Source organism: Oculina patagonica, chromosome 2 (genome assembly GCF_052425735.1).
Source record: "Oculina patagonica isolate OP01 chromosome 2, crgOcupat, whole genome shotgun sequence".
Taxonomy (NCBI): domain Eukaryota; kingdom Metazoa; phylum Cnidaria; class Anthozoa; order Scleractinia; family Oculinidae; genus Oculina; species Oculina patagonica.
In genome coordinates this window covers 8,225,597-8,369,775 of record NC_135759.1, presented here as the reverse complement: position 1 = coordinate 8,369,775, position 144,179 = coordinate 8,225,597, and the positions used below count along the sequence as shown (strand labels likewise).

General features: G+C 38.7%; 5 protein-coding genes across 7 annotated transcripts; 2 read left to right on the top strand and 3 right to left on the bottom strand.

Moving 5' to 3' along the window:
- Positions 1-3,189: 3,189 nt before the first annotated feature.
- Positions 3,190-4,978, bottom strand: LOC144641760 (melanocortin receptor 5-like). Its single transcript, XM_078500787.1, has 2 exons — positions 4,226-4,978; positions 3,190-3,591 (listed from the first exon to the last, which is right to left on the bottom strand). Exons 1-2 carry the CDS (start codon positions 4,944-4,946, stop codon positions 3,518-3,520), a joined length of 795 nt encoding a protein of 264 aa, XP_078356913.1. The 5' UTR covers positions 4,947-4,978; the 3' UTR covers positions 3,190-3,517.
- Positions 4,979-10,029: 5,051 nt separating this feature from the next.
- LOC144642892 (uncharacterized) lies at positions 10,030-24,748 on the top strand. The gene is made up of 19 exons (XM_078501994.1): positions 10,030-10,178; positions 10,979-11,307; positions 12,051-12,195; positions 12,698-12,843; positions 13,418-13,589; positions 13,966-14,081; positions 14,748-14,892; positions 14,964-15,083; positions 15,811-15,963; positions 17,560-17,784; positions 18,654-18,955; positions 19,425-19,775; positions 20,298-20,544; positions 21,100-21,434; positions 22,226-22,315; positions 22,819-23,038; positions 23,648-23,862; positions 24,252-24,601; positions 24,633-24,748. The coding sequence occupies exons 1-18, from the start codon at positions 10,136-10,138 to the stop codon at positions 24,414-24,416; spliced, it is 3,519 nt and encodes a 1,172-aa protein (XP_078358120.1). The 5' UTR covers positions 10,030-10,135; the 3' UTR covers positions 24,417-24,601; positions 24,633-24,748.
- Positions 24,749-29,836: 5,088 nt separating this feature from the next.
- Positions 29,837-99,613, bottom strand: LOC144642881 (uncharacterized). Of its 2 annotated transcripts, none has more exons than XM_078501980.1 (39): positions 99,336-99,612; positions 97,441-98,960; positions 96,153-96,556; positions 94,804-95,015; positions 93,239-93,483; positions 92,458-92,668; positions 90,743-91,389; positions 88,762-89,122; positions 87,067-87,280; positions 86,242-86,294; positions 84,888-84,938; positions 80,664-80,741; positions 77,653-77,784; positions 76,818-76,927; positions 75,787-75,864; positions 74,969-75,104; positions 73,461-73,568; positions 73,286-73,366; positions 72,596-72,709; positions 70,454-70,678; positions 69,248-69,327; positions 68,042-68,201; positions 67,426-67,498; positions 47,425-47,513; positions 46,600-46,702; positions 45,499-45,608; positions 44,653-44,750; positions 44,149-44,241; positions 43,105-43,213; positions 42,316-42,441; positions 41,170-41,271; positions 40,369-40,494; positions 39,521-39,574; positions 38,632-38,697; positions 37,871-38,065; positions 36,686-36,774; positions 36,076-36,162; positions 35,360-35,431; positions 29,837-32,355 (listed from the first exon to the last, which is right to left on the bottom strand). In XM_078501980.1, exons 2-39 carry the CDS (start codon positions 98,787-98,789, stop codon positions 31,998-32,000), a joined length of 6,999 nt encoding a protein of 2,332 aa, XP_078358106.1. In that variant the 5' UTR covers positions 98,790-98,960; positions 99,336-99,612; the 3' UTR covers positions 29,837-31,997. The 2 variants fall into 2 exon arrangements, with proteins under 2 accessions (XP_078358106.1, XP_078358107.1); XM_078501981.1 differs by lacking the exon at positions 29,837-32,355 and adding an exon at positions 34,288-34,353 and having other exon boundaries at positions 99,336-99,613.
- Positions 99,614-105,239: 5,626 nt separating this feature from the next.
- LOC144642871 (neural cell adhesion molecule 2-like) lies at positions 105,240-114,372 on the top strand. The gene is made up of 6 exons (XM_078501964.1): positions 105,240-105,782; positions 108,395-108,673; positions 109,655-109,969; positions 110,745-111,044; positions 111,846-112,142; positions 113,247-114,372. Exons 1-6 carry the CDS (start codon positions 105,365-105,367, stop codon positions 113,357-113,359), a joined length of 1,722 nt encoding a protein of 573 aa, XP_078358090.1. The 5' UTR covers positions 105,240-105,364; the 3' UTR covers positions 113,360-114,372.
- Positions 114,373-118,742: 4,370 nt separating this feature from the next.
- Positions 118,743-138,048, bottom strand: LOC144642883 (uncharacterized). 2 transcript variants are annotated; one of them, XM_078501982.1, is made up of 16 exons: positions 137,955-138,048; positions 137,412-137,454; positions 136,802-136,978; positions 136,071-136,244; positions 135,350-135,523; positions 133,843-134,075; positions 132,144-132,380; positions 130,787-130,899; positions 129,590-129,820; positions 128,922-129,034; positions 127,262-127,878; positions 125,781-126,482; positions 125,004-125,361; positions 123,944-124,084; positions 122,051-122,348; positions 118,743-119,595 (listed from the first exon to the last, which is right to left on the bottom strand). In XM_078501982.1, the coding sequence occupies exons 2-16, from the start codon at positions 137,452-137,454 to the stop codon at positions 119,037-119,039; spliced, it is 4,170 nt and encodes a 1,389-aa protein (XP_078358108.1). In that variant the 5' UTR covers positions 137,955-138,048; the 3' UTR covers positions 118,743-119,036. The 2 variants fall into 2 exon arrangements, with proteins under 2 accessions (XP_078358108.1, XP_078358109.1); XM_078501983.1 differs by lacking the exon at positions 136,802-136,978.
- Between the last annotated feature and the right edge of the window lie 6,131 nt (positions 138,049-144,179).

The following is a 144,179-nucleotide window of genomic DNA, read 5'->3' as shown; positions in this document are numbered from 1 at the left end:
TTCGATTATTATTTTCAACATTTTAACGACAAATTGTTTCAACAATGGGGGTTTTCTTTAACAAAGACAGGCACGCAAAGTTCATCTTGAACCGACTGAAGTGATTTAAAATGGAACATTTTCTGTCAAAGCAATTGTTAAAAGAGGTAGCGCCTACTGTAAAGGTCATTGAAAAGTGAGTATAACGCGTGATTTCAGTTGCACATTGACAACCTCGTTCCCAGGGTTTCTCTCTCTCCCCGTCCCCCAGAACTTTGAGGGCGAGGATAGAGAGACCCTGGGAACGAGGTTGGCATATTAAATCATTTAGCGTCTTAAAGACGGCTTTATTACTTTTCAAGGCCACAATTCCCGATTTAATTATATAGCTGTCGGTAAATCCTATATTGTCAGCGTAGCTATTTTTCCTTAATTTCTGAGAACTGTCCAATTTGGGATTAAATTTGGATAGTTTCGATTAGGAATTTCAGGTAAAATGCACAAACTGTCCAATTTAAGAAAAAATGGACAGTTTTGTTACAGCCAATCAAATCGAAGAAAAAACGACATGTGACGGATATCAGCCAATTAGCATTAAGCATAGCGTCAGCCCGGTAAACTTGCGCATTGTTAGTCGAAAATGGCGGAAATGTTTAAGGCAAGTTTGCTAAGTTTTTCCATTCTTTATTAGCTTTTCAGCAATAGTAACAACAAAGAAATTTTCTACGTTGTCAGAAGAGGAGCTAGCTACACTAAAAGGCAAAAACTAAGAGTAAAACACCTCGATCTAATAGTACAAAACTTGGGTGAACGTAAGTGCAACGAAGCGAAGCAAGCCTAAATCTGTCAGATATTCATCGCCACGAGCTAGATGCAATTCTTTGTCGTTTATTGCTGAAATTCGAAAAGAAAAGACGGCCATGAGGTATGAACGAAATAGTGGAAAGGAGTATGTGAGATTCAAGAAGTTGTAAAGCTCTTCGGACACTTTGTTTACGACTTTAATTGATTGATGCAGTGTTTTCACTCACTTTGTAGCAAGCTTCGCAAACTCAGGTGAATAAAATTGCACTGTTTTGTTTAATTTTTATTTGTGAAGACAATGCTTTGAGTGAGTTGCATGTGCTGTGTTATGCTTATTATTGTTGAATGTTTTTCCCGTTCTGGACATATAAAAAAGTTTATTGTTTACGCTGGATTGACTGACTACAAGCTATATAATTAATATGTAACCGGACTACATGCTTGTCCAATTTGGAAATAATTAGATTCAAAAAATTCTTCTGACAGCCAAATTGCCAACTCAGCCAATTTTGGCTGCCCTCAGAATTTTTTTCATCAAATTATTTCCAAATTGGACAGCATGTAGTCAAATTACGTATACAAAGTAATTTTCAATTTTCATAATTCATAAATCTCCAAGTGTCATAAGTAAATATGGATGAGGAAATTGAAATGAGATTTAAACAAAGCTTTCTTGTCCTTTTATTGTCAAATTCTTTACTGGCTCTCAACTTACAAGCAATGGCTTGCACATAAAATAATAACTAGATTAAAATTATTAGATAAAATTTGACTTCTTAAAAGCCTAAAGTTCAACAGTGTTCAACAGTGTTTCCTGCATTCGTTAGAGCCTGGAAACTGGCTTTCTCGAAATTAAGTGCATGACCACTATAAACATACATTTCAATTTACAATTTATTTACATTTTACAGACTTAATAAGACGATAAGCTTACAACCTGTTTACCTGCCTCACTATGTGAAAGCTAAGTATGAACAGGCACGGCGGAGCCGGGGGGCTGGGGGGCTTTGCCCCCCCCCCCAGAATACGAAAAAATAAGACTTACTAAGAGAAAAGTCTTTTGTCCCCCCACTTCAAGTCACTAGTCAGATCCCCCCTCCCCCCCCCCCCCACTTGGAAAATTGCTCCGCCGTCCCCTGATGAAACTGTCTGAAAATGCGAGTATAATTGTAACAAGGGCACGCAACAGACCGTTTCGGTGAATATCTATTCGGAAAGCACATAATCCCCTACGATTTTTTGGGGATTAAAGTGTGATGAAAATCTGGAGATTTCTTAAGCTTAAACTTTTGTGACATGGGAAAAGTAATACCTGTTGTTTTCGAAGAGAGAAAGATGTCGTTTTGGGTACGAAAAAAGGCCAGCTACAATCGTCGAGTAGGTTACAGCGGCTTGTAAATTCGGGTAATAATATTTCGTCCCTTTAATTTTCTAAAGATTGAAAGCTTAGAGTATCCGAAAAGATACATCCTTCTTACCATTTAAAAATAAGGCTTTAAATCGCACAAAAAGGTCACGGTCATTTAAGAGTCATTTATTACCTACAAACGGTGTTCTGACACCTATAGTAATTTTTTTTCCTTGGTTGTCCCTGTTGTAAGGGAACAGACCACGATCAAATAGTCGCCCCTGTAAATATCTAATTGCCGTAACCGTTCATCAGTAGCAGACATATAGACATATAATGTGAAATTCTACAATCGGTTTCTACTCAATAAAAGTCCTTTACCAATGATACGCATTGGATACCTGGATGGGTTTCAACCATGATCTGCCGATCTATAACTGCCTTAGTGAAGCGTCATATGACGATTTAAAAAGCGACGTAGATTTAAAAGTCTTGCCGTTGAAAACTTGAAGAGGGACTTCTTATATAATACAAATAAATCAATTGGCTCTGCCTTCAAATTATTAGCGAGAAAAACTGTACATAACGTCTCTTTGTCACGCTCGACGCACTTTGTAAAACTTAAACTGACATTTCGCAATTTTCAGCTTTTAGTGCTAATAGTTAAACGCCCCGCAACGCTTAAAGCAATTATCTAAGCTGTCAAATACAACACTGCACCTGGCTCTACTATATCCATTGAAAACCAAATCTCCTAGGTTGTTGCCATTAGTTCTTAATCACGAAACCTTTTCTTGACTGATTTCTGACACTACTACCTCTTGCAAGCTTTTTGATGACAGTATTTTTTATATTTTTTTTATATTTTTGACGCTGTGATGAGGTTTTTTTCTGTTACATTACAACAAAAAAGTGGCCAGTTGGCGCTTTTCCTTTCCATGTCATGCATATGTTTGGAGTTTGTTAGTAGCGCGAGTCAAGTTCGAGCGCGGCCAGCTCAAAGAATTTTTTTCACTTTTTTTTCAACAATATCGTTTGACTATAATAAAGATCAGCACTAAGGTTTGATATACGACGCAGTTTTCTTTTTGATTACTGTCTTATCTTGACTCCTTGACTCCTTGACTCCTTGACCCGTGTCACGGATTGGTATCGGCGGCCGCTTGTGTTCGCCCTTGCAGGTGACGTTCAAGTTTCCTTGATAAGCGTTTTTAAATATGATTTTTGTGTCGTCGAGATGGAACCTCTACCTCAGTTGTGTGTAATTAATACAGGCATATATGTGTAAGGAAAATAAATGGATGTCAAGGAATATTTTTTTCTTTGAAAAACCGCAGCTGCGAACCAATGCAGGAATAAACTCTCACAATCGGCAGTAATAAGGAGTCAAATCAAATCTTGCTGTTCTTCAGACTTGTACCACTGATACATCGTTTTCACCAGCAATTGAAACCAAAAGACTAAAAAAAAAAAGAAGAGAAAATAAACTTGACTCGAACATGACTCGTGACTCGAACTTGACTCGGACTCGAACTTGACTGGTGCAAGGAACAAACTCCATATGTTTGCTGTTGTTATGGACAACCCATGCATCTTTGAAAAATGTCAGCTGAATTTAAGTGTGAATTGATTTGGTCTCCTGAATCTGAAACTTGATCCTTGCGTTTGAATATCGTGTCAGTCCGTATTGAAATCCGTCATCATCTTCGCATTTGCTTAATAGCCAAAAACTGTTTCGCAAAAGCAAACTAACCTTCTTAGCTTTCGCGTATGATTCAATATGTCATTAACTTTTTGGGTCTAATTGCCTTAAACTGAACTCAGTGACAGTGATGACTCCTTCTGATCTTGCTTCAGTTTCCTCGAAGCATTTGCAACCAAGTGACGCAAGTGACCGTTTCACTGCCACGCGAATTTCACCCAGACGCCAGCAGTATACTATTGGATTCAGGGAAGAGTTTAGAAAAATAAGGGTTTGAGCAAATTCTGTTGCCAGAATCGTGAAAGTGTTTTTCTTATACATGTCTCGAAGAATAAGGAAAATAAAATAAGGAAGATAGCACAACAAGTGAATAAAACAGACGTAAAACATACTGATTGCAGATTTTACAGAACGTCGTGTGTTTCCAAACTGTTGTGTTGTTTCACGTCGCTGACTTGCTTGAATTCTTCTTCGGTGATGCCTGACAACTGTAAAAATCTTCACGTATACACCAAACGTGACAAAAAGGCACACAGCTATAACAGACGCAACAGCAAAGAATGTTATGTGACTGTTCCAAATGAGAGTTGATGCGACGAAAGCTGAAATGATCCACAAAACGACAAGAACGGCAACGGTTCCACGCATTGTGACAAATTCGCGGTAGCGTAAATGAAGGTGGATAGCGAGATAGCGGTCGATGGTAATCGCTGTTGTAGTAAGAAAGGAAACACCACAAATCAAATTGGAGACGATATTGAATACTTCCATAGTTGCCCGCCATGTTTGGAGACGATTTGTGAGATAAAACGATTGATAGATGATGTAAAAAGGTTGCACGGTTATTCCAACACAGAGGTCGCAGATTGCAAGGCCAAATAGTAGCATATTAGAAGGCGAATGTAGAAAAGGATTGTTCCATATTGAGTAAATAACCACCGTGTTACCTAATATTGCTGTGACAGAAAGCGGCGTGTTTAATGCACAATTGACAATTATTGGCACGTGTCTTTCTCTGAAACGGTCTTCAGTGTTGTTGGATTCCGAGTACGCCGAACCACTGTTAACATTGGTAGTGAAGTTTTCATTCAACAGCGATCCATCTAAAGCCATATTTTCTTCCTTGGTTCAAAACCGCATTTCATCAAAACCCGCATTCGTAAATTGGTTCAATCTACCGTTCAGGGTTGATGAGTTTTATAAGCTGCATTTACATAATTAATATTTTCATCAGTGTTTTGAGTGGTTTGTATTCATTGTTCTCAACAAGCGACTAGTTGCACCTGCCAAAACATTATAAACATCCTGAAAGAACAAAGCTAAAATTTATCCGACATCGTTATTTTCATAAGAGCTACCTTAAATTGGAAACCTTAATTAAAAAACATGCAATTATTTTAAGACAGAATAATAACTATCCATTAACAATTGCAGTTTAACCAGCATTTTTTCTTCGTCTTTATTAACAAACGTATAATATTATTCACACTTAAACATGATTGTATGGTTTTTGCTAGATACTTTTCTAGTGTTGTTTGTCATATGAAACTTAATGCAAAATGTTTTGAAAAAGACATTTTTAATCATTTCCCTGCAAAGATGAAACCTTCAGTCTGTGTTAAAAAACTGCTTTCTGTGCCACTTTTGAAATGGAAGATATCTGGCACTACTTCTCTGTGTGCAGTTTAAAACAAATATACCATAAGCATGCTGTGCCCGTTGGTTTTAAATTTAAAATCTAGTTTACGACTCTTTGATGTGCCAACGGACGTTAAGCTGCGGATGCTAAAATCGGCCCAGTTGGCGACCATTCAAATGTTAGGATGATTAGGCAGAGCGCGATTAACACAGTGTTGAAGGGATGTATAGTAAACTGACCATATTTGATCTGTCCTTTTAAAACTCAAAAAGACTTTTTTTAAATCCAAATTAAAAAAACAAATTGGAATTCCTTATTAAAGGAAACATTTAATTTTTTTTATAAAATATTGCTTTGACTCAATGACTGTGGACTTAATCTGCGGTGATTTTGATTTTCCTAAGAAAAATGGCAATTTATGTTAAAAATTTGTACCCCTAGGATGATTGTCTGCGAACACAGCAGATATTTTATACACTGAGTTCATTAAAAGTTTTAATTTTAGTAAATTAATGTTCAGTATTTTGTCCATTATCAAACTGGAGCACTAAAGTCGCTGTTGGGGTTATTGTAGAAAGTTCCATCCTAATTTACTCATTTTTTTGGATGAAAATGTCACATTTAGAAGCGTTTCCTCTGTCATTGACATGGCGGCTTCAAGGTTATGGACATCAGATTTAGTTTGCTAATATTCCTTGCCGCCCTGAGGTCAGCAAGCAATTCTGCTTCCTTAGCTTGTCCTTGACCTTTTCTAATGTGTATAGATTAATTACACTCTTTGCGTTCTATTGTGACAACATAATTACTTTTGTCTCTGTGTCGGGAAGAGACAATTTCTTTGTGATTTAGCTGAGCTAACCGCCTCGCGTGCCCGTTTGCTCAGCAGATTTCTCTCTTGTGCGGACATTTTTCGTGAGAATTTTGCCTCGCGAGGCCTTGAGGAAAATATCTATCGTGTTTGATATTTTTTGCCTCGAGAGCCAAAATCCTCGACGTGTGCGGGCGACGTGAGCAACTTGATTAGCCAAAAATATCAACTGACCAATAAACACACGCAGAATGCTCACGTGATTCAACATGGCGGCTTCCAAATCAAACTTGCTAAGCACTTTCCTCACTGTCTGCGGTGAAATCTGCAGTAAGTAAATGGCTAAGCAAACAGGCACGTGAGGCGAATAGCTCAGCTAGTTGCTCTGGTGTGCGGCAGGTTTCCAAAAAGAACGAAACAGCTCTCCCAACTGCTAGGCTACCTGAGTCTGGAGATGAGCAAAGTGTACATCCCTCAGTGAGTGAAGTGCGTCCAGATATTTCACTAATAAACATATTTTTTTTATTAAAAACTGAGATATGTAGTTTGTATTTGAGCGCTACGTACAAATTATTTTTATTTTACAAATTATTTCCATTGTTTTTTTTTTGTTTGGATTTAAACTGTTCTTGTCAATTGTCAGATATCATTCAAAAATTCCCTTCAAAATTGATATCGCACAGGAATAAGTAAGAGATAAATACCGAGAACGGAGGATTAATACCGACGTACGAGGTATTTATCTGACTTATTTTATGATTATGTTGTGATCTTGCCGCTCGGGAAAAACTTACTTCATGAACTCGGGCGCTTCATTCAACTACCGTTTTCAAAAAAAAATGTTTATTTACATCAATTACAAATAAAATCGGTCCACAAAAATACTTAAAACTAAGCATGGAACCGAATTCTTTGACTCTTTCAACCCTTGGAATCTGTTCGGCTGTTCGAGGTTGCAGCAGTATTTGCCGCTAAAATTAAAGGAACCGTTTTCAAGACGCCAATGATTAAATCTGCAACTGAAATCACGTGTTCTCCAAATTACTCTCCTATTCACTTTGCAATGGCCGTTTCAGTGAGCGTCACCTCTTTTAACAAGTGCAACCACAGATAATGTTCCATTTAAGATCGCCATTGTCAGCAAGAAGATGAGCAGTCCTTGCTATTCTTTGTTAAAGAAAGCCACCATCCTTCAAACAAATTTAAACAAAAATGTTGGAATTATTTCTTATATAATTAACTTAAACGTTGTTGAAATAAGTTGTTAAAACACGAAAAATTGGATACAATGTATCAACCATTTTTTTATTTAAATTTCCCGCGTGCTACCATTTTGGAACAATGACGTCACATGGTTGTCCCTATTATCAGTCCACAATGGCTTTACTTTATTATGTTGCAAAAATGGCGACCATGTGCCGTTGTCAAATCCAAAATGGCAGCAAGTGGGAAATTCAAAATCCAAAAGACATTTACTCGATGTGGTCTGATGTGGGCATCGTGAATAGAGGGGAATGGTTATGAAGTGCGGCAAACTTCATAGGAGCAAATAAAGATGCAAAGATATATGTTGGATGTCCACGATTGCGCACGATCTTTTGTTTTGTACTCATACGCGGTGCATGTATTACGTAACCGAAACGTTTCTTTTGGTTAGTTGCTCAGACAGAAGTGAACAACTATTTTTTTTTGTGCACGGTCAAGGCCAAAAAAAGCGAACAAAAGCATAGGACAAAGATTTATTCATCATCATTTAAAGAGATGTTTTATCCAAAAAATATTGAGAAAAAAGGCTCGATCGTATGAAAGGATTTCACACTTAATAAGATTGAAGGCCCACAATGTATCTGACTATATTTCACTGAGAAAATGAGCCTTATTGCACTAAGGACCACTTTTTTATTTATGCCATGTTAAATTCGGCATCCATCAACAAGTCTTGTATCTATCAACAAGTTCGGTGTCACGCATATTCTTGTGTAACTACGACCGCTTTTCTTACAAACGAATTCTTTCTTTATTTTATGAATCTAAATTGTTATTTATGCCAATTACCAGCTATTTTCACGTCCGGCTATCCGCTGGTTCTGGTAGAAGCTCGCTCAGGCAGTCATCGATCGTTTCGTGCAAACACTTTCAGAATTTTCCACCCTTACTCGAAAAGAAGGCCCATTTCCGTGCGCAGGCAAGCAAAGTACTAAAACACATTAGTAAAGAAAATTAGTAGCTTTTTTATCATCATCAGCGATGCCAAACTCTGGCTTTTTGATATTTAGAGAAGTATTTTGAAGTTATGAGAACACTGTGTTAAAATTCCTGGGCTATTCAAAGTTATTTGCATAGTACTTTATTATGCATGCAGGTCATAAGTTCCGTGGAAATGGCTAATTATCCCCATGGCTCTCTCTCATTGGTGTAGCGGTGCAATATTAACCGTTTCCTTCAGCGTGCACCTCAGTTCTAGGTCTTTCGACGGCAAAACACCACGACTACAGTTTAAATGTCGCGCCCCGCCTTCCCTCCCTTAGCGATCTGTGTTCAGTGCATCAACTTCCAGCGGAGCGTATATTTTGTTCTTCGGGCGTATGTACCTTGTTTTTGTTTCTTCCGCGTTTGCTGTTGACCGCTTTGTATTCCAGGACGCCCGAAGAAAAAAATCCCCCGCTCCGCCGGTGACACTCTGTGTCGCTTATGGCTTCCCCGAAGTGTCGCTCTCCATATCTTAGCCATATAACAATGACAGCAGAAATAATATAGTACTAATCAAAAACAATGAAAATATTTAGCACACAGGTGCAGTGCCCTTGAGATCTAAAATTACCACCTAGTTAAGGTTCGATCAGGCAAATTGTGTAGATCTTGCTGATGGTTACGTAACTGATTACACAATCATCTGATGTAACATTTGTCAGGAAATGCTAATCAAGCAGAACTTTGGAAATATAAATGTTGGTAAGACTCAGAAAGGGGCATTTTTCTGTATGAACACTGTTTCGACAAGTGTGCAACGGGATTAAGACAGCCGATGGATCCTTTCTATCTTCTATCAGCGCTTATTTTTCTTACGACCGTGGACTTGGCATTGGGACAAGGTACGTTTTCTAGATATTCTCATCAGTTATTTTCTCTAACGCGTATTTATCTGTTGCTTTGGATTTCATTTGTCAACTGAGATGAACCTTAGTGAAATATTCTTAACGAGCTGAGAAGAAATGGTTTTAAGTTGCCTTAAAACATTTTAGCATCTTCCTTTTTGCTCTTGCTAGCATTCAAATGCAGTGATACTATAAAACGGGCTTAGTAGACATTTACTGCTGAATTTTATCCCAGTTTCTTGATGTATGACAACAAAAACACCGAACGATTTTGTCAAAGAAGTGTTTGTGTCGTCAAATAAATACTGTTAACTAGATTTCAACGCACTGAATTTAACATTATCGCATCAACGCTTAAAACTTCAGCACTGTGACTTTTCCGTTTATTCTCTAAGTACTCAAACGCCAACTTTTGTTCATCAAAACTAATGAAAACTATCCCACACCCGACATGCGAGAAAAAACGCAACAAAATTGGATATTTTTTCGCTGCGTGTTGATTTTCTAGTTGGTGGCATAAATCTAAGTAACGTTTACCAGTAAGGTATTACATTATTAATAAACTACTTTTATATTGAATGAGAATTCCCTCAAACCTTAACTTGTTTGTATCTAGTTATTTCCAAGATGTCTGGGTAAGATTTTTCATTCATTCATTCCTTTGATTTTGCTGTTTGTTTTATTTTTTATTGTAGACGATGGATGCGTGTCTTTGACTAGAGGAGATCAGTCGTTTAATGGCGACATCGAATACACTCCTATGACATGGTTCCAGACTCCTTCAGTTGTGCACTTTGGAAAAGGTAAAATTTATAAGTTTTCGTGTGATAAATAACTGAAATGATGCACTGAGAACTGTGACTTATAATAGGGAATAAAAAGTTAAAAGAAATATTTTAAACTAATGTCTAACGAAATTGAATGTTTAAATTAAAAGGGACTATTTTACGGATTCTAACAGATTTTTGAACAGCACAAATTTGTATTTGTGTAGTAGTAAACCTAAAAATAATGGTCCATTTTTATTAACAATTGCTATTTTAGAGCATTAATACTGTCCAAAAGCGCGTTTAGCTGGGGATGGCTCGGATGGAAACGGATTGCAATTGAAAAACGTTAGCCAACGTTTTCAAGTTGTTTCCGCGCTTAAAAAAAAATCGATATTTTATAGGTTACATCTTTTGCTAAATGTTCAAAGATAATGTTTTTCATTGGTAAAGTTGCCTACTACTTACTTCAGAACAGTTGAGACATAAAATCTGCGAAATCCCCGTGACATAGTATCTTTAAACCCTGTGTCGTACAAGAAGTGCGTGGGGCTACCCACTGCCTCCTTGAGGGATATTTCATCACTTTGAAAAAATCATGATTTTGTTTTGCGTGCTTAGATTTTTAGAAGCTGTTTATTTACCCGTAGTCCGAGTAGCTGAGTATTTTTATGTTGCAACATCATGCATACACTTAACGTTGTCATGACAACTGGTAATATTCAGGTTTATTGCAAGACGGGGTCTATGAAAAGCCGATTCCTATTGGTGAATAAATTTCGGCTTTGGCGTAGCAGAAACATTCCCATTGACTGATTATATTTTGTCACGATCAGAATGCACTGGGGAAGAGGCATTTGGCTTGGAAAGCGGCCTGGTCACAGATCAACAAATAAGCGCTTCTTCATTATGGAGTAAAACGCACGGCCCAGAAAATGCCAGGCTCAACCTCGTGGCTGCCAGAGGAAAAACTGGTGCCTGGTCAGCTAAAACTAACGACCAAAATCAGTTTCTTGAGGTGGATTTTTGGCGAGATGTCAAAATTACAAAGTTTCAAACCCAGGGCCGGCAAGACTGGGATCAGTGGGTAAAGAAATACAAGCTATCTTACAGTGTGGATGGTTCTTCTGCTTTTCAGACATATCAAGAAAATGGAATCGATAAGGTACAAAACGATGTGGTAATACATATATTATTCCACTATTACGCCATTTTACGATATTAGGGCAAAAGAACGCGTAAAATATACCTCGTTATTACACTGTAAAATAGGGCAAAAATACAGACGGACAAACTTAAGCAATACGGACCCAAACTAAATGGAAAAATTAGTCGAATAATAAATTCCTTATTCGATGGTTTAACATATAATACGAGCGGACATTTTGCTCATTGTTCGTATTTTTCCGAGCCCCGTGGGAGCGTGGAAAAATATTACGCTAATCGCAAATGTTAAACATGTTAAACCATCGAATAAGGTGTATTTTTATCTTAATTTAATGCCAAACTAAACACCGTCAACAATTGTCTGGATTGAAAAAAAGGGTGAACGGGAAGGGGAAAAGGTATGTTTTCGCCTTTAAAACATGGTGGAAAGACAATTAACAAATCTTTTCACACGAAATTTTTTAAACAGTTTTTAAACCAGCATAAGACATTATTCAAGATTGTATTCGATATCTTGTAGTGCGAAAATAAACCATTGGTAATAAGGTTAACAAGGCAAGCTTTTTTAAAATCTTTAAGTAGAAATATGTTTTGAAAAAGAAAATGAAATTAATTGTATTCAGTAAAAATCGAAGAAAAAGCACTTAAGTTCGCGACCTTCTACATAGCATTTATTGGGAAACAATTGGCCTCTTCCGGACAGAAAAGAGACTGTACTTTTCTTTGTCTTTCTCCTTGCAGGTTTTCTCTGGGAACACTGATAGGAACAGTGTTGTTACCCATGTACTGTTGCAACCAATCACAGCTCGATATGTCCAAATAAAGCCGACAGAATGGCACAGCCACATATCTATGAGGGCGGAATTTTACGGCTGTGTTCTTTCAGGTGAGGATGGGCGAAACTTTTTGTGGGAATTACCAGTTTTGGGTATTTTATAGCTTACTGCTTCCTTAATTATCTATAAAAGCGTGTTTTCAGTAAGGACAACTTGAAAGTTAAAGCAAAAACATCCTATTTAATCTCATTAGTAGTAGTAAAATCAAATGTTCATTTAGTACTTTTGATATAAGCTTCTTGTTCTGCATTCCTCTGCTCACTCATTCGATCAGCGCAGCACATTTTTTTTAAGCAAGAAAGGGTTTGCTTTCACATCCACCCCCAACGCCCGCTCTTTGAATGTCACTACTTGTGGTTTTTATCTATGTTACAAAAAATAAGCCTCAGAAAACTATTAGATCATGAAGCAGGCACGTTCACGATTGAGTTCGAACTGCGAAGAATGCAGTCGTCGTGTGTTCCTCCTTTCGTACAAATATGGTGGACATGAAATTGTCCCCGCAAACCTGTATGACTTTTTTATACTTATTTTATTTCCTTTTCTACTCAGACCGTTATCAAGTTATTGGTCGAAACGTCCATATGGATTTTGTACAAGAGCATCTACGAACAAAGAAGAATGTTGATTTTGGAGACTCCCAAGAACGCTCCAATAACATTGAGCTCGAAATTCTGGCGGACACTGTTTATGTTAAGGTATGGTACATTACTTATACCCATTGTGGTATTGCAATGTTGTGTCGTGGCTTTCTTTATATGAAAGAGTGGCATCTTATTAAAAGAAATTAATTGAAAAACTATAAACTAAAAATTAGAAACATATTTGTTATTCATCTTGAAATCCTTGTGGACACTTCTCGCCACGCATATACATCCGTTGGGGAAGAAAATTCTAGTATTTTCACTCTTCTTATTATATAAATGACATGATATAATATACCGGGAGGAGTGAGGTGAGGTGCGGAGAGACTATCTATCACTTGAGCATTGTGGAGTTAACTTGAATATTTTGGAAGGTCCAAGAGGCAATGAGCACTGGCTTCTATGGTATTTTCGCAGCTCCTATTTTATTTTCTTAAAAATAAAAAAAAGTTAGACTTGTTAATAAATTAATGTATTTTCTGTAAATAATGTGTAATATTGTTTAATTGTTAAATAGTGTGAAATAATAAAAATCTGAAATCTTATTATATTACGAAACAATAAGCATTGCTGCGTGTTTATGCTCAGTACCAACATTAAAACAATATGTAATTATATCATTTGTTAGGGCGACATCAAAATGCGTGGAATTAAAACATTGACAATGTTCAGCCGTAAAGTGTCCTTTCTGAGTGGAAGCCGATTAGATCTCAGAGCTCCAGATTTGCATCAAAGATTCAACGCCCAATCTGCAGGCGATGATGGCGACGATGGAAAACATGGTGTACCTGGACCAACAGGTAGCGTTAGTTGTCATGACGACGTGACGGTAAACGTGTTAGCGAGGCTTAAAATTTAACTGTTGCATATATCTAAATACCTAACGGCTAATAAAGGCTAAAAAATCAAATATTTTCGCCAATAAAATTGCACTTTAACCAAATATTGTTTATAAATCGTGTCACATAAAATGAATGGGGGGCAAACTTTCAAATACTATTTTCAATTGTCAGAAATAAAAATTTCGGAGATGAGGCTTCTCTTGTTTTCTTAAAGTGGCTTCCATTTCTTAACTTTTTTACTTTCACTCGCAAAGGGGACTCAGTAGTTGCTGCTGCTATTGTTGTTTGTTATTTAATGCATTTCGTTTTGTTGTTGTTTTTTCTCACTTTCAAGTGGAAATATTTGCTGATACGGTAGAAGGATTCATGGATATATTATCGAATGGTGGAAATGGAAAAGCGGGGCAAAATGGCGCCGATGGAAAAAAAGGGGCTGACAGCTTAAACAAGGTATGGAAGTAAACTATTTGTCGTCATACAAATAAACACATCGGATCCACGTTAAACGATGATCACTAAACGGTTAAGACAGGTCAACGGTATCAAACACGCCGAAAACGATAATTGCGCCATTACCGTGATCGCTCCCACTATCATCATACCGTTTAGAATGGATGGGTTTTATTCATGATGATGTCCACAAAACAAATTAAAGTGAAACATATCTCTGCAAAATCAAGCACAAGTGGATCCCGAAAAAATTACAATTGATATATTTTGTCTTACAATTTTTTCCTCCAAGGCCCTTTCAGTAGTTCAAGGTTTTGTTAAGATATGAGATAATTTTTAAAATACAAAGGAGCATCTTAACGTCACGAACAAAGTCTAGGCACTATAAAGGTAACGCATTTTTTTTCGAAAAGTTTACGTTTACATGCGTGTTTACGTGTGGTTTACGTATAGATGTATGTAGAGTAATTAACGGGAATTCGATGCTTTATGGCTATCAATTTCTACAGCAACCTGCGCTTTTCACAAGACAATAAAACAACGTCCAACAACACAACTCGAGGTTTATTACGGGTAAATTAATAGAGAAAGGCGATAGTCATTTTACACTAAAAAGTAGAAGTGAAATACCACAATGTAGAGCTTTGTCTGCTTTTCTTCAAATAGAGACCGGACAAGACCGAAGCAGACTGTAGAGCGCAAGCCAAAAGGAATTACTGGGGGACCATCAATGGATGTACTTCACCAATTCATGGCACCACAGGTGTACAAGGAGGGGCTGGCGGAGACGGCGGGTATGGTGGCAAATCAGGTAAGTGTGAACATGTCATTTGTTAACTACTGCAGGGTTCACACTACAAAACTTACTATGCTCGAAAACAGGAAATGGTGGTAATGCAGGACGCCAAACAGTCAACGTCAGAATGGTACAAGGAAAGATGGAGCTAAACACATGCCGTGGAACAGGAGGCCAGGCAGCTAGAAATGGAGTTGGAGGAGCCGGTAAGTCGAGAGTATGTAAAGGTTGATGTAAAGTCAAGGGAAGATCGAGAAATGTGCGCATCATACAAAAATAAATTCGAAAATTTAAGGTGGCTCTGAAACCGCTTCAGAGATTTTTTTTAACTTTGCAAAAACTTAATCTTAACATTCTGATCATCGTTCAACAATAAAAAATGGGGTAACCGGACTCCTTTGAGTTATAAGCACTTAAAGCTAAAGTTAAGGGTGTTTTCAACTGGTTATACCGTTGCTATGGTTACAAGTGACGTCAAGAAAATAATCACAATTTGTTTGCCAATAGTTGGGTATTTGTTTGTACCATTTTTGTAGTGGTTACTGAAAAATGTTTATGGCATTGACCCATTATTTTTTTTTTGGCCTTCTTCCTTTCGTGGTTTTCGAAAGGTCCTAAAAAGGAAAGAAAGGCCCCAAAGTATATAAGAGCTGGAAAGTACTGAAAACTGTTTTGAGCCTCCTTAACGTTCCTTCAGTTTTCACTTCACAAAAAGTGATATCCACGATTAGTAAATATCATTTAAATTGTTCCTCATAGAAAAAAAGAGTCTTAATGAAAGACAGCCTTTTTAATCGTGCGCAGCGATACAACATGAGGTAGCTAACACTGAGTTGAAAGAACGTGTCGGTATTCATTTTAAGATCAAAATCCAAATTCTGCCATACGCTATTGATTGTGTATACGAACGTTATTTACCTGATTTATTTTCAGGTGGCCAGGGAGGTCGCGGAGGCCGTGGAATCAAATGTAAATTTTATGAAAGTTGCGGCTTTATTGGTTCATGTTCGTCAGGCTGTCGTTCAAATGGTCAGACAGGTGAAGCAGCTCGTGGACCAACTGGAGCAAAAGGAAGTGACGGGCAGAGTTGAGTATTGCTCTTTTGCTACTTTCTTTCGTTACCAAAAAGAGGAATCAAATAAAAAGCAATAGAATATTTTAAAACTGAATATATCAAAACGAAACAAAGCGGAACAAAATAAAGCAAACAAACAAACATTCAGTTGCAATAGGTCCAAATTACATCATCAAACTTCGAAGGTATTTAAGGAGGTCCCCTGCAATTTTCTTTTTGATACTCGTTTCTATAACTAATAGTTGTATCTCAATAGGTCCAAATTACATCATCAAACTCCGAAGGTATTTAAGGTGGCTCCATAGGGTTTTGAGATATTACGGCGCGCGCACAAGTGATACCCATCAAGAGATCATTTTCGCGTTATTTTTTGGACTAGTTAAATAAAAGCTGCCGAAATATTAAAAACAAGGAATAAAATATGTTGTGCATTATTCTTTTTTAAAATAACGGCCTTTGTTTTTGAGCTACATCTACTCAAAAAGTGCTATTTTTTGGTGTTTTTATGGCTTTGATCTTAAATTTCTTTAATTTTCTTCGGTGAAAATTTTTGAAATTCTCCCAACAGATTGAATCTGATGAGAAATAACTTTTAAAAACAAAAAAAGTAGGGGTTGTCCAGGTCGTTTTTGCGTTTTTGGTTATTTTATGTTTTTTTGACTAAGCAAAAAAACTGGCTTACAGATTTTTTTAAAAAAACGGCAAAAAGGGCAGTTAAAAAGGTACCACATCTATGCCAAATTTTAAGGAATTTCACCGAAGGAAACTCTAGTAAATACAAGGGGAAATTTTCTATTTTCGCCCGAATAACAATTACGTCATCAGAATAGAAATTGTCCAAGATCGCTATTTGAGCATGCGCGAACTTTCGAACCATACGAGTTGATGTGTAAAGACGAGCGTTCCCCGTTGTTGTCGGTTTTTGTGCGAATATCTGTTAACCCCAAGGTTAGTTAGAGACATACCTTAATCCTTTATGTAGCAGAATCTCTGAAATTCTGCTCGAAGTATCTCACAATCGCGGAGACTATTCTTTATTTTATCTTTTGCTTTCGATCGTACGAACTTCACAAAAGCGGCCAGAAGCACCGCGGACGTTGTAAACACCTTTTTAGGGTGTTGTAAACTCTTTTATCTGCTCAACACAGGAAAGCACGGGTGTTGTTTCATTGGCAGGAAGCAAGTCTCGCGTTTTCTCGCCAAAAATTTCACGCTCGCGTGAAGCCGCCATGTTTGTTTTGATTTGCCGGCATTTCAAGCTCGCCCTTTCGTACCCATTCTTCGCGCGGTCAAGAAACCCTATGGAGCCACCTTAAGGAGGTCCCCTGCAATTTTCTTTTTGATACTCGTTTCTATAACTAATAGTTGTATCTTATACAATACAACAGGTTTAACTCAGAGTAAAACATTGTGCAATATTCCTTTGTTTTGGAGATATTGTTTCCTCCTTTTCATTTTTTGAGAGGTTTTTTTGTTCTCTTGGTCGTTCTTTGTGTTATGTGTGAGTTTTGCAGGTTTTTACACCGAGGATGAATCCAGTATAACCGATTGCTTTTGACAGATGGATGACAAATCACATTGTGACACTTATTTTAATTGTATTTCAGCTTTGATCGGCGCTGGCTCACAGGGTCGAGTGGAAAACTCCTATCTCCAGAAGCTGGACCTTAGTCGCAGCGCGAAAGATAAATATCCTTTGGCTTTACTGAAGTTGATGACAAGGCACGCTGAAGATCTCATTTGGGCTAACAACATCGCCAAAGCCGAGGCAGTATTAAAGTTCTTGATAACCTTAACTGAAGGAAGAACAGATGCTTCGGAATTAAGGAAAGGTAAGGTAATTTACTACACTTCGCGTTTGACAGTTTTTACTAGGAAAAAGTGACTATTCCAGTCACTATCCTTACGACAGTAGAAATGGCGAAATACAAACGTATGTTCACAATCCCGGCCACCATGCCTTTATTGCTTATAACATTAGCTCGTTTACACATTATCCTCCAAAGACTTGCGTCTTAAAATTCTCCTCAGGGGAAGCAGGGATGGTGCAGTGGTGAAAGTGCTCGCTTTCCACCAATGTGGCCCGGGTTCGATTCCCGGACCCGGCGTTATCTGTTGGATGAGTTTGTTGTTGGTTCTCGTCCTTGCATCTATGGTTTTTCTTTGGGTTCCCCAGTTTTCCGGGGCGCGGTGGTCTAATGGTTAGCGCGCCGGACTCCGGAGCGAGCGTTCCGGGTTCGAGCCCTGGCCGGGGTCACTGTGTTGTGTTCTTGGGCAAGACACTTTACTCTCATAGTGCCTCTCTCCACCCAGGTGTATAAATGGGTACAGGCGAAATAATGCTGGGGGGTTCCCTGCGATGGACTAGCATCCCATCCAGGGGGGAGTAGAAATACTCCTAGCTGCTTAATGCTAAGGAAACCGGGATAAGCTCCGGCAGTATGCGCCACTTTGGCTCGAAGCTGACCTTTTTTTTTCCCGGTTTTCCTCCCTCCACAAAAACCAACACTTCTAAATTCCGATTCGATCGGGAATCCGAGGGTCGCCGGTTTGTTATTCGCAAGTCAAATAAGTGCTACCCTCGTAAAATAAAGACGATTAAAAGTAGGCCAAGACATAAAACAAAAGAGCAAGTGCAAGTGACATCTGTCAGTTTCAAAGAGGTATTATTAATGCGTGTGTTGTTTGTTTTTCACCTCAGTTGCAAAACGAAGGCTTGCCTTCTTAAACAAAGAAGGATTTGACAGATTTGGAAATAACGAACTGTTTGCCCCCTTGATAAAATGGGAAGCGTATAAGGAAAAAGTGGAAGAGATAAGAGATCACGCCAAAGCTTACGAGGACGCTTACAACGGTGTACAGGCGTCAATCGAGCGGCAAGATAATTTGAATGAAGTGTTACAAGCTCTTCCAGAGGCAGCCCTGATTCAGGTCAACAGTGAGTTAGAAAGACTCGTCGAGGCCCGAAGAATTGCAATAAGTGAGAAGGGTGCTTATGTCGCAGTAAGTTTAATTATAAGTTAGTTTTTAAACAGTAAAAGATAATGATCATGGCAATAAATATTCTACAGTCAAATTCGTATAATATATATCTTTTTGGAGACGATGGCTATGCATTTACTTCATATCAGCAGTAGGGCTGCAATAAATGGGTGGCTGTTTAGGAACAGGCCGCCATCCTTATCAAACAGAAATTAAGTATAAGAAGCGTCATTGGGTACTTCACTGAATGGATTGCCTGTACCAGCACATCGGACACCGATTCTGACATCAGTTATCTGTTATCTTCATCTTGCAAGCTGTACCCTACAACGGACAAAATGTTGACGTTAATTGTAAATATTACTTACTCAGGACACTATTGCTACATTCTGCTTGAGCGGCATATATAGTTTAAGTAAACTAATAAGGGTTTTCAATTTTCTACTCTTTTAATGGTACTGTCTTTATTTTTTTTTTTTATTATTTTAAGAGTATCAAACAATTAGAAGCAAGCATGACGAGCTCTCTGGAAGAAATCATTGCTCAGCTACCTGATGTATACGAAGCATCGCAGTTCAACAGAGGAGATCTCTTCGCTATACTGCAGGGGATTACAGGGTTCCTTAGTGGCATTGTGGGACAGGATCCGTTTGCGTCTATCGGCGCCGCTGTAGAAGTAGCTGGAAATTTTGCAACGAAGTGTAATACTGGTACCCTCCAAGAGAACCTGGACAAAATCGAGAAATGGATGACATTTGGCGAGGCGTACGCAGCTTTGGAAGATTCAAGTGACCTGGATTTTGACCAAATGGATGTAGGAGCTGTACCCGAAGTGATGATGGTAATGTGACAACTGCATCAATGCGTCATAGTAATATTTTACATACACCTATTTGCATTAACGTTGTCATAGAAAAAAAGCAACATAAAAAAAGACAAATAGAAATTAATTAGGCATTACAAAGATATGTTTGAAATTCGAAGAGACAGCTTTAAACGCCTCAAAATACACGTAAAACGATTTTACCTTCAAACACAAATAAAATGTGTACAGTAATAAACTCGTTCGTTTCCTGTTAATGCTTCCAGCTATGATGATAAGGTTAATGAATTCTTATTTGGCTTTTTTCATTTGGCTTTTTACTATGACAACGTTATAACGTTCAGAAAACCATTCTCTTAGATTTCAATGTTTAAAATTTTCTGTAAATGTTTTTAAACACAAAGTAAGGCTTCTGTGGCCCATGTAGAAAACAGTTCAGTTCATTACATGATTCGAAGAAAAAATATTTACTAATGGTATAAATGAATGTTAAACCACCGTTGGATATATAAACGTTTTTCTTTTTCATTTGCTCCAAAGGCTAACTTGGAAATGAACAAAGAAGGGCTTGCAGCGGACCTGGTCTGCATGCTTGAAGAGAGGTCATTACCTCGAGACGTGGCCAAGTTTGAAGCACAGATAGCAGGATTCTTTATTGCTGGCTCAGCAAGGATTGATCTCATAGCAAAGGTCATCGACTTAGACAATGACATTGGTGGATATAACTTTGACATCATCAACTTAGAAGAGACATCAAATAACTTGCAAAGTCTTGCCGAAATTGGAGGTAAGAATAACTTTTTGAACTAGAAAAAGAATTCAGACACTCGATTATTTACAGACACAGTTCCCAAAAAATACACCTGGGAACAGAAATTAATGTGGGGCTACACTTATCAGGGCAGGAAAAGTTTAATTTTTTCGAAAATATGCAATTTTGCAAAAAGATCGACAAAACGAAGGCATTAAAAGTAGGAAATAACAAATTAAAATAAGAGTTCTCGAAGCGGTAACATGCTTTACTAGGGCTTCTGTTGATAACAGTTTTAATTGTTAAAGCTAATGGAGTTACCCTAATGAAATAAGGGCTTATACTTACTTAGTCTAACTTACGTTACCTCTATAAATTGACGGCCGTGAACGATTACTTTTTCTTCATTTTTACATGTAAATAAAATGGTTAGAAACTGCCCTTCAAAGCTGAAAATATAAATGATCAAAAATATTTTATAAAAAAAATATAAAAAAGTTCGACAATATATATCGATACGACTGTCTTAACCTAATGGGTAACCACCAGTGGACTAATATTATATCTTACTGCATATTTTGTATTTTTTAGACTCGCCCATTGCTGAGAGCATACAACAAATGTTTCTTGATGATCTTCTCACCTCTTATGGGGAAATGGAAGCCAGTTTTACCGAGCATCTCTACCAGTTCTACAAAGGATTTGAGTTCCGTTCGCTGTGGAATGTTGATGAAACATTGGTTCAATTTGAGCAAACAGCAACTGAAGCCGCGCCGGGTACTGAGTCACTGCAGGGAGTTCTTCAGTTAACCAAAGCATTACAAGAAATCGATAATCTTGAAAACAAAGGACGGCAGTGTTTTACCACGTTTCGGTATACCACAAATACACACAAGTGGTCGTTTGACAGCGTTACCCACTCGGAGGTATGTATATGTCTGCATGCATGCATGTCTGGTCTGCCAGGCCTTTCTAAATGCAATACTCTTTCGATTTTATGCTTGATACAATTTGACAGATCAAACGCTTCAAGCTTAAAGACAAGACCGAATGGTGGTCTGGGTGTTCACTGGAACTTTGCATATTGGCCTGAAGGAAATGTATAAGTTTGTATTTTTGCACGAAAAGAATTCTTGAATCTGTTTTTGCTCTCAGGAGGCCTTTCTCTACAGCTTGATTTTCATTGTCGAGTGGCAGTTTTGAGTTTTGAAAAGTCACAAATTCAGTGAGACTGAAGGTACCTTGTTTCTACATGTCTACATGTACAGAGAAAGAATAAGTACAAATTCGCGTTTTTCATGTCATTATCTATTAGTAGTCATAACGTGCTGCGCCTCTCTTGTTCTTCTTGTTCTACCCATACTACCTTTCGGTCTTGTCTTTTAGCTTTGGTAGGACAACGTTTATTGAAATAGCTGTATTACAATGTATATAAAACAAAGAAAATACCAACTTTTACCAAGAGTAAAATTGAACTACAACATTTTCGTTAGCTCGTGCAAGACAAAGAATGTACGTCTGTGGGCGAACAACAGCGTATATGCAAAAGTATGTGCATAATTATTAAAGTACTCTACCAGACTTGAAAGATACGTTTACAAGAGTTCAGGGGTACATGCATAATCGACGTAACATAATCTTTGAAATGTTCACATCTCTTCCAGTTTGATTAGTTTTTTATTCATTAATTTTTTATATTAATTCTTTGTCTTAACAGATGTTTGACCAGCTACACAAAGAAAGCACGAGGTTAACTTTAAAAGTTTCTGATAGCTGCGATACTTGTTACAATGTTCGCCTTTTAAAGGTAAGTAACTGTTTGGTGTGTCAACTTTGTGCAATGCCAGAAATGTCGCTCCTGGCGCATGATATAATCACTTAAGGTACATGTATGACCTTATTTCATTTATTTTCCTTTCCACAAATCGAAACTTGTCGAAAATGTTGTCTCTCAGTTAGATGTCACGAGCTTCACTACAAAAATTCACTAAGAGCCCAAAAACGTACGGAAACCCTCAAATAGTGGTGTAGCGTTGTTAAAAATTACCATGCTGGTGTACTGAAGCTATAAACAAGTGATATTATTGCGATGCCATCGGGAACTTCATATCTCGACTTGAAAAAAAAAATCAGGCTTATTTTTTTCCAGATCTATCCTTGTGACCTGGAAAAAACAACGGAAACTCACAACGGCTCCCCTCTTCCTTTGACAATTATTTACTTTATATGTTCATCTTGATGTTCTAGGCGAGTTTCATGTACGAGCTTTAGTGCCTCGCCAATTTTTAAGTGCGTATTTTTCCTTTACAGATGTATGTTGAGCTCTATGGAGACACAACACAAGACAACCACAACTTTCCAGCCGAGGTTCATTTAAAACTGCGCCATATGAGTGCTTCGTACTTTAGAAATGGAACTGGAGGCATCAAGGAATTCCGTCAGCCATTGGCATCATTGAGAAATTTTGAATTCAACCGTTTCGCCATAACTGATACCGCAAAATGTAACGAAGCAAAAATGAATGGCAACAGTAAGTAGCTATGCAGTGTTTTATTTATTAAGCATCGGGGGCGCGACCTTCAAAGTTTAGAATTTCCTTAAATGATCTATGGTAAAACCAGATTATTCAAGAGCAGGGCGGACTTGTTTTGGCCGAAACCTGACTGACTGACTGGCTGAGACAGACTCACTAACTAACTTTTTCAGAGTAGCATTATACTCCATGACGGCGCTTTTTCCACTCTAAAGAAATACGGTATTGCCAGTTGACACCAGTTTACTTTCCCCAGCTTAAATTTAATTACGGCAGAAAATTCCAAGATTAAAAATATATATATATTGCGTTAAATAAAAAAAGGAAAAGTAAAACTCGACGGAAATTTAGACGTTATACCACTGAGATAGAGAAATATTTCAACGGGTCTTTATAATAAATTACTCGTACAGTTTTATTCGATTGCCCAGTACAGGAAAATGTCATATGCCTGAGAATTTATGAAGATAATTCCAAAGAAGAACCTAAGTTTCCTAATTATTTTATATCAAATTTCTTGTACCTATTAAGCTGATCAAATTGGCTCCACAAAACAAATTGAGTGACCAACATCAGTACTGAATAAACGCAAAATTGTAATTTCAGGTGATTCACTTTTCTGTATGGAGGAAGATGACTATCGCCTTCAGCCGATGTGCTGTCATTACCTGAGTGACTCGCCGTGCAATGACATACTTCTTGGCGCCGAGGAATGTACAAGTCCATTTGGCACATACGAGATCTCCATGCCGATTGACGAAAACGCTCCTTGCCAAGCCAGTAGTTCACAAATAACAGATAAAAATTGCAAAGACTTTGATGTAAGTTTGTTTGTTTTATCCGTTTCTCTCGTGTTCTAGTATTACAGAGTTAAACTGTCTAACTCTCTAAAACGCAATCTTCATATAAGGTTGTGGCGGTGGTGGTTGTTAAAATGCAGTATCTGCCCCCCCCCCCCCCCTCCCCTCCCCCCTCCCTCCTCACTTTTATTGAATGACAGGTTAGATACCACTTTACCAAGACTCAAATTAACTGTGAGATACAACCTATAGACTGTCAAAATAAATTACATGGTGAGGAGAAATTTATATATTTTTATTAGCCCAATGGCAACATACAATTTGACTTTCAGTCTATCCATAAATTGACACTGCAACAGAAACAGTTATTCAATCGCTTTATATTATTTTTTTCTCTTTTCGTTCTGCAGCGTACCATCTATACCAAGATGAACGTATGGATTCACTATTTACACTGGACCGGAAGTTACCCCACGGGACCGGACGATACCAGATGCACAAACTACCAAAAAAGGAATGACGAGTCTCGGATTTCCTTGTCTGAGTTAATTCTAAATCTATACCCGGAAATGTAAAGCAACATCGAAATGGAACAATAATAAGAAGAATCGCCCACTTGATGATTTAAACGAAAAAGTAGTAAAAAACTCAAGGGTTTAAAATTAATGCCGATACGTTGCCACGCTTCTCAGCCTTAAAAAATATTAACATGCAGTTTGAATAATTGGTGTAACAGTCGTTTGCCACAGTGATCTAAAAAGTAACAGTTAATAATAAATAATAGTTAATAGTTAATAGTTAATAGTTTACTTATTGTAAAAGAATAGTGACAGTGAAATAAATCAAATCAATAAATCAGTTTGATTCACTTTCAATTCTTTGCTTTTAACCCCTTCGCCATTTCAACTTCTCTAATCTCATCCACCCCTTCTTAGATTAATCCCTTCCAAGTTTTAGCGTGATCATGCAGCGTTAAAGATGATTTCCAGTCCGTACTGCGCAGACTCAGGGTTTGTTTTCATTTTTGTTTTGAATTCGTTGAAACGTTACACTTCGGTAATGGCGTACATGAAGTTTTTTAGTTCGCCATTACGGATCGTTTCGTTCAAGAATTCACGATGAGCTAAAACGTCTGTTTGAAATACCGTCGAGCTTCTTTTACTCGTTATTATTGTTTTGCAAGGATATCTGGCGTTAATAATGAAGAAAAAGGTAAGTTTTATCCCGGAATTTTTATTTTTGCTAGTAAACATTCTTCTGTTTGCGAGACTCACAAACATTGCAGGCGCAGATTACGCAGTACGGACTGGAAATCGTCTTTAAAGGGGCAGTATCACGAGATGTCTCCTAAGTTCTTGTGTTAACTATGATAGAATTACGAGGATGTGAACTCAGTGATCAACAACATAACATTTGAAAAACATAAGAAAGGAATAAATTCACTCTCAAAGATGTGAACGTTATCACGGGTTTTAAGTGATTTTCTTCCAAGTGACACGGTCGAACTTGAAAACTTCAACCCGACATTTTCAAGTATTAGGCCACTACTGTCTATCGGCCCGTACCAAAACCACCTTTTAACAATTTTCATGACTAGTACAGCACGTTTCAGCAAGGCCAGGCCACTTTTCGTACTAGTGGATTTCCAACACCAATACCAACACCTTCATTGCATTTTCAAGTACGCTAAATTTTGGTGCCACTGTCCCTTTAAAGGAGAAGTTCACTCCAGAACGGCCATTTATTTTCTATACGCCAATAAAAAGTTTATACAAAGATATGTTATTCACCAAAATTTCAGCCTCCAACGTGCGCTATAACGCTACGAAACTCGACAACTGAACGCCGCCATCTTGGACCTGGTAATGTATGCGTGACGTCAAAGAGCTCAGCCTGAAGTTTGGCAAGAGAATTTAAATACTCAAAATTCCTTGTTTCTTCGTAGTGGCTTTTGTTTGTCAAAATGCCTGTTTGCGCATCTCCATTTTGCTCAAACAGAGCTCCAAGAAATACAGAAAACAAGGATTTTCGACTATTAAAATTTTCCGCCAAACTTCAGGCTGAGCTCTTTGACGTCACCCATACATTACCAGCTCCAAGATGGCGGCGTTCAGTTGTCGAATTTTGGGAAAGATTTCGTAGCGTTATAGCGCACGTTGGAGGCTGAAATTTTGGTGAATAACATATCTTTGTGTAAACTTTTTATTGGCGTAAAAAAAATAAATGGCCATTCTTGAGTGAACTTCTCCTTTAAATTAAAGGGAACCGACAACTGTGATGAAATGTTGAGCCACGCAGCCCCGTGGAAGTTTGAAAATTAAGACTGGAAAAACACATTAAGTTTTTTCTGAGCGTAAGCCCTTTTTAGAAAATTAGAGAAAACACGAGAGAAGGAGAAAGTGTTAAAATTATTACCAGCAGTGGGATTAAAACCCGCGCTCTCCGAATTCTATCACCTTTGCTCTGCCGACTGGCCTACGAGACCAAACAACAGTTAAACCCCGCCAGATAAAAAAAAAAAAAAAACTCTTCCTTGTCTCCTGTGGGCCAATTTTCGTTTTAGGCCTAACGCTTTGAAGAAAATTTATTTATTGCTACCAGCAATTAAAATAAACATAATTCTCTAATTTTAAGCGCTAAGATTTTATACCACATTTCAACCTTCGACGGTTAAACAAAGGGCTGAACCAAGAGAATTGCTCCAGGAAAATCGAGTTATGAGAAAAAGAACCTAAAGAAAATAAATTTTATTTAGACTTTGTATCCCGAGCCCACGTCCAAAACGCACAGCAGGCAAGTTCGCTTTTTTAAACTTCCCTCCGTGCGTTCAATTCACCGTTTTTATGCTGTTATTCTTCTTAGTTTATGTTAATTGCCCTTCAAGGCCTAGTTTTTGCAGTTCAATTTCACTTGTATTTAATACATGTTGACGAAGCTTCGAGAACACACAAGATTAGCATGAACACAAAAGAATAACAATTGGCTGTAAAACGTAATGCCAATTGTCGCACCTATGAAATGTTCCATTTTCAAGTTCAAGTCACCTGAAAGTCAGTAAAACAAAACAAAAATGCCAACTCGAAGATTAAGCCTTAATTTCAATCCAGATCCACCAAAAACTGCCAGTTTGAAACTGCCACAACATGGATTCAGCCAATTGTTCACTTCAGGTCTAAGGGAATCGAATGAATTCGACAACATAGGGAGCTCAAAATGAAGATTTTTGGGCTTTATGATGAAATGCCACCATGTAAATTAACCCTCTTTTTAACTCCAGATCCACCAACAACTGCCATGCAGTTTGACACGAAATTTAAAATCTGCATTTTGGGAAAATACTACCACGTGGATTCACCCAAATGTTCAATATAGGTCAAAAGAACTAGAAGAGTTCCCCCACATGAAGAACGCAAAGTGAAGATTTTTGGTCCTTGTGATGAAATACCATCCCGTGTCATAAAGGAATCTGCTCCTGTAATCATTCCATCGATAACCTCTATTATAAACAGTTCATTCAATTGTGGTGTTTTCCCTAGTGTCTGGAAAACGGCTGAGGTATGTCCAATTCCAAAAGACGGCGATCGCGAAGTAGCGAGTAATAATAGACCGATTTCACTTTTGCCTATTCTATCTAAGGTGTGTGAAAAAATTGCACTTGATCAGCTCACACCATATTTGACTGAAAAACAAAGTCTTGCATCTAATCAAAGCGGAAACAAGAAGTGGCATTCAACCGAAACATCATTAATATCCTCTACAGACGCAATTTTACGAGCGATTGACCAAACTAAAGTTACTGCAGTAGTGTACCTAGACATGAGCAAGGCCTTCGACAGTATCAAGCATGAAATTCTAATAAAGAAACTCAAGAACATTGGCCTCTCCTCATCTGCGTTAACATGGTTTTCTAGCTATCTGTCCCAAAGATCTCAGGTAGTTCGCATAAACTCAGCGCTATCAGACGCTTTACCCGTTACTTGTGGCGTCCCTCAAGGCAGCGTACTCGGGGCTCTGCTGTTTAGTATCTATGTAAATGACCTTCCAGCAACCAGCGAAAGTTGTTCAACCGAATGCTACGTGGATGACACCAAACTTCTTTTGTCTTTCAAAGTTGGTGATGCTGACGAAGCAAAGGACACTATCCAAAAAGATTTACATCTAATCCGTAACTGGTGTTTTGATAATTGTCTTCTACTTAACCCTGAAAAGACAAAGCTCATGATCTTTGGCAGCCGCCCGATGATCCGTAGACTATCTGATTTCAAGCTTTCGCTGCTCGGAAAGGAACTCTTGCCGTCAGAGTCCATCAAAGATCTTGGTGTAACATTCGACCCCACTCTGTCATTTGAAAACCACATTTTAGCGACAGTTTCATCCTGTATGAGTAAATTAGCTCAGATTAATCGGGCAAAGCACGCATTTAACTCCGACCTATTAGTGACTATCATCAACGCGCTCGTTTTCAGTAAGTTGTACTATTGTTCTACTGTATGGTCCAGCACCACTGCCTGTAATGTGCAAAAACTTCAACTCGTTCAGAATTTCGCTGCTCGGATAATTAGTGGTACATTCAAATTTGAGCATATAACTCCATCACTCAAGAATTTGAGGTGGCTTCCCGTAAAAAAGCAGCTTTACCTCCGAGACGCTGTTTTCGCATTTAAGTGCATGACGGGCTGTGCCCCGACCTATCTGACTTCGCAATTTGTCAAAAGGCAACAAATATCAAGCAGAACCACAAGAAATTCACAACAACTGAATATTCCCCTGTGCAAAACCACTGCTGGCCAGAAGTCATTTTATTACAGAATAGTAAAGCTATGGAACTCTTTAGACAAAGACTTAAAACTATGCAAGAGTCATACAATTTTTAAGAAAGCTCTGAAGACAAAGCTTCTCAGCGAGTTTTTAAATTAATTTTTTTTTCTTATTTCTTTCATTTTTCTTTCTATTTCTTTTTATTTTGTTTTTATAATATATAACTAGTGTACACATTTTAAATTTTACATTTTATTCAACTTCATGTATTGTTCACTGAAAAAACCTCTTTAGGAGTGTTCAATAAAATTTTATCTATCTTATCTTATCTTACCACCCTTTGATTAAGCTGATTTTCACTCGAGATGCACCACAAACTGCCAGTTTGAAACTTAAATTGTACATTTTGGGCCTTTTTGAGAAACCGCCACCACGTGAATTCAGCATAAAGTTCACTCTAAGCCAACAAGAATGGAATAAGATTGCATGTGCCACTTTGTGATTTGAAATCAAGATTTTTGGGCCCTTGTGATGAAGTACCACCATGTTGATTAAGTTGATTTTCACTCAAGATCTACCACGGACTGCCAGTTTAAAACTTAAAGTGTGCATCTCGGGACTTTCAGCCCAATGTTTACTCCAAGTCCAAAACAGTTCGAATTAGTTTCTCCGCATGGGCCGGAAAATCAAAGTGAAGATTCTTGGCCCATTTGGTGAAATGTATACTACCACGTAGATTTATCCTCATTTTCACCCTAGATCCACAAACAAACTACCAGTTTGAAACTTAAAATGTATATTTTGGGCTTTTTGGCAAAATGTCAGTACGTGGATCAGAGAAATGTTCACTTCTGGTCCAAAATACCAAATAACGTCCCTCATGTGGGAAAATCATGGCCAGTGGCCAATGTGATGAAATGCACTGGTTCGCGCCTGCGTTTGAAGAATTACTTTATTCAAGGACTAGCAAACCAGGGATTAACGTAGTTCTATGAGAATTAATTTGTGTTCTTGTTCTTGTGGAGTTTTCCCAGCATGCAAGGCCCATCGGATTTCGATAACAAACACTGTAAATTATAACAGCGTTGCCTACCTGTCAACGATAGGGTCGAAAGCCGTGACATGGTATATTCAGAGCCACAAGAGGGAATGGGAATAAACTCGAACCAGTCGAAAAGTCATTACTGTATCATGTAAACACCCCCTCCCCCTTAAAACAATAAAAGCTAGATAATACTTTGACAGTAAGCAGTAACACTTTATTTATTTTTAACACCAAGAGTTACACCGTCTGCATTTTTTTTTAAACAATGCGTGCACAAAAAATAAAATTAAAAAGCTTGTTTGCAAGCTAAGTAATCAATCTGTGCAAACAACTTGTATCATACACTTATTTAGTGCAATAAATAACTTAATTTGCAATGATTGCACTGCTGCAAATGCCAACTCCATATTATCAACCTCGGCACTTTGTTCCATTATATAACATGATTATTTTACTCTGCTCCTTTTTAACAATAAATGACAACAGTATATAGATAACGCGAAATAGCACTCTAATTTATAACTTCGGAATTTTCAATAAACATATGGATTCTAAACGGTTTTGGAACTTTTGCGGCATTTCACAGTGGTATTTACAATAATAATTTAACTTAAACTCTTACAAAAGCACTAATATCCTTTAAATATTTCTCACAAGTACGCTAAAATTAAATTGGGCGGGACTGTACCTTGTGGTTGTATTTGAGCAATAAAATATAAAATAAGAAATAAAACTAAACCCTTTGTTTTGTGGACAAGATCAAGCGAAAAAGGACACAAAAAGAGACCAAGAGAATGTGACTACTTGACTGGATTTACATCGAATTTTGATGAGAATAGATAAAACCCCTTTGATTAAAGGTTCACGCTATTTTCATAGTTTAACTATGACATGAATCATGCTATAACCAACCAGGGATAGCAAATTGTTACGACCTGCTTCATATTGATTTTTCTTTTAGAAAAAAGGTAAAAGATATGATAACAATGATTGATATAATGTTGATGTGTATAGAGAATTTAAATATATACAACACGAGCCGATTGTACGTGCATAAATAGAATTGGGGGCTCATAGTCAGGTGAATGAATAAAATATTAACGATTATTCTTTATTTTTCATCGAAAGTTTAGGGTTAACCTTTTTTCTCAAACTTTAAACAAATGCTATTACCGTATTTATTCGATTTAGCGCCCTGGGCCCTCTTGAGAGTGGGCGCTTATGCAATTTTTACAATTTTCAGCAAGAAGTAAGTTTATCTCGCAACAAAACAACAAATAATAACACAATGTGAAGATGCAACTTAGCAAAATTTTTACTGTTCGTTGAAAGATACTGTAAAATCCTAAGAAAACTCGGACTTCTTGAGGCGGCACGGGTAAGGGGGAGGGGGAATGCGGGGTGGGGTTGTGGTTGCTTATTAATCGAGGTTGGACGCTTTATCGAATAAATGCGGTACCTCAAATATCAGCCACTAAATAAACAGAAAAGCAAGTCCTTCCAATGTGTTTGGCAGGCCTTACAATTCATCGAAAAGCAGCTGGTATTCACTGTATCTACCTCTAACGTAGATATGGTGCATGAATCTTAGCAAGGCAATGGCATGCATAAATCCAGACTATAATCGAAAGGTGCTAAGGGGCACCTCTCTTAAGCGGAATTCACTTTTGATTTTAAAATTTTCTTCAAGAAAAATTTGCTTATTAAACCTTCCTTACAACATTTCTCGCTAAGTAATGTTTCCTGCGAATTGTTTCACATTTTTCAGCGCCGTGGCAAGACAAATTGCACAAAACATCGTTTAGTATAACACTGCTTTGGCAAACGGCATAAATAAACGGATCAATTCATAACTTTGATCGCGAAAATCCCGCACTCATCAGCCCCGCGGACGAGATGGGCGTGGTAATCATATGTGACTTAACAGTGTCAACGAGGTATGACGGATTCTAATGCGAATGAAATTACGTATTTTGGATTGTGATTTTAAGAGATATTTTTGTGGATGTACGTTTAAGATGAACATAATTTGAGATCTTCGACATGGGGCAATTACCTGGATTTTAAAAAAAGTTTGTTTTGGAAGGGGAGGGGGGAATATTTTTATGCGGGTATTTTGGGGGATTAAATAAAAGTTATATTCGCACCTCGCGGTAAATTGTCCTTAAGTTACTATCGGCCCCAACCCCTCCCTCCAAAAACACCAGCTGCACCCAACTCTCGGGGCTAAGGACAGGTTTCTGTTGTATCTGCTTAGAAAAAAGGTTTGGCTTAAGATGTATTTTATCCAATCAGACACTTGATTACACCTCCCGGCCAATTATTCTTAATTTATGATTAACATTACAATTTCTCAAGTAACTGGCTCATCATCGTCCTCCCTCGGCCTTCTCCTTCTCTTTTTCTTGCCCGATTTCTTTCGGGTCTTCTCCGGCGAGTCGCCGAACATTTCGTCCACCAACTCTTCACTGTTTTCTTCGGTAAGAGGTTGATAAGATCCCCCATTTTGACTAACGCTCGGAACATCTCGTTCATCATCGGCGACTCTCGGTAAACTTCGTGAGGACTGCTCCTCGTCCGTTAGTGAGCGATAGCCACGCAAAGATTCGTTAAGGTTAAATCCTTTTTTACTACCTTTAAAGTTTATGGGTGGAAGGTCGTTGTTTTCTTGCTCGTTTTTCTTAGCTTTTTTCTTCTTTTTGCTTTGTTTTCTGCAATGAATAATAGGAAGATGTTGACGAAATTCCTCTTTTTACTATTTCTCTGCTTTTGCAGTAAAAGTGGTGGACATAAAATAAAAAAAGCAAGAATGCAAGGAAAGTAGGAGAAAAGGACGTCGAACACTGGGCATTAACAACAAACAAGAGATACACCAGGAACGACCGACAATAGATGAAGCGATAAATTAATTTTACGATGATTTATGTTTAAAACTCGCTACAAAAGTTGCTGCTACAACATTCTATGGGCGATCCAAACATAATGCAGCAAAAAGACTTCACAGGAACTAACCCAAAATAAAATTTTAAGGATAGTGGCCCCTTTTGTTGGTTCGTACACATTCTGCACATAACGAGAAACCCGGGTATTTAGAACTTTCTATTCAGGCCATGTATAGATTTACAAGATTTGCATTACTAAAAAACTTGGGATAGAAGACCATGAGAGAAAGCGTAATGGTACATTACTGAAATTCAGGCTAGAGCACACCTTGTTTGCCTGGAAAAGGAGACACAATTGTTAAACCCTCTAAAGAACCAAAAACATGAATCTGGCTCCCAGAAAAGCATTTCCTTTTTTATTGTGCAGTTTACAGTGCAACGACCTTCAACCGTTGCACCTAAAGATCTTCGACCAATCACAACATGAGTTGGGAACAAAAGAATCTGAGTTCTTTCGTGATCTGACCAATCATGTTGGAGAAGCACAACATTAGTTGTGGAACAGTAAAAAAACCTCTTCTTCTGATTCCTCAATTAGTTGGACGCGGTTCTGGTCGACCTCGTTACACTGTAATAATGTTATGATTGTAATATAGAATTTTACTACTGAAATTTTCTGGTATACAGTAAACACCCGCATGTAAGAACCTACAATTTTCTAAGTTTGGCAAAGTAGGTTCTTGTATTTGGGGGAAGTTATTGGTAATGTAGGCTAAGTAGGTTCGTAATAAGGTTCTTAATTTCTAAGGAGGAGCCATAGTTTTTGATTGTACGAGAAGAAAAAAAATGGGTTTGGTCCTTCATTATGCAGCATTTATTCATAACTGTATTGCTTCAAGCCTCATGCAAGGTCCAAAGAAGACAATTACAGTCTATGTGAATCTGTCTTTTTTTTATTTGTAAATACAGTTTGGGATGTTCTCTTCAAAATGTTCATAAAAATTTTCTATAACCCACATATAAGAACCTGCTGAAATTTGCTTGGCTAAACAGGTTCTTATATTTTGGGGTATTAAAATGGCAAATTTCTGCCAGCAGGTTCTTAAACCGCTAGGTTCTTACACACGTGTGTTTACTGTAGTTCAAGGGCCAGCAAAGGGTGTAAAACATACTGAAAGATAACCTTTTCGGACCAACAAAGGGAGAGAAGGGTAATGTTACTTTAAGTAAAAGAAAGAAAATAAAATGATAGTGGATCACAACGAATGGTGGTATGTATGTTGACAAGACAAAGGAAATACTAACAGCAAAGGAATAAATGAGAATACGCAGTGAATTAAAAACATTCTTTGTATTAGAAAAGTTACTGATAAGCTTTAGGTGCATAATTATATTATTACATAAGGAGCAGGATTAGCGCGTCTGTTATACCGTAAGTGTCTTTTTGGTCAAAAACGTTTTGTTAGTAAAATGATGGTTATGATTCAAATAAAAGTACGCGTGACAACGTTGCGTGATTCGTTGCGTGATTCATTGCGTAGGTCACACACTAGTAAGTGCTCAATCGTGCAAGTGCAAATTATATTTCTTACTTCAAACACATGTTAAAAAAAGTTTTCGCGACAACGTTACGTGACTTATGTACATTGGTAACGTCACACACTAACAACGAACGAAACAAAATAAAAAAAAAAAGTCAAAATCATTGCGTGACAACGTTGCATGATTTGTGCACAATGTGGAGGTCACACACTAACTGACCTGTACATGTCACGTCCGTGCGTTATGCTGTCTTCTTATTGGTTGTGATTCGGCTCAGGAACCTCACTGAAAGCAGTGAGATTACATTTGATTTAAACACGGAACTCAATCAATCAAGTAACTATGGCAACAGTTGTCAGTCGTTTCTTTTCGGTCATCAATCTGTTATTTATCATCACTATTATTCATTTACAATGTATTCTCGCTTCTGTTGGAGAGAAGACTCTGAATAAAAATATCCCGAACACGAATCCAAAGGCAAGAACTATGGCTACAGGTATCAAGCCGGATTGTGTTTCCTGAGACAAACACGTTTCGTAAATTGTTTAAAATAACCATTTAATTCAGTTTTTGATATCAAGGATTTTGAAGAGCGTGACTTGATCTTGATCTAATTCTTGATATTATACCAAGCTTCATTCAATAATTGCTTATTGTCCTCGCGTTTACATGTATTTAACGTCTGTAGTTCAGATTACTGGCTGTGAGCATCAACAGTCAGGTAAAACAGCATTTTAATTTATAGTTTGCAGCGAAGAAAATCACTTTAAGCAAAGTAAACAATAAGTAAGTAGTTAAAAAGGCTTCTAGTGAGAGCTGAGGTGAGGTGTGGAATGACCAACCGCAAAAAAAAAAAGAAAGAAAGAAAGAGAAGAGAAGAGAAGAGCCGAGCCGAGCCGAGCCGAGCCGAGCCGAGCCGAGCCGAGCCGAGCCGAGCAGAGCAGAGCAGAGCAGAGCAGAGCAGAGCAGAGCAGAGCAGAGCAGAGCAGAGCAGAGCAGAGCAGAGAAGAGAAGAGAAGAGAAAGAGAAGAGAAGAGAAGAGAAGAGAAGAGAAGAGAAGAGAAGAAGAAAGAGAAAGAGAAGAGAAGAGAAGAAGAAGAGAAGAGAAGAGAAGAGAAGAGAAGAGAAGAGAAGAAGAAGAGAAGAGAAGAGAAGAAGAAGAGAAGAGAAGAGAAGAGAAGAGAAAGAGAAGAGAAGAAGAAGAAGAAGAGAAGAGAAGAGAAGAGAAGAGAAGAGAAGAGAAGGACAAAAAGAATCTAAAAGAACTTTTAAATTCGCTGACTACAAATACCTTATTGGAGGCGGCGTTGTATCATGAGCAAAACTTGCCCTTCGGATCCGGTCTTCTAATGTACTCGGTCTTCTGCATAACAAAAAAAATAGCACAAGGCATCTAAACCCTTCTACTTCAAAAATGAAATAGAAAAAATTGCTTTATTTTCTTGTGCAAGTATTTGTACAATTCTGATTCTACATAAAATAATCATTCAAACGAATTGAAGTAACTCTTTCAAAAAAATGTCACATTCCGTCGAAATTTCCCCACTTTTAGAGTTGAAACTTCCCTTTGCTTTCGCGTCGCTGCGTTCATTTGTTTACTCCGTATTGAACAAGGAGAGAAGAATTTGAAAACATCAGGTAATTGCGTTTCTCTTAAGTACAACATTCTCTTTGTCTCCAATAAAGGACCCTAGTATGCCTTCACCATTTTCGATGGCATAAAAATTATGAAAATTGTATGATGAAGCGAAATATTGCATTGCTGTAAGTCACTGGAAGTCTGTTTAATTACCTTGAAAAGTTTCACAGTGATCTCTTTCGTTTAGACAAGCTCCGGGTAAAATATAATACAGAAATTATTGTATGTAAACAAAAACAAAGGTGTGACTGACTAGGGTCCTTTAAGTTTAGTGAGGACGCACGCAATTTCGTTTTTAACTTACAACGTGAGAACAAACTGTCACTTTCACTATATACAGTACTTCTTTCTATTCTTTGGAATTTTACCTCGGATCGTGAAAAGTCTGTCTGCTGTCCTTGGTATGGCCTGGACCGTATATCCTAGAAAGAAGTTCGTCGATTTCGTTGGATGACCTAGAAAGGAAGAAATGGGTGTTTGAACGTATCTATTGTTTTAAACTCAATAGCACTTCAAACAAAGGTAATGATTGTAACAATTGTCTGGACAACAATTTTCTCGATTTACTCGTTTATTAGCTAGATTCTTACTTTCATGTAGTTTGAAATCCATACCGAACACTAATTGAGAATAAAGTCTTGTCCGGATTGAGTTAGCCTTGTTTTAGGGGTGGGTGGGAGAGGACGAGTTTGGAAAACGTGGAAAATTTCTACAGAAGGACACACACTGATAAACATCACTTATTAGTTATATAACGTTCATAAACATGTGTCTAGTATTATTGCATGGCTCGCGCCATACGTTAATTTATTTCGCGCTATAACACACCAGGAGGCCTGTTCACGGGCTATATTGTTGCTGGCTTTTGAACCCAGTTAATAATAATAAACTACATGTCATTTTACACAAAAGATTTTAACCCTTGGTGCCTCACAGAAGGTCGCACAGTACAATAAGTGTGTGTTGTTACAAACTTACTTTGTAGGGAAAAGGAACTTAAGAACGGACTCTAGTTCCTCTTCTTGTAGTTTGCCTTGCTGGACTAAAATCGAAATCAACTTTATGTTCTGAAACAAAACAAAAAACACAGTTAGATAACTCATATTTCTAAAGTCGCTTGACAAACTGCTTCAAAACGTAACAAGTTGACAATTATTAAGAAAATAAAAAACCCTGTTGCATCTTTACTGCAATGAAAAGGTTGATACAACGTTTTTTTCCATTTCTTGCTTCTCTATATAAAAAACTGACACAACGTACAGTCCTCCGATTTGTTTTGACTCCCGGAGCCCCAGCAGTTTAACGCTTCACTTCCAAGAGCCACAAAGCTCAAAATCGGTAATTTTATTCTCCAAAATTTTGACACACAAACAGCCCCACACATAAAAGTACTGTTAAGTAGCTTTTATCTGAGTCGACACAATAGATGTTTACTGAAAAGCCTAAACACCGTGTATTGCATAGGTAATAAAAAGTACCACTGTGGTATCGAGACTAACGGTAGCCAACTAGCCAAAGGCTACTAAAATTTAGGTTTTGGCTACCAGGTTTAGCATTCCTACTAGCCATTTGGCTAGTAAAAAACTCAGAAAAGTCAACTTTTCTTGATAGAAATCAATATACCTGACTAGTGAAAAATTACTTTTGGCCAATAAACCAGTGAGTTAAAAAGTTAGTCTCAAGCCCTGACGTCCACAACAAAGTACTGCTCAGTAGCTTTCATTTGAACGGTCACACACTAAGGTTGTACCCACAGACTCGAAAGTTAAAACCATCTTGTACAGCATTATATATAAACCGCACAATAGCTTTTATTTGAATGGTCACTCACTAGGAGTTCAGCCACACAACCTTGTACAGCACAATGAACATTATGACAGAGAACTACTATCAATAACTGTCATTTGATAGTCACTGACTGGGGTTCAGAACACAAACTTCGTTGATATTCAAATAAAGCAATTTTGCAGAGAGTTTTATAGGTTTGAAAGCTATTAAGAAATACTTCCTTGTGGTACTGTTAATGTGCTTTTCAAGATGCATGCTTCTAGCTCGCGCATTAAAAAAGAAATTCGAAGATTTGCATCTATTTGCCACCCTGTCTATAACAAACTCAAAGCAAACATTGACTAGACTAGCATTACAGGACTACATTTGAGTTACCTGTTCCTCTACTGCCTGCATTCTCTTGATGTCTGACGCCATCTTCAGCTCGTTAATTGATTGGTCGATCTCCTTCTGCATCCGGGTTCTAAGATCATTGAGGTCTTTCTGGTGTCTTGCCTTTAGAGCTGCCTTCCTCAGCTTCATGGCCATGTTATTCACATTAAGGCTGTTCATGTATTGAGATAACTCATCCTTGCATGGAAAAAAAAAAGACAACATATGATATAATAAAATTAACGATAACATCGCGTTGGCCTGGCTTCAATTTTATAGCCAACGGTCATTGAAGGAATAACCTAATTCTGCCTTTTAATTCGCGGTATGAACACCAAATCTCCCTTAGAATTATCTCGCACTCTATTAAATCTATAGAAGCAGGGATGGTGCACTGGTGAGAACCCTCGCCTCCCGCCAATGTGGGCCGGGTTTAACCCCCGGACCCCGTGTCATATGTCGGTATTGTTTGTTGTGGTTTGTCGTCTTTTCTAAGAGGGTTTCCCCCCCTGGTTCTCCGGTTTTCATCCCTCCAATGTAACCAACATTTGTAAGTTTTAATTATCGGGAATCCGAGGATCACAGGTTTGTCAGTCGTAAGACTAATATGTGCTAACCTCACTAAACAAAGAAGATTACTTTTTATTAATCTTTTATTTATTTTATGGGAAGGTGTGCTTAGAAACAAAATTATAATCAACAGTAACTGTGTTCAAATTACCTCTAATTATAATTTATATTTTACAATGATAAAACTTTGTTACCTTTTGCTGCAGTACAAGAGTTTCCTCACGTTGTTTCATCCGTTGTTGAAGGCGCTCTCTTAACGCCTAAGTTAAAACAGTTCACAAGTTAGTGAACGAAACACGATGGCAACCCATTAAAAAAAGATGTTGAAAAACTTCACGCGGCACAAATGATCTATCGCAATAATTCTAAACATGTTGCATACATAGTCCAGTCCCTGAACTCTCTCTTCCGCGCGTCCTTTATAGGGATTGAACCCAGGCGCGCGAAGAGAGAGTCCAGGATAACTTGCATGCGCATGCGCCAGTTTTCCCCCCAAAATTGGGGGAAAAACCATATTTGGCAGCCCTTTTGAAAACGCGCGCGCACAGATGACGAGTTCAACTACGCGACCGTGTACTAAAGCAGAATCACCGGAATAACTTTTAAAAGCCTAGCTTTGCAGTCAGTGTCTGCTAAATGCTAACGAGCAAAACAAAAATCGCTATCTGTCAACTATTCCTAGTATTTTGTAGCTGTTTATTGAATTGGTTTTGGATGCAATTGAGCACAGCTTTTTTTCTTGCATTTTAACTACGCTCGGTCGCGTAGTTAAATTCGTCATTTGAGCGAGCCAGTTTTGACCTAGCGCGCGTCCCAAGCCCGGTCCCAAGCAAGTGACGCCACTCTCCTGGCTTCTGATTGGTTCGTTCTGAGCATGCGCATGCAAGTTATCCTGGACGCTCTCTTTGCACGCCTGGGTTCAACCCCTATAAAGGGCGCGCGGAAGAAAGAGTTCAGGGACTGGACTAGTTGCATACATTGCTGCTTTCACTGTCGTGCTGATCTCAACATCCTTACATTTGTTATGGTATTGTCGCTATAGTAACGGGAATGATAACCATAGTAATAAAAAGGGTAACTTACCTTCTCCTGTTTTTCTTTCTGTAATTTTAGATTATCTTCCAAGTTTTTCGTGTCCTGAACAAAAATAATAGTAATAAACATAACGGACTAAACAGTAAAGTGCAATTTAAGTCTGTTGCTGTTATATATTTAGTTGTTCACTTCCACAATTTATTAATATTTGTTAGTGTCCATTTGTATGCAGCAAAGACCTTATACTACAATAAGAAACTTAATTTAAAAAATGGGGAAATTTGCAATATGGAACCAACTTCTTCTTCTTCTGCTTACACACTGCGAGCATCAATTCATGCATTTCATCATTTATCCGCAGTTCACATATATGACTTTCAAATATTCCCTTTGTCATCTACTCCACATGCGGGACATAACGACCCACAATTGATCATGACCTGCTCCCAACGTATCAAGGCTTCGTAGCTCAGTTGGTAGAGCAACGCACTGGTATCGCGGAGGTCATAGGTTCGAATCCCGTTATAGCCTTGAATTCTTTTCAGGCTAAAAATGCAATTGCTTAAATTGCTTACACACTGCGAGGACCATTTCATACATTCCATCTGATCATTTATCCGCAGTTTGTATATATGTTTTCGTATATTCGCTTTGTCTTTTCCAAACTATCATAAGCAAAAATGTTAACATCACCCTTCAATACCAAAGAGTGACCAAACGATAACTTCTCCTGATACCAACAACGTATTTTCAAGCACATAGGTAATGAGAATAGACAAAAACATCAACAAAGACTTTGCCTTGATATACATCTAATTTTTCAGAACAAACATTAAAAAAAAGGATGGAGTTAAGTTGGGAGAATTAACATTTCAAGCCTGATGATGACGTCGTACCTTTTGGTATTTTTCCATGATTTTCTGTGTCTCGGGATCCTGGAATGTTCCTTTGGATTCTAATTCATCAACAAGCCCAGCTTGAAGCTGTCCTAACGCCTGCTGCTGCATAGCAATTTTCGAAATCTGTATAGAAAAAAGATGGAAAATTATTTTTATACTCGTTTCAATAACGTTTTGACCAAGCAACATAAGGCCCTGAGCAAACAAAGTCGCAAGCAGACGCCATTCTCTTACTTCTGTCTATATGGAATTTCGTTTGGCCAGGCAGGACTAAGCCACATTTGTGTTGATCAGCTGGTTTCATACTCCTTTCAGCTTTTGAAATTCCCTTACTCTCAATGACCTTTTCCATAACTTTTCAAAGTTTTCCATGAACTAAATTTGATCATTTTTTTGGAAATGTTCAAAAATCATCTTGATTTCTGGCAAGCCCAGAAACCAATTTATTTTGTACAGCCATCATTATTTTTCATGACTTTCCATGGCCCACCCTTTAATTCCATGGCTTTCCAGGCCTGAAAAATAAAACTCTAAAATTCCACGACTTTCCAGGTTACCCAAGACTCACGCGAACCCTCTAATGACTTGCAATAAATTACGTTTAAATTTCAACGCAGGTCGACGAGAGTTTTTTCAGCGTCTGGCCAATGTTCTCAGGCTTGCATTAAAATGTTTCCGGTTTTAATGTTTTTGGGAGATCAAGAATGAACAGGACAAAAACATGAACAAAGTTTCACTGAAACGATACAGAAACTGAAATCAAAATTCAATCTGATGAAAAGATCCTGGAATAAATACCTGTTTTGCTTTTTCGATCTGTAGCTTTGCTATTATTGCTCCAAGTTTCTCGTGGTGTTCCTCGAGTTTTTTGGATCTCTCTGCAAGCATTTCCTCGCGAACCTGTAACCAACAAAAAAACAGTTCATTGATAGAACATTATTTGGGCAATTTACAAGTAAGAAATTTAGTTAAACAAGACCAGTACCCCCGGGGGGGGGGGGGGGGGAGAGACTCCCACATGAAACGGACGGGGATGCTCGTCGGAAATTTTCAAAAGAACCCCTAAAAGAGACCAATCTGGGTGTGGCTCAAGCTTTCTTGACCCCTAAAAGATACCAAAAAACTGAGAATGGAGTTTATATTTTTATATTTCTTCGTGTGTAACCCTAAACGAGACCATTATGGCTAAAATTATTGGCGTTTTGGGCGTTTTGCCCCGAACACCCTAAGCGAGACCAAAAATCCGACATTTACACCCCTAAGCGAGACGACGAGCATCCCCGTCACTTTCATATGCGAGTCCCCCCCCCCCCCCCCCCCGGACCAGTACTCTGAGGCACGGCATTCGTGGAAAGCAGCTTTACCGCATTTATTCGATTAAGCGGCCTGGGCACTTATTAAATTTTTGGAACCTTAGCGTGGGCGCTTATTCGAGGCTGGGCGCTTATTAAATTTTCACCATTTCAGCATGTAGTAATTTTATTTTGTGACGAAACATTGAATAATAACAAAACGTGAAGATGTGCTAAAGCAAAATTTTAGCTGTTAATTAAAAGTTTTTGCAAAATATTAAGAAACCTCGCTCTCCGGAAAAGTCTTAGAAGTTCTTAGTCAACAACATCCAACCCAATTGTCACTAAGGTCAATACTCTTCTTGTACACTTCAGGTTGTTTTCGGAGGAGTGGGGTGGGGTGGGCGCTTATTCGAGGCTGGGCGCTTATTAACTTTTACTACTGATAGGGTGGGCGCTTATTCGAGGTTAGTCGTGCAGAAGTTATTTAATAGCTAGAGAGTCGTCCGTGTTGAAATAAAGATTATCGTAACGTATCGTATCGTACGAAGGCAGCTTGCAGATTAAGTCTCTCAGTCAAGCAATTATATTTCAAAGAATTAGCCATCTAAAAGATCAAACGACAAGCTAGATAGGAAAGATCACTCCATACCGCCTCCATTTCATCCTCAAGTTGAAGCTCGTCTTCCTTCATGGCCGCCATTTTTTCTTGCTCGTGTTTCTTTATCATCTCAATATCTTCACCTTCCACCAGAATCTTGTCGCTGTAATCGCGATCCTACCGAAAAAAAACTCGAAAGAAACTTCCTTTTTCATGGTTCTTTTTAAAGGTTTTATACAACACACAGAAGTTATTCGTAAACTGAAAAAAAATTACATTTTCTTTTAAACGAAAACAATTCGATCTCTATAAACCCTCCATTTTCGGCTTGTTTCCACATTATTTCTACATATCATTATACACAATGTTTATATTTAATCGCGATTAATATTAGTGGCGTTGATTGGCTGGAAGGACAACTTACTGCCTGCACTGCACACTAAATTTCCTATGATAGCCATTTCTAATTCTTTTGAAAGCAAATTCCAGTTCTTCTAGTGCCAAGCAACAGTCCATCCATCTAAATGGGTTTTCGAATGACTTTGCTTACGCTCGCCAGTAATCATATGCCGGGAAAAAAGACTTTAGTCTTGAATTCCCGACTTTGCGTTCAAAAAGCGAATCACAACATTGGAAGATTGTGTTATGTCCGTAAAAGAAGGCCTTTTACGCAGAAAGGAACACACAAAATGGCGGCATTTTCGAGGCAAATTGAGGAATATCCTCAAAATGTATGGGGGGGAGGGTATCGCATCACGTGATATGCTTCCACCAATCGCGTACGGATTATAAAATGCCACAAGCAAACTAAGAGAACAAGCTATGTGTATTAGTTAATACCTTAGTCTCGTTCATTTGCTTTTGTTCTAATTGATCCATTCTTCTTTTTCTTCGTTGAGCCAGTTTTTCCTCCAACATCTGACGCTGCCGTAGCTTGTTCAACGTGAGACTAGTTGTAACAAGAAAAACAGGTTTATGGCTTAATCACGTTAGACAAGTTTAGTGAGGGATTTTCAGATGGACAATTAATAATAAAAAATTAGCGAAAGTAGTTTTGAATGACGTTTCGTTGACTCACTCATCATTCTTGTGAGTCCAGATTCTTGTTCAGATTCTTGTGAGTCCACTTTATAGTAAGATGCATTGCTTTGATTGAGTCCGGCAGATTAGAATTTTCAGATAGAGAATTCAGATTCCAAGAGATTCTACCAATAGTTTTGCTTTGATTGAGTCAAATTAGAAGTTTCAAATAGAGAAATTAAATTCCAAGAGATTCTAGCAAGGGATCCACGATAAATTAAGTCATTGTCTGATTTACAAAATACTTTCAATGTGAAAAAGGTCGCAACTTCCATGTCCAACGTGAGACAAGTTCGAAAACAAAAACAGGATTGGGGCTTTTTCACCCAACAAAAATTAAGCACGTGATTTTCAGAATGAGAATCTAACGAATTAAGAATAAAGGAGAATTACGGACGAATTAACAAGTTAAGTCTAAATGAAGAGAAGATCCTCGCAGTTATGAACACAACTTAAGCAGTTGTGAAAATAAACCTGAAAAAATCAGGCTTGTCGGGACTCGAACCCTGACCTCTGCGATACCGGTGCAGCGCTCTAACCAATTGAGCTGACAAGCCAACTGAGAGCTGGTCATTAAATTGGTTCGTAATATACCCGGGAAAGATGAAGATGAAATAATGAATATATGAAAACATATATTTGAACTGCGGACGATGAATAAATGAAGAGAAGATCCTCGCAGTTATGAACACAACTTAAGCAGTTGTGAAAATAAACCTGAAAAGTCTAATTTTTCAAGAGGTGTATTCACGTTCACTTGAAAGAACGTTGTAGTGAATACATGTGATGGCAAAGTAACAGTACCTGCTTTCTAGTTCAGCAAGGTTTTTCTCGTGTTCCTGAATGATTCTGTCTCTTTCCTCTTCTGACATGGCCACTTGATTGACTATCAAATCTCTGTAAAATTGAAAGAAGGTCAAAGATTTATAGGGAACGGCTAATTTTGGTCTATTTTATCAAGTATTGCTAAATACTCGCTATGAAACTTAATGATAAAAAACATATAGCTTCACTACAAACAAATATGTCTCCCGGGCGTTATAAGTAAAAGTTACAAACAAACGAGATTGCCTTTGAAAACTGTTCAGCCTAACAGTTTAAAAAAAACCATATCGCAATCCGTTTTAATCGTTTTCAGCTTTTGTCCATCCGTACCTTCTTTTGTATTTGCTGTGTTACTGAGCTGTTCCTTCACTGATGTAGTTATTTTTATATTTCACTCAACTTGATGGCGATTTTCGTATGTCTATATTTGTTTAACTTTACGAAGTTGTTCCAGTTTAGGAGACTTAGTTTAGGGAGACTTACCCCACTATCTTGTCTTCTTGTTTCCTGATTTCCGCTTGCTCGTTTTGCTCTTCTTTCATTTTCTTTTCTAAAGCAGCGCGTTGTTTTTCCAATCGTTTCTGCAAAGAAAGAAAATTCAGCGTGTTAACAAGAAAAAAACATTAGAGATGATGAACAGAGAGCTTTCAATTGGTTTGTGCTGTTAAGAGCGGTTTTCAATTGGGTTACTCTGTCAATCAAAAAGAGCACGGACAAACTAGTGAACCAATCAAAACTCGGAGGAAACGCATGTAGCCGGGACGAAGCGCGGGAAAACGTGTGCGAGCAGCTCACGAATGGCTTTTTTGTTACTTTTGATTGGTTGAAAAAGTGGCGCAGGTTTATCATGTTTATTAAACCAATCAGTAAGCGAAGTAATGCAAAACTTAAGCAAATGCGAGTTCCTTTCGACACTCAAGTGAAAACTGCTCTAAATGACTAAAAGTACAGGAGTTTCACTAAGTTCAAATCAGTCTGTGACACAAGGAAAACACCCGCCATCCAAACTATGTATTTTATGATGCTTAAAGCTGTGACAAGATGTTAGTCAAAAATAAAACAAGTTAAAATAAGAACACACTCGAAACGAAATTCGAAACTCTCAGAAACCGTATTATTGTGTAAAATATGCCTTTCTATTAATGCCAAGTCTATTACGAATCGTGAAATTTCCTTCGCTCGGAATTCAGACAAAATTCACCACATCGGCCAAACGTAGAATTTTTGAAACACCGCTCTAGGACGTCCACGGCACAGCGAGAACTAACGATAAAAAGCTGATAGTTAAAAAAAAGACTTGCTGACTGCCTGTATAATTGTTTAACTTACCTCCAGCATTTCTCTCTGCCGCCTTCGTTCCTCTTCTCTAGCTTCTTGTTGCATTGCAACATCCGCCATATGTCGCTCCAAAATAGCTTCCTTCTCAGATTCGGATAAACCTACAACAACGGAATAAAACATGTTTCTTAAACTATATACCAACATGTCTATGTTTAAAATTGGCTTAAAGGGACCGTGTCACGGATTTTAGCCAAACTTAGTCATAGGAAATGACCATCAAATTTGTTTAAATGTATAAAATAACCTCTTAAAACAGGAATATTTAAATAACACACCAAATGCAAAAGAAGATACGGATGGCCAAAAGTGTCGAAGATTGAAACGGATTGCGATGTGGGCTTTTGAAATATGGTCCGGCGGAAAAGTTTTCAAAGTTAATCTTGTCTGCTTGTAACTTTAATTTATGACGCCCGGGAGACACATTTAGCTGCAAGGAAGCTATGGTTTTGTCATTTAGTATCAAAGAATTAATTTCTTTGCAAACATTTAGTTTCATAGCGAATATTTGGCAAAATTTAATAACATAAGGTTAACTTAGCCGTGACATAGTCCCTTTAAGCAATAAACTTATTATACTTAGGGAGTACTACAAATTAAGGCAAGTGGAAGTGGTCTTAGATAATTGTGAAGCAAGTTGAGTAGCTGAAAAATAAACCATAGAAAATCTGAGGTTGTTAACGGGAATTCCAAAAAAAATATAGAACAAAACTTTAAAATATTACAATGTTTCGATATAAAATACTGAATTTTTGCCACCTTCGCTTCCAAATGATTTCATAGTTTCCCAAAACAATACCAAAAGTGTGTTAAAAAAGCTGGAAGAAAATCTAAAAAGGAAGCCGAAATAAAATGTAACAACACAAACTTGAAATTATTCGTGGGAAGCGCGCGCATTAGAATCCGCGGAAAATCGTCATCATCTATTATGACGCAGGATAAATCTCCCAATCGACTAGAAAAAACCGAGATTTTGGCTAGTGCGCTGTTTACCCTACTGCCCCGAAAAGCGGTGACGACTTACGGAAAATAGGTAAGTACCCAAGTAACAATCAATAAGTCAATGATAAGCTTTTTATATCATCTTTTTACCTTTATTAACTAGCTCTTGGTACATTTTTTGAGCATTGTTTTTTATCGTCTGATTTCCCTCGCGTATCTGTTGATCTCTGAGAGCCTCAATTTCTTCGGCAGCCTGTGGAAAAATTAATGAACACTCTTCTTAAAGATTTTCCACCGATAATATACATGTAACCACCCGTGTTATTTTCGCACTTAGCAGCATTTTCCTATCGCAACTCTCAAACTTCGCTTCTTTCACATGTGAGCCGCTCCATCTTAGTAAAATAATATTGTTTTCAATACAGTAAAACCCGCGTGTAAGAACCTAGTGGTTTAAGAACCTGCTGGCAGAAATTTGCCATTTTAATACCCTAAAATATAAGAACCTGTTTAGCCAAGCAAATTTCAGCAGGTTCTTATATGTGGGTTATAGAAAATTTTTATGAACATTTTTAACAGAACATCCCAAACTGTATTTACAAATAAAGAAAAGACAGATTCACATAGACTGTAATTGTCTTCTTTGGACCTTGCATGAGGCTTGAAGCAATACAGTTATGAATAAATGCTGCATAATGAAGGACCAAACCCATTTTTTTTCTTCTCGTACAATCAAAAACTATGGCTCCTCCTTAGAAATTAAGAACCTTATTACGAACCTACTTAGCCTAAATTACCAATAACTACCCCTAACCTATTTTGCCAAACTTAGAAAATTGTAGGTTCTTATACGCGGGTGTTTACTGTATATAGACGACGAAACGAATTCACATATCCTAGCTCCAATAAATCGTGTTGTTTGGTAACATCACCTGCACAGAAATAAAGCGCCAACCTTTTTTTATCAAAGCCTACCTCTCTGTCTGAATTCCTCTCTATTTCCTCGATTTCTTTTCGCTGTTTTTGCAACATTTTCTGCTTTTCACTTATCGCAGCAACAGTATCTAAAGAAAAAAAAAGAGAGATCACAATGGAAACATTACATTTATAGACGCATACGTTCTGCAAGTTTCCTTCAGTTGGATCTCAATTGTTATTTGAGATAGCAGTTTATGGGGTTGTAATTGTTTGTAGTAAATCTTTTTTTTTTTTTCAAATTTAGTGATAAATTCAGTTTAATTGGTGAAGATTGCATTATACTGATCGTTTACGGAAGTTGACATCAAATGAACATGATTAATTGTTTCTATAGGCTGGAGTGTTATTATTGGGACAAGACCGTTATTTTCAGAAGTTTTTTATTCTGGCAAATCGCTACGTTTTTTCGACTATTTTGCTCGTTTACAAGCAGAAGTAGGAGATTAGGAGTGATGTGGGCAAAATTTGGAACATTCTTGTCTACTCTCAAGGGACTTTTTTAATTTCTCAAGGGACTGTTTTAATTTCTCAAGGGAGTTCTTTCCGCTTAGTGGGCGATGAAAGGGTCTCTTATTATTATTGCGTCAACACTTCCGATCTCGTGTTAAAGACGTGACTTGTCACATATTCCGCTGTAGGTGATGAAAGGGTCTCTCATTAGTACTGCGTCAACAATTGCGATCTCGTGTTAAAAACGTGACTTGTCACATGTATAAACGTTATATAACAGTTATTTTTATTTATGCGTGAGTATCTCAAATGAGATATGACACAACTAATCGAGAATGTGAGTGGTTCAGTGTTTCACAGTCTAAAGCGTTGTACTAGTACAAGCGTCTCACTCACTGAAGCCGGGCGCTAATATTTAACCTAAAATGATTAAGAACGAAAATTATCTTTTCTTTCACAAACTATTCGTCAAATACACTCCCTTTGTTCGTCTTTAAATGTTTTGTGAACAAAATTCTTGAGAGATTTTCTAAAACCTAGAAGAACTCGCTTTCTACTTCATTCCGCTCAACCTGCGCTCAACACCCGCCATGGTAACAATTGTTTTTGTCTACGTGCGATATTTTTGGACCGGAAATTAGACTTGAACTCCATTAGCCGCTGTGGGTGATGAAAGGGTATCTCATTAGTATTGCGTCAACACTTGCTATCTCGTGTTAAAAACGTGACTTGTCACATGTATAAACGTTATATAACAATTATTTTTATGCGTGAGTATCTCAAATCCGATATGACACAACTAAGGATTTGTTTTCGCGACAATCGATTGCGTTAGTCACGCTTAACACGAGTGAATAATCATTTATTCGCGTTCTCAATTCAAGGGATTTCTTTTCGGTGTGGTTGAACAATGCGTCAGTCAACACTTGAAGGCAACGTATAAGTCGCGCTAATATTTAACCTAAAGGATTTGTTTTCGCGACAATCGATTGCGTTAGTCACGCTAAACACGAGTAAATAATCATTCGCGTTCTCAATGCAAGGGATTTCTTTTCGGTGTGGGTGAACAAAGCGTCAGCCAACACTTGAAGGCAATGTATAAGTCTTTCACAGACTAAAGCGACGCTAATATGTAACCAAGAACGTAAGAACGCAAGTTTGGACTGGTACAAGCGTCTAACACACTAAAGGAGCGCTAATATTTAACCTAAAACGATTAAGAATGCAAATTTGTACTTTTACAAGTCTTTCACATTCGCGACAATCGATTGCGTTAGTCTCGCTAAACACGAGTAAATAATCATTTATTCGCGTTCTTCTTACACCGAGGATGAGGCAACATGCTTGTCCCAACTTTCAAGAAACCCTTTTCAGCGATAATATTTATTTATTTTAAAATTCCGCCGTAGCACGGAAAAATGAATGTTTCGCACATTTTATCGGGCAAAAGACGAGAAAATACGCATAAGACTCACATTACGAGCTGATCGGATGGTTTTCAAAATTTGAATTCTGCAAAGGCTGATTTTGTGCAAGGCTCAGGTCAGTCATTTAAAGGTCGTAGTTTTCGTCACTGGCACGATCGTCTGGCGTCTTTGGTGGTGTGATGTAGTACTCTTCGACACCACTGGTGATAGATCACGCTCTTACCGAATCCCATCGGAAGCACCGCCAAATCATCTTTTCTTTCACAAACTATTCGTCGAATACACTCCCTTTGTTCGTCTTTAAATGTTTTGTGAACAAAACTCTTGAGAGATTTTCTAAAACCTAGAAGAACTCGCTTTCTTCTTCATTCCGCTCAACCTGCGCTCAACACCCGCCATGATAACAATTGTTTTTGTCTACGTGCGATATTTTTGGACCGGAAATTAGACTTGAACTCCATTAGCCGCTGTGGGTGATGAAAGGGTATCTCATTAGTATTGCGTCAACACTTGCTATCTCGTGTTAAAAACGTGACTTGTCACATGTATAAACGTTATATAACAATTATTTTTATGCGTGAGTATCTCAAATCAGATATTTTCGCGACACACACTTGCAATATGAGGGTTTTGGCGCAAATCCAAAAAAATGCGTTCGGGGCTTCGCCTGGCTCGCCTGCCGGCTTCGCCATTCTCGCCCCTCACTGTTTTTTTGGATTTGCGTCCAAAACCCTCATATTGCAAGTGTGTCGGGGTTAGATGACAGCCTTTCAACCCATGCACATGTATCTAGGCAAAAAGGCACCCTTTTAACACTTGTTGAGGACTGTCCTAAAACAAGTGGCCCCCGCCAAGCCCCAAAGAACAGGCGCGCCAGAATTATTTTTCAATTGAACAAATATTTTTTACTTTGTATATGCACCAAATGGCTGCCGCAAGATATTCGTCAGAAGTTTTGCAAGCTATGATGGAGGAAAACCTCCGTGAATTTCAAAGAAACCCGCAAAGAAATTTGTCTTTTTTACTGGCCAACACCGATTTTAACGATTGGCTCCGAGTATGGAAAATGGACATACCCGAAACCGAAAAAAACAACAAAGATCTTTTAATTTTTGCAAAAAAACACAAAAAAAAGTTTTATGATCTTTTGGAAAGTGAAATTGAAGAATTGAATGACATAAAAGCAAGCTTCGGGCTTAAAGTAAAATTTTCGATGAAAAGAAACGGAGTTACGCAACACATGGAGCACTATTTCAGAGAAAGAGAACCGCGTCTTTTTACAAAAAACACCAAAGACCGAATAAAAAAAGAGTTTGACGAATTTATTGACAAAGCAAAGGGAGAAATCGAGGCTTGGTCGGAGAGGGGCTCGGGGTGGGTTGTTGAAAGAATAACAAGGGCGTACACCTATGTTGCGCGTTATCGGCCATTGCGCGGAGGAACTTACTTGCCTTTGCCTCCCAAACTGGCAAACAAAAAAGCAATTATTAACGTGCAAAACAGTGACAACCAGTGTTTAAAATGGGCTTTGAGAGCTGCTTTATTCCCGCCTGCGAACGGAAAAGATCCTCAAAGAACAAGTAAATATCCCGTTGATGACGGCATAAACTACAACGGAATCGATTTTCCGACACCCCTAAAGCAGATTGACAGGCTTGAGGCGCAAAACAGAAACCTTGCAATAAATGTTTTTGGGTGGCACTTGAAAGACGGGTGTGTGATACCTCTCAGACAAAGCGAAAAAGAAAACAAAATACCCCGTATAAACCTTATGTTGATTGAGTCAGGATTGAAACAGCACTACTGTTTTATAAAAAGAATTAGCGCTTTGTTACACGACCAAACCAAACACAGTAACAAAAAACACTTTTGCATGATGTGTTTGACAAATTTTACAAGAGAAGACTTGCTTGAAAAGCACAAAAAGTATTGCAATGGGGTCAAAGGCAAGCCAACAAGAATCGAAATGCCAGATGAGGAGAAAAACACCCTTTCTTTTAAAAACTACCAAAAACAAATGAAAGCGCCTTATACGATTTACGCCGACGGCGAGGCATTGTTAAAAAAAGAGCGCCGAGAAACGCCCGAGAACCGCCAGAAAAGTTACACGTACAAAACAGAAAAGCACGAGGCATGCGGATTCGCTTACACGCGTGTAAGAAGTGATGGTGAACACGAAAAACCATTCGTTTACAGAGGAGAAAACGCCGTTGAAGTATTTTTGAACTGTCTTTTAATTGAAGAAAAGAAAATAAGATATGAATTGTCAAAGCCAAAACCTCTCCTTATGACGCAAAAAGACTGGGCAAACTTTAAAAAAGCCGAAAACTGCCACATCTGCGAAAAATCGTTGGTGAAACAAAACTTTTTAGACTCTTTGCCGGTTTGGCTTAAATCTAATAAAAAGGAGTTTGATTACTTAGGACAGTTACACAAAAAATGCTATTACGAAAGAATAGAATTGGCGAATACTCTTAATAGCGGGAACCATTATAAGCTAAAAAAGCTTGAAAAAAAATCACACAAATTAGCCGCTGAAAACCAAAAAAACTGCCTAGCGTGCAAAGAGCCGCTTATCCAGCCGAACTACAAGGATGCGGTGAGGGATCATTGTCACATAACAGGCAATTTTCGAGGAGCCGCGCACAACGTGTGTAACTTAATGATGAAAATAAATCCAAAAAATATTCAAATACCAGTTGCATTTCATAACCTGAGTGGCTACGATGCTCACCATTTGATGCAGTCAATTTCGAAGATTTCAAAAGAGGCACAGAAAGAGGTAAAGTGTGTTGCAAACAACATGGAAAAATACATTACATTTTCACTGGGGGGTTTAAGGTTTATTGACACTTTGAACTTTTTACTTGGAAAGCTTGAAAAACTTGTAGAAGATACGCCGAAGGATGCATTAAATATGACGAAAAAGGTTTTCTTTGAAAAAAGTGAACTGTTGTTAGACAACGGAAAATATCCAAGCGAATACGTTGAAGTGTGGGAGGAATTTAATTATAACAACTTGAGTGAAAGTTTTTTTAAAGGTGGGGACGAAACTAAAGAAAAATGGCAAATTGTCAATAACATCCACATAACAGATGAAGGATACAAAGAAGCAAAAACCATTTTTATAGAAAAATTTGGCTTGTTAACACAAAAGGGGATTTATCCCTATGAATACATGGACTCATGGGAAAGATTTAAAGAAACAACTTTGCCGAAAAAAGAAAAGTTCTACAGTAAACTTACAGGCGAGCACATAACAGACAAAGAGTATGCACACGCGCAAAAAGTGTGGGAAACCTTTGGCTGCCAAAATCTTGGAGACTACCACGATTTGTATGTCAAAACGGACGTTACCCTGTTAGCGGACGTTTTTGAAAACTTTCGAAAATTATGCCTTGAGAAGTACAATCTGGATCCCGCAAATTATTACACGTCGCCAGGTCTTTCTTGGGATGCGCTTTTGAAAAAGACAGGTGTGGAGCTTGAGTTACTCACAGACTACGAAATGCACCTCTTCGTCGAAAGGGGAATAAGAGGCGGGATTTCGTCGGTAAGCAAGAGATATGCAAAGGCGAACAACCCATATGTTAAGGGATTTGATCCGAGTCAACCAAAAAAATACATAATGTATCTCGATGCGAATAACCTTTACGGGTGGGCAATGAGCAAGCCGCTTCCGAAAAGTGGTTTTAGATGGAAAAAGGTTATGCCAACAGAAAAAGAAATAATGACAAAAAAAGAGCATGCAAAAACTGGATGGATTATGGAGGTGGAGTTAGAATATCCGAAAGAGCTGCATGACGCTCACGACAGTTACCCATTAGCGCCAGAGAAAAAGAAAATAGACAAAGAAATGTATTCGCCTTACCAAAAGAAATTAATGAATGATCTTGAATTAAACCCCCCAAACACTGAAAAGCTTGTTTTAACGCTTGAAGACAAAACCAATTACGTCGTGCATTACCGAAACTTGCAGTTTTATTTAAAACAGGGAATGAAACTCAAAAAAGTGCACAGGGTTTTAGAGTTTGAACAGGAATGCTGGATGGAGCCCTACATCCGGATGAACACAGAATTCCGAAAAAAAGCAAAAAACAACTTTGAAAAGACCTTTTACAAGCTAATGAACAACTCGGTTTTTGGAAAAACAATGGAAAACCTGAGAAACCGTGTAGACATAAGAATAGTGAGAAGCGACGAGACAAATAAAATAAGAAAATTGGTCGCAAGTCCATTGTATTCAAGGCACGTGATGTTTTCAAACGATCTTGTCGGAATAGACATGCGAAAAAGTAAGCTGTTTCTCAATAAACCGGTCTACACAGGCATGACTATCCTTGACGTAAGCAAGCTATGCATGTATGACTTCTTTTACAACCATCTGAAAAAGGAGTACGGGGAGCGTTGCGAGCTTTTGTATACAGACACAGACAGCCTTTTGCTTGTGATAGAAACAGAAGACGTTTACGCGGACATGGCAAAAAACATCGGCGAGTACGACACAAGCGACTACCCCGAAGAGCATTCACTTTATTCGAAAGAAAACAAAAAGGTGTTGGGGAAAATGAAAGACGAATGCGCAGGAAAACTGATTTCAGAGTGTGTTTGTTTGAGGCCGAAAATGTATTCAATAATGACAGAAGGTGAAAGCGAAAATGAAATCGAAAAAATAAAGAAAAACTTTCCTGAGGCAAAAATAAAAGAGTGCACTTGCGAAGGGGAAAAAATGCAGGTAATAATGGCAAACGACGAAGAATTGGTCAAAAAAATAAAAGAGAAACATCCGAAAGCAAGTGGGTCAAAATGTTGTAACACGCTGAAAGTGGACGAAAAAAATATAAAAAAGGCAAAGGGGGTGAAAGAGTGCGTGACGAAAAATGAGATAAATCATAAAGACTTCAAAGATGCACTTTTTCAAAACAAGGAAAGCTTTCACGAAATGCACATGCTAAGAAGCTATGCCCACGAGATGCATTCAATAGTGGTAAACAAAAAATCGCTGTCGCCATTTGACACAAAGAGATGGATAAATGAAGATGGGATAAACACTTTGGCATATGGGCACTATCGGATGGGTGCGGAGCACGAGAGCGAAGCTCTTGCAGAGAAGGGGCAAAAAAAAGAGCCCACCGCCCCATAAAAGGGGGTGAAAAAACTAACTAGCCGCCAAGCAAAGGTCTCTCTAGAGTGCTTTAATAAATAAAAAGCCACTCAGGAGTGCCCAAGGGGCACCGGCACGCACCCGTGTGAGAAAAGAAACCAGTGACAGCGACGACGCAAAACACGAGGAGACAGAACATTTTTTTTGCTGTACCGAGAAGGGGCAAGTGTTTAAATGACTCGCTGAACAATAAAAGAAGTAGCAACGCCGGCTGCAACGCCAGAAATTCCCATAAAAAAGGTTCGTATTTTTGTTGCAGGGGGCTGGGGCCCCGACAGAACGTTTATAGCTTTTCTGAGCCCAAGGGGCTCAAGCACTAAGTGCTTGGTGGTAACTGTGTATTTGGAGGAATAACAAGCAATTCTTCACGCACGAAGCCGCGCTTTGGACCATCGTGCAAGTAATAAAGAACTGGCTGATTAGGTTTAGTAACAGACCTTTCAATGCTGTAGACTTTTAATGACCAAATCGGATCTGTAGCCCTTTTTACGCCGCCTTCCAGCTCGCCAGGTTGGTAGAGAAAGCGCACATTAACGAGAGAGGGGAGTTTTTTTTCTTTCTTGCCAACAGGTCTTGTATATTTTGAGGACGGTTTTGACGAAACAGCCTTTTCTTTGATTGCAGTAGCAGGTTTTTTTCCAGTAAGACTGGTAACTTCGTTGTTCAGAGCGGTAACAACTTCGGGAAGCCTTTTTACCCACGCTGTCGACCGCTGGCCAGATGGCAGGTTCATCTCGACACCGTACTGATAACCAAACAGGCGCCCTGCCAGTGTTTGATTAAAACGTTCAACAATAGCTTGATCTCTGTGGATATTAACACGCCCGCGTCTAATATAGGTTTTATGATTTTCCATTTCTTTAGTAACAGATCCCATGAATTCGCGACCAGGGTCAACTTGCAGCATCTGTGGCCATTTTAGTGCACTTCGCCTGTAAATTGTCTGAAAACCTTTTGCAACCTCAGTTGAATCTTTGGAGGTCAAAGGCTCGGCCTCTTTGAAACGGCTGGCAACGCCAACAACAGTCAGCGCGTATTTGTAAACTTTTCGCCCTCGCGGCAGTTTGTCGTGTGGCAGAAAAAGAAGGTCCGCCTGGTGGACCGCGTTAGGAGAAGAAACATCGAATTTTGGGCGAGGAACGTATCGTGGTGCCGGTAGGTAGATCTGCCAAAGGGCCTGCTTAACTAGCCACTTTTTTGCGGCATCTTCGGAAACCTTAGAAGCCTCGGCTAATTTTTTTATCGCAGCAATTCCCTTCCAGTAGCCCTGGGGGCTATAGTAGACTTTCGAGATTTTCTTCGAAAAGTTTTGCTCCGCAAAAATCTTTGCATCCATGCGTATACAAGAAAAAAAAGAAACGTTTAAAGAAACCGAAAGGCAGCGTACCCAAGAGCAAGCGCGCCTGCGCCAACAAACATCAGTTCACCTTGTTTCTGCTGCTCGCTTGGCTGATAAAAATCAGAGAACTTGGGTTCTTTCGGAGGAATCATTTGTTTGTCAGGATGTGCCTGGTTGTAGAGTTTGAAAGCGTAGTCTGTGTTCGTAAAGTTCTGTTTGGCCTGCTCTTTTATTTCCGCGTTGGTTTGTATCCAGTCGAGGAGCTTGGTGCGGTCGCGAGAGTATTTCGCATAAGCTGCCTGGTAAGCCTCTAGAGCTTTGTCGTGCCTTTCTTTTTCTTTTAAAGCGGCGTCATCTCCGCCACCCAAAGCTCGAGCAAGGTAGTTGCCGCCAATGAAAGCAGCAGCGTTCAAGATAGCTCCGCCAGCCATAATCGCTACGCTTGCCATAGTAGAACTTTGTTATTATATTATGCGAATTTTTTTTAATTGGTGGGGAGAATTTTCTGGTCCTCGAGATATTGTTTAAGTGCAACGCTGCCAGCCACGACGGCTGTGAACTTTACATAGTTCATAAAACTGCTGCTTGGGTCGGATGTGAAGTTTTCTTTTACAACTTTTTTGGCAGCCCAGCCGATTCCGGCGGCGAGACCTGTAATGGTGGCGGCATCCATGAGCGTTTTCACGAGCTTGTTGTCGGACATGACAGTTCAGTATAAAATAATAAAAAAGTATTCAATTGAAAATTTTTTTTCATGCAGCGCCGGCTGCAACTTTTTTTGTGCTTTCGATACCTGCGTTGTACCCTTCATTATAGACTCGTTGGCGCTCGCGCGCTTCTTCTTGTTGGTTGTCCTCTTCATATTCCTCATCAAAAGTTCGCGGTAGCTTCATCGTTATAATAAAGAAAAAAAAGCTTTAATTGGTAAAGTTAGCCAGTAACACAAAAATTACTTGCATAAAAACTTTAGTTGGTCAAGCACATCATGGAACATGGAAATAAAGATTTTTTCCATTTCAGCACAAACCAAACTTTTTGCTTCTTCAATCTTCTCTTTTCTTTTTTCTTCATTTTCTATTTTTTCATACTCTTTTCCAAGTTGGCTAACTTTACCAATTAAATCCTTATACTGCCTGTTTAAACTTTGCACAGATTTTTCAGCAATAGCATTTAAAATTTTTAATCCTTCTGGTTTCAGCTGGTTAAAAAAGGCTTTTATCCATTCCATAGCAGCTGTTGCTTGTACCTCATCTTCTTCAAAGCATTTTTCAAAGCATTTGGCACAATGACTCAACAAAACAAAGCTTCCAAAATCCATTGGGTCAGGCATAGTGTATGTCCTCGTGTCGGTCATCGTGTTTTGTATACTTTAAAAAAATCGAATGTTTAAATGAAAATTATTTAATAATTTTTTTAATCCATCGGACGGATTCCTCTTTTTGAGCCATTTTGGTTTGTTGGTTGCGGAATTCTAGAGCCCGTTTGGCGCGTGTCTGAAGAACGCGTTGCAACCCTTCCAATACTTTCTGCTGTAACTGGTGTGTCATCAGTTATAAGAGTTGGCGGAGCTTTAAATGTTGGACTTCTTTTTTCCTTTATAAAGGCTTTTATGTCTTCGCGTTTCACATAAGTTGTAACGATTGCAACGCCGATACCAAGCAAAGATATCCATTGATTTGTGGTGAGACCGCTTGATTGCGGCTGAGCCTCGGGCGGAGCTGGTTCCGTTACGGCCGGTGGTGTTACATTTCGCTTTGCAGCCGCAGATTTCTTTTCCTTTTCTTTTGCAATTATTGCAGCAGCCTCGATAGAAGCTTTTTTCTGTGCTTCACGAGCCTGTTTTGTTTTTTCAGCTGCAAGCTTGCCAGCAGCAACTCTCTTTGGATTTTTGGCAGGCTTTGTTGCAGGAGTTGTTGAAGTGACAGGAGAAGAGGTAGAAACAGGAGTTTCCAATTCACGTTGTTCGAGCTCGGCCATTATATTTATGAAAAAATAATATTTAAATAGAAATTTGCTCAGCAAGATCTTTTGCTAAGCAATTTCTAAGCATTGCTCATTAATTATTCAGTATTTTCTTAGCTTTGTTTAGGAAGTCTTGTGAGTATTACTCAGTAAAGGTGCCTTCGGAGCTTTTTTCCGTGGCGCCCTGCCGCTCAGAGGCGATTTCATCAAGATCTGACTGTTTTTTTGATGAACTTGCTGAGTCGTAATCAATATATTTTGCTGTTATCAAAGCAGCAGAAGCAGGAGCAAGAAGCTTGCCGTAATTGAAAGACAAACTGCCGACAAGATTGGAAAGCTCGCTGTTTATAATGTAGTCATTTTTAAGCTCTTTTTGTAAAGCTTCAATATTTTTCATGGGCACAAACAGACTTGCTAATTTTGTTAAAAGAGTTAGCGCGCTGTCAATAAGATTTTCCGTTGTCTTGGTGCCAACGTATGCCTCATATCTCTTGAAGTACTTTTCAACTTCTTTATCTGTCAAGCGCTTCACATGCTCGTGTGTCAGCTGCACACCGATTGCTTCTTTGGACTTGCCTGTTGAAACAAGGATTGCAAGCTTCTCGCGTAAAGCAGGAATGTTTGGTCCTTGCATAGCCGCTTGAATTAAGCTGGTGTCCATTGCGCTTTCTGTACTTTCTGGTTCAGATCCAAGCAGTTCCATTACGGAAGCTAATGCTAATTCTTGTTCACATGCAGCATTGGGTGAGGTTGTTGCGAACGGGTCAGCCATTTATTACTCTAAAAAATATGTTCAATAAAAAAATTTTGTGCCGTAAGGGTGGCGATGAGAAATGACAAGATGCGAAAACTTATTTTTTTTTAGCTTTAAAATGATTTCTTTGTAATCCTCATTGGCAAGTTCGCCAGCGTAATCCTCAAAGATTGCCTTCGTGGTCTTGGCAGAGGGGGTGTAAAAGAAAACGATTGCCGCAACATTTTCGCGGAATGAGGATGTTATGCTTGTCAATTTTTGAGTTAACACCCATACGCTCAAACCTGCGTGGCGAGCAGAGAAAGCAAGATTCACCAACTCCCCTGTTCTTCCTTTTACATCTTTCGAAGCAGCACAGTCGTCGAGGATGATAAGCGTGTTCGTTCCCTCAAAAAGAAATCTTGAAAGCCTTAACAAAGATTCAACCTCGTGCTGCTCGCAAATTAAAACAAAAAATCGAAGATCTTCCTCAGCAAAGCGATAATAAGTCTTGTTGTGCGCGAACGTCGGGCAGATGAGCACGATATAGTCAAACTTGCCTCGGAAAGTGCCACAAAGCTGATTGACCACGTATCTTGTTTTTCCTGAGTTCGTTGGTCCCACAATGAGGGCGTTGAAGGGTATATTGGCAGGATCCATCTTCGCTTTGCGAAAGCTATATCAATACTCAACACTTTCTAATTCTTTATTTACAATAGAAAATTGTGCATCAGCGATAGCGAATATGTAGCATTTGACATTCCCTGATCCTGAGGCTGTTCTCTGTATCTCTAAATTAACGCCATCCTTTGTGTTCACCAAGCGGAGCCCGCTGCCGTGCATGTTGTTGTCGCTCATGGAGCGAAGGTCAATGAAAAGCCCGAACTTTTTTTCTGCATAAAACTTTGTGGCGTTATTAAACATTTTTTGGTCTGCGTTTTTGCCAAAGAACCTGAGAACTTCCTCCCACATGTCTCTTCCTTCAACGCCCTGACTGTACACCTTATTTGGAACGCCGTTTACGCTGATTTTTACATTTGTTATGTCAGGGTTAAAGAAAGATTCTGTATCTCTTGCACCTGCGGCGTGGGGTTCAGGAAAAAGAAGTAGAAGTCCCTTCAAGGAGCGCTTTGGGACGTTAATGCTTTCGTTTATTATCGTGTCAGTAGCTTTTTTTACTGTGATCGTTTTGTAATTATGCACATGCTCGTAAAAGAAACTTTTGCCGTTAATGTAAGTGCTTTCTACTTCTCTTGCAAGTTCTTTGTGATAAATAGCCTCGTATTCGAGTTGGATGTCAGTTAGCTCATACCCAAGTTTTGATGAATCTGTTCCTCTTACAACCACATTTGGACTGTTCAGTTTTATCTCGAAGACAAGCTCGTCTGCGAGTGCGCGCGGATAGAACACGCCATGGTCTCTCAAAATCTCGTGATCAAGCGGGATACGATACTTGCTTCCATAAACTTCTGCCAGCTTCTTTTCCGCGTCAACTCCTGAGGTTTTTTTGTCACCAGCGTTTGAACGGATTTTGCATAAATCCTCGGACTGTATACCTTCAAGAAACATGTTGCTGCGCTTTTCTACCGGCAGAAAAAGGTCCTCGAAAAGTTTGTAGACGTCGTAAGCGTTCGTATCCTGCAGAGTATCTCCTGCAAACTTGACCACCATCCTTGAGACAAGCGCCCGGGTGACGTTGTTTACGAGAAAGTTGTTGGCATGGCCGCTCACCGTCAAGTTGAACACAAGAGCCAGGGAGCCTGGCACGAGAACGACGCCTTCTTCAAGCTTTGGCACAGCAACTCTCAGAATTTCTTCTGGAGACGCTTTATTCGGGTTAAATGTAACGCGATGTCGCACTCTGTCTGCCTTGAGCGCGTTTGGAGTTTTCTCTTCGAACGTTGGTCGGTGCCTTTCGCTCACGACAGCCATTGTATATTTAAATTAAAAAATGTATTTATTTAATATAACATGGCGGCAGAAGGTGGCTTTGGTGACAGAGATCCTCTTTTGGAACATACAGGCGACCGTGACGACCGTAATGACAACGATGACAGCGATACAACAGGCCCATTCCAACCTGGAGGGGCATCAACGCCCGGACCAAGCGAACAAATACCAACGAGAACTACCACGATGAATAGGCCGGACGAAACAACAACGATGTTTCCTGAAATCCCCGACGATAGTGCGACAACAACCTTCACTGCTTCGAGTTATCTTGACAAAGAGTTTCCATCAGCTGACAAATCAAAGATTAAATACAAAATAGATGAAAATGGAAGGCTGCAAGTCGGGTTAATTAAACCAGGTAAGCCTTATTATAATTTAACAACCAAAATTCAAGGCAAGGAAGAATACCAGATAAATATAAGACTTCCCAAAGAAGTTTTAAAAGCCCTTGGTCCAAGTCGTCGATTAACTCTTGAAAATGAAATAAGAGGTCTTTCAGAAGGCATCAATAACAACAAAAAAACAGCAGAAGATAACAATGAAAGCCCGGAGGAAAGAAAAAAAGCTAAAGAAAGAGCAAAACTACAAATTGAAAGGCGCACTGATCTACAGAAAGAATTAGATCGGTTGAAAAAAGTAGAGTACGAGCCTGTGATTGGGGTAACAATACCTTTACAAGAATTCCAGCAACACGAAACAGAAAGGCTCGAAATGGAAGAGGAAATACAACAAGAGAGACAAGAACAAGAAAATATTGCAAACGACGAAAACAGGCCACAAGCGGAAAGACAACAAGCTCGCGAAAGAGTTGATAACTTGAATCAAAAAATTAATGAAATAGAAAATGAAAGAGAAGAAGAGATCGAAAGATTGTCTTTAACAGACAAATTAAGAGAAAAGGTAAAAGCGATTTTCAAAAAATATGGCTTCACCGTCACAGCAGTTTTGCTTGCCGTTGGCACGACTATTGGCGTAATTCTGAGTTCTCTCTCAAACGGTTTAAAAGGTTTAGCAAAAGGTGTTGGTGACGGTCTTCAGACACTTGGCAAAAAAATTGCAAGTATTCTGCCGGGCCTCCTTGGCTCGATCGCCAGTTTTGTGTTTCGAGCGGCCGGCCAGGTGATCAGCTTTCTCGGCAAGAATGCTTGGCTTTTGATTGTCGGTGTTGCTATCTTTCTTATCGAGCGAGTTACAAAACGAAGCGAGCGCTAAGCGCTAGAGGATGCGAAGCGCCGGTGCCCCTTGGGCACCCTCAAAGAGCTCGGCTGACTGCAAACGCAACAATAACGGCACCAGCAATAAGGTAGGTCTTGTTTTTTTCGTGTGCTGTATCTTCAGTGCCTGGCTTCTGCTTTTCGTCTGTTTTTGTCACAGTACCCGCTGAAGGCGTATGTGGCGCCGGCTCTTTTTTTGCAGCTTTGTGAATCGGGTTTGACGAGCGCGACGCGCTCGAGCTCTTCGAGCTCGGATGACTTGTTGGTCTATTAACTTTTGATGGCCCACCGCTCATACTCGTTGCGCCCACTTTTTTTGTAGCTTTATTAACCTCATCATTCACTCCTACTTTCATTCCTCCTACAGCCTGCTTAAGCTGGTTGTTGTAGCCAACAACGCTTTCTGTGTTTATCACCATACGAGCGGGCATCAGCCAGGCACCTGGGCAGACTGCAAGGTTAAGCCGAACCTTAGCTTCGTCGATGGCTAGTTGGTATCTTTGAACCGACTTTGCCAGATCAGGTTGCCTTATAGCGTCTTCAACCAACACGAGGAACTCACTTTGCGCTTCCTTTGCACGGCCGCCTGTTCCAAGTATGCTACTTCGAACGTTCACCTGCGAACCGAGAATACAGTAGACAAAAGCCTCTATCGACTGGTTTACTCTCGACAAACCTGCCTGAGTAAGCCCTTCAGTGCCGTTAGGACAAAACCAGTCTGCCTGTGCATATGCAGCGTCGTCTGGCTCGATGTATTGAATCAAGTTACCTTTGCTTGCAGTTCCACCTTCATCCGAAAATTTATCGTAATCGGGGTATTTTGCTCCAGTTTTGTTTGGTCCAATGTTAGTAATCCAGATATAAACGTTACCAAGTCCGTGGTTTGCGCCTGTTGTGAAACGGAAATCGCTTGACGGGTCGACACCGAACTCAGCACATATTCTTTTGTAAGAAGCCACGTCGTACTTGTTGTCAAACTGGCTAAACGTTGGGTCGCCAGGCAAGGCGCTTACGCTCTGAATCCCCCCCATCTGAAACAATATTCGCCTTATCGTGAAATAAACGTGAAAAAGGTAAAAATTTCGCACAATCGGTGGCAAGCTAAGAGATGAGTGTTCTTCATCGAAAATTTCTCGGCTTACCCCACTGCCTGTTGTCGCACACCAAACAGCAAAGTTAAGTTGCTGAGGCCAGTAGCCCATATTTTGGCTAGCAAGCCACCTTTTTGACTCTTTTCCTGATGTATGCTTCAGTTTTGTTTTTTGAAAAATCTCTCTTAATTTCGTTGTGAAATATTGGTCTGGTGTGACGTAGATGTTTATTTGGCTGTTAAATATTTTTTTCAAACTCGGTGCGGCTTCGTGAAATCCAACAGCTGGAATTGGCAAAGATGAGCCTTTTGCGCCGCTTGGTGACAGCTGTTGTGGAAAACCGCCTGAAATTTGATTCACCCCCAGTGCTTTTTTCATCTCTGGGCTCCAATATTTGCTGTCAGAGCCAAAAACATTTATCAAATGGCCTTGCCCTGCCTTGTAATAAATGTCTGCCGTTGCTGTGTGGTTGTACGCGAACTCAACCTGTGCAACAAATTTTGTTCGGTCAGCGTTTGGATATTTTGCAAGAAAAGGTTTCCATGCATTGTCTTTTGCCGCTTTAGAAATTGTAGTTGCTTCTGGGGTTTTCATCCACTTCATAAAATCTCTTGTTTTTGCATCCATGGTCCTCTTTTATATTAAACATTTTTTATTTTTATTTAATATAAAAATGGTTGTGCTGACTGTTACCACAAAAGAAAATCCGAACACTGTTTATTTTGACCAGCCTATTCCAAAACCAAGCTATATCCGGCTTTTAAGTTGTTCTCTTTACAACAGCTGGAATAGTTTGGAAAAGGATGGAATAGTTTTTTATAAACAAGTGAACAAGGAAGAGAAGGCGCGTTATATACGGCAAGGAAACTTCTCACTCGATGACATTGGGAGTATTTTTGAAAAAGGATTTCCAGAGAAAAACATGTTTTCTGTAACAAAAGGCATTGCAGGTCGTTCATTGATAATAAAAGCAAAAGAGCCCAATTTAAAAGCTTTTGGACTGAATGAAAGTCTTATTAAGTTCTTTAATTTGCCTGGGTTTGAGAATTACGCAAGTATTGAAAAGGAATTTTTTGAAACAATTGAGGTAAATAATGTTTCAAATCCTAAAAATTACTTCATCAACTGTGACCTTATCGACAAGCAACAAAGCTTGCTAAATGGTAAGCCATCAAGCCTTTTAGCGTTTTTTGACATACGTGGAAAACCGTATGAAAAAGTTTATTACCAAAATACACATTTTAACGTCTTGCGCGACGTTTCTGCTGAAGAAAATGTATCATCTCTGACTCTTTCGATTAGAGATGAGAATGGAAAGCCATTCGATTTTAACGGCACAAATCTTACATATGAGTTGGAATTGAATTAAATTAAATACAAAAATAACTTTTATGTATACGAGACCATGTCATCTGCTAATGTGCTCCCGAGTGCCCCTGCTTATGGTGATCGCGAAGAAAACAGCGTAAAACAAACACTGTATCCCGCTTTGCCAAATCAACCAGAAAACTTTAGGTTAACAAAAATCAATCAAATTTGTTCAGAATTTGACAAAGAGGTTGCAAAATACCGAGCTGTTTTGAAAAAGTATAAAAAGGTGAAGTCTTTTTTTCATTATTCCGCAATTTCAATGGGTGGTTTGTCCAGTGTTCTCTCTGCTTCCAGCCTTGGAACAGCGGTAACAGTCGTTGGTTTGCCGGTAAGCGTTCCTCTCGCAGCATGTGCTGCAATTACAGGCGTTTTGTCAGCCGCTTTCACTGGAGCGAGCAAAAAACTTGAACCAAAAATTATGAAAAATAATGAAATTTCTTCTCTTGCTGTTGCCAAACGTGAAACTGTCAATAGACTTGTTTCTGCCGCTCTCATTGACAATAAAGTTGATGACAAAGAGTTTCAAATTATTTTGGATGAATATTCTCGTTACATGGCCCTCAAAGAGACTGTTCGCATGCACCTTACAAAAAATTTAAGCCAAAAAAAGTCATCCCCACAGCCTGACATTGAGAAACTGAGACAGGAAATTCGACAAGAAGAATTAGATAGGTTAAAAAAAAGAATATCAGCAGAGTCGAAATCAGATTTGAGAAAATAAACACTGGATTTAATCTGAGTGTTCAGAAAAATAAAATTAACGCATGACACAAATCGTGACATTGTGTTACACACAGCGTGACATTGTGTGACACAGAGCGTGACAGTCACGCGTGACGTTGCGTGACAGGTCAAACGAAAGGGCAAAATTCTGGTCGGGGGGTGCTCGTTGGCTGTTTCTTGCCTAGCCCCGGCTAGGACTTTTTCCCCGCCGCTGACAAGGCGGCTGTCCCACATTTTTACCTCTGCCGAGGTTTGAAATCCCGAGGAATTTCTGAGCACCCCCACGTTATCAGTAGGGCCGAGGCGGGTTCACCCAGGGGTATCTCCCACTGAAAGGAGTCCCCCTATACCTCGTAATTCACCATCCGCACAAGCCATTATAACAGGATTCAAGTGGTTGGCCATCCACTACCTCCCTTGACTTCACCAGAATTTGTGAACTAACAAAAAATTACGGCCGCGTTAACTTATATATAGTTCACTTTGTCACGTTTTTCACTTGTGGTACCCTTTCACCTATTTTGAGCAAGTACGCATGCGCTTTTGGGCATCAGGATGATGTCATCATTAATTATACACTTGGTAAAGTTTGGTAAATAGGCTAAAATGTTGGTGCTTTTCCAAGCGATTTGCTTTATTTTAACTGAACTTTCTACTCCCGTTTGGCAAAATGAGGTCAGACAGATAACATATCAAGTCGTGGAAGCAATGCTTGAAGCAGAAAAAAAATAAACAGGCCCGATTGAGTCCGATGTTTCGGGAAAGTTCTTTCGATCGATCGATAAACTTCTGTGATCAAATCCTGTTATTTCTCGATTTCTTCTCTTCGCTTCACTTCGGCAGCTTCTGTGGGGGCACAAAAAATTACAGCGCGTTAACTGAGCGTATTTTTTTTGTAATATCTGTTCTGTTTCGTTTTTTATCGGCCCAAACACTAAATTCTGATTAGGCCGCCATGTTTCTTTCTGCTCGTCCAAGGGCCTGAGAACTAGAAATATGGTTTCCAGACTCTCTCTGAAAATGTCACGCAACTCACCGGAGCGTGCAAGTTTTGTTTAGCTTGTTAAAACGTTTGCGACAACACTGCTGTCTAATTTTTTTAATTTTTCAATCAGCTCGTCTGTTAAAAAGATTGTTATTTGTTTTTCATTTTCTTTAGTTTTTTTTGTATGTTGTAAACGCTTTTCCATGAGATCTTTTCAAGTTTTTCTTTACATTCAAGTTAATTTCTCCAGTTCTCCCTCTTCCCATCTTCGTTTACTCAATAAGAGCATTTGTTCAATTGAAAAATAATTCTGGCGCGCCTGTTCTTTGGGGCTTGGCGGGGGCCACTTGTTTTAGGACAGTCCTCAACAAGTGTTAAAAGGGTGCCTTTTTGCCTAGATACATGTGCATGGGTTGAAAGGCTGTCATCTAACCCCGACACACTTGCAATATGAGGGTTTTGGACGCAAATCCAAAAAAACAGTGAGGGGCGAGAATGGCGAAGCCGGCAGGCGAGCCAGGCGAAGCCCCGAACGCATTTTTTTGGATTTGCGCCAAAACCCTCATATTGCAAGTGTGTGCGACAATCGATTGCGTTAGTCACGCTTAACACGAGTGAATAATCATTTATTCGCGTTCTCAATTCAAGGGATTTCTTTTCGGTGTGGGTGAACAATGCGTCAGTCAACACTTGAAGGCAACGTATAAGTCGCGCTAATATTTAACCTAAAGGATTTGTTTTCGCGACAATCGATTGCGTTAGTCACGCTAAACACGAGTAAATAATCATTCGCGTTCTCAATTCAAGGGAGTTCTTTTCGGTGTGAGTGAACAAAGCGTCAGCCAACACTTGAAGGCAATGTATAAGTCTTTCACAGACTAAAGCGACGCTAATATGTAACCAAGAACGTAAGAACGCAAGTTTGGACTGGTACAAGCGTCTAACACACTAAAGGAGCGCTAATATTTAACCTAAAACGATTAAGAACGCAAATTTGTACTTTTACAAGTCTTTCACATTCGCGACAATCGATTGCGTTAGTCTCGCTAAACACGAGTAAATAATCATTTATTCGCGTTCTCAATTCTAGGGATTTCTTTTCGGTGTGGACGTGGGGTGTGGGTATATATGAAGAATGTATTGAACCGCTGAACTGTTTGTTTGCTTTAGTAGGCCGGAATAAGCGTATACGCGACACGAGTACTACAGTATATTCAATGTGTTTTCGATTGGGTTTTCTTTGGCTCCTTAATTTGCGGTTGAGTTTTGTAAACAGCGCGTTGTTGACTTAGAATGTGATGTGGAAGTGTAAAGTATTCAGGTAAGCTAAGTTATTTTTCAAGACTTCCACTCCTAAGCAACATGAAAAGCGTCTTTCACCCTTTAGCAAAACACTACTCCATACCACAATTGACAGCCAACAGATAGACCATAGCAAAATAGTCGTAGTCTCATAGAGACCTTTGATTTACTTTCAGTCGGACTCCTTATCTAGCAGGGTGTGCTCATAGAAACATATAAAACGAAAAAAAAGAAAAAAGAAAAAGTGAGATGGAAAAATTGAAATTGAAATGGATAAAGCTTACCGATTTCTACTTGTTCAAATTTCTCATCCTGTTGATCTTCAAACTCTTTAATCTGCCGTTGATGCTCACGCGCCTGAAAAACAAAACAAAGACAAGTAAAACCAGTTTAACAAGATAATAGAAGATATAAAGATAACTTATTTAGGGGCTGTGTCACGGCTGAGTTAAGTTTATTTTATTAAGTTTTTCCAAATACTCGCTATAAAACTTTGCAAAGACATTACTTCTATGGATCTAAATGGCTAACCCACCGGCGTTACAAGCAAACGAGATTAACTTTGAAAAATGTTCAGCCCAACAATATACCAAAAACCCATATCGCAATCCATTTCGATCTCCCTCACTTTTGGCCATCCGTTCCTTCTTTTCTATTCGCCGTGTCACTGAACCGTTCCTTCACTGTTTTGAGAGGTTATTTTAATTTTTCACAGAATTTGATGGCGATTTCTCATGCCTAAATTTGGCTAAAATCATTGACATAGTCCATTTAACAAAATCCTGAAACAATAGAAATCAAGTATATCAAGTATATAGTAGTTTTTCGCAGCTTACACAGATGTCTTACAAGTTAAATGTGGGACATCTTTACTACTGCGGAAAAAGCAAGATATGATACCTTTTCCTCGATTCTCTTCTGTTTAAGAGCCGTCAGCTTCTGGTGTAATTTCTGTTCCTGTCGTTTTCTGTCTTTTGCAAGTTTATTATCCACAACCTCTACTTCTTTTCTGAAGCGTTCAAGGTAGGCGGCGGCATCTTCCGAGCTAAGATTGGATGATCTGATGATGTGATAATTACATGACGGGATTAAAAACAAATTGGGCTGAAGAAGTGTAACAACCAATCCTGTGGCAGCTATATTCCCCTCATCACTTACTAAGGGCGCTTATCATTTGCCAGAACTGGCCGCCAGACCGGTATATTCGAGAACAGAATTCCGTTGTTAGTAAGAATTTGTCCTGTCAAATCAGTCAATACATAAATATTATACATTGTTATGGTGGATTTGTAGAAAAATCGCGCGGAAAAAGTCCCATTTTACTTTCAAAACTACCAGCCAGTTCTGTCAAATGGAAAGCGCCCTAAAACATTAATCCCGCGTTTTCGGCGGTCCCTAAAACAGAGCGATTCGAAAAGGCTCTCCGGCCCAGAGGGGATCTAGTGGATACTTACGAAAACGCCGTTTTCCTGTTTTAGTTCGGACGGCGAAAACAATGCTTTTCAAAAACGCTACAATCTCGTACCTCGAGTCTTCGTTCTTAACTGCTCAAACTTGACGAAACGAGCGACTCTCGAAAATTCCTTTGCGGAATGATTGATTTTAAAAGCAATAAGAATGGCCGGAAGTAAATCACCGAGAAGTTCTTCGACTCGCAATTTTAAAAGCTAGGCATGAAGTCCGATAATTTTCGGACTTCAAATCAGAACTTCCCAGGGTCGCTTGTTTCCCGACCGCTGGTCAAGGGGTACGAAGAGTCCTCGTACGAGGTTGAAAACGCTGAAGTCAAGCAAGTTCTCCGCGCATGCTCGATCCGCATATTGCCTTTTTTTGTATCGTCTACCGCGTTTTAGTGTGGAAAGCAAAAACGAGTCGAAAACAAGTGTTGACGAAACACTTTTGATGTGTTTTCGATACCAAGAGTACGTCTTTCGAACAAAAACAAATAAGTCAGGGGCATGGCCATAAAATATTCCAATAGCGATCTTTACAGTGACACATTTTGTATGAAACCAAAGTTTGAGTTTTCACACTGGCATTCGCTTAAATGTATTTTACATAAAATGGACAAGCCATCAACGAAACAAATATAACGTTCAGCATTACCTGACAAGATTCTCCAGTGCTTCAGCATGGTTTTCTTCTAACTTTCCTAAATCTTTCTTTTTGCGTTCTTCTTCTTCTTGCTGTTGGAAGGCATTGCAAGTAAAAGAGAATTAAAATAATTAAAAAAAAATAAGGATTAAAACAAAGCACTATTCGTCGGCTTAGGTAGATAACCAACGGATCTGGACAATTTCAAAGTCACTCACGACTGGCTTTGGCTTTGCTCCAGTTTGGTCAAAATAAACAGCACCTTTGCTCTGAACTAGTAAGGTTCGGAATTGTTTTGAATTTTCGTTTTTCATTAACGGAAGTGTTCTTGCATGTAGATCTCCCCGATCAAGATAAATTTCTCCAAAATCAAATTTAGTCTGGCAAACATCCCGGGGGAGCAAGGTGCTCGTCGTTACTGATTAAACCCCTAAAGGAAACCAACCTGGTCGTGGGTCAAGAATTTTTTGACACCCAAATGATACTATTTTTCATCGCAGATCGGTTTAGACCGCCAGTATGACTAGACGGCATTTTCTATTTAGACCTTCAAGTGCAACCCTAAACGAGACCCCAGCGGCAAAAAATATTGAAGTTCTGTCTTGAACACCCTAGGTGAGATTAAAATCCGTAATTTACACCCCTAAGCAAGACGATGAGCTTCCCCGTCCCTTTCATAATAAAGGAGTCCCCGCGGGGACTTTCATATGTCGTGGGGGACATAAAGATACTACTTTTTTCGAGCTACCTTGAACGGCCAACTTTTTCCCGCGTTGTTTGACGCGTAAAACATTCAAGTTTGTCTAGTTTCGCCTGTGTTTAAAACTTTTGCGTCGTCTTTTTATCTTTCTTCAATTAATGTAGACAGCAAAGGGCGGCTTTAGGTTAAATGCTGCAACAGCGATGTTAGGTTTATTTATTTTTGATATTTTGGGGGATATTTTTACGTTAAGCTACGTCAAATGGGTTACTTGTAAAACACGACAGTTTGTCAGACAAACTTGAGTGTTGTACATGTGAGGAAACGCAGAAAAAAGTAAGTTGTTAACGGTAGCTAGAAAATATTAGTAAAATGATAGCATCTGTGCTTTATTGTAACTGTGGTAAATATGAGAGAAGCATGTTGAATACTGAACAACAAATTTGCTGTTCAAAACGATCCAACACCCTTGAACTGATTTAATGCCAGAAATTATTCAGATAAGTTTGATTACTCACTTTTTGTCTTGCCAGTGCCCGTCTCTCGGCCAGTCTCATCTCTAGTGCCATGACTCGCCTGGCTCGTTCCTCATCAGTCGCCTTGTCAATGGCAGCCATGTTGGACAGATGGTTCTTCATGATGGCGTTCGCTTGTTCTTCGTTTAATTTCGCGTCCTTGATCAAGTTCTGTATCAGTTTGTTTTGAGATTCCTTCAACGCGAAGCGCTTGCTGATCGATACTTCCTATAACGGCACAAAAAAAACAATGTCTTACCTTATCCAACCGTTTTTCCCTCTTACAGTGAAACCTTAAACAAAGTTGTTCTAACTTTTTAGTAGGTGTTACCATTCAAATAAAAATAGGTCACCAAGGGTGACATGAGTCTAATGCCGTATGGCATAGTGATACAGATTGCGCGGTTTTCGTAAGCCGGTTAAAATTGGTTAGAGGTTTGTGTTCGGGAGTTTAATTTAAAATGCTTATAGCAAGCTAGGGGCATCGTGGATTATAATGGATGAAAACGAAACAGTCATAAATGTTATATGCTTCACAAAATTTAAAGTATGAACAGGAGTTAATGTTACTTCTTCCGTATTGTCCGTAAAAGCAGAAACGATTAAACATTTGGACAAGATTGCGTGACGATTTACAAAAAGCATGTTCATTACAACAAGGGTTGAAGAACTTCACATCGTTTTCTTTCAGATTTTTCACCATTTTGATGATGACTCTTGAAACAGATTTTGCAATAAAAGCACTTGAAATAGTGACTGTTACTCCATTGTACTGTAAGCACTTAGTGACAGATTTTCCTAAAAACGGGTGTAAATGCTCACGTCAATATAATGATGACCTTTTGAACGCTGGAAACTAGGCAATTATTATCGAGCTACCATACACAGGAGCGAAGACTGTTTATCATGATGTACAAATTTCGCGAATCATCACTTCCATATCAATGTAACCATTTTATGATTTTTCTAGCTTTAAGAAGAACTTAAGATCTCTGAGAGTCGTAAAAGCATGAAATTCGATTTCAGTGTATGGCAAAGGCCGGGACAGTGTAATACTGCAAAGCGGCCAAACAAACGCATTTTGATTTAGTCGCGTAACTTGATTTACATTTATCCATGTACATCTTTTATTTTTTGAAGGTTTTTGTTTGCACTGTAAAGAAAAAAATTGGTCAAAATTCGAATGACTTAAATACAAAATACGAGGTAAAGTTTTCTATTTTTTAAAACAAAATAAATATTTGGTCGCATTGTGTAAATAAACGCGAGTCGCCGTCGAAATATTTTTTCTCAAAGACGTCTTGCTTTTTAAGCAAGACGAAAACACAAGTGCTTAACCGAACTGAAAACGAAGATTTATTTTCACAAAAAGCTTACAAATGTCTTAACTGGAAAATTATTACGTCCTGTTCAAGTGTTGAATAATCGTGACTTGAGAAAGAACTTTTAATTATGCGTGGGAACACGTGTCGCTGATTGGCTGTTTTTAATTGAAACTAATCGTGCGTGTCCGTACGGAGTCCGTTCTTGCAGCTGATCATTGTTTTCTACATTACAGCGAACGATTATCGATCCCGAACCATTCCCTTGGGATTGCTAACAGCTTTTTTCATATAACAAAGAGTCTAATGCGCATGCGCAAAGCGCACGCAAGCATTAGACTCAAAAACTATGTAGCATTCCTTTCATCTGGTATTGTTTATTGCGCTGTACAAGGTGGTTCTTTCTTCTACGTCTGTGGAAGAAATCTTAGTGTGTGACCTTTCAAATGAAAGTCATTTAGTCATGTGGTATTGTTTATTATGCTGTAGAAGGTTGTTACAACTTCTAAGACTGTGGATAAAACCCTAGTGTGTGACCATTCAAATGAAAGCCATTGAGCACTTCTTTAATCTAGTACTGCTTTTTACGCTGTACAAAGTAGTTTCTAATTTTCTTGTCTGTGAATGAAACCCTAGTGTGTGATCGTGTAAATAAAAGCTATTGAGCACTACTTTAGGTGCCATGTGTTTATTATGAAGTCCGAGGATGAAATCCTAGTGTGTGACAGTTCAAATAAAAGCTACACCGCAGCGCTTTTATGTAGAACTGTTTGCTTGTTCCAATTTTTGACCTCCTTGCAAAAGTAAATTAAAAGCTTGTTACCTTTCTTAGTTTTTCCATCTCCACGTCTTGCTCCAGCTTCAGATTCTGTTTCAGCTCCTGTTCTTGGGCATCCTGTCTCCTCTTCAGAAGCTCAAGGATGTTTTTCTTCTCTCGCTGAAAAGAAAATAACCCGCGTTCGTTCGTTTGTTCATTCATTGATCTAATCGATTGTTCGTTCCTTTGTCCGTTCTTTCGGTCAGTCGGTCGGTTAGTCGGGAGGGCGGTCAGTCGCTCTTTCGTTCGTTTGTTCGCTTTTTCGTTTATTCGGTCTTTCGTTTTTTTCGTTTGGTCAGTCGGTCGTTCTTTCGTTGTTTCGTTCGTTCGTTCTTTTGTTCGCTTCCTTATCGTTCTTTCGTTCGTTCGCTCATTCGTTCGTTCAAAAATTTGTTTGTTCGTTCTATCTTTTGTGCGTTCGTCTTTCGTTCGTGCGCTCGTTTACGAGTTCGCTCGTTCGTTCGTTTATTCTTCCGTTCGTTTATTCATTCAGACAGATCAAAAGAGCGATTAGCCTCCCATGCAGTCGTTAACACGATCGCCCCTAAGAACGACTGCGTAGGAGGCTAAAGAGCGATCGGCGCGTGAATAAAACCACGGAATGATATTCCTCAGTTCGCCTCCCTCGTTTTGTCCCATTAGAAAACATCTCCACAGACTTAAACAATAGTAACTACCGAGAGTATAAATCTTCACCTCATTCACAAGCCCTTTGATTTTGTTCTCTGTTTCTTCTCGTTCTTTCCTTTGCTCTCGATGCAAGTCATCTAAACGACCCTATGAAACAACAACAACAACCTGCTGTTAGGAATTGGCACGAGGAAGACTGATCAAAGCACTCATGAAAAAAAATGCAACAGTCGTTGTTTACCTTTCCATCTTTTCGCAATCTATTTCTGAGCTCAGCAGATTTGCGTTTATATTCCGCCGCCATCTTGAATGCCACCGCGCCGATTGCTTGCTTGATTTCTAAGCCAAACTGCAAAGAAAATCAGAAATACTAGATAAGCTCTTAATCTATATTCGTACAAGACGTTATTTAAGGACGGTGCCTACTAATAACAAAGTATTTTTGCCCGGCCGAAGACTATGCAAGAAATGTAGATGTTACCAAGGGCTACTGAAATTCAAAAAGAAAATTGGGGTTAGCCACGCAAATTTTCGAGATAATTAGGTTTGAAATCTGGAAAAAAGTGCTGACGTGGCATTTTGAAATAAAGTAAAACTAAATACAATTCCCTTGCAAATTCAATTTGAAATTGGTTTTTCATGAACAAAATCAACATTAAATATAACAATCTTTACAATAACTAACAAATAATGTCTTCGGAACTGCGTGATCCACGTTTTTATTAACAAAATAATTGGGTTTTAGCCATTTTTGACTCTAGCAGCTCTCACTTGCACGGCCAGAAAATCGGCCTAAATTTTTTTTTCATTTAATGAAAAATTAAACATGTGCTCTATAGACTTACCACTTACATTTTATAAAATAAAAATTAGGGGTCACCACGCGTTTTTAAAAGTTATACCAGTTGTTTTCAGGTTCTATGAAATCGCTTTTGGGGTCTGTTACATTTTTCCTATCCCCTCCCTAGCGAGTTGAATATTTGCATCTCGCGCGTGCACTACGCCATTTGTCACGGTTAGCAGTTTGCGGGTAACGTTTTAGCGCTTAGCGATTTGTTTTTAACTGTTAATGTGAGCCATTTTCAGTGGTTAGCGGTCAATGGTTACTGATATGTTGCTTTTTCGCTGTTCCTGGCTTAGGATATGTCCATAAACTGGATTTCGTCGCAGAGAAAACTTTCTTGATTTTTAGTCGCGCGCTTGTTCGCGTAGTTGAATTCGTCATTTTGAGCGAGCAAATTAATTAAAAGCGCGCGCGCCCAGTGTGATCGATGCATTGCGTGATGCGCAGAACAAGTGCGCAGTAGCAATAGGAGGCACCGTCCTTAAGAGATGTAATTATTCCTACTTGTAACTCAGTTTTAATCTTCGTAATAGAAAGATTAAGTAGTTGGTTCCTCTTTTAGAAATTAATCGACGTGCAAAGTCGGAACAATTCATAAAAATGCTTGTCCCTCTGAAGAGCTCCTCATGCGGCAGAAAAATTGCACTGTTCAGTTTCGTCCCAGAGGCGTTGCACTTAAGCCCTTGTACTACTATCTTGGCTCCACGTGTGCGCACCTCGTTTTCTATTGGCTCGTGCGTGCGTGCCCGCGCGTGTCGTTTTCTCTCAGCTAAACGCACGCATTGTATCGCTGCGTGCTTTTGCTGTTTTTTAACCTAAAATGTCTCCTCTTATCTTTCTTATTTCTGGTATAAAATTTACTAATTAAAAAAGCAGTTTTCCGACCTTCTGGTCTGCAGACTTACTCTGCTTTCATGTTCAGAGGAGATTTCTCTCTTCACTCGCAGTTTTCTGGCCAGCAACTTCAGCGCTTTGATGAACATGTTCTGTCTCTGAGTTTCTAGGTCCACATCTAGGGCTGCAGTGGATTGTACATCAAGGCTGAGAAGAAAACACCGAATAAACAATGTTGCTACAGCTAGAAAGGTATCTTAATCTATCCCCTAAGCGCTGCTTTAACTCTTCGGAAGACACCAATGAACTTTAGAAAACAGTTCCCCAGATTCTGCTTCTTGACAGAATAATCTCTTATATTTACCTTGGTAAACTTATTCATAGGTTTCCTTCGATATGATGTAATTGCAAACGATGACTTGAAATATCTTTAAAAAGGGCCCTTACCATACTTAAAATTATTATTCAACCCACTTCATGAAGTACAAGTGAAACGAGTACAAATATTTCACGATATTTGCACTGCACAAGACCGGTTTACCAGGTTTCGTTTTCCTCTTGACTGCGCGAACGATTTAGAAACGGTGGAAAGTCAACATCTTGGAAAAGAAATAATAATAAATCTCTAGAGTAAAGCATCCTTGTACAAAAGTACGGCAACATTGACAGCCACTTTACACTAAAATGTCCATCATTCGTGATAAATACCGCCATTAAAAATTGTCATTAATGTAAAGGAATAACCGTAGAAGAATGATGACAGTTGGCCTACATGTGTAGGTCTAAATGATTCAAATTAAACCCAAGCATCTCATTTCATTTTCGGCTTGGTCACTGCATAGCGCTAAAACCAGTAAATGCATATAAGCGTGATACTGCAGTCCTTTACCTGTTCAGCTCTTTCTCTGTTTGAGAGGCATTGTCCAGTGTCAAGATTGGAACAATACTTTCGTCTGTTTGAACAATACTGTGAAAATAGAAAAATACATATATATTAGTACTCATCTTGACAACTGCACAATTGAGCAGATAGCGGAGCAAAAAAAAAAAAATAAGAAAAACCCACCCATTGAAAAAACGAGAGTTTTTTCTTCGCTTTTGTACGATAACTTGTTTTACACCCATCTTTCGACAGCGCCTTTCGACGCTGTGCCTTTCGATGCTGTTTGAAATGAGCCAATCAAAACCGATGCATACAGGTGTTGGTTTCATGCAAATGAGCCCACAAGTTTAGAAGGTCATGATAGTGCGCTGTGATTGGTGGATTTCACTCCATCTTGTTTGTCAAGCACGTCAAGAGATGGATGTCAATAGAAAGCCGCTATGCACGCAACACTGAAAGCGGGTGTAAAAACGCTCTTGTTACAGGCACTCTTCCCGCTAGCTGAAGGAAACAAACCGTTCCTTTCACTAACGGTTCCCGCCTTTTTGTGCCAGTTTTTTTGCAAAATGTTTCATAATGTTGCAATTTTTTTCCCTATTTCTCCAAATTACGGCTACTGCTACTGCCATTATTCAATAGTAAAAATGGGAGTCACGTTATTGTTTTGAGTTATAAGCATTTAAAGCTAAAATTAATGGTGTTTTAAACGGCTTATACCGTTGTCATAGTCACTGGTGACGTCAATAAAATAACCACAATTGGTTTAAGGAGAAAAAACAAACCGTTCCTTTCACTAACGGTTCCCGCCTTTTTGTGCCAGTTTTATTGAAAAATGTTTCATAATGTTGCAATTTTTTCCCTATTTCTCCAAATTACGGCTACTGTAGGAATCCTGCTTCCAGCCCTCTCTCTGCTCCTGTCTGCCATGGCGCAACCAACCCCACCCCCCCCCCCCCCCACCCCATACTACCAGGTTCCCGCATCCCTCCCCGCACTGCTTACTTTGGTTTTTGTTTTCTAGACACCGGGCAGCTCACCTTGTCTCTTTGTGTGTTTCTACTGGTTTACTGTCTGGCAGTTCTTCGCCGTGATAAATGTACTGAGACCCTCCAGTCAGAACTGTCATGGTGGTGGTATTAGTAAAGCGCTAAGAAGAAAGCAAGGACAAAGAAAATAAACGACAGGCGATGCACTTTTTCGAAAAAGGCACCGCGTCTCATCAGAAGTAAAAATCGCCCTTTTTCAAGTTTAAACCAAGTTGAGAGCCAGTTAAACTTGCCAAGTTCAGTAAGTGTTACATGGTATCAAAAAATGCCCAATCACTTATATTTTAAGGTGGCTATGAAACCGCTCCGGGGAAATTTTTTTAACTTTGCAAAAAGTTGTACCTTACCATGCTGATCATTATTCAATAGTAAAAATGGGAGTCACGTTATTGTTTTGAGTTATCAGCATTTAAAGCTTAAATCAATGGTGTTTTAAACGGCTTATACCGTTGTCATAGTCACTGGTGACGTCAATAAAATAACCATGGGCATTTGATTGATATCATTTTTTTGTGGTAACTGATGTGCTGAAAATTGTTTTGTGCCTCCTAAACGGTTTCCTTCTATCAGAAAGTGATCTTTTTTACATCAGAAAAATAATTCACTGTCAAACTTAGAAAATCGTGAACACCTGAGACATTTCAGGAAAGTTGATTGTGTAGTGACCAATCACAAAAAAGTTTAGTCACACTGCCAAGCGAAACCAAAGCATTCTAAGTTAAGAACCGAGTACCACAATATTTCTATTTTATTACGAATGTTTTGTCGCCGTTCTGCAATGTGATTGGTGGTCGTTGTCTTTGTAGCCACTAGTCCCAGGACTTACCGTGTAGTACGGAGCCATCTTGCCCTTGTCGCAACACTTGATGACCACCAGTACCAAGATGGCGGCAATCACAGCACCGATCAACAAACCAAGAAGAACACCAAGAGCAAAATAACCAAACACTTTACGCTTCTGAAAAAAGAAAAAAGTAGCGCTATTACAATCAGCCTCCAATGCCTCAGAGCTTGTTTAAATGTATATTTAAACTGGTTACAACTCAAGGTGTTGTGAAAATTATGAGTGCTGTTTCATTTTTACGACTGAATTTATTCAGGAGTATTGTAGCTAGTCCAATGGCACTCGCATGGTTGGTCGTTCCATCATCTGTAAACTTCTCATTGCAACTCCGCTGACCAGCAGATATACTTGTAGAAATAGTGTAGCAAGGCGGCCGTATAAAGGCGGTCTTTTAAATTTAAAGGGGTTTACAAGAAAAACCAGAAGCAAAGAAACAAAATATGGCTGACAATTACGTGAAGAATTAAGTAATCGACCGCCAAAAAAGTGAACATTGAGAGCCAGTAATCTGCATTAATCGATCGATGACTTTCGTGTCTATCTTTCGAGCTAGCGTAGTACATGTAGTCGAATGTAGGAGCATTCGAAGACTAAATCGGGTTTCACATAAGCTTCATAAGCGATGGATCTATCTAGAAACCAGAGCATTGGCTAAAATCGAGTGCGTGGCTGCTTGTTCCCAAGAAAAGGAAAAGCTTTTCAGATGAAACAGCACAATATTACATTTATACCTGAATCAGTCTATTATATTTTTTTTTTTTACAGCATTATTACTTAACAGCCTACATGTAAATTATTCTGCAATGCATACCTACGGAGCGATATAATACACAAACCATTTTAGTGCTATGGGTTAAAAAAAGAAAAAAAAAGGAAAAAAGCAAATAACTCTCTCCTCTGGGACTCGAACTCGCGACCTTTCGATCAGCAGTCACATGCCTACCCGAGTCACATGATACGAAAATATCTTATATTAATGTAATCGACATTCCGCCGTTTATGTTGTCATGTGCATCAAGGGAATGTTTGAATCACCTTGCTGCTCATACATTTTCAAGGAATGAAAACTAAACTTTTAAACTTGGCAAAAAATTCAGTCGTGGCTCGAAGAGCTCTTTGATCTTTTGATTCATCAATTCCTTTGTTCCTGAGTTATCTTTGAGTGACTAGTCAACAAATCGAAGCCCAGTAAACTTTTGCTTGTATAAGAGGATGATGTAAATAAAATAAAGGATAGAACAAATAAATGCATTTTCATGGTATTCCGATATTCAGAGCAATGAAGAAGCAGACTGCATGTTTCAGAAAACGCTATGATTCGGTCTTTGCAGGGTTCGTTCGTACGTTCGTTCAGGCCAAAAATTCAAGGACTTTTTAAAGACTTTCCAGGACCCTTCTTAGAAATTTCAAGGAAATTTTAACCCAAATCAACGATTTGCCGTTGATGTGCTTGCCAAAGAGCTTCTCATTCTCTTTTAACGTTCAATAAAAAATCAAGGACTTTCAAGGACCGAAAACCAATTTCAAGTACTTTCAAGTACTTTCAAGGCCTTGAAATCGAGCTCCTCTAATTCAAGGGTTTTCAAGACGCGTACGAACCCTGTTTATACATCCGGACGTTTATACGTCCGGCGTATAAGGTGTAACATTAAAATCTGCTATTTTATTTTTTCACTGTTATTTTATCATCTGTTTATTTCCATCTGTTATTTCAAATTCTTCTTGAAAATGCAATTATTCGGATTATCCTACTTGAAACTATCAAAGTTATGATGAGTAGTTCAATTATTTTAGTTCACTTGTGACAAAAGGTAACAGTTAGAAGCCTACAATAATTGTAGGCACATTTTAGAGCCATCCGCGGAGACCCAGGGGCAGTTAGTGGGGGCGGGGGAAAGTCTATACGGGCGAAAAACAGAATCGGCGTTCTTGATTGTTCTTCGCCGATTTTTTTTTTTTTTTCACCCGTATAGAGTTTCCCCCGCCCCACTAACTGCCCCTGGGTCTCCGAGGGTGTTTTAGAGTCAAAATATAAGAAGAAAGTTCAGTGATCGCTGTCTATTTAATCACAGAATGCACGCCCCAAAGCATAATTTGAAACTCGTAAAAATCACATATTGAAATTGCTGAAAGAGGACAGTAGGATTGTTATTCACAATTGCAATCATCGCACTTAGTTTCTATCCCATCAAGCCTGATAATGTGTACTTATTGACTGAGTGGGAGGGACGGACGGGAAAATATTTGGCTTGAGGTCAGCACGTACGTGTAAGAGGTCTGTGCGTCCTGACCGAGAATCAACTGGTTCCAATTCTGGTTCCAATTCTGGCTTCGTCTAGAAGTCACGTGACCAGGCCCCGAGGTCACGTTTGAGGTTTTCAACGCATGTTTTCGACGACAAGAGGTAGGTTTTCACGTAAGTAATTTACATGAAGATTTTTTAGCCTGAAATATATGTTTGTGTCACGTGCAGATATTAAAATTATGTGGGGCAAGTCTTTTTCTAACAGTTTAGTTGTAATTTCGTGGAAAAGGACAAATATGAAGATTTTGTTGACGATTGCAAACCAACACTGCACATGTTTGTAAACTCAATATGGCGGCCGCTCCGAGTGAAAGCATGCCTTTGTAGCATTTAGCTTCTCTCGGTCGTCTGTCAGGCGTTTGCGTTCTACAAAAAGATTTTTCATTCGTATTGTTGTCTAACGTTGATTATTTTTGATATATGAGCGAGAATGTTTTCTTATAAGTCATGATTTTAAACTTTGAGAACAACATTGCTCCACCATTTCGTTGGAAGATATAGCTGAACGACTCAGTGAAGCGTTTTCCACTGATAAAAAGGAAATACAGCTTAAAGGGAGAGGATGCAAACTGACCTCGAATCTAAATCAAGAAATGTGCTAACAGCAAACCGCAAACTTCTAACGTCAAACTGCGGTTAGAGGTTCGCCGTAAACGTGGATCTAAAGGTCTCTAATGTCCCATCTTACCTTCGGTTCATCTACGTTGTCTCTCTGAAGGCAAGCAGTGCTGGTATCACTCGACACTCTGTACGTTGGACTGTTTAACTGTCAAATAAAACGAAATATTTAGAGCAGTACGGAGAAGTCTAAAAAAATAAATAGTTTGTAGCTTGCGTTGAAAACGAACTTGCATTGCGTCACATGTTGCGTCATTTGTCTGGTTTATACTCTCATCAACCATAAATCTTGACCAACGAGCGTAAGAGAATTCTGCATGTTATTGTAGAAAATTTATTCGCCTTTTCAGAAAAATCACTTTCCAGTAGATACATGTAGCGTTGTTTATTTTAGAGCGGTTTCACTTGAGTGTCGAAAGTAAATTGCGTTTGTATTACTACGCTTAGGGATTGGCTTAAAAATCTCCCGCCACTTTCTCAGCCAATCGAAACTTAAAACTAAAACCAATCGTGACTCGCTCGCGCACGTTTTCCCGCGCTTCATGTCAGCTAAGTGTATTTGCTTCGAGTTTTGATTGGTTCACAGGATTGTCTGTGTCCTTTGTGATTGGCCAGGGTAATTACTTTGGTTTTGGTTTTACGACACTCACTTGAGAACTGCTCTATTTAAAAATACGAATCCACTGGATAGTGATGAATCTAGTGGCTAAATTGAACAACAGGGGCCAATTTTTTCGACTTTTTTTGCTTGTTTACAAGCAAAAAGAAGAAGAATAGCGTTTACCTGGGCTAAAATCTGAACCGGAAGGGATTGCATTCTTGTTAACTCTCAAGGGACTGTTTTAATTTCTCAAGGGAATACTTTCCGCTGTGGGTGATCAAAGCGCGTGACTTGTAAAGTGTCACTCTATAGTTGTGCTTCAGCACTTCCGTTCTTGTAGAAAAAACGTGACTTGTCAAATTTACAAACATTACATAAGAATCAAAAACGTGAGTAGCCCAAATCTTATGTCACATAACCAATTAAGAATGTAAGAGGGTTCAGCGCTCGAAGGCAGCGAAGTTTAAAACGATTAAGCACGCAATTTTTACTAGTACAAGTCTTTAGGCGCTAATATTAATTTAACCTAAAATCACATAGCGAAAACAAAGACCGCTTGGACATGTCCAAGCTATTTAAAACTACCACTACGTCAGACCCATGTCACGCGATCTCTCGCTTATTTTCAGTTTGAATACTCTGCGCTCTGTTTGTGTGAAATATTTATTGTTGTGTTACTCAAGCGTTTGGCTCGGAGCGAGTACAAGTCGTACAATTTACCCGGAACGTGTTAAATATTGCAGAACAACGACTTATTTTCTGGATATCCCAATTTTTGTTTTGAGTTTACGGTATTTTGAGAATCGAAACGTTATCGAAACGTAAGTTGCAAGCTCAGCAAGAATGTGTCAAAGCACGGGATACACGTCATCGCGCCAGGGGAATTACCAAAAGCTTGTCGGAAGACGCTAAACGGAGAAACACAATGGGATAACCTTTATAGTCTACTCTTTATTTTGGCGTGATTTGGCTTTCTTTTAAATGAACTGGTTTGGGTTATTTTATTGAACATTCGGAACAAAATAAATATTTGCATGCGTAAGCAGGCATTTTTCCGGCTAGGCATGTGGTTTTAAAAAGCAAAAGATGACGTGGTAAAGGAAATTCATGTCACGTTCACTCCGTGACTAACGCAAACACGACTTGTGTGTTTCTCAAGTGACTGCTTTTCTAAAGATTTTACTGTGCGGCGCCGTGCCTTTAATTTAGCCAAAGCACTGAAAGAGGTCAGGAGGTCAAACATTACCCGCACGAACACACTAAAACGTTGCTAATAGTTAACCAAAGGGAACTCATTTCGTGACAATTGATTATTTCTGCTGAGTTGCACAATTTAGAATTGCAACATCATCTAGCAAAGCGCACTATTACTAAAAATAGATTTCGCCACATGATACCCCCCCCCCCCCCCCCCCCTGCGTGAGTCGGACAACAATTTTAGTTTTGGCAAAGGCTTTGTATGGAGGGGACGCATTCTTGACAAGAAAAAAAGGGCGAGAAAGGCACAATTTGAGGCCGAGATTCTCGAAAGGCTCGAAAAATGATAGATTTCAAATATTTTTGCTTTAGTAAGTGAAAAACAGATTGAAGGTATCCAAAAAATGGCCCAAAATTGAATTTATTAGTCGAAGATCCGGTAATGACACCTTGATTTCCACAGCAAAATTATTCAGGCTGCCGAGAAATTTAAGCGGCGGATAGCGAATTACTATCGAATTATATAATTGCGAAGGATAGCACTTGTATGTTTGCTTCATTTAGGCACCGAAAAGATCGTCGGTTGCAAGAAGTTCAGAATTCTTCCCGAATTTGACGGCACTGATCGCCGGCCATCCGATCTGTTTCGACACATGATAGATAGAGGGCGAAAATATTATGCTATTTAAACGCCTTTCTAATGGAATTGACGGTGGGTTTGATTTAAATAAAGCTATTATTTATCCCCATTACTATTACAGACTGCAGCTACAGCTGCCGAGCTCGAACAGTGTATATCTAGTATTTGCCGCGACAATTGTGTAACGAAATTGACCTCTTTAAATATTCGGGTCAGGCAAGGGGACCGATCGGACGAGCGTTTCTTTGTGTAATTTTGTGGTGGCATAAATCTGAGGTTAGCTCTGTTGTGTTGCAAAATGTGCCACTAAGAACAGTGTAAACGTTTTGCATTTCTCATAAAAATAAATGTTTTCTTTCAGCAAATCCCGGCAGCAAATCGGGCCTTTATAATCCATTCAATAACTGAGAGTAAAACATTTTACACATTTATTGAATAATCGCTCTGTTTGACAAACCTTTTGTTTCAAACCACGGTTTGAGCTTTCTACGTTGCACAGGTAAGGCTTTCCGAAGTCCGAGCCAATCTGGCCATGGTTTTGTGAAACAATCGCTAAATATGCCTCCAAAGTGCCCGCCAACCATACATTGCTCTTACAGAGCGGTTTGTTTGTCCGAATTTTGACTCACACCGGGGGTCAAATTCTGTGACGTCATTAGTGCGCTTCGCTAATTGCAACATCATTAAATGTGTTAAGTGATATTTATAAGTGTTTTTGTAGCCTGTTGTGAAATTACTTCCGGTGGAAGCAGTAAACGTTAAACGTTTCTTCCGTTCAGAAGTTAATGCATCGCCATTAGAAAAATAAACAGCAACTGTTTTGCTGGAAATGTAGTTGTTAGAAACGGGATGTGTAGCCGTAAGGTAAAGAATAACGAGGAGAAGCGGCTTTTGGTAATATCCAAACGAAAATTTACTTCTCAATGTGGGGTTAAGATTGCGTGACGAGACTAGGCATAAATAGATTGTGCTCGGCAACTTTTGAGCAACTTTTGGCTTTTTGAGCAACTTTTTGTAGTACCAGCAACCTAGGGCAACTTTTACTTTCCTTGGCAACTTTTGAGCAACAAATTGATTTAAAACCGATCCAAACCATAAAAGGTCGTTTCATTTCGAAGGATTTTATTAAAACTGGTTTTATTCGCTGCAACATAGAACCTGCCTCCGGCCATCTTGGTATTTGCTGAAGTGCGAGTCACTTATGACATCGCAATCAGATGAAATTTCAGACGAGGAAAATGGAAATAATTCAGACATTAACCCTATTGAGGTTGCCATAGACTCTGGGGCAAGTCTTAGTAAACCTGCAAGCGCTTCAATTTCTAGAAAACGCAAAATTCACGTCAAAACGACTCTAGGGAGCAAGCAACTTTTCTGAATTTTGGTGGCAACTTTTTGATATTTGAGCAACTTTAGAGCAACTTTTGGGTATATTGTGAAGCAACTTTTCCTAAATTTACTAGCACAATCTATTCATGCCTAGACGAGACAAAAGGTAACTCTGTCGTGCGTAACCTAACCTGCGATCAGGCGTTATTTTTCTGCATTAAGCCGAGTAGAAATCTTTCTAACTCGAAAGGAAACAACTATTTTGATTAAACATGTTAAAGGCAAACGTCAAAGTTTACCTTTTTTAACCAAGCCAAAGTATATGAGTCGCAAAGCACCCAGCCGTCGCGACTGACAAGTACAGCAATTACTCCGCGAAAATAAAAAAATGCTTGAACTGAAAGAGGTTTGAATTCTTCCATGATATGTTCGAACTGTTCGAACAACAATGCCCAGGATAAACCTTCTACTCATACTAACTTCATGCAAAAAAAGTCGATATCTCGAAGAGATCTTTGATTTTGTACCTGAACGCTCTTCCACGACACTTTAGCAGCGATACGCATCGTTGTCGGCTCCTGGAAGAACGAAATTAAAAAAAAAATCACAGCATATCAAAAGACAAATGTCACACTCAAAAGGAATGACGAACAAATTGTGATACAAACAAACAAAAGAGATTATACTGTTGTTATTAAACAAATAAACATTTCTAAGGAAATAAGTATGAAATGAGTCATTCTGTTAAAAAACTGTTACGTTGATGCATTTATTATTAATACGTAAGTGTTTTTATACTTGAGGACGTTCGCGCTAATTGTTTATGCGCATCCTACTGCACACGTTATTCATGTCACAACGCCATGCCACGCCATACTTTGAGCGCGCGCGCTGAGTAAAAAATTTATAGGGTGGGTTGCCGTTCCGCTAGCTTTGCTTGCTCTCTTAAATGGTCGGTGACCCCTACTTTTTTCTTAAAGGATTACTTTTGTTGATCAATATCTACGTTTTGCGAGAAAATGAAAAAAATCTATCGAGTGGAAGTTTGATTTTTTGTCACACTGACGGTTTGAGTTCCGCTTTTTGAGCTTTTCTTCTTGCCGTACGACAGTTTCAAATGCGTTATTCCAGGGTTCAGTTTCACAAAAAAGATGGCAAAACTAGGAATTATTTACGCAACAGACGCACTTCTACAAAATGTGACTAAGATCGTTAGTCTCCGTTTACTCATCTTCGATATTTTTAATTAACTATAAACCCTGTAAACCATGCTGAATTACGTGCGCCAATTTTTCAAAATCAAGGTAGTTTTCCACACGCTTTCTCTCTGAAACAAATTCGGTGACCCCAACTTTTTTTTGCATTTCTGACACAAGTAACTCATTATCTGACCGCAACAAAAAGAATTTAAAAAATCTATCGAGTAGAAAATTTTGGGGCGAACGTCCTCAAGTGTTTTATACCATGCCATAGAAAATACAGCCAATCAGAATTCAGGAAAGCCGTTGTATATTCGTCCGTATTCAACTCAGCCATCCCATCGTGTGCTGCGATCTTGCTCTCGACAAAATTTAGAAAGCGTATTTATTTATGGCATGGTATAAAATAAGTACACAACACTTTCTCGTGGTACACTTAGTCTATGGAATATCCCACGAGTCACTTGTATTTGCTTAAAGACTCGTGTGTACACCGAGAAAAAACAAGTGACTCGTGGGATATTCCATAGTATACCACTCGAAAGTGTTACCTGCATAGCTACAGTAGTATACCTTTCTTAAATATTTCTCGTCATTGTAATTGCTGCGGCGAATGCATTTAATTGAAACTAAACTAAACAAAGACGCAGTCAAGGGATGTCAAACGCGGATCAGTACTCACCTTCTCGTTGACTTTGAACTGGGCCACATAGATAAAAGATCTTGTCTCGCCAACTATAAGGAAAATAATATAAATAGTTCATTTGACTGCTGATGCTTAAGGGTGATACATGTAATTTATAGTGGTTAAAAAATTGAGGATTTGTACGGGAAAAAGTTGCTGGTGAGCAAGCCTTGCTCGCCACGGTTGGGGGGGGGTAAGATTCAAACCCCCCCCCCACCCCCGCTAGACAACGGTCCGGCTAATTGAAAATTAAAAACCTCTTCTGCCGTAATGATTCAATTTAGCGCCCTCCTTCCTATAAGCGCCCCCTTCCGAATAAGCGCTCCCCTTCGAATGTGTTTTTGTCAATAAGCGCCCCTATTCCAATAAGCGCCCCCATTATAATAAGCGCGCTATTCTTACAAGAGCCTCTATTCTAAAAAGCGCGCCTATCGTGGGTAACTGCTCCTATTGAAGTCATCAACGTGGAAAAGATAAACTCATGAACATTTACCGTACCGTACCTGTATATATTTACTGCTAAAATGGACAATTCTTTTAAAATTAACTGAACTTTCAACAATTTGTTACTGTTACAGTTTCTGTTTTTGTTAGTTCTTTTAATATTTATTTAAGTTTTGTTTTGAACATTTGGTTGTTTCTCAAAAAATTAAATAAGCGCCCTGCCCCGAAAAAGCGCCCTGTCTCGAGTAAGTGCCGTCCCTTGAGCTGCCAAAAGTAAATAAGCGCCCCGGGCGCTAAATCGATTCATTACGTATTGTCGTAAAAGTTCCATTTTGCAGTACACAAATGTGTTTTCCACACAGAGCCAGTCAAACTTACCAAGCAGACTTGGTGACGTAAAACGTACTCCAAAATGGTTCTTTTTAGGGTAGGTAACGAAGGCGCCTTTAGTTGAAACATCAGTATCGTAAAAATCCATTCCTTGGGTTGCATCCGTGACAGTCAAGTTACGAGCGTCATAAAGAGAACCATTAGCATGACTGACTGTCATGTTAAACAGCACAAGGGGAGAGTCCATATCTCCTTTGAGTATCTAAAAATAACAAACGAAGGTGCAATTGAGCAGTGCGTTTCACAAAACTTTTGACAAGCGGTTTGCGAAGTTTGTTTGAAACTTCCGAAGTTCGCCGCGAACTTGAGAATTTCATTTTGAAGTTGTCAATAAAATTGCGAACTTCGTAACGAAGTTGCGAATTTCACGTGCAGCTAAGTTCGCAAGATGAGACGTTCGAGTTGCTTTCAAGTACATCTTCTGTCTATTTTCGATTGAAATGCCACAATAGAAAGAAAATTAATTGTCAAAGACTGAAGTCCAAAACGAACGAAACTTCTCGGTGGTAAAAATACGTAAACAACTTACCTGGCGCATTCACACCTTCGACTGCAGTTCTCCGCTGGCTTAAGTTTCACAAATATTTCTTCGCTCTGCACTCTTACCTCAAATTGGGAGCTGTGATTCTTCCTTCAGCAAATCAACTTGATACATCAGCGAGTGTTTTGCATCGAAAGGTAAGCTTAGTTTCTTTGAAAACATCATATCGACTTGATCCGAAGTGAGACGTTTCAGCTGAAGTCTACTTGTAAAAAATACCGTTCACTGAGAGTAATTCAACAATTAGCTGCTATGTTTTTCGTTCTTTTTGCCCCTAAACACAGCAATACAATTTGGCAAGTCTGCCATTACAATCGAAAATAGACGGGAGACTTGGAACTGTCTCGTTGAAAGCAATTCGAACTTTGTCGCTCGTGAAATTTGCAACTTCGTTTGGAAGTTCGCAATTTGATTGACAACTACGTAATGAAATTCCCTAGTTCGCAGCGAACTTCGGAAATTTCAAACGAACTTCGCAAACCGTTTGTCAAAAGTTTTGTGAAACGCTCTGTAACATCAAAATAATCTGCTGTGTGCAAATGCTTTATGTAATTTTTACCACGGTCAGGAAAGCCTGCCTCTTCAAAACGACCGCTCGAATAACAACTATGTGTTGGGCCTTTTGCTGACGGCGTGTGCGTTGTAAGCAGGCGAGCCCCGTTCCTTCAGTGAGGTGTACATAAACATGTGCACTGTAGCAGTAATTTGGGGTTCCCGAGTTAGTAAGAGCAAGGCAAGAGAGCCAACAGCAAGACTAAAAAACTTTCCCTATTCTGGCACGAGGTTGTTGGGTGAAAGGTGGGTTTTGCTGCCCAGGTGTCACAGGTGTGCAAAATTCGTTTCTTGCTGTTGCTAAAAAAAAAAAATGTTTAATTAGCATCATCGAAAGCTAGTCAACATTGCTTCCATGGTGGCTAAACTGGGAAACATATGTTTTGCAAGCAAAATTTGTGTCTGGGAAGTAAAACTGTTTTTGACCTGATTCAGAAGCAGAAACACTTTTAATTCTTGTTCCCAGAAGTAAAATTTGTTTCTGGAACAAATGTTTCCAGCGTCCAGCATGACTAAACTGGGGAAAATTTCCCTTCGCAACAATGTTTCCTACTTTAGCCAGGTCTTTAAGAAAAGAATAAATCATTTACCTCAACAGTTTTAATAATTGATAGAAGCGGCTTCAGTAGTGGTCCAACAATAAGAAACTCCTTACTGGACGCATCTGACCCAGCATCAAACTTCAATATGGCATTTAAATGAAGGAGCCGTCCACTCAAGACCAACGGCTTGTTTGCAGTCCTAAACTTCAGAAAAATCTCAATAGTGTCATTGGGTCCAGAGCCCGGAAGATTCACAACGGAACCAAAGGCTACATTCAAAGACGCAAGGTTCACTTGTGTTATATTTGGTATTTGGGACAAAGTTAGGCCATTTCCATACCTAACGTAGCTATCGCTCAGAATGGGAGCAAGGGCATACACAATACCGACACTGCGTTTGATGCGTGATCTGTTCAAGAACAAACAAAGAACAACAAAGCAATGTTAATAACTGATCTGCATAATAACCAGTACTAGCCATGAAACAACTGCTCAGTAGCTTCCGTTTACACACTGGGGTTTCATCTAGACTTTAAAGTTAGAATCACCTTGTGTGGCATGCATGTACTACATGTAAACAGTACCAGATGAAAGTTCTGCTCAGTAGCTTCCGTTTGAATGGTTACACACGATCATGACTAATACACCACACGAGTACTACGAGCAACATACGGGTAACATACAAGTAACACACGAAACATACGGGCACATACGGGTAAATACAGGTAACATACAAGTAACATACGGATACATACGAGTAACATACGGATACATACGAGTAACATACAGATGCATACGAGTAACATACCAATACATACGTGTGTATACCAGTTCCTTTTTCATTTCCCTTTATTTTGTTTTATTTTTCATTTTTATCAGTATGCTCCCCCACCCCCCTTCCCGTCAACAAGGTTGCTTGACGAGCCCAAAGAACAAAACGCATTGAAGACGTATCAAGAATTTGAAATGTTATAAGGTCAATAGCTCAACTTCTTGAATTCACTTACATACGATCTTACCCGTAGCATACGAGTAACATAAGGACACATACGGGTGCATACCAGTTCCTATTTCATTTCACTTTATTTTATTTTATTTTTTTTATTTTTCATTTTTTTTGTTCCTTGTCCTTTGGTCTTGTCACGCAATCTTTTTTTGGAGGGGAGAGCGATGGAGAAACACGTTACATCTAATGACCAATGATTGATTTTTCGATTATTATTCGATTATTATACTCGTATGTTACCTGTATGTACCCGTAATTGCCCGTATGTTTTGTTTTGTTTACTTGTGTTGCATAAAATAAAAATGAAAAATAAAATAAAATGAAATGAAATAGGAACTGGCATGCATGTATCCGTATGTTACTCGTATGTATCCGTATGTTACTCGTATGTTACCTGTATGTAACCGTATGTTCCGTGTGTTACTCGTATGTTACCCGTATAATACTCGTGGTACTCGTGTGGTGTATTAGTCATGATCGTTACACACTGGGGTTTCATCAACAGACTTTTAAGTTAGAATCACCTTGTACAGCATAATTAACAGTACCACATGAAAGTACTGTTCAGTAGCTTTCATTTCAATGGTCGCACACTGGTTAAAATGTTAGACCACCCTGTGCAGTTTGATAAACAGTAACATCCAAAAGTCCTGCTCAGTGGCTTACAATCATGTATACAGTTGTATTTGAATGGTCAGACACTTTTATTTTATTGACAGTTTTAAACGTTACAACCACCTTGTATAGCATAATAAACAGTACCACATGAAAGTACTGCTCAATAGCTTTCATCCACGGACTTTTAAGCTAGAATCACCTTGCAAAGCATAATAAACAATACCACATGAAACTACTGTTCAAAAGTTTTCATTTGAATGGTCACACACTAGGGTTTTATCCACAGACTTAACGGTTACATGTAGAACCACCTTGTACAGTATAATAAACAGTACCACATGAAAGAATTGCTGGATAGCTTTCATTTGTCTGAATGGTCACAAAAGAACCATCATTTGCTCTCACCTCTTTCCAGCTGCTTTACTGCTAAGCTCTATCCCTGTGGCATCTCTCCGTCTGCGAGACAGATCAATAACATTGCCAGGCACAGTCGGCAAATCAATAACAACACTCAAGTTGGTTTTACACTCTGGGAGTTGTAAATGAAGCGTGAAATTAACAGGATCCCCTGCCTGTAACGTCTGAGCGTTCTGACTGGCCAGTATTGTGGTATTAATAGACTTGGTGGTGACATTAGCCTGTCTGTTCTCCTTGTAACTGGCAAAATTCTGAGGGTCATTGCCGACAGCTGTGCTATAGTACTCTACCGTTAACACTTGAGATATCAACTGCTTTGGGCTGAGGCGGTCTAGAAGATAGGATGCGTAGTTGCAGCGGATATTTTGCGATGGAGCTACAGTTAAAATCAGCAGTTTTGACTCTTTTCTGGTGGCATTGAACGTTGGAGACCCTCTGCTACATGTTACGTTGAGCCTGCCTGTATCAAGTGCCTCAAAGGTTACCACAATGGACAAGGAATGGGCTGTTATTGTTGAAGCGGTGTTTTTCAGAGTGAGGTCATACTCAACTCTGTCGCCACTATCAAATGATCCAGTGGGCCCATTAAAGGTGACAGTCACAAAGGGATCAGGGCGAAATGTGAGGAATGTACCCTGTGTGGAAAAAATAATACAGTTTATAAAAATTCTGGAACCAGGCAAAACAGCTGCAAGGTGGCAAATTAAAGGGCTACAAGCATGTAGCCTTCTGCGCACATTGCAGGCCTATGTAAAGTCTGCTTTCAAGCCTAGTGGAACATCAGCCCACAGCTTATCCCAGTTTCCATAGCATAAAGCAACTAGGAGTATTTCTTCTCCCACCTGGATTGGGATGTAGTCCATCGCAGGGTTACCCCAAGCATTAAATTCGCGGGCACCCATTTAAACACTAGTGGTTGGAGAGAGGCATTAAGAGAGAAAAGTGTCTTGCCCTAGAACACAACGCAGTGTTCTGGTGAGGCCTTAAACCCAGATGATGAGATTGCTCCATCTGGAGTCCAGGGGCCCATTTCTCGAAAGCCCTGAAAACTTTTCGGGCCCGTAAACCATTTTAAATTATCTAGCTGTATTTTAAAAACAGAGAAGTGTGAAGGCCTGAAACTTTGTATGAAGGAAACCTCTGTTCATATGAATAATATCATAGAATTAAAAAGCATTGTTTTCGGCGTGTGAAAACTTTTCGGGACCTTCGAGAAACGGGCCCAGCAGACTAACCATCTGTAGGCCACAATGCCTCCTATTGCAGGCCCACAATGGGTGTTAATTTCCTACAGTACATTTAGTAGCACCGCAATGCATGTGAAGGGCTACAACTGTTACAACATAGCCCTCTTTATATTTATTTACTGAAAATAACAGTTCAAGGTGTTGTTGACCACGCCCAATATCATGCTTTTCTAGAACAACTGTAAAATAACATATTTGTTTCATCTTTACATGTACGCCCAAATTAGTCCCAAATACAATAACTGGCAATTTAATTTAAAGACCTGATGACAATAAAATCATCAATCTAGTGGATAAATTTAATATCATCTTGACATAACACTAAAATTAAAAATTAAAAATAAAAGAATCAATGTTAAAAAAGTACATTGAACAATCTGCAGGGAAAATAATTAATTTACCTGAAGTCATGGCTTAACTCTATCAGTAACAATTCCACACATATATACACTGTACCTGATCAGAGTGATCTGTGTACTTTCTTCCCTCGCGAGGTGCCAGACTTGGTGGCAGTGTAACATAGGAAAGGTACACGGGAGACGATACATAAATACTTGGCAAAATATTGCTGACAGTTGTTGCCTTGTATTGGAAGGTTGCAGTCTGACCAAGGGCCAGGTCATTGGATATTTGGAAGACAAGTACCTTAGTGTTGGAATTATTGTACCTTTAAGAGAAAGCAAATGTATTAATTCCATGGAGTTGCCATAGAAACCGAGTCACCACTGCCACCTACTGTACACTAAACCTTTCGCCTACATGTACAAGTAAGTAAGTACATGTAAACAAAAAAGTAAGTAACGTCTTTATTTATAGAGGGTAGCACTTAATAGCGCTATAAAGCTAACAAACTCGTGGCCCTCCTATTTACAAGTATTAAAAAATCTAAGACATTAAAAAACCAAAGTCCAATTAATTTTCAATGAAAAACACTTACAGTTAACTGGTAATTAAAAGCATTTATCAGTGACATGGTCAGTTCAAAATGGCGTCAAAAATCGTTACACTGGCAATGCCCAAAGTGGCCAAAGACACCCTTTTTTGACCTTTTGAGGCTAATAACTAGATGAAAGCTTTTTTAAAATTATCATAACTATTTTTGTCTAATCAACATTGTTGCCATGACAACAAATTTTGACATCAAAGTAACCTCAAATTGAACACTGGTAAAACCAATACAAATTTGTACTTATTCTTTAACACTATTCAAATTGGTGTGCAGTAGCTGCAGTATTACCTTAGGTTTCCACTAGGAGCCTGGTTCCCAGTCACCACTGTCAAAGCACCTCTGCTTGGGGAACCAGATTTTCGGACATTCTTGAAGTACTCATGAGGTACGGCTATTTCTAGGAGCACTCTAAAAGCAGGTGACGATGATGAAAAGGAATGATACAGCTGTACAGTGAAGGTGAGATCATGGTCTGGCTGCACATCAGAAGTCTGATCCACAGTCACCTTGGCCAAAAGGTGAGGCTCAATTATCTTAATGAGGAAAAAAAAAACAAGATCATGCATAGTTAGTCTTGATGAGTGACTTTCTCTAAGGATGGGGAGCATGAATGGAACTGAGTGGTCAGAGTGCTTGTCTCCTACCAATGTGGCCCAGGTTTGTTTCCGGCCCGGTGCCATACGTTGGTTGAATTTGTTGTTGGTTTTCTTCCTTGCTCTGACGGTTTTTCTCTGTGTTCCCCGGTTTTCCTCTCCCTTCTCAAAAACCATATTTCCGGCCAAAGTCTAATTAATTTTGACCTGGATAGAGGACCCGCATGAAAACCAGCTAGAGCTGATGTGGCTTCCTCTCTTAATAATTTTAGCAATTTATTATTTAATTTAAGATACACAAATATGTAAAAAAGTGTTTAAGCAGGAGTTAATTACAGTTGCCAAAATAATGATAAGTGCATTAGATTCTAGATTGAGAAGACTGGGTAAAACTTGACACTTGTACAGTAGATACATCTTCTGATTAGCTGAATTGAGTCGTTCCAAAAAACATCAAGCATACCTCCATAATAGGATGATTTTTTTTTTTTTGATTAAACACCTCACCTCTGGAAATTGGAGTTGCGGTGTGGCATCTAATAATTATTTCTGCGGGTTATAATTTTTGTGATTTTGACAGTTCTTTTATTTTTCATGGTCCACAAATAAAGATCATGTGACTTAATAAAATTACCATACAATTTTTTTAGCAAAAGTGAAAACTCTTTTTTTCCATACTGAAAAATATCAGTGGACATCGGTGAGTATCATCTTAACAGGTGGCAACAAAAATTATGTTGAGGCCTCAGTGAAAATGCCTCTTTTCAATTTATGTTTTATAAAATATCATTGTGCTAAAAACAAAAATGCTTGCAATAATTTAGGGGATAATGTATCAAGTGGTAAAAGTTATAAATGTACATGTAGTAATTCAATGACAGAGCAGTCATCTACACTGGAACAGGGCATTATTATATTGCTATAATAAAAGATTGACATGTGTTTTTGAAACATTATTCATTACCAATTGCAAAAAATTACATGTAATTAGTTCCCGCAAAATACAAAAAATGCCCACTCACAAAGTAAAACTCTGCAAAAATTAAAAAAAAAATTCATTCACGCAATTCCAACACGCAAATTAAACTCTGCAAAAATTAAGTTGCATATGGTGTCTTAAATTACTACCCCTTAAGAAAGAAGGGCCTTGACACCCTACTGCTCCCCTCCCCCCACCCCGGTCCCCTCCCCCTCCAATGACCTTCCTAAGGTGACTTGAGTGAGTATGGACAACAATACAAGTACCTGTAGAGTACACACCTTTAAAGAAACTGAATTAGAAAGTTGACCGACATCATTAGTGCTTGTATCAGAAACAGCGACAAGTTCATGTCCATTTCTATTGTCCACGACATCTGCAGCCCTGATGGTTGCTTCATACTCAATCACACTATCAGCTTGCTGAGAAAAGTTGCCAACATTCACGACAGTACCAAGGTTCTCACTTACAGCGGATCCAGAGGCATTAAGAGCTACAAAATAATACAGAAAAGCAAAATAATAATTGACGGGAACGTAAAAAATCAAAAAACTTTAACAGAGTACATACATGGTTCAAAAATTAGCAACTGCATGGAAATGGAAATTTGAAGCATCTATAAGAGTTGAAATCAAGAGAATTTGAGTTCATCATGACTAACTCTTTTCTGCATTAATTTGTTCTGCACATTTAAGCAAGCTTTATTTCCCCAAATTCTCTGTTCAGATTGAAGTTGTTGTGATGTCAAAATATGTTGCCATAGCAATAACCAAAGTGGTCAAAGAAACTTTTTTGACTGGTCGAGGCAAAAAATGTTTAATTAGATGGTGGAAGCTGTTGTTTTCCATAAATTAAAATACGTTTTATGGACATAACAATCTAGCCATTTTTTAAGAAAATTCTGTACGCACTGCTTCAGAGCCACCTACATGTAAAATTTAAAAAAAATATATATTCCTTCTAATGAATAAAAAAAAATGCAACAGTGCTCCTTTTGTTGGTTAGATGAAATATAAAACAAAAACTTCCACCAAGTAGCTTTGGGGTTATTAGCCTCTGAAGGTCCATAATAGGTACATGAGCATCACAGAGATTCCATTACGGTCATTAATTACCCTTCGGTTTCGACCGGAAACCTCCCATTTTCAGTGATCGTTTCCCGGGCTTCCTGTTTCTGCTCAAATTCCTCCCTATCCTTTTTAATCTTCCCCTTGCAAAGAAAGATAATGTTTTCTCTGCCACATAAGCCTTTTTTGAGCGAACCTTTGTTGTAAAATCTCTATCATATGGTATCTCGGGCAATCATCTCGTGCTTCTTTTACTTTTATCGCTTTCTTGCATGAGCCCACTTTTTTTCGGATGTGGTAATTCAATGGACTGCCTCGACTTCATGAGACATTTGCACTTGTTTGTGGTTTAGAGGCCTATATTATTACCGGTAAAATTTTGCTGGGGCTGGGTGCATGCCCACCGACGCCATAAAGGCATTAGTGCGCCTTTGGCGCTAGTAGCAGTGACCAAAATCTCCCGTTTTTTTTTATCTCTGAGGGTCGGAATCTCTGTCACCATGCAGACCAGTGTTAGCATTATTAATAAATATTTCATTGATTGCCTGTACACATAAACTTACCAGCTCCTTCAATCTGTCTATCAAGTGATTTTATATTTCTTCCAACCTGGGTGATACGACCAGCTATTCCTTCAATTTTATGTGCACTAATCCCAGCAAAATTTACAGTGAAGTTGCCATTCGTAGACACTGGAATCTGCACTCTCAAACGAAAAACCATGTCTTCTCCAATGGTGATGACCATCAAATCTCGCGTTGGATGTGGCACATTGCTACTTAGTACAATGGGATCAGATGAATGTACCTTTTTTATCCCAATTGCTTGTGCATCAACAGTATGTATCGGCAACCAGTCTTCGCGAGTGTATTCCACAGTTAAGAAGCGGTTATGGTAACTTCCTGCAGCCACTGAGGGTTTAATTAAAATAGACAGGCGTCCATGCACCCAAGAAGATGAATTAAACCTGGAAATGCAGATGTAAAAAAAAGAGCTTAGCCACCTCTCCATAGTGCTCCATTAGCTCAGTTTATTCAGAAGCCACCTCTTTACAATAAATTATTAACGGTTACCAAAATGGAACTATTTTTAAAACCATAACATTTCATATCACTTAGGGACATAACAAAATAAAGAGAAGATTAGTTTTATCCTTTTGTCATTATGCTTTTGCCATAATTATGTTCCTGATATATATTGTTCGTTACAGTGACATAAAACATCAACACAAGGTGTTTTTTGCATTTGCATGACTTTGCTGTTAAGTTTTTTTGTCACTACTGGTAACTAGGCCTTAATTTATGTGCATTGAATTCAATACCACTGAATTCAATCTCTGACTGTTATTTTTTACTGACTTTATTCTTTTAATATTTGATTATATTTTATTCAAGAGTTTTTTGATACACTATCTCAAGCTAATAACTACTGTACATGTATTAGCCACTGACACCATGTGGGAGGCGAAGTGGCCTAATGGTTAGCCCTGGTTAGCACAACGCAGTGCCCTGGCTGGGGCACTGCGTTGTGTTCTTGAGCAAGACACTTTGTTCTCATAGTGCCTCTCTTCACCCAGGTGTACACTGTACAAATGAGTGCCAGTAAATTTACTGCTGGGGGTAACCCTGCAAATTGCACTGGTATCCCATCCTGGGGGGTATGGGTGGGGGGTATGGGGGGGTTGGGGTTTGGTGGCAGAAATACTCCTGCCACCAAGTCCTTTCATGCTATGGAAACCGGGATAAGCCCTGGCCTGATAGGCCACTAGGCTCATTTGCATACTTAACCTAATGACGCTATTATAATGATGTCCTGATAATCAATAAATCATGTAATCAACAGACGCCTTACCTTTGTAATTCCACTTTCAATCCAGAGCTGAAGTTTGTCAACATATTTGTTCCCTTTAAATCTGTACAAACAACTTGATGTGACACAACACTTTGATTTCCAGTTACATTGGAAACTGATATATTGCTACACAACTTGGCTGTGAAACTTTGAATCGCTATGTCCACAGATGAAACTAAAACGTCAATGCTTACATTAAATGCAGGAGCTGTAGAAGTGTTAGGATTCCTAACTTCAAATTTAAGTTCCAACATATCTTTACCCTCGTGGCAACATTCAGGAATATTGGTGTCAAAGTGATGCTCAAGTAATGGCTGACCAAGCTTCAAAGTTATTGATGCTTCATCAGCTTTTATATTTAAGCCTCTGGGTAAATCATACATGAGAATACAAGTAGCATTGCCTTCAGTATCTGGAAGATACACTCCTTGCGATGAGTCCACAACAGCAGTAACTTTCACAGTAATGGTCCCAAGTACAGATTCATTTGCCATGTTAACCGTCTCTCCAAATGCAAACTCGGCAAGATTTTCAGAGAGTGGAAATAGGTGTGACGTAGAAGGATTGACACTCAGCTGAGGTTGTGATCCTCTGAGAAGCCATTTTGACTCAACACCTCCAGATAAGCTCAACACGGAACCACCAAGAAATTTTATGGGCGTCGAATTCCCGAAGGTGGGTAGCATTACCACAAGTTTAAGATTTGCAGTTAGCCTTGGAAGCTGGAAACTTGCAAAAAGTGTTATTTCTTCATCTGTTGTCAAAGTGAGGCCTGGAGTCTCTGGCAATGAAGTATATGTACCATTTGTTTCAAACTGAAGATTTCCAGGAACTGTAGTTCTGTATGATGCTACATTAACGTGATGCATTTCATTTAACAAAGTTGCATTCGCTGTAATGTTATACAAACTGTCAACATTGGCTGAATGTCGCAATTTAAGCCGCACATCAAGGACAGCTGTCCAACTAAGGTTTTGTGAAAAGACGTCAAATGTTAAAATATTTAAACCTGCATGCACGTTACCAGCCGTAACTGATGAGTTTATATCCAAAGACGGGGTGAAGGAACAGTTTGTAACATCTGTAATGATACTTCCAGTATGATTACTCTGGTTTGCTGGACTTATTATGTCAAACACAATCGGCAAAGTAATTAAAAGGTTTATGAACACATTGCTGTTCTTGAGCGACTCACAGGCAGTAGAATTCTCAAACAAAGCTTTTTCTGTTCCATTATATTCCAAGAAAAAGGTCAAATTTAAGAAGTCTCCTCCTTCAATTGAAGCCAGCGATGGAGGGAAAGCTTGCGAGGTTATTGATAATCCATGACCACCAAATTCTAACGCCATTTTATTTAATACACGCAATCAGCTTTTCAGAGGGTAAATGTCAAATAGAGATCATGAGAGTATAATGTAGATTACAAACAACCAAACAAAGGAGGTAAGCCCTTGACATGTAAACAGCATGTGATTCACGTTTCCACGATATGTACAAGTACGATGCAGCGAACAGACCACCTACAGAGTAAACAAGAAGCAGTTTAGATTCAAATTTGCAGTTTTTAAAACTTCATTATATGAAGGAGAATTCACAGTCGGATAAACCCAACATCTTTGAGCTTGCGTGATAACGAAAATGTAATTCAACATATTAACGTGCGTAGAATAACCTCACATAGGCGAGCACCCAAGATAAAGTTTACTACAAGCAGACGAAGTGTTTTCCAAAAAATGGCGCCCAACAAACGACAGAAAGAGATCCCTTTTTCTCACAGACATTTACTTTCAATTGCTCAAAATAAACTCGTAATAAATAAAGTCACGATTTGATAAACTTAAATCAAAATTTAGAATATCAAACACACCGTTACACAAACGTTAACACCGTCTTACCTTATGAATGATAAAAGCCTCGCGTAAAAGAGCGTGCGAGGATACTAAATCAATTTTCTCAAAACGATGCCTTGAGTTTAAAGCACAAATCTGTTAAAAAGCGAACTGCATCAATGCAAATTATACGTCACTCTCTTATCCGTGAAATGTGCTACAGTTAAAACAAATGTTTGACGTTCTGAGCTCAATATTAGCATGAAAAACAAAAGCGTTGAGCATCCGGAGATCATTCGCGCGCATCCGCCATTTTCCTCGTTAATCTGTTGTCATAGTTACCACTAAATAGACCAAAACAACCGCTGGTCAACCACGACGGGTTCTTTATTTCGTTATTTTTTTGCTTACTTTTTGTTATAATTTTACTTTTATTTTATCTAATTTTCAGCAAATAAAACTTGATTCTGCAGATTAAAAACAGCCTTATCCTTCCATTGTGTTTTGCGGATAACGTTTCATAGCTTCAATTCTCCTGATTGTTATTTTCATTTAGACGTACCGGCTCTGATAATTTTATCTGCTACATTGCATAATTTATTTATAGCTTAAACGCTGCTATAGAATTAGAAAACAATAGTATGGTTGCTTGTTTATGAATCATGTAACCATAGAAACGCATTATTTTTAAATGTGTACTTTAAACCATGGAAATTCATTAGTTTATAATGTGTACTTTAAAGCCGGACAAAAATGATTTTCTTAAATTTTTAGCTGGCGTTTTGCTAACACACACAGCAACAAAATTGTACTTCGGAAAAAGTTAAAAACAGCATTTTTGGGAAAGAATCCAACTGATTTTTACGGAGATTGAAATATTCTTTATTTAAAAAGCTAAGGCTATAAGAAATTTATTACAAAACGTATAGTTCAAATGACGATGATTAGACTGTTTACAGCCCTCTATTTTGTCGTATTTCATCGATGGATGAGCGCGGGTAAAGAACGGGGTGAGAACTGGACGCCACCGCTTTTTTGCGTTGAAAAAAGAGAGGCCGTGGACAGTCTAGACGATGATAATTGCTTTGAACATGGGAACTATTTTCCGGTGCATTGTATGGCTTTGAAAACAGAACTCAGTTATATAGCAAAAAATAATAATATTTACAAGCAAAAATTTCGTCTAACCTTACACTTTGCAGACCTCACGCTGTAAATTGGCGCTGAATCAAAGTAGGTTTTGTAAATTATCAGTTTAAAATTGGCCTTCACCTGTCTTATAACCTAAAGTTCATTTCTTTAACCTTGGAAGAGTTTAATTTGTATGATAAACACGCTCCAGGTAGCCACATTAATCACAATGTTTTGCCAGTGTTTGCATTTGCGGGCATCAGTAAAGAAAAATATCGGAAGATCTTAATGATAGGAGAGTGTTCTCGAATCAGGGTATTTACAAATATGCTCCTGTTTATTATTATTTTTACATTAAACCAAAGAAAGATATTCTTGCATCGTATGAGATTGTAGTAGACCTACAAATAAAATGAAAATTAATTGTTGTTTGCAAAGAACTCTCCAAATAGTAAAAAAATGCAAGCAACACACAGCGAGGGCATAATAACCCAATTTATAATCTTTTCGTGATAAAACAAGCCCTCTCATTGGTTAAGCGCTCTTTTTGCGCGAGGCTTAGTAGACACAGTTATGACATATTACTGCATTTTGTTTGTTTTATTTTATGCAGTGATTCTTTTGTCCTTGTAGCGGTGCCTGGATTCGAGATGCAACTAACCGGTTGCTAAGAATTACATAATGCTATAAAAAATTTGCAAGCTAGCGTTGAAGCCCGGAAACACTGAGGACAATGCCTATAAATTTACTTTTTTTTTAATTTTTTTAATTTTTTCCTTTTTTTTATTTCAAACATACAGACACTGGTTACAAATTACAAGTTACAAATTCACGAAAGCGCTACACCAGCAAAAGTTTACAAATTGTAGAATACATTACATTACATTTACTTTTACAGTTCTTAAAATCTGTTTGTTTCTTTTAGCTCAATATCTGAAAAACAGAACTCAAGTCCTGAAAAAAGCAAGAAAATTTTATATCTTTTTTTCCATCTATTTTATATCTTGTCCCAACTCGGTTGTTTACTTTTATAGTGAAAAACGATTCAATATGCATACAATGAACTAGCACGCATTTTTCAGCTAAACTTTTATTCTTTTTATGTCAGTCTTTATATAGACTGTCTAAATTTTAGAATTTTGGGACAGAAGTGAAGTACCTCCTTAGGGACGGACCATTATTTTTTTGGAGGGGGGGGATGAAAAATATTGAAAAAAATTGTTTGCAGGGCCTGGAAAGACAAAATAAATTGTTTGCAAACACGATATGTATAACAAAAAATAGTAAGAATTTCGAAAAAAATGTTTGCAGAGGTGCATAAACTAAAAAAAAAGGTTTGCAGAGGAAAATTTTTCATCCCCCCCCCCCTCCAAGAAAATAATGGTCCGTCCCTTAGCAACCGTTGCCGCGCAGCACGCGTCTAATCATTAGTGGGGGGGAGTAGACTGATCGAATTCTTAATTTTATAACAGGTCGCTAAAAGAAATAGAAACATGCCTATGTGTTGTCCAAGGTATTCCAAGTATACGAGCGAAGCAGTGCGATATACGGTCTTGACTGCAATGACACACGCTTAATGGATTTATTATAGTGCTAGCTCCGCGAGCGAGCAAGATGAGGTAAACCTTGCGTTCTTATTGGCTACCCGAGCAGGCTAGACGGGCCGATCTTTTCTAAAAGAAAAAAATTTATAATGAATTAAGAAAGAAACGAAAAATTACTGAAAAAAATTCGTTTCTGGACGCCATATTATTGATTTAGTTTATAAAGGACGGAAGTAACATCAGTTACTATTACCAAAGTAGACTCGCCTTCAACTTAGATACATAACGAACAAGAAAAGGCGGACAATCGTACGCGTGTAAAAGGTTTTTAGCTATAATCGAAAAAAGGTTAGGCTTCTACAGGATCATGCCTCTTTTTTAAAAAAAAATGGCTTTTTAAGGATCTTCTCATGAAAAAGGCCAGCTGTTTAATCATTGGTCAGTTTCGGTCCGAACAAATGGGTTGAGTTAATTAGACGATACGTTTGTTTTCGAGCTCATGCTAAATTAATTCATTTTGTAACAATTTCTGTTTTTATTCGTTCTGGAGAAACAAACGAACGCTTAAATCCAGCGGTTACTCGTTGCAACATAGAGCCTGCCACCAGCTATCTTGGTATTTAAAGTGCGAGTAAGACGCTGGGGCAATTCTTAGTAAATCTGCAAGCGCTTCAATTTCTAGAAAACGCAAAATTCAGTCTAGAGAGCAAGCAACTTTTCTATATTTTGGTGGCAACTTTTTGTTATTTAAGCAACTTTAGAGCAACTTTTTGGTATATTGTGAAGAAACTTTTCCTGAATTTACCAACACAATCTATTCATGCCTATCGCCCGAGAGAGGAGGAGAATGCCTAGGGACTAGATTGCCAAGGCAGAAAATTAAAAATGTAACTGAAAACCTGAAAAATGTAATATTCTATGATTAAAAATTCGGAAAAAGTGAGCATTTTTATGTTACCAACGAGCACTTTTTAAAAAATTAGCATTATTTTAGCACTTTTTTGGCAAAAAACAAGCACTGCTTTAAGCATTTAATGCTTTTTTTTTCGAGCACTTTCGGTAAGAGCCTACTGCGCAGTCCCTGGCAAGAAGGCCTGCTTGTAAGTGGTTAATTTTCAGAGGTTGTACCCTGTCCTTGCTAAAAATCAAAGCAAAATGGACTCGGCTATGGCATCGTCACGAAATAACTTGCCGTTCATAGAAAGAGCTAACATTGTGTTATTATACCAGACACATTTGAAAAACATAAACAGGTTGGTGCAAAAAGAGATAAAAAGATTTTTTTCACTTTATAATTATTCAGTTAAAAATGTAGTTAACGTGAAACACACTTAATGCCCTATTTTGTATGTATTCATTCAAAATAAATCAAAACCGTTTTTAAATTACAGGATCCCGATACAGGAGGACCTTATTTGTTTCTTGAAAAGTCGAAAAAAAAAGAATATAATTTTCGTGATTAAAAAAGTTCCAAGAAATATCTATGTAAACACCGTTATTCTCTCTTGATGTAAACATTCTCTCTTGATGTAAATACAAAACGCCGTGTTAGCAGTATTCTTCGCGATTTCACTGTTGTAATTGTTATAATTGTTGTTGTTGTTTGCTGTTGTTGTGTAGTCGCTTTTGTTACTAAAGTTCGTTACTAAAGTTCCTTTGTTTTTTTTTTTTAACTTTCTTTCGATTTGTTGCTTATGCTTATCGTGATAATGTAAATTCACCATAATAGCCTGTCTTTTCATCAGTGGCGATCGCTTATTAGTGTCTATAAGTTAAAATCATTATACGACCACAAGAAAGAGAGTACTGGAAAAAGTGACGGCTATCTTCTAGTCTATCGCAGAGAGGAACATTGTGTCACAGCTTTGGAGTGGAGGCCAGAAGGGAGAAGAAGACCGGGTCCACCGAAAACAACATGGAGGAGGATGGTTGAAAATGAAAGGCAAACAGCTGGGTGGCAGTCATGGGCGAATGTCAGAGCCCTTATCTTGCAGCAAATCGTAGTGGGTGGAAAGAAAATGTCAAAGCCTTATGTGCCTTATGGCATGGAGAGATATAGGTAGTAAGGTAGGTATCTTATAGTCTATAAGGCCAAGATGTGTTTTGGATTTATCATGCCTAGCTATTTGTCCATTTATTTTGGAATTTTATAAGTAGTTTTCACAAAGCATTATTGTCAAATAATTCTTAAAAAAACGAAACAAACTTTTAATTATTATCAGACTGCATTTTTATTCGTCAAATATACCAATTCAGTACAATACAGGTATTCAAGTCAAATTGTCCAATTTAACCTACCAAAGATTCTTTTACCTGAAACGTGTGTTTTTATCGGATATTTAAGATATCAGACAGCGATCATTTTATTGCCAAAAGCATTTTAATGAAGTCCAAAATAATTATTAAGGCAAAATATTTCGATTAAAGATAAAAGGTGTTCAGCTATTAATGTTGAGTGACATTGCGGCGTGATACCCGTCGGGTTATTTTGGCGCCAAAAAACGAAACCGCGTGCGCCAATAGTTTTTCCCGCCAAAACATCTCATTTAGCAAAACCAGATGTTTGGCGTGATGTTTACTTTTCGAATTAAATTTCCTTTTCTTTTCGGAGAAGTGTTTCTCGCCATGGCAAATGCAAATAGAATTATCAATACATCGCACCTTCTCATTTTTCCTACCGCTAAAACTAATTTACGTTGAAGTTTTCCAATTTGCGTTTACATTTTGTTGGCAGTTGAAAATGTACTCTGGGCTAATCTGTGAAAAATTTAAATTTCCCAACTTATATGTGACATGTTCAATTCGACCCTGATATAAACATTATGTTATTTTCAAACAGGCTGTTCGCTTCCCTGATAATGCTGTTCGCAGCTTCTCATCTTACAGAAAACTCAAACGGTAGTTGAAGATTTTTTCACAACACACCTGCCTTCGTTCGGGAGCGGATAAGAGTCACTTAATAATTCGAAAGTAAACTTGCAGATACTTCTGAAACGAATATGAGGGTACATAATGACCAGAAAATAGAAGCAATGTACTTTCCACCCGTTTACTTGTGATTTCTGATGCCAGTTTGCTTTTATATTCTTGAATAACGGTAAATAATATTTATATTGCAGGATGATAGAATGGTAGTTTTAAAAATACCACGTGGTTAAATATGACCAATCAGCGTGTCTTGAACCGTACATTGCAACATTGTGGTCAGGCATGTGTATTTTTGACATTCGACGTTGGTTTATAGATCAACTGACAAACGTTGCCATAATATCTGCAAAAGTTGAAATGGCGACTCGCCATGAACTCCTCCCTTTTATTCACGTGTTAATATTTGTGTCAAGTTATATCAAAGGCAAGTAAATTTCTCATTCGCGCGCTTGTTGTTGTTGACTGCACGTGCTTCGTTGAAAAGTCCATGACATGTTTCATGCCTTGTTTCTCCTCATCGCAGTTTCTGTGGCAGCCGAAGCTGTGAATTGGACCGCAAAACCGAAGGATTCTGAATACTTCGTAGGCAGAGAGGCAATTTTTCAATGGGAGTATTCAAGTCCGTCCCCAGACGCTGTGCAATTCATCAAGTTCGGAATCGTGGCCGATGGCGACGATGTTGTACTTATCAACAAAGACATGTTTCAAAAAGTCGTCAGGTTTAATACTGAAGAAAAAAGAAACGTCACAACTTCCCTTAATGGTCGAGTGACGGCACTGAAAAACCAGACAGCAAGCTTCAAGATCACAAATCTTAAAATGGACGATTCGGGAAAGTTTTTTTGTTTTCTAGAGCCGCAAGATCCGGTGGCGTTAACAATATCTGACTACGTCAAAATTAAGGTGGTCGGTAAGTACGGTTATTTTTGGTATTTAAAAAAATTTGTCGGATTCAACTGCTAGTTTAGCTGAACGGTGAATTTTAAACCGTGTTGACAGCGACCGACAGAAGTTGTAAATGCTTATTTAGGTCCAGTATCTAAGGATCGTATTGTTGTTTGTTTGTTTTTGGGGATAAAGTTTTGCGACCGTCTTGTCAACTTGACCGGACGTCGGGACTAGCGGTGGTTTTTCCTTGTGTTCGTAATGGAGGATTTTCTCCTTTTTTACAGTAAAGAAATACTATTCAAACAGCTTTCAGCATCACTAAGCTTCGTGTCATCCCGCACTTTTTTACAATGTACTTTGTGCTGAAAGACATGACCTGTTTGTTTTGGTGACAGTATGTGAAAGTGATAAGTTCAGTTTTGTTTGCACAGTAAATCGTCCGTACAAAACTGGTGTTTTAAAATCTTCACGCCTCAAAAGCACAAGAAAAACACAACACAATTTGGCATTTCTTCCAACCGTTTTCCCAAGCAAATTGAAAGAAAATTTTAAAAACCTCCCTTTTATAATGTAAGCCCTATGGCGTTTTATTTAACTCTGTTACATTAAATATTAAGCGAACTCTCTTGGAAGTCAATTCAATATTTAAGTCTCGCGGTGATATCTGAATGAAGATATAACACCCAGGCCGAAGATTTGCGATTATATTTTCAGTAAAAAGCAATCAAAACATTTTCATTTTAAAATTTTAAAATTTCTAAATCTTGTGCGTAAAATTTCAGTTTCTTTGGCGTGTTAGCATATTTTAATGTATGGCGGAAAAACTCACGCGGAGAAGCAATTTATTCGAGGCTGTCTTTTGTCTACGAAGAGGCTTTCATCATGGTATAGTAAAAACCACCTGAAATAGAATCGGCAGATAGTAAAGAAAAACTGTGTTTGATTGATTGTTTTGTGAATGTTGGTTTTCACAAATTCACTGAGTGAAATTCTTTTAGCGATAACAAAATGATATGTTTATAGAAAGTAAGAAGTCTCAAAATGAAAAATCTCCCTCGCTGTGTAAACATCGATTTTCGATCCTTTGAAAAGTTGGCGTGCCCGTTTTCGTTGTAAAACAGAACAAACTCGGACAGACGGTGGAAAATGTCTAAACTATGTGTAAAAGCGAAGAACATCTTGTTCCCTGACCTCAAAATCGATGATAATCTATAATACACAGAAACATATGGTGTAGTGGGGTATAATTAATTAGTTTTTTCGATCGGTTTTATGATAATGAAAGATCTCGCAAATGTATTCAAACTTTTGTTTTCGTCGCACATGAAAAGGATGTTATGCCTCGAGATCTAAGAGTTTAGTCTGAAATAAACTCTGTCTACTATAAAAAACGCCAGCTTATCGCAGCGTTTACAAAGAAGGGATTTATTTTTTAAATGGTCAGCCGGCAAATTTCGACAACGAGCAGCAAAAGAGAAACAATTTTGGTTTTAAAAACATTTTCGCGCCAGGTGTAAAATTCTGTATTTATATTCTGAGTGAAGTTATAGAAAGGAAAGAAACGTCCGGCTTTTAAAATGAAACGTTAAAGTCTGTATTATTTAATGTAAAACGCATTTTACTCGAGCGAAAAATAAGATTGATCGTGAAACGAAGTGTTGGCATTTTTAAAATTAAAATTTGTGTGGTGTAGTTTCAAAAATTTGTATTAAAAATTCATTTCTCAATATACTTAATTTATTCGGTATTGTGTGCGTCCAAAACTTTTGTGTATGGCCGGTAAAACAAATGACACTTCTACTCTTGCCAAAATGGATGTTCTCTCTGTGGAAAAGCTAAGTGAGCTTATCTGACCCATAAGATATTACACGTAATTTTTTAACTTGTTGATAAATAACACCCATGTGATGAAGTCTATGAAATGTCCGTGATTAAACATTAATAACGATTTATGACATGGCGACGATTTTACAATTATGTTCACCGAAGTTATATCCATATTTGGTCAAATGTTAACTACAAGAGAGGCAAGTTTTCTAATCTAGTGCCCATGCTTTCTCTGTTTATCTTGGACAGTAGTAGTAGCGATACTCGGGGCCTGGGCAGGCATGCCGGTAGAAGCCATTCCTTTCTATTTTTATAACGTAAGATAAAAGATTCAAACTGAAAATACTGGAAGGGGCAAAAAAGTGTTGGATAAAAGCAAATCTTTCATATTGTATTGAGCCACCTTTTGGGTAGGAATAAATACAAAAGTAAAGTTAAATCGTAATTAAGTCTATTTAAGAATCCCATTTAATGAAGAAGAAAGGTTCTGTGGCATGAAGCAACTAATGTACAGTGAAAATCTGCATATGAGCAGTGTCCGATCTAGGGGGAGGGGCCTGGGGGCCTAGGCCCCCACCTTGTTTTAAGGCCAAATGGAAGCCCATAGGGCCAAGAAAAATTAATTTCAAGAGCAGCTCCCCTCCTTATTATTTACACTTCTTGACAATTTTTTGAGAACAAAGTTTGAGTTTTTTCCTAAAAATAAAATTGGTGAGGCAAGGTTGAAAAACGTCACCCTACTATTTTAGCTATGTTTGTAAATGGTGTTACTTTTTCACAACACATTTATTTGTTTTCCGTTTTCAGATATAATTATAGATCGCAAAAACTCTACAGAGGTGATAGAGTCGTGGGAAGGTCACAAGATTACTCTGAAGTGCGCCGTCAGGAAAGCTTTCCCTAACTCCACGGTCAGATTCTACTGGAGTCGGTCTGAAGAACTGCTACCAGGAAAGCAAGTGGATTGGAAGGACATGAGTCAAATGACAATCGTAACTGAAACAGATGGACAGTTTGACCCGGTTACCTGCACCGCAAAAACAGAGTCTTCAACGCAAACACTCGATATTGTCATCAAACGACTGTGTGAGTATAGTTATATTTCGTTTGTTTAAGTTACACTTCTGTTACTGTATCGATACAAGACAGAATGAAGGGTTAAGGCTGGTTCTCATATAATCCCATAAAAATCGCCGTTGTAATTCACGTTCTCAAAACTACGCTGAATTTGGTCAATTATTGTAACGCTGGCGCTCTGCAAAAGACGGCAACAAAAATGAAGCAAGATTTATAACGCACGTACAGAGCGAGGTAGCCTGCGTCGCAGTTAGTCTACAAGTACAGCTAGTTCGAGAAGGGTTGTCGGAAAAACGCGAAAAAGTACACTCGACAAGACCGAAGGTTAACATGGGTAGAAGTAGAGAGCTACTGCACGTGCTGAATACTAATAAGATAGCGACATGGCAAACGCGAATTTGCATGTGTCCAATCTCTTTAGACATGTGGAAACAAGGTAATTTTAGCCACGCTGAATTTTAGAAGAATTTCAAAACTCAAAGACATGCGACAGTATGAGCAAAGCCACAGAAAAAAGCCTCCTTAGAAGAAAACAAAATCTTTACGTGCAAAATACAAACATGTACATTTCCTCTTGGCCAATATGCAGAATTAAGTGAATACCCATACAACCTTTAGTCGTAATTGTTGCGTGCACTCTTGTGGGTTTTTTTTCGACAACCTTTCTCGAATTAGCTGTTTACATTGAGGGTTTTGTGAGATGTCCGGCTGCAACGCATGCTAAAGGTGGATTCAGTCCACTGACGCGTAATTATTTACGTGCGTGAAAAAAAAATAGACATAGACAATGTATGAACGACTTGCGTACACGTTTAGGCAACTCGTTCATCCATTGTCTCAAATTTTTACCCACGCTTACGCACCTTAGAGCGAGGGTTCTGCTCGCTAAAACTTTTTTTCCAATGGCGACGTTCACATTTCCGTTGTTGTTACAGTTCGTTTGACCACCTTCTGAAACGTTACTAATCTCTTCAAATGATCTTTCCTTAGACAAGCCCAGCGAGCCAATAAACGTCACAATACAAGAGACTCACAGCAATAATACCGAGTGCCCCATGTACAACAAGCTCACGTGGGAGCCCCCTGTGGATGACGGTGACACCCCCATAACAAGCTACTTAGTTGAATATAAACATCCGGTGTTCAACAGGGTCCTAATCAGCAAGACCATCAGTCGCTGCACAGAGCACGTGATTTGCAAGCTCCAAGCCAGCGGATACCCACGTGAGGTGCACGTAGACGTCAGAGCGATCAACAAAGTCGGTCGCGGTTTTCGATCTCGCACAGTTCCAGTTTCATTTTTCAGTAAGTATCTTTAATTATTAATTTCCCATGCCGTGATTTTAGATTTAGTGAATTGAAAACGTGCGATCACATTTAATTTCAAGCCTTCTTGGTCACTTTTTCAATCAATGTTTTACCGACTCTTTCTTTTTGAAAACCAGCGGCTGCAAAAATGCTGGCACATTCATAATAGTACAAGAAATCCAGAAGGTAATCTGGATTAAGAAAATGTAGTTTGTACCGAGCCATAAAAAATTATTTTGTTTCACCAACATGTGGCAAGCGCAGAAATTATGTGGCCCGTGCAAGTGCGGGAAAACTTACTGTAACCTGTCACAAGCGCGGGAAAACATGTAATCTGTTGCAAGCGCGGGAAATCATATAGTCTGTTGCAAGAGCGGGAAAACTTACTGTAACCTGTTGTAAGCGAGGGAAAACACATAGCCTTTTGCAAGCGCGGAAAACATGCAATCTGTCGCAAGGGCGGAAAAACATGTCGTTCGTTGCAAGAGAGGGGAACATCTTTTGCAAACGATGTGTGGGGAAAACTTGCAACTTGTGCACGTCTGTAGTTTTACAAGTTGTAGGTAAGGGTAGGGGAAAGTCATGTTGACCAATTTACGCCTGATTCTGTTTAGAGTTTGAGTGGCTGAAAGAAGATCTTGGCGTCGTTTAGATTCGTTTGGCTAAAGCACGTGCTAGGTGTTTTCTCAAACTTTACAGAGCACGGTCACAACAAAATGATCATTTTAGAAGTGTTGTCATTCGAAATCCTAACTAATTATTTTGTCACCAGGTTCCCCGTCAGCTCCGCTTAACCTGACAAACAGTTTAGTCCGCAAAGAACAGCCTCCTTTTGATGTGTGGATCTCGTGGAGTCCCCCGGAAGAAAATGGCGGCTCGTTAGTGATGCAGTATGTCTTGGAGTATAAAGAACACGGCTCGCCATGGATAGATGCGACAATAATAAGAACCAACAACACTTACATTTCAATCAGTAAAAACGAAAAGTCTTTCGTTTACGAGGTTCGCGTTACTGCACGGAATAAATTTGGTTTCGGTACTGCATCAAAAGTCATCACAGCCTATTTTGCAGGTATACTGATATCCTTTTAGGGGGACTTTGTCACGGCTAAGTTAATTTTATGTTATCAAATTTTGTCAAATATCCGCTATGAAACGAAATGTTTGCAAAGAAATTAATTTTATGATTCTAAATGACAAAACCTGGCATAGCTTCATTGCAGCCAAATGTGTCTTCCGGCGTTAGCAAACAAGGTTCACTTTGAAAACTGTTCCCCCGTACCTTATTTAAAAAACCCATATCGCAGCCCGTTTCAATCTTCGTCACTTTTGGCCATCCGTATTTTCTAATGCATTTGGTGTGTTATTTAAACATTTCTTCACTGTTTCAAGAGGTTATTTTATAAATTTAAACGGATTAAATTTGATGGTCATTTTCTATGCCTAAGTTTGGCTAAAATCCGTGACACGGTCCCTTAAACAAATCAGTTTTATGTTTCTAAAGGAAAACGTTTTGTGATTGTTCATGTTTATAACGGGATTCGTTAAACTGGGCTTCTGGTCCAATACACAGGATCTAGGGTGAATTGGTTGGTGGATCGACGGATTTGGCCTTAAAAAGCGCACGAATTGCGGAAAAGCAAACACCAGATAGGCAAGCAAAAAAATCCATACCCTCTGGGTATGGTCAAAATCATGACTATCAAAAATTTATTTGGGTAAAAGAAAGGAAAAGGCTGGGTGAAAATAGGAAAGAAAAGCTTTCCACCTTCCCCGCCCCATTTATTTTCTTTTTTCCCCGAGTGAAGAGGCTTTTTGTACCATGGTTCTACTTTGGTTTGGTAAAAGGGGACCTTTGTGTTCTATTTTGCAGAAAAGCCAGACCCACCGCAAGACTTGGTCAAAGCAGAAGTGTTTTACGACAAGCAGAACAAACCTAACATCAAGGTGGGGTGGAAACCGCCGAAGTACGATGGAGGCGTAGCCGTCAGTTTTTACATTGTTGAACACAAAACGGTGAAAACGGAATGGAGCACTGCAGCCAAGTCAGCTGTTAACAAGACAGCATATTCTTTTTCAGTGAAAAAGTCAGAAACATACACTGTTCGAACGCGAGCAGTGAATAAATTAGGCGTGGGCGAACCGGCAGATTTAACTGTTAAATTTACTGGTTAGTAAGCAGAGCTTTTTTTGTTCCTTGACCTCCCCCTCGGTGTGAATTCCATGAGGCAAGGGGAATTCTATAAGCCGGGTAGTGGGAGCTCTTTCGGAAAAACTAAAGAGAGTTCCGTAAGTCGTATTATTGACGTTCCCTAGGGCGAGGTAGGGGGAGAAAAAAGGTATACCTTTTAGACGGAGCCTCCACGGATTGGTCACTATAGGAAGAATCTTCCCATTCTCGATCCCAGTGCTTAGGTTTCTGTCGCGCAAAACAGTCGAGTCGAGAATGGTATCTCCTGGGCTCCAAGGCGAGCGGTGACCAGTCTCGCTTGGTCGTGTTCTTGTGCAATACACTTTTTTCCCACCTAGGAGTAAAAACGCTTGCCCTTCCATGTCATGTAGGATAACAAATAATACGCGTGGGGCCCGTTTCTCGAAAGCCGAGGACACTTTTCGGTCAAGTAAAGCCATTTTTAGTTATCAGTAAGTTAAAAACAGAGAAGTGTAGAGGTCTGAAACTTTGAATGAAGAGAACTTTGTTCATATTAAAAATATGCGAATAAAAGTTAGATGTTTGCTGTTGCTTTCCGTGTGCGAAAATGTTTCGGGACTTTCAAGAAACAGGCCCCAGTACTCGAAGGTCTCAATGGGGTTAACCGTTAGCCGTAAAACGGCCAAAACTTCAGCCGTTAGGCGTAAAAATTGGAAAAGTTTAACCGTTAGCCGTAAAATATGTTAAACGTAAAAAATCGGTCAGTAACTATAAATAAACCAAACTAGCTCACCCCATCGTCCCGGTGAGAATGGTGCTGAGACCTAAAATATGTTTTCCAATAATGGAAATTAATTTTCAACTTTAAAAACAATGAAAATTAACTTTTAACTTCTGTTAACCGTTATTGAAATAAATTAATCGTTTGCCGTAAAAAAGTCAAAATTTTAACCGTTAACCGTAAAAAGCCACCACCCCATTAAGGCCCTCGTACTCCTCCATATTACCGAAGCCAGGATTACCCCCCGGCAGCGTGGGCTACTATCCCCCGGGCGCAAACATATCTTTTTTTCATTAGTTGATCACTGCTAATGTTATCCCTATTCGTGTTATATTTTACAGAGAAAGATGTGAAAACTCTCGCAAGATCAAACAAATCAAGATCGTCGATAACATCCTCTTGTTCCTTTGGAGTGATTCTAATCCTGTCCACATTATCCCACGCTTTAACGTAATGTACTAACAAAGTGAATCATCTCCATTCGAAGTTGTTGTTTATTTTAAAATTATACGTGAAGAGGGACGAGGACATTCAAATGAAAGAATGTTTAAAGTTAGGTTTACGCATGCCTATCTCGGCCGGAATCTAGTCTCTACCAATTGAGCCCGCGATCTCCGAAAGATATGTTGCTAAGCAACGCGTTGTGTACCAGTGACGTGAAACATCGGTAGTGCTTATGCTGGTTGTGTTTGAAAAATAAGAATCGGAAACCCTTCAAGTGCTTTTCTGAGGATTGTGAAAAACACTCCTGTCGCCAAATGGTTGGTAGCGGAAATTAATTTCCGAAAATTCTGTTCCTCGGTAGAGGGGTTGTCGCTGTTTGGTCATTAAGGTCGCTTAGTATCCTCAGTTTTCCATCTCGAGTTGATGATGTACAACTTAAGAAGTAAAACATTAATTTAGAGGTATCGAAAATCATCCTATAATTTTGACCAATCGTAAACAGAGGCAAGGTTTGTGTCATTGGAGATTTTTTAACGGCGCGCAATTTAGACAGACATAACTTGTGTTGAGTTGAAAATATCACAACCTCTTATCCAGACACATTATTAGCTCTTCATGCATTCCTTCCGCTCCTCCCGGCAAGGAGGGAAGTTTTCATAGCGAGCCGAACTAATGTCCGCTTACAAGGCTACCTGAAGCCATGGTTTCTTTGTAACATATTTCAAAATTAACGCCGCAAGATATATTTTGCTGCTTTTAATGTTAAAATTTATTACTTACACGAAGGTGTTGTAAACTTTTCGTTAAGTCACTTTATATCAGTAAGGTTAAAATTTGTAGGAAAAATGATAAACTTCAGGCCGTGACTGAATGGCTGTTAAATTGGTCGATAACTCGGTAGCTGTTATATTAAGCCGTTGATATTTATTAAAATAAAGAGGAAGTTCCGAACTTTGCGGTGTTTTTATTTTTCGCTTAAAATGATGACAGCAATCGCTGCGGCAAGCTGTCAACAGCACTGGATGGATGTTATCTGCCCTTTCAACATTTTCACGAATGAGTTTCTTATTTTGTCGAGTAATTGGACATGTGTCAGTGCTCAGTATAGCTCCCAGGTTCAGGTTAGTTGGGTGTCGGTGGTTGGTGTGTGTATGTGTGTTGGGGGGGGGGGGGGGGAGGGGAGTTCAGATAAAAAGATTCAGATGCGTTGTCCGGCAGGCTCCCTAAAACCCTTCTCTTTCATACCACACTAGTATGCAATTATCCAAATCATTTTCAGAATTTTTGTGCTAAATAGCTCTGTTTTGGTGGTCAAAGGACATCATAAAGTCTAGCGATCGGTAACTTGGCATGAAGCATTCGAAGAACTGAATGTGTGCGGCACCTCGATCTTCCAAGAGTGCTTTTAAGCGCTAATCGATAAGAACTTGGTGGGCGAGAGTGAGTCAAGCCAAACAGAGCTACTCTAAAAGCCGAGCAGTTCAACAGCACAGAATTGAACATTTTAGATTTCAAACTGGCCGTCCTCGGTACATCTAGATTGAAAATCAAGCTTAATCTGGGCGGTGGTATTTCATCACAAGGGCCGGAAAATCGTGATTTGACTCGCAAAGAAACATTACCTCATTCGATTCTTATTGACCTTTAGTGAACTTTGAGCTGAATCCACGCGATGGCATTTTCTTAAAAAGGTCCACAATGACCATTTTAAGTTTGAACTGGCCGTTTTCGGTGGCTCTGGAGTGAAAATCAAGCTTAAAATAGGCGGTGATGATTCATCACAAGGGCCGGAAAATCTTGATTTTGACTCACAAAGTAACATTACCCAATTCGATTCTTATGGAACTCCAGTGAACTTTGAGCTGAATCCACGTGATGGCATTTTCTTAAAAAGGTCCAAAATGAACATTTTGAGTTTGAAACTGGCCGTTTTCAGTGTATCTAGGGTAAAAATCAAGCTTAATCTTGACGGTGGTATTTCATCACAAGGGCCGGAAAATCTTGATTTTGACTCACAAAGTGACATTACCTAATTCCATTCTTTTGGACCTCTAGTGAACTTTGGGGTTAATCCACGTGATGGCATTTTCTTAAAAAGGGCCAAAATTAACATTTTAAGTTTCAAACTGGGCGTTTTCGATGGATCTAGAGTGAAAATCAAGCTTAATCTAGGTGGTGGTATTTTATCACAAGGGCCGGAAAATCTTGATTGTGACTCAAAAAATAACATTACCTAATTCGATTCTTTTGGACCACTTGTGAACTTTATTCTGAATCCACGTGATGGCATTTTCTTAAAAAGTTCCAAAATGAACATTTTAAGTTTCAAACTGGCCGCTTAAGGTGGATCTAGAGTGAAAATCAAGCTTAATCTATTCGGTAGTATTTCATCACAGGGGCCGGAAAATCTTGATTTTGACTCACAAAGTAACATTTTCTTATTCGATTCATTTGGACCTCTAGTGAACTTTGGGCTGAATCCACGTGATGGTATTTTCTTAAAAAGTTCCAAAAGAACATTTTAAGCTTCAAACTGGCCGCTTAAGGTGGATCTAGAGTGAAAATCAAGCTTAATCTATTCGGTAGTATTTCATCACAGGGGCCGGAAAATCTTGATTTTGACTCACAAAGTAACATTTTCTTATTCGATTCATTTGGACCTCTAGTGAACTTTGGGCTGAATCCACGTGATGGTATTTTCTTAAAAAGTTCCAAAATGAACATTTTAAGCTTCAAACTGGCCGCTTAAGGTGGATCTAGAGTGAAAATCAAGCTTAATCTATTCGGTAGTATTTCATCACAGGGGCCGGAAAATCTTGATTTTGACTCACAAAGTAACATTTTCTTATTTGATTCATTTGGACCTCTAGTGAACTTTGGGCTGAATCCACGTGATGGTATTTTCTTAAAAAGTTCCAAAATGAACATTTTAAGTTTTAAACTGACCGTTTTTGGTGGATCTGGATTGAAAATCAGGCTTAATCTACCTGGTGTTATTTCACCACAAGGGCCCAAAAATCTTGATTTTAAGCAAAAACGTGACACTACCTCATTCAATTCGTATGGACCTGGAGTGAACTTAAGGTTGAATTCACGTGATGGCGGTTTCTCAAAAAGGCCCAAAATACACACTTTAATATTCAAACTGGCCGTTTTCGGTGGATCTAGAGTGAAAATCAAACTTAATCTAGGTGGTGGTATTTCATCACAAGGACCGAGAAATCGTGTTTTTGACTCACAAAGTAACATTACCTTATTCGATTCTTATTGACCTCTAGTGAACTTTGAGCTGAATCCACGTGATGGCATTTTCTTAAAAAGGTCCAAAATGAACATTTTAAGTTTCAAACTGGCCGTTTTTGGTGGATCTGGAGTGAAAATCAGGCTTAATCTACATGGTGTTATTTCACAACATGGGCCCAAAAACCTTGATTTTAAGCAAAAACGTGACACTATCTCATCTGACTGGTATATGGACCTGAAGTGAACTTAAGGTTGAATTCACGTGATGGCGGTTTCTTAAAAAGGCCCCAAATACAGATTTTAAGATTCAAACTGGCCGTTTTCGGTGGATCTAGAGTAAAAATCAAGCTTAATCTAGGTGGTGGTATTTCATCACAAGGGCCGGAAAATCGTGATTTTGACTCACAAAGTTTACCTTCTTCGATTCTTTTGGAACTCTAGTGAACTTTTGGGCTGGATCCACGTGGTGGCATGTTCTTAAAAAGGTCCAAAATGAACATTTTAAGTTTCAAACTGGCCGTTTTTGGTGGATCTGGAGTGAAAATCAGGCTTAATCTACATGGTGTTATTTCACCACAAGGGCACAAAAACCTTGATTTTAAGCAAAAACGCGACACTACCTCATTCGACTGGTATGGACCTGGGTGAACTTACTGTTGAATTCACGTGATGGCGGTTTCTCAAAGGCCAAAATACAGATAAGTTCAAACTGGCCGTTTCGGTGGATCTAGGTGAAAATCAGTATCTAGGCGGTGGTATTTCATCACGCCATCGTGTTTGACTCACAGGAATATCGTTCGACTCCGGCGCTCGCCTCTTGTCTACTTCCTGTGGCCCGTCGGCGCGGATTGAGGCTTTTTTTATTTCACAACCCAATTTATAACTACGTCATCGTTTCTCATATGATTTTAAGACCTTAAGTATTCATGCTGGCCCGTTTACTGCGCTCCCCGGCCGTCTTCCCCCATGTAGCTGCGGCTCGTGGTTTTTCGTCCCGAGGGGCCGCACGGTTTACCTTTTCGATTCTTTTAAACCTCTAGTGAACTTTGGACTCATCCACGTGACGCATTTTCTTAGAAAGGTCCAAAATGAACATTCTAAGTTTCAAACTGGCCGTTTTCGGTGGATCTAGAGTGAAAATCAAGCTTAATCTAGGTGGTGGAATTTCATCACAAGGGCCTGAAAATCGTGATTTTGACTCACAAAGTAACATTACCTTATTCGATTATTTTGGACCTCTAGTGACATTTAGGCTAAATCCACGTGATGGCCTTTTCTTAAAAAGGTCCAAAATGATCATTTTAAGTTTCAAACTGGCCGTTTTCGGTGGATCTAAAGTGAAAATCAAGCTTAATCTAGGCGATGGTATTTCATCACAAGGGCTGGAAAATCTTGACTATCAAATAGATTTTGACTATCAAAGTGACCCTACCATTTTCGGTTCTGATGGACCTGATGTAATATTTAAGCTGAATTCATGTGGTGACGTTTTCTAAAAAGGCCCAGAATGGACAAAAATAGCTGTTTTGCCAAAAATCACACACAAATTCCCTTGGGTATCACATTTTGGTCTCCCGTGTACCTGACTACTGGAGTAAATTTAAGGCTGATTTCATGTGATTGTGTTTTCTCAAAAAGGCCCAAAATTTACATTTTAAGATTACATTCGGCAGTTTTTGGATTATCTGAAGTAAAAACCAGGACTTGTAACTTTAGGCTGAATTCACGTGGTGGCGTTTCCTTAACAAGGTCCAAAATGAACGTTTTAAGTTTCAAACTGGCAGGTTTTGGTGTACCTGGAGTTGCTGCATTGAAAATCTAATTTAAAAAATCTATTGTTGCGTGATTCTTGAGTGACTTCGTGACATTTACTTGATAATTGCATGACATGACGACATTTCTCTTTGCCATTAAGGGTCGAGGATGGGGGTTCGCCCCATTCCAAAATAACGAATAAAATTAATCATAATTATGAGGCAGAGGGGTATTCCTCCCGTGAAACGAAACAGTGGTCAACTTTTAGTAACAGAGGTATCGCTCTTTTTCTGCTTCAAGAATAGGAACCCACGTGATCTAGAGGGGTGAAAAAAGTCTGGTTTTGTTTCTCTATATCAGGGTTACAAAAAAAAAAGCAATAACAAGTCAAAACATAGGCCTGTCAAAAAAATTTATTGCTACCATATATTTCACCATGTTTTGGGTATTTTACAGCCAAATTCCTGTAACATGCAGTATGTTTCTCGTTCATAGCGATATTACACCTTAGTTTGACTTTAAAGAAGCTAATCCACATTTACCATTTTAAAACTATATAACTTTGACATTTAAGGCCTTTTTACTTTATTTCGGTTGAATAGAAGTGGTTTCCCTTAATCTTTTATGATAATTGCACTCAGAAAGGTACTTAACTTAATTCAAGGGAATCTCTCGCCCAACTGATTCAACTAGATTTCCAAGTTTACTTTTTCCTTCTTAGTTTTCTTTCTAGATGCTTGTTTCTTGTATTTTAAGTAATATTTTTTCTTGCCCGCTGGCTTGTCCTGCCCGCTGGTCGTGTCGACATTTTCTGAAGGGGGACCATCATTTTCTGCCACCTCACTGTCAGGGGCGTTGCTGGTTTGAAGAGATATACACTGGGATGGCGATACGTGTGGCTTATCTTCGTAGCCGTAGGTCCAAAACTCATGCCATGCCTTCACATTTCCAGGGCTACCGAAGCAGCTTCTTGATGATTCGGCGATTTCTTCAGCGGAGCGAACTATATTCCACAGATTCAGCTCTGTCAGGTAGTATATCTGACTTGCATAGCGAAGTGCGATTAATTTTCCGCCGCCTGTTATTGATCCCCTGATGATCCCATCTGAATGAGGTGGCCTTCCCCTGGCATTGGGGTCCCTATGTCCATCTACATACACCAAAGTCACCCCAGTGACACCGTTCCAAGTAACGCAAACATGATGCCATTGGTGATCATCAAGAAACTGCTTAGAAAAGTCGATATACCTATTTTTTGTAAATGAAAGCAAGGAGTATATCAATGAAGACGGTTTCCGCTGAACATTCGAGCAGCGACAAAAACAAATATAAAGTTACCGTAAAAGAAATCGTAGCATTATACAGTTAGGATGCGATACAGTTAACTAGGCTCTTACCGAAAGTGCTCGTAAAAAAGCATTAAATGCTTAAAGCAGTGCTTGCTTTTTGCCAAAAAAGTGCTAAAATAATGCTAATTTTTTAAAAAAGTGCTCGTGGGTTACCTAAAAATGCTCACTTTTTTTCCGATTTTTTTGTCTTAGAATATTACATTTTTCAGATTTTCAGTTACATTTTTCAACAACAAAATGAAACGATCAATGTTTGATGTCAGAGTACGCTCTCGAGCAATCTCTGCCTTGGCTGGCTGAATTCCATTGTTCCTCGATGACGACGTGGATGACGACATCTTGGAACGAGTGTGATGGACTGAGTTTCTAGAAGGCAACCGCTGACCTGTCAAACCTACTCCCCAGACCTCCTCGGCTCCTTTGACTAAAATGAGGGCAAAATGCATCTTTGGACGCCATAAAGAAAGTCAGATTGTGCTTTTTAACACAAAATTATACAAATAATCAGTCGAAAATCTAAAATAATGCTACTTTTTGGGATAAAATGTAAAAAAAATGCTCGCGAAGCCAAAAAATGCCAAAAAACGTGCTAGCACTATCGGTAATGCATTAAATTGTTCATTGGGATTTAAATTTTTTTTTTTAAAAAAAAAATTTTTTTTTTTATTTTTTTTGAAAAAATTTTTTTTCCCCAAAAAAAAAAAAAAAAAAAAAAAAATAAAACCCCCAAAAAAAAAAATTTTTTTTTTTTTTTTTTTTTAATATTTTTGGGGGCCCCCCCCACGCGGGGTTTTTAAAGGCAGCCCCAGGAGGGGAAAAAAAAGAGGGGTTTAAAAAAATAAAAAATAAAAAATTCCCCGGAAAGCCCGGGGGTCGGGGGGCCGGGGTTTCAATTGACTGATGCATAAGAGCCTACAGTTAACCCTATTCAGACCGGGCTTTTGTAGATCTTTTCAAACCGGGATGGGAGGCGGATCCCACCCCCTCCCCTCATAACTTTCAGAATTTTAAGCTATCAAAATGAATCTTAAATGATATATAGTATGTCCCAATATCTATCTTTTGAATATACGTCACTCTTGTTAAATTTCAGTGATCTAATATAGTTATTCAGGAGTTTTTTTAAATAAAAAATGGGCAATTATTTTTAGGTATCCTATGACACAAGTATACATTTCAAATCCTTGTCAAAGCCCCTTTAAGAAAACGCACACAATCACAAACTACATTATAACAAGCATACCAATAGTCGCAAAGCCAATGTTAGAATTTTAATACATCAAACACAGACTATTCTATATTTTCGAATAACTATTTTGTTTTCTTGTAGCCCTATAGCGCCGTTTTTAATCCTAACCAGATCGGGGAGGGGAGTGCCCGCGCTGACTTTGAACGCTTATAACTTTTACAAGATTCATCCAAACGACCAAACATTGCCAAACTCTGAGAGTTTATCTAAAAATTATATGGAAATAATTTGGAAAGATAGGTTCTTGTGTCGGCAACGTTACCATGGCAACGGAATTTTGACAGCCATGTTTCCCCAAATTTGCAATTTTTGCGTTCCTAAAAAATTAACGAAAATTGACTTTAATTGAATTACTTCCACCTTTCTTAATTCAGTTTGCACCGTTTTATTGATTTTGAGTGCTTTTCAGTTATTTTGGGCGGTTTTCTGAAGAAAGTGGATCCAAGATGGCGGCGGTTTTGACATCATGATGTAATTGCAACGTGATGTGCCGTTATCATCCAACGTAACGTCTATCAAAAGATAGATTTTCGGACATACTATATCCGCTAATGTTTACTGTGATTACCTAATTATTCTGAAATTTACATAGGGGGTGACCCCCCCTTTCCCCTTCCCTCCCCGGTCTGAAAAGATCCTAAAAGCCCGGTCTGAATAGGATTGATGAAATGAGAAATTCATTCAAACATGGCACTTTTTTCTTCACGCCACCAACGAAAATATAATTCCAAGATAGGTCTATGAGAACCTTAGCAGCCTGGCGATGTACGTGTGACGTCAAAGAGCTCATCCTCAGGTTTGAGAGGGAGTGTTAACATTTTCTAAATACTTGGCACACCTTGTTAATTTTGTGTTGGCTTGTTTCTCAAACTGCTAGTTTATTATTTTGCACAAACCAAACTCCAACAGATAGTAAAAGTTGAGCTCATTGACGTCACGCATACATCGCCAGGCTGCTGCGGTTCTCAATTTTTCGACTACTTCAGGCAAGGATTTCTTAGGGTGTGCACACTCTTTGGAAGCTGGAATATTTTTGAGTAAGATATCCCTGGCATGAAGAAAAAAAGGCCAATTTCCACTTTGAAGGAAGCGTTAAATAGCATACCTTTCTGTGCCATTATTTTTGATAACGAAGGTTCCTCGGGGATCATTCGTTGACTCAGCACCATCCTGATGAAGAAAATCTAATTGGAAACCTTTTCGCGTGGTTTTTTCATAGTAATAGGCCGGTGTGTTGTTTCTGTATCCAGTAACACTTGTTGGGGGGAACTTTGTCCACAGGCACAATGTGAGGTGGTTGAGTTGAGGTATATTTGCGAGTTCCACTCCATTAAATGTCTGGCCATAATTAAACTCCTTTGGCGCGGTTGTTCCTCCGTAGAGGGTTTTAGCATCAAATGTACCTGCGAAACAGGAGTAAAGCTTTACTAGCCTTGCTTCCGTGCACTTAGCCAAGGCTCTCTTCGGTTGTCTTCCTTTAATTTTTTTATGAATCGTGATGGGTCCAGTTGGTCCAAGGCCAATTGCTACTAATTTACGATTAAAAAAAATTTAGGTGTTTTTTTTTTCATTGCAAATGTTTAAGGGAGTTTTTTATAAGCCAAAGTCAAAACTGATAAAGAAATATCGGCAGAAAACCGAAAAATAGGTCACCAAGGGCAACATGAGTCTAATGCTCTGGGCCCAGTAGATCCAAGGCCGATTGCTACTAATTAATTTACGATTAAAAGTAAATTGAGGTGGTTTTTTCATTACAAATGTTTAAGGGAGTTTTATATAAGTCAAAGTCAAAACTGATAAAGAAATATCAACAGAAAACCGAAAAATAGGTCAACAAGGGTGACATGAGTCTAATGCTCTATTGCATAGTGATACAGATTGCGCGGTTTTCGATTTCTTAGACCGGTTAAAATTGTTTAGAGGTATGTGTTCGGAAGAATGGCGTGTTCGAATGGCGTCGTAGATGATTATGAATATAAACGAAACGGTCATTAATATTATATGCTTCGCAGAATTTAAAGTTTGAACAGCAGTTACTTCGTCTTCCGTATAAGCAGATAAAACATTTGGAGAAGTATGCGTGACGATTAAAAAAAACCAAAACCATGTTAATTACTACAAGGATGGTCGAATTTGACATCGTTTTCTTCAGAATTTTCACCATTTTGAATCTGGCTCTTGAAGACATAATTAAGACATAATTCATTTTACCACTTAGAGCTTAGGAGCCGTAGTTCTTTTAAACGCTCTCGTAAAATAAAATGGTTTAAAAATAGCAAAGAAAAAGACGTTTCAAAAATTAAGGTAAAAAGTGTATATAGGTACAAAATTTTGATTGTGGTATGAATAAATAGAAATCTATATAAACATAACTTTAGTTAAAGTTATATTTGTCATATTTTGCAAGAAAAACGCTTGTAATAGTAAATTTTACTCCATTGTACTGTAAACACTTAGTGACAAATTTTCCCAAAATGGGTTAAAATGCTCACGTCAATTTAATGATGACCTTTTGAACGCTGCAAGGCAATTATTATTGAACTACGATATTCAGGAGCGAAGACTGTATATACATGTACAAATTATGCGAATCAGTACTTTCACTTTAACTAGTTTAAGATTTTTTTAGCTGTAAGAAGAACTTCACATCTGTAAGAGACATAATTATAAAAGCATTATAGTCGATTTGTATGCCCACTGTTTGGAATAAATTGTTGTGCTTTCAGCCAATGAGCATGTAGAATTTTTCCATGTATTTTATACGGACTGGAAGTAATGACTCTAGATTACAGAACATTTCATTAAGAAACTGTCCACAACGTTTATCGGTCTGACAAATATGGTTCGACATTTCATGCCAGAAAACTTTGGAGGAATTAGTTATCAGCCATTAGCATAGAGTTCCTTTTTGTCACAAGAATATTATTTTGATGAAAAAAGTGAATTAAGTATAATAGGTGTTTAAATTAATAATGACTGAAATAATATGAAATCATACTTGAGCAATTTTTGTCTTCAGTTACGGGTTCTGTCCCAATCGGGCAACTTTCCAGGCACGTGCTGGTCAGTGGATCTCTAGCAACCCTACAAGCTAAGCAATCTGACGGCTCTAAATCATCTGCGCCAGGATGTCTGCAGCCTGCAATGGGGAAAACATTAAGCCAACTACATTCCAATCTCTCCTAAAGGGCACCTACTATAACGAACACCTCTTCACCGACGATCTCTGCTGTCCTGATAAATCGTTGCATATTTTATTTAGATTAAATTTCCATACAAACTGCCCCTCTCTAATACAGACAACATAAACTTGACCTCGGCCCAAGGAGCAAATTCATAAAAACTTATCTGTTTATATGGACATTCTGAAGATGTTTGTACAACACTTGCAAAGCAAAACAAATAATTTCAAGTCGAGCTTGAGTTTACAAATTTAGACCTTATGCGGACAGAAAAAACTCTCATCCTTTGTGAGAATTTTAAAATGTTTACAATTTGTCAATGATTTTTGAAGTTGCCAAAGTCATAATTACATGTAGGTCTGACCAAATATTGTCCTTTTTAACGTTCTTCTTTAATTTCCCATTTCTTTATAATATCAAAATTGTTTAATTCGTAGACTTCACATCTCATTAGCATTTTGGCTTGATTATGTAAAAATTCCTTCATTTTCTCACTTTCTAAGACAATATTGAAATCCAAAATGGCGGGACTCATGGCGTCATATGACGTCATAAAAATATATATCATCTTGTAGAGTAAGCAAAGGGCTTCCTTTAAAATCAAACTAATTTCGCTTTTCATTTATAGAACGAAAACCTGAGGGGGGGGAGGGGTTTTTCAAACCCTTCCTTGTACCACGGTGGGGTTGTGAGTCCGAGGGTTAAGTGTCGAAACCTAGCGAAGACTTGAAAATCACATGCCTGTTTGTATAGCAACTATAACACTTTCGTTAATGTAACTGTAAACTTTCTTCTTTTTTCTCGGATTAATACAGTTATCGCCACATCACTTTATCCCTACTTTGCTGGTACAACATACAAACACTTCAAACTTACCCGCAAAGGGGTCACATAATGAGTGGCACTTTTGAACACACAGATTTGTTGGAAGATCTTTGTGCGTGATGCCTTTGCAGTCTACGTTCGTTAAGTCGCGTGAAAGTATATGGGCGTCCCATATTTTAACTGATGCATCCATGTTACCAAAGGCATAGAAGCGCACGTTTAGGGGATGATCAGTGTCAAGGTACGTGAGGTATACATCTCCACTCTCAGAGGTACCAAGGGACTTTCCATACTCAATCAGGGTACTGTTAGGCTTTTCGTATAAGCAAACAAAGTAGGATTGATATAACAACGTATCTCCTATAGATATGGCTCCTGAGTCTGACGTATTAGTGACATTGTTTCCGCCCTGTGGTTAAGACAAAAAAAAATAATTTATAACAAGACCTTAAGCTTCCTTTCCGATAATTCGTAACCAGCTACATCCGGTTTGATCTTTTACTGGAACCATTTTGTGACATGGGCCTTAGAAAATTGGTTACAGAAAGGTACCCGATCTCTCTTTAACTCCAAAAGTTTTTTTTTTCACTGTGGTAATAAAATATTGCGTTCATGTTCTGATTCGGACATCATCATCAAAATTTTCCATGTTCGTTAAAGTCACAAATAACATGCGAATGCTTAAAACATAAAGATTCGTAGAAGAACTCTAAACAAAGCGTGGCTGTGGCAGAAACTTTAAAACACGTTATTGGCTGGTGAGATTGATACAATAAAATCTTCTACTTGATTATAATAACGTTTAAGTAACATAAGTTTGATTCTTACCTTGTAAATTGCAACCTTGTTGATTCCAATCTGCACGTAGTACCAAGTTGTGCTTCGACTTGGCACTGTTGCAAAAACAACGAAAATATCACCAGCTGAAGAGGCAGTGAAATGCAAGCAGCGGCCACCCGTGGTGGTTGGGTCTAGTCGCAGGGCATTGGACCATTTGACGTTGCAGGGTATAACCGTTGGTGTCTGTGTGGTGCGTTTCAGCGGGCTGGTCGAGTCGGAATACAGGAGGTTGACGCGTGCCAGGGGAAACCCAACCAGTTCCTTGCTTAAAGTCGGATAAATCTTTTTAGATGCATTGAAGTCTTCTTCACTTAGTTCCAAGCTTCCATATTTAGAATTATAACTTAGAACAAGCCCAAATATCGACAGTTTGTGCCTGTTGAGTTTCGCACTTTTTCCGTTACGGTATCCACTGTACATGTGAAACTTGCCGTCCGTGTCAGCGGTAAACCATCTACCATGTTTGAAGCGAACTTCTCGGGACATATTTCTTTGGATTTTCATCAAGCCGATTGGGCCACGTGGCAAATCATTCTCCATATCAAATGTTACTGTGATTGTTTTGTCTTGCTGGGTGATTTCGTTCCATGTCGGAACAGGAGTGTTGGCAAGAAAATCATTCTGGGTATCTGTACTTTGATCTTTGGCAGAACACTCTGGAATCTGCATATCTGAGACAGACGTTGGTCCCTATGGGAAAAAAACAACATTCATAGTTATTAAAACAAGGAGGTTGTCTCTCTGTATACGAAGGTCATACGAACGTTTCAAACAATTTCCCCAAAATGTTCGAAGATAACCAAACTTCCTTGGAAGATCTGAAGTTGTTTTAACTCATACACAAATTAAAGGTTAAACATGGTATCAAACGTGATTGGAGTCACCGATATCATCGCAGTGAAATTTTCGTAATTTCACGTGTGGTAAAGACGAGTTTTCTCAGGGCTGTTTGTCCTTTAACACTGCAGTTTGTTTTGTTATAATATTTGCTTGTTAACGATTTTGTGTCTAATAAAAGCTCAAAAAGTAACTTTAAGATCTAAAAACCAAAAAGGTTTCGAATTACTTTTTCATCCTTTATTGCACTGCAGTTTATATAAAATAAAGTATTATTGTTTTTCTCACGTTTAGTCGCCTGGGATGCAGATTGCGACTTTTTGTGCTTAACAGGCAATTCAGGTCTTCAACAGGCAATGAAGTCGATTGATCACGTGTTAACCATATTTAGCCCTTTGATTGCTGCGATCGCTTACTTTGATGATCTCACTGTATCGAGTAGAAGTTGTTTCCTCGCTGAAACGCAACTGCGCCTGCCTCGTGTTGTTGTAAACTGGATCGAAATAAACAAATCACCGCCAAATTCTTCATGAAAGAATTCAACGCTGATATTGCCCCTTCAAGGCTATTCTAACACGGCCACTAGGACGATGGAAAGTATTGATGTTGCTGATTTATTTACTTTTACTCACTTCTTCCATATATGTCTCGATTGCCCTCTTAAGGCTGGCCCGTCTTCTACTGAGTGCAATGTCCAGCTCTTCTCGGTCCTGAAATGGGCAATAGAACTTGCTGACAGTCCCATTCGCATCAGCTACCGAGTAATAGCTTCTGGTGACATCCCCTGTCGTTTCCTGTACCAAATCACTGCTGTGTCCTTCGCAGCCCCAGTCAACAGGTTCTCCAAGAAACAAATCGTTTGCACGAAAGTTAACCAGATCAGTGATTGTTCCCAACAAAAACCTGTAGGCTTTGGGGTAAGCTGGAATACTCTCCAACCATTCTTTGAAGGCGCCTTTGAATGTTGGGGAGTAGACATCAGAAAGAACGGTCGCAATCTCCTGGCTTCCACCCTGTGCTTTAACAGATGTGGAGGTGAACTTGTTTTCTTCTCTGCTTTGAGAACCTCCTTCAGAGCTTTGCTTTGCTCCGACGCTAGCAAACAGACCTCTGTATTCGGCCTCCATTTTTTCTGCGAATTCAGATTTTGATGCCACATGAGATGCCACCATAGTCTTTATAATCTCCAGCTGGCCTCCGAATTGAGCTGATTTGATGTAGTGGGTACCCCAACGCTGGATGAAGTTTTCTGTTGGCGTAATTAGGATAACAAAACGGAAAAGTTTATTATTCATTCATCGTTTATCCATTCAAAACTTAAATCGTATTTGGAAGCCTGAATAATGCACAGTACCTAAGCAAGAGATACATGTAGTGACAATGATGCTGTAATTTGTGATTAATTACTGCCTAAGAATTTCTTATGTAAATCAGTACTTTGCTTGATTAATGTCTAACAGGCAGAGCTTATGAAATAGAATAAGCTTCTGGCCAAAAATGGCTCGAAAGATCTTAAAGTTGAAACGTCTGCGAAACTATCTCGGAGATATTTGGCAAACTTCGTTCATCTTCGGAAATGTTGAAAGAATGCTCGGACACGTTTGTGTGGCCTTCAAAAACAATGCTCGGGCAATCTTCAGGCAATCTTTGATGTAGAAATTGTTTAGAATAGAAAAAAATTCCTTGAGATATGAAAAGTTGCCCAAAAGTAGCCAAGCGTCTTTGGAACAGCCCTAAAGGGCCTGTGTCACGGCTGAGTTAAGTTCTTTTTATAAAGTTTTGCCAAATTCTCGCAATGAAACTTAATGTTTGCAAAGAAATTACTTGGATCTATATGACAAAACTATCGCTTCACTGCAACCAAGCTTCATTACAAGGAACAACGTAAACTTGGAAAAATGTTCAGGCCAACAATATTTTAAACAACCCATATTGCAATCCAGCCGTTGAAATCTTCGTTACTTTAATTTTGGTCATCCGTACCTTCTCTTGTAATTCTTATGTTATTGAAATGTCCCTTCACTGTTTTAAGAGGTTATTTGTTTTATTTCACACAACTTGATAATCATTTCCCATACCTAAATTTGGTTAACATCCGTGAAACAGTTCCTTTAAGTGACAACCAGCTCTGATATTATATTTTGTTTCCTCTTTGTTATGTTGTTTCTGTGAAGTTGGCCAGCAAACGCAGACGGATTTGCAACGTTGTTTCACGAGTATGACTTTAAAGGCTATATATCAATCATGTAATAGAAACACAGTGAACTTCCAAACAAAGACAAGATTACTTACGATATTTAATTTGAGCACCAGGGTGGTAGTATGAGACTGGAAGGTCCATGAATTCCCTCAAGAATGACAAACTGAGATCACTTGGCTTAACTTCGTCCATGAATATTTGGTACCTTGAATTAAAGGTGAATCAAGTATTATTCAGTGTAAACAAACACTAGAATTGAATGTAATAAATTGAAAAATGAATCTTTGTTACCGAGACTGTCCTCGTCTTATTTTACACCGCTACACCCACGATCTTTTCACCGTCATGGTAATATGCTTGATAATTGTATGCTTGGCTTTACCACATGAGCAACGGTTTTTACCTGACGCGAGTTTGCTCGCGTGGTAAAAAACGCTGGATGGCACGGTAACTTACAGGACAATTTCAGCTCACTGCTCTTCTTCTAAGCTGAGAAACACACGTTCGCGTCTTTTTCGTCCGGACCAAGGGCCACATACTGTACACGGCGAGGATAATTTTGTAAGTCTGTGCGTCGATTGGAGAAACGTTTGGCTGGTTTTCGTCAGCTTGCGCTACTATTTTCTGTGACAGTTGATCATGTTGTTGAAATGTACCACGTTTTACATGTTCAATCACCGTGAAGAGGTTGAAAACGAGAAAAAAATTTTAAGTGTCGCGGTCTATCTGTTTCTGTGTCGTTATAAATAAGGGCCCTCACCTATCGACATCGACATCCAAGATGGCCATGTATTGTTGAGTGCTCGCTTGCATGGAGCCTCCCCAGGCCGCTTTCACCCCTGCACTGAAGCCAAAGTAGGATCCAGACATACCCGCCTCGGTTTGAAGATGTTGCTGATATTGCGTGCGACTCTCAAACGTCGCCATCGATGCAGACGTGTCATAAATACCATGAACATTCATTGTGTCCGGAACATCAAAGCCATCGTAGCTGAAGAAAAGAAAGGCCACGGAAAAACACAATATTACTTACTATACCTCTCTAACACAACACAACTGCAACATTTTAAACCCAGTACCTGATAAGAGTTTCAGTACATAAGGCGCGTTTACACGACAGAAAAATTTAGGTACGGACTCGTCAGAAAATTAGTCCGTACCCGTCAAAATTTGGTCCGCACCTTATCACTTTTGTAGAGAAACAGTCAAATCAAAACGGGGCCATAGGCGCCTATGGCCCCGTTTTGATTTAACTGTTTCTCTACAAAAATGATTAGGTGCGGACCAAATTTTGACGGGAACGGACCAACTTTTTGATGAGTCCGTACCTAAGTTTTTGTGTCGTGTAAACGCGCCTATAGGTTCATTGTGTCCAAGAATATTCAAAGAACGAATGACGACTTGGTTGCTAAACTGTTATATTTCGGTACAAGCTAAACCATCATCAGACTAAAACAATACATACAAAAAATGTTTTAAACACTGTAGATAATGAGACAAAACAAAAAGGAAGAAGTCTAGAATGACGTTGATTGTGTTGTTCACGACATTTTACTCTTTATTAAACCTGACACAATGAACTTCGTTTTAGACTTCTTCGGCAATTAAGTTTGAAAAGAACATCCCTTCTACTAATGATCTCTTTGACAACACCCCTCTAGCTTCGCATTTTCTGGATATCAGCATTTCAACTAACAGCATCGGGATCTACCGTAAGGACACTTTTGCAGCTGGTCAATACATTAACTTGGACAGCTTCGTTCCGTGGCGTCAGAACATTTCCTTGGTAAAAGCCTCAGTCGAGAGTATTCACAGAATTTTGTCGTCATGCGTTGTTTAAACATTCTCGGACACAATGAACCAGTTCGGGTCATCCTTTATCATGTGTATTCGTTGAGAAGCGAAGTATGGTGAATTCAGGGTAATTGTAACTCTGAAGGGCTATAAGAATTCTTACCTTGCCTTATTGGCACAGTTTCTCTGAACTATACTCATTTTTCTGGACTCGGGACTGTACTTTCCATTTCCATCAAATCCAACGCCAATGAAGGCAGCTCCATCAATCATATTCTGTAAAGAGTTAATTGCTAAGATATAAGTTTACACGGGACCTGTTTAAAAAAGATTCTGTCCAAGGGTTTGGTCTGTATAGGGTCCACGTTCATGTTTCAAGTGTTGTTAGCTAACGGGAAACACACAATTCAGAACAGAATGTTGTACTTTCGATTGTACTTTTAATCCACGTCAAGTCCGAGTGTAACAACAATGTAATCCGATAATTGAAACTTAAACCGATTGCACAATATAATTGACACTTAGGATCATACACAATGCCTATTGGTAGAGCGCCGAACTGTTGTGCGGGAGGTCGTGGGTTCGAACCCCAGACCGGACCAACACTCAGGGTCTTAAAGTAACTGAGGAGAATGTGCTGCCTTTGTAATTATATCTGCAAATGGTTAGACATTTGGTTAGACATTCTAGTCTTCTCGGAAAAAGGACGATAAACCGTAGGTCCCGTCCCCTGTACCTTCAGTCTTATAACAGGGGACGTTAAAGAACCCACACACTATTCGCAAAGAGTAGGGCACGAAGCTCCCGGTGTTGTGGTTTGGCCTTTACAATTGTATCTTAAATTACAGTATGTTAAAGCGCATTTGAACATACACATATGGAAAATGCGCTATATAAATGCATTATCATTATCATTATCATATTGTAACAGTTCATACAAGCCCTGCTATACGCACTATGCATATTGAACCGGTCTCATGTAAACAGTCATGAGGAAGCAGACCTGGTCCGATCTGGTCTCGTGCCAGAACCATCTGGAACCGAACTAGTGCCGTGTGTAACCTGCGATCAGGCGTTTTTTTTCCCTTGCAAAGATGAGAGAAAGAAAAATCCCCGGAGTGGTAAGTAGGGAGGGAGGGCATGATCTCAGGCTATGCCGTGTGAAGCCGTACGCCTGGTATTCACTAGTTACGCAAGCGCAAGCAAAAGCATGACCGCTTTTACTTCACCGTGAAAATGGCCTCAAAGCAAGCATAAGCACAAACACAAGCACAAGTATCAATATTTTCCCTTTTCTTTGCTTTCGTTCGCTTTAGGCCGTGTAAAAACGAAAAATCGCATAAGCGCAAGGACATTTTCTTCGTCTAGTTGTGACTAGCCAATTAAAGCACACGTTTTACATTTCCTCGCTGCTGTGCTTTAAACAAAATTGCAGAGGCCCCAGTTGATGATGATGTTGTTTTCTGAGGTTATTTGGAAATATGGGTTGAGCGAAATAAGGGTTAAATTGTACCACTTACCCAACAATTTGTAGACTGTGCCTTCGAATTATAGCACGGATCATGAGTACTGTAATTTGCTCCCCAACATCCATTCATAAGGACCTGTCCCATTCCTGTCGGGTAGGTAAATGGCGTATTTCCATTCGCCTTAGGGGAATTTGAACCCTCTTCGACAGAAGCGTCGATGTGATAGCCTGAAGGAACAAACATGTTGTCATTGATCCAGGCCTTGTCGGGCATAATGTCCAGCTTTATCTGCAATCGATAAACACCAATAGTAGTATTAATTCGTATTTTAGGTTGTTTGACGTTCTGTATAAACATCTTAATAACTTTGTTCTTAACTATTTATCTTCTAAATTTTCCAAACGTGCGAGGTTCACAGCCATTAGGCATGAATAGATTGTGCTAGTAAATTTAGGAAAAGTTGCTCTAAAGTTGCTCAAATATTAAAAAGTTGCCACCAAAATTCAGAAAAGTTGCTTGCTCTTAGAGTTGTTTTGACGTGAATTTTGCGTTTTCTAGAAATTGAAGCGCTTGCAGGTTTACTAAGACTTACCCCAGCGTCTATGGCAACCTTAATGAGGTCAATGTCTGAATTATTTCCATTTTCCTCGTCTGGAATTTCATCTGATTGCGATGCCATAAGTGACTCGCACTTCAGCAAATGCCAAGATGGCCGGCGGCAAATTCTATGTTGCAGCGAATAAAACCAGTTTTAATAAAATCCTTCGAAATAAAAAGGACCTTTTATGGTTTGGATCGGTTTTAAATCAATTTGTTGCTCAAAAGTTGCCAAGGAAAGTAAAAGTTGCCCTAGGTTGCTGGCACTACAAAAAGTTGCTCAAAAAGCCAAAAGTTGCTCAAAAGTTGCCGAGCACAATCTATTTATGCCTAACAGCCATACCAACAGACATAATTCCTCTTTGCCGAGCCACAACGACTCGGCGCTCGTTTTTCTACCATGGAGTAAGAACTAACAACTCACTTTCCTCTGAGACCAACACCTCTAGGACACTCAAAAACTTTTAAAGGAGAGCGCACAGAGACCTGTTTAGAATTTAATTTTTTTATACATTACTTGCAAAAAAATTCGGACGTTAAAAATTCGGCCCTTTTTTCGGAAGTAAAATTTTCGGATAAGTTTTATCTCGATTCGGACAAATTTCAAAAAAAACAACAACGCAAAAGTGCTTTCCAATGATAAAAACAATAAATAGAGCCTTATCCGAGCTTTAGCTAGCTGCTAGGTTCAGCAGTGTCGAAGTCATCAGGTATGTTGTAAATAATAGCAGTATGCAGGACGAGTGTCACATATCAACCTAGTAAATGGCTCAGCTCACCACAAATCTCTCGTAGCTTAGTTGGCTAGAACGCCCAACCGGCATCTGGTAGGGCCATGGGTTCGAATTCCGTCGGGGACTCAGATTTTTTCTTTGTCCACACTCGTGTCATGTTGAAAAATTTTATCTTCATTATTCATCATCAAGCTTGAAATTTACCATCTTTATTACCGACTTACTGCACACTTGAAAAATGATCTAACTGAACACGGGTTTCCTTGTAGCTCCGTGGTACTGAGAGCATCCAATCTGTACGCAAGAGGCCATGGGTTCAACCCTCCAAGTGGAACTACAATTTTTCTTCGTTCCACATTCGTGAAAACAGAAACCACAGTTCTCTCAAGGGACGGTGTTTTTTAGATTCCAACACTTACCTCTTTCTTCAGGAACTCAGCAGACTTATTCTGTGCATGCTCAATGTTTTCGAACTGTTTATCGACCAGGTTTCCGACAACTTCGACTCCTTTGTTAATGGCCGCTTCTTGAACTTTCGGATTATTCAGAACAGCCACTGCTGCTGCTGGAAGCGCTCTACGACTTTCGTTTCTGGTCGCGTTAGACTCGGGTTCGGGTGTAACATCTTTTTGATTTCGTGTGATGGGTGCGTCTGTTGATACAAATTGTATGAATGCCGTTAACATTTGAAATGAGTTCTCTGCCGTAATTAAAAGAAAAATCCCCTTGTATAAACTAATTCATTTAAAATTATACTTACAAACACAGAAGTTACATAAATCTATCAAAGCTGTGATATCTAGACAGCGGTGAACATAAAAGAAGCAATTGGAGTGTTTAACTTCCCTCTTTGAAAAGGAAAAGATAGAGAAAACAGAAGAAAGAAAATACAATTCGTCACCTCAGAAACAAGAAGAGATATTAGTGGTCAATCGTTAGTGCGCTGGATTCCGGATAAAACGTTCCGGGTTTGAGCCCTGGCCGTAGTCAGTGCGTCGCATTTTAAGGAAAATCACTTTCTCTTTATTTTGCCACTATCCACCCAGATATAAAACTATTGCTACCAGCTGGAGATAAGCCTGAAATGGACTGGTATCTCATCCAGAGGGAGTAGGAGAACTCCCAGTCTGTTAATGCTACGGAAACCGGAAAAGCTAGGGACAGCCTTATGGACCACTAGGCACGAACGAAGACTACGGTAATATTATTTTTTTTTAACAATAATAATAAAATAATAATAATAATAATAATAATAATAATAATAATAATAATAATATATTTTTTAAAAAATTTAATAACAAATAATTTTATTTCTCTATTTTTAAAATATTTACAATGGCTAAAAATACATTCTGACATAATAATGATAATACTACTACTACTTCTACTACTACTATAATACTAATAATAATAATAATAATAATTTCTACAGTGCTTAAATTATAAAAATATTCTTAACCTCTCTACAAGCAAGATAAAATATCAAAACTATTAAAACGATAAATCATAAAAGTATTACAATAACTATTAAAACGATCAAAAATTAGAAATATTAAAACAAATCATACACCAGTATGAAAAGATGTGTCTTCGACTCTGATTTAAAAACCAATTACGTTAGGATTGGATCGTATTTCTAGAGGCAAATCGTTCCAGAGGGATGGTCAGGAATAGGCAAAGGCGCAATCACCAGAGGTCTTGTGGTGAGGTCTTGGGACTTTTAGGAGGACATGGACGCAGGATGAGGGAGTGATCGTGTAACACTTCTTTAATATATTCTGGGACTTCATTTGTGAGGGCTTTGTATACCAAAAGCAGTAACTTGAATTGAATACGATAAACTACGGGAAGCCAGACGGATTTCTCGTTTGTAAAGTAGAAAATGGTCGGCTGGTGAAATTCAAACGTGCATTTGTCTAAACTCACCCTGTTCAGGTTTTCCATTCACTTGTGGGAGGGACCTCTTGCTGGTTTTTGACCGCCTCCCTCCTGAATTGTAATTTCCTGAAAGGGTTGAATCGGTAGCTTGCCGTCTGGCTCTGTTAGCTTTAGATTTGTGTTCATTTGCCCGCGTTAGGACTCCTTCAAAAGTGACCAGATCTGAAAAAAAAAATTACATGCCAGAATGAGAGGCAAATATAGGAAAACAAGACCAGAGAATTAACAGTACTAAAACTAGTTATAACGAAACAAAATTCTGAGTGACTTAGAGTTCAGTTAACGACGTCAAATGGATTCAAAGAAAATAATTGCATTGAACAGAGCCGTCTATTCTTCAGAAACTACATGCGTAATAGAAAATAAACTTATTGAAGGAGGAATTGATACTCCCATGTAAAAAAAAATAAATCAAAATGGGCAAAGGCGCGATCACCAAAGTTATTCTGGTGAGTTCTTGGGACTTTTAGAAGACCCTGGACACAGGAACGTAGTCCATGAGCTGTGATGGAGTGATTGTGTAACACTTCTTTAATATATTCTGGGGCTTCATTTTTGAGGGCTTTGCTAACCAAAAGCAGTAACTTAAATTGAATATGATAAACCACGGGAAGCCAGACTTAAAGATGAGACGCCCCGGATTTCTTCTCGTTTGTGAAGTGGTGAATGGTCGGCTGGTGAAATTCAAACGTGCATTGTCTAAACTCACCCTGTTCAGGTTTTCCATTCACTTGTGGGAGGGACCTCTTGCTGGTTTTTGCCCGCCTCCCTCCTGGATTGTAATTTCCTGAAAGGGTTGAGTCGGTAGCTTGCTGTCTGGCTCTGTTAGCTTTAGATTTGTGTTCATTTGCCCGCGTTAGGACTCCTTCAAAAGTGACCAGATCTGAAAAAAAAAATTACATGCCAGAATGAGAGGCAAATATACGAAAACAAGACCAGAGAATTAACAGTACTAAAACTAGTTATAACTGTTATAACGAAACAAAATTCTGAGTGACTTAGAGTTCAGTTCACGACGTCAAATGGATTCAAAGAAAATAATTGCATTGAACAGAGCCGTCTATTCTTCAGAAACTACATGTGTAAAAGAAAACAAACTTATTGAAGGAGGAATTGATACTCCCATGTAAAAAAAAATAAATCAAAATGGGCAAAGGCGCGATCACCAAAGATATTCTGGTGAGTTCTTAGGACTATTAGGAGGCCCTGGACAAAGGAACGTAGTCCATGAGCTGTGATGGAGTGATTGTGTAACACTTCTTTAATATATTCTGGGGCTTCATTTTTGAGGGCTTTGTTAACCAAAATCAGTAACTTAAATTGAACATGATAAACCACGGGAAGCCAGACTTAAAGATGAGACGCCCCGTATTTCATTCTCGTTTTTGAAGTGGTGAATGGTCGGCTGGTGAAATTCAAACGTGCATTGTCTAAACTCACCCTGTTCAGGTTTTCCATTCACTTGTGGGAGGGACCTCTTGCTGGTTTTTGACCGCCTCCCACCTGGATTGTAATTTCCTGAAAGAGTTGAATCGGTAGCTTGCCGTCTGGCTCTGTTAGCTTTAGATTTGTGTTCATTATATTCCCGCGTTAGGACTCCTTCAAAAGTGACCAGATCTAAAAAAAAAAAATATTACATACCAGAATGAGAGGCAAATATAGGAACACAAGACCAGAGAATTAACAGTACTAAAACTGGTTATAACGAAACACAATTCTGAGTGACTTAGAGTTCAGTTCACGACGTCAAATGGATTCAAAGAAAATAATTGCATTGAACAGAGCCATCTATTCTTCAGAAACTACATGTGTAAAAGAAAACAAACTTATGGAAGGAGGAATTGATACTCCCATGTAAAAAATAGAATGAATAGAAAATGTATCTATTTCAAAGTGTCGAGGTAGGGTAAAAGTACCAGACAAAAATTGTAGAACTGATTCACGGAAACAAACGGGAAATTTTTGAAATGGTACTATAGCAGATGCTCAGTACTGCCTCAATCTTCGAATTACGGATTCTGTTTAGCATTACGAAAATACAACTACTTACAAACTGCAAGTATCACAGCTGTCCAAGGAAGAAAACGTGCCATCTGACAAAAAAAGGACACAGTGGGATTTCTTTAAACAGTATTTCTCTTATAGTTTATTTAGTTGTTGAAGAGTAAAGGTGTTAAAGGGACTTTGTTACATATTTTACTAAATTTTTGAGCAGCCAAAATTTATATTTGTGTCGCAGGAAACCTAAAATTGATATATAGTCCACTTTTATTAAAAATTGCTATATCATATTAAAGTACTGATACCGTTAAAAACCGTCTTTGGCCGCGAATGGCTAGGATGAAAATGGATTGCCACTTGAAATAAAAGGTTAATCTTTATCGATATTTAAAGCCATAGCTTCATTTCTATCCGCAAATTAAGGTTATATCTTCCTTTAAGTGTTCAAAGATATTGTTTTTAATGGGTCAAGTTGCCTACCACTAATTTCAGAACAGTTTAGGGCCAGCATCTTTGAAATCCCCGTGACATAGGTCCTGAACACAATCAAGTGTACGTACATGCACCCTTACAAGAATGAACATGACCTTACCTTTCTGGTTTCCCGCCTCTTGGAGTATACCGTGCGGGTCTGTGACTGTGACACTGAAGCTATCAAATCTCTCGTTATATGAACAACATGACGTAATTTTAAATTTTACCTGCCTTCTTTACATATTAATTCACCACCATGGTCGCAAAGGTCATTCATGTGATACAACGATGTATTGATCAACATTTCACGGCATTTGTACGAGAAAAACAATACAAGGAAACTGAGAAACTGAAATTCGAGTTTTAAAAAATAACAGGCAGAGAAAAAGAATGCAAATGTCAAGAGAGAAATTATCTTGAAACTTAGTTCTACAAAGCTCGCATTAAAAATTAATCGCTTTGAAATTTGTTAATAACTTATTAATACAAGGTATCGAATCTGCCTTCTCTGTTTCTGTGGTGGCAAGCGGATATTTATTAACGTCTCAGTACTATCCGTTCTTGGTTTACTTTTTATAATTTGGGAATTGTTTCAATTTGTTTTGTGTAGACATTTAAACGTTTTTATTGATTAACTTGAACAAAACACATGCACTGTTTACGAAATAATAATAATTATTTTTTTATCAGTTCTTTTGGTAAGATTGATTAACCAGTTTAAACTTACTCGCTTGCTCCTCCCTATCCGCCTTATCACCTGCTCCCGCGAAAAAGTTTTGCCCGTCTCCGTGTCACCGTCGCGAAACAATCAAACTTACTTGCTCGCCCGATGATCTCATATAAAACTTTATGGACCTGCCTTGCGAAGAGTGTAAGAAACTAACTTAGGAAATTAAAATATATTTATTATCGCGAAATAAAAAAATTGCGTTAATTTTATTTATGTTAAATAATATAAAAAAGTTTAATAAAAAACTTAAACAAAAATTTTCTTAAAATCGTGATAATTTTATTACGCGTACATTTTGTTCGCGTTGTTAAAATGCTTCGTTGTATTCCTGTAATAAGGTAACTTTTTTCACAAATCTAACCTGGCTCGTTTAATGGTTTACAGTTAAAGGAATGTGTTATTATTTGCCTAGGTCAGGGTGTTGTTTTCGTTTATAAACTTGAAAGAAAAACACAGTTTAATTGCTCTTAATTCTTTTCCACAAATATGTTAAACGGTTTTATATGGAGTGGTTCGCAGTATTTATCTCGGAAGGTAAGTTAAAATGATGGCTGGTCGTTCGCTTATTAAATCTTAACCTCAGACATTAACTACAAAATTAAGTGTATCAAAATAAATCAAAGAACACCTTGTTTCCTTTTATTTGTGCGGTGATATTGCCACCTGGGCTGAAAGAAGAAAAAGAAAATCGTTCAACATATGGGTAAAAAGAATCACCAACAATTTTATTGTGTTTTTCTTCAGTTTATAAACGAAAAAAACCTGGAAACAAGCAAATAATAACACATTCACTTTGACACAGAAAGCATTAAACGGGTCAGGTTAAATCGGTGAAAAAAATTAAAGTTAGTTCCTAAAACTCTTCGCAAGGTAGGCTCACAAAGTTTTATATGAGATCATCGGGCGAGCAAGTAAGCTTGAATTGTTTCGCAACCATGACACGGAGGCCAGAAAAACGTCTTTGCGGGACAGGTGATAAGGCGGATAGGGAGGAGCAAACGACCAAGTTTCAACTGGTTACACAATCCGGCTATACAAGAGAACAAATAAAAAATAATCATTCTTTTTCGAAATGTATGCAATACCTAGAAATGAACGTTTATTCGTGTTTATTCAAAAAGGCCGAAAATGCACATTTTAAGTTTCAAACTGGCAGATTCGGTGGATCTAGAGTGAAAATCAAGCTTAAACTACGTGGTTGTACTGTACTCCATTACAAGGGCTGGAAAATCTTGATTTTGACTAACAAAGTAACACTACCTTATTCTTAGATTTTATTACTTAGATTTTATTACTGGACATCTTGTTAAGACCAGCATTTTTATAAATGCTGATAGATTTCTTTCCAGGTTAAATAAAGCTTTTATTATTATTATAATTATTCGATTCTTATGGACCTCTAGTCAACTTTAGGCTAAATCCCCGTAGTGGCATTTTCTTACAAAGGTTGAAAATGAACAATTTAAGTTTTAAACTGGCATTTTTTGGAGGATCTGAGGGCCCAAAATGCAGATTTTTTAAGTTTCAAATTGGCCGTTTTCGGTGGATCTGGAGTGAGAATCAAGTTTAATCTAGGTGGTATTTCATCACAAGGGCCGGAAAAACTTGATTTTGACTAACAAAGTGACACTATCCTATTCGATTTCTTAACCTGTAGTGAAGTTTAGGCTGAATCCACGTGATGGCATTTTCATTAACAAGGTCCACAATGAACATTTTAAGTTTAAAATGGCACTTTTAGGTGCATCTGGAGAAAAAACTAGGCTTAATCTACCTGGCGGTATTTCACCACAAGGACCCAAAAATCTTGATTTTGAGCAAAAAACTGACACTATCTTATTCGATTCTTATGGACCTCTAGTGAACTTTAGGCTAAATCCCCGTAGTGGCACTTTCTTAAAAAGGTTGAAAATGAACATTTTAAGTTTTAAACTGGCATTTTTTGGAGGATCTGTAGTGAAAATCAAGCTCAATCTACGTGGTGGTTTTTCGTCACAAGGGCCTGAAAATATTTTTCTTATTGCTCGGGCAAATAAAATCAAGTGTTGACTAGCCGATAGGTTTACACCGAAAAGCTGGATGTTGAGGCTAGCTTTTTGCAAATTTTCAAGTTCCTGCAATTTTTCTGAGGTAAGAAATACCAGTTTACGTCTAACGTGGCCGAGACCTGGGCCCCATACTGTACCCCTAGCTTCGTATAACTTTTAAATATAATAATTAAAAATAACTTTTCCTTTAATGTCATCGTCTGGACAAAACTGTCACAGATGAGTGTGAATACGAACCACGTCCAAATTCTGCTTGAAATACTGCACATATTTTTCTGGTAAGGCATACATTTCTAAAAACATCTTGGCGACATTTGAAAGCGCATCAAAACAATGGCTTGCATGCATATAAGAAATATTGAAAGCTTATTAAACTGTTAATTTAAGTAAAAAAAATGATGTTTCTATAGTCCTTAGAAGGGGAAGACGGCTAACATTTCAGACTAGTTGATCCTATTGCACTCATTTCCTTTGTAGTCCTCTAATATATACTCGTGACAAACTGCATAGAATTTTCTTACTGCGGGAGAATATTTCTTAACATTCACGCTTGTGCGAAGTACTCGGGAAAAATATTTATTACACAGTTTTTGAGGAAAAAACTATTAATGTTAACTAAGAGGTAATTGGAGATGCGTTTTTCTATTGAAAGCTGCTTTTGGGGACCTGGCTTCATAAGAAAACTTCGCTATCTATGCGAACGCGTTGTCCACCATGAATACAAAAAGAATATCTGATTTTCCGAACGGAAGAGGGCCGGGTAGCTTGTGGTACTGGGACAGTGCCATCTGCGACCATTTGTCCCCACATCTGCATAAAGGCGCTCATAGTCTGGACCGCAAACAGACATTAACACGACAGAGTGGGGTGTCTGTAAAACCCGAAACACACCCAGAACACCCCGGAACATGCCCGAAACATCCCGGAAAACCAATTTTTTAACACCCAAGTATGACATAATAATCTAACACGAGGTCAATATGCTGCCCTCAGAGACGTAACCACTCGAACTAAATCGAATGTTCCATTAATCGAACTCAATCGAACCCAATCACGTGATTGAGTAATGTGAGATAATATAATTAGATAATTTGAGTTCCATAAGGAACTCGCCAACCAAATAAGAAAGACAGAATAATCTAGTACGAGGTCAATATGCTGCTCTTAGTTAATGTGAGTTCCATAAGGAACTCACCAACCAAATAAGAAAGACAGAATAATCTAGCACGAGGTCAATATGCTGCCCTTAGTTAATGTGAGTTCCATAAGCAACTCTCCAACCAAGCAAATAAGACAGTATATTCTAGCACGAGGCCAATATGCTGCCCTCGGATAATGTGAATTCCATAAGAATCTCGCCAACCAAGTAAGTAAGACAGAGTAATCTAGTACGAGGTCAATATGCTGCCCTCCCCATGATGAGTTCCTAAGACAGAATAATCTAGCATGGGACAATATGCTGCCCTCAGATAACGTGGGTCCATAATTTAAAACTCACCACCCAGCTAAGAACGACAGAATAATCTAGCACGAGGTCAATATGCTACCCTCAGATAATGTGAATTCCATAAGGAACTCACCAACCAAAACAAAAAACAAACCCACACAAAAAAAAAAAACAACAAACGCCCAGATAAATAAAACATAGACTACACCAGTATTAAAGACAGAATAATCTAGCACGAGGTCAATATGCTGCCCTCAGATAACATGAGTTCCATGAGGAACTCACCACCCAAGTAAGAAAGAGAGAATAATCTAGCCGAGGTCAATATGCTTCCCTCAGATAACATGAATTCCATAAGGAACTCACCACCCAAGTATAAAGACAGAATAATCCAGCACGAGGTCAATATGCTGCCCTCACCCAACCCAAAAAAAAACCCACTCCCAGACAACATGAGTTCCATAAGGAACTCACCACCAAAGTAAGACAGAATAATCCAGTACGAGGTCAATATGCTGCCCTCAGACAACATGAGTTCCATAAGGAACTCACCACCAAAGTAAGACAGAATAATCCAGTACGAGGTCAATATGCTGCCCTCAGACAACATGAGTTCCATAAGGAACTCACCACCAAAGTAAGACAGAATAATCCAGTACGAGGTCAATATGCTTCCCTCAGACAACATGAGTTCCATAAGGAACTCACCACCAAAGTAAGACAGAATAATCCAGTACGAGGTCAATATGCTGCCCTCAGACAACATGAGTTCCATAAGGAACTCACCACCAAAGTAAGACAGAATAATCCAGTACGAGGTCAATATGCTGCCCTCAGACAACATGAGTTCCATAAGGAACTCACCACCAAAGTAAGACAGAATAATCCAGTACGAGGCCAATATGCTTCCCTCAGACAACATGAGTTCCATAAGGAACTCACCACCAAAGTAAGACAGAATAATCCAGTACGAGGTCAATATGCTTCCCTCAGACAACATGAGTTTCAGAAAGAACTCACCACCAAAATAAGACAGAATAATCCAGTACGAGGTCAATATGCTACCCTCAGATAACATGAGTTCCATAAGGAACTCAACACCAAAGTAAGACAGAATAATCCAGTACGAGGTCAATATGCTTCCCTCAGATAACATGAGTTCCATAAGGAACTCACCACCAAAGTAAGACAGAATAATCCAGTACGAGGTCAATATGCTGCCCTCAGATTAGGGCTTTCCACAAGTTGCTCGGCAACTTTTTGGCAACTTTTCATGATTCGAGCAACTTTTTCCCCTTCGAGCAACTTTTTTCCTCTCGAGCAACTTTTTTCATTTTGAGCAATTTCCAGATCGAAGATCTCCGAAGATTATCCGAGTGTTGTTCAAAGGCAATACGAACGTTTCCGAAGATTTACGAAGTTTTCCAAAGACTTTCGAGGAACATCTGAAGACATTTCAACTTTCGGCTCATTTTGCATTAAAACATTACAAAACTCGTCAGCAAACATGACGTCATTGTCATCTTCACGATTTTTCTCAGTTAAAGAAATCCTTGTTCTTTAACATATTTCCCCTTAATATGTTATTCAGATACTTCTTTTGCTGTAAAATTGCATAAAACTGCTTAGAAATCTTACTATCAAAGAGAAATTACGGGGGCCCCCCTAAAAAAATATTTTATATAAAAATATTATCCAAAAAAAAAAAAAAAATATTTTTCGCGGGAAAAAAAAAAAAAAGGGAGGGAGCCCCCAAAAAAAAAATACCCAAAAAAAAAAAAAAAATTTTACCCCCCCTTGGCATATCGTTATTTCGGGGTTCCACTGTACCATATATTTAGAGAAATTCTCTTGATTAGAAGCAGCGTTTTAGAATTTTTGGAGCAACTTTCGAGCAACTTTTATTATCAGAAGCAACTTTTTTGGATTTTTGGAGCAACTTTTTTAAAAGGTGCTCCAAAAACGGGCAACTTTTTGGGAAATCTCAAGCAACTTGTGGAAAGCCCTACCTCAGATAACATGAGTTCCACAAGGAACTTACCACCAAAGTAAGACAGAATAATCCAGCACGAGGCCAATATGCTTCCCTCGAAGCATATTGACCTCTGCTTTAGGAAC

Coding starts and splice junctions, on each gene's coding strand:
- LOC144642883 (XM_078501982.1), bottom strand. CDS start 137,454: ATGGCACGTTTTCTTCCTTGGACAGCTGTGATACTTGCAGTTT. Junction 135,524..136,070: donor GAATGGAAAACCTGAACAGG/GTGAGTTTAGAC, acceptor TTTTTTTTTCAG/ATCTGGTCACTTTTGAAGGA. Junction 122,349..123,943: donor TGAAGACAAAAATTGCTCAA/GTATGATTTCAT, acceptor CCTGTTTCGCAG/GTACATTTGATGCTAAAACC.
- LOC144642881 (XM_078501980.1), bottom strand. CDS start 98,789: ATGGCGTTAGAATTTGGTGGTCATGGATTATCAATAACCTCGCAAGCT. Junction 45,609..46,599: donor CCAAGAGCTAGTTAATAAAG/GTAAAAAGATGA, acceptor CCGTTGTTGTAG/GTTTATCCGAATCTGAGAAG. Junction 44,242..44,652: donor CAAGAAGACAAGATAGTGGG/GTAAGTCTCCCT, acceptor TCAATTTTACAG/AGATTTGATAGTCAATCAAG.
- LOC144641760 (XM_078500787.1), bottom strand. CDS start 4,946: ATGGCTTTAGATGGATCGCTGTTGAATGAAAACTTCACTACCAATGTT. Junction 3,592..4,225: donor TTCTGTAAAATCTGCAATCA/GTATGTTTTACG, acceptor TTTTTTTTTTAG/TCTTTTGGTTTCAATTGCTG.
- LOC144642892 (XM_078501994.1), top strand. CDS start 10,136: ATGACATGGTTCCAGACTCCTTCAGTTGTGCACTTTGGAAAAG. Junction 15,964..17,559: donor AAAAGGAAGTGACGGGCAGA/GTTGAGTATTGC, acceptor ATTGTATTTCAG/CTTTGATCGGCGCTGGCTCA. Junction 23,863..24,251: donor AAAATTGCAAAGACTTTGAT/GTAAGTTTGTTT, acceptor TTCGTTCTGCAG/CGTACCATCTATACCAAGAT.
- LOC144642871 (XM_078501964.1), top strand. CDS start 105,365: ATGTTTCATGCCTTGTTTCTCCTCATCGCAGTTTCTGTGGCAGCCGAA. Junction 105,783..108,394: donor CGTCAAAATTAAGGTGGTCG/GTAAGTACGGTT, acceptor TTCCGTTTTCAG/ATATAATTATAGATCGCAAA. Junction 109,970..110,744: donor AGTTCCAGTTTCATTTTTCA/GTAAGTATCTTT, acceptor TTTTGTCACCAG/GTTCCCCGTCAGCTCCGCTT.